The sequence below is a fragment of the Durio zibethinus genome, chromosome 16 (genome assembly GCF_047325235.1).
Source record: "Durio zibethinus cultivar Kanyao isolate XHJ-2024 chromosome 16, ASM4732523v1, whole genome shotgun sequence".
Taxonomy (NCBI): domain Eukaryota; kingdom Viridiplantae; phylum Streptophyta; class Magnoliopsida; order Malvales; family Malvaceae; genus Durio; species Durio zibethinus.
In genome coordinates, this window is record NC_143177.1 from 22,573,924 (window position 1) to 22,714,168 (window position 140,245).

A 140,245-nucleotide genomic window follows, 5' to 3' on the forward strand; every position below is an offset into this window, starting at 1 on the left:
TAGATTGAACCAAAAAAAAGATTTGACATAAGTCAAAATTCGAAAATAAGATGACCTAGATGAAACCAAAGCCTAGGTTGAAGAAGGATTTGACATAAGTCGAAATCTAAAAATAAAATGACTTGGACTGAACCAAAGTCTGAAAAGAATAACTTGGACTAAGTTAAAGAAGGATTTGGCATAGGCTGAAATGTAAAATAGAATGACCTGGATGAAATCAAAGTCTGAAATAACCTTGATTGAGCCATAAACATTAGTACAGGTTATAGCAAAAATTTAAAACGACTGCCACTTCATTCTTGAAAATTTCCATCAAATGTGATGCCAAAACATCTTCTTATAAAAGCAAATCTCATGACATGCATACACAAAATGCTATGAAATGCCAAATTTTTTGAAATGCATGAAATGTTATAAGATGTAGGGCTTATCTGACTATAGTAAAAAGATTCTCAAGCTCTTTGTTGTTTTCATTTACTCGTTAGTTATGGATCCTTTAACTTTTGAACATATTCGATTAAGAAATCAAACTATCATTGTTTTTTAGTTTCGACCAAACCGAGATCACTATTTCCCTAAGTTTCCATTGCCTTCATTTCACTTACCCATGCCACTATTAGCTTTTCAGAGTAATGAAGAGAATTTTCATATCATTATTTGTTCATTCATCATTTCAATATATCCACAGATGTAAAGCAAATGCATATTTTTTTTGACTTGGATAAATGGCAGATAAAAAGAAAACAAAAATAATAAAAAAAGGTTAGTGTTGACATTAAAAAAAATAAATTTTATTGATTGAATAGGACTAAGTTACAAAGATGGGCTAAAGTGGGCTATTGAATAATCATGATTAAAGTAACCTAGAGCTCTTCTAAAAAACAATCCAACTGAAGTCTTTAATCCTTTCAAGTTCATCAAATCACATTTGCCCCTTACACTATAAAAGTAATGTCTTGAACGTCTATGCTACCTTTTCGGGCTTTCAACTTAGATATCATTTTTTTGACTCAAACTACTCTTTGTGCATTGTTAATTTGAACCCTCTTCTTTTTTTGAAAACTCAAACTGTCCTTTATAGGTTTTCAATTTGAGCTCTTTTTTTTTTTTAACTCAAACCGTCCTTACGGGTTTTCAATTTAAGCTTTTTTTTTTTTTTGAACTCAAATTGCCCTTTACGGGGTTTCAATTTGAGCTTTTTTTTTCTTTTTTTTTAAACTCAAATCGTCATTTCAAATTTTCAATTTCAGCTCTTTTTTTTCTTTACAACATCTAAATTTATTGGATTGGGCAAGTCTTTTCCATTCATTTTTGTCAAGATTAAAGCTTCTCTTGAAAACACCTTCTTAACAACGTATGAAGCTTCTCAATTTGGAGTCCATTTTCCTCTATTGTCATGTTAACTTGAAAAAAATCCTTTTTAGAATCAATTCTTCTTTATGAAAACATTGGGGCTGAATTTTCTTGTCATGTGCCTACATCATTCTCTTTTGGTATAACTGCCTATGACATATCACTGTCAATCTTTTTTCCTTAATAAAATTCAATTGCTAGTAACACTCTCAGATCTATTCAACTTTTTCCAAATCAACTTCCTTTAGAATTCTCAAAAAAAGAATTTTTACTTCCACTGACAGCACTACTGATGTCCGATAACCATGCAATACAAAAGGTAACTTCTCATGTCAACTTTTATAGATCTCGATCATTTTTTTAAGAATATTTTTAATATTCTTATTTGTTGCTTCTACTGTCACATTCATTGTTAGATAGGGTACCGAGTTATGATACTTGATCTGAAAGTGGGCACATATCTCTTTCATCATCTTACTATTAACATTTTTTGCATTATCTGAGATAATTCTTTTCGAAAGCCCATATCTACATATTACTTCTTTCTTAATGAACTTACATATCATTGATCATGTCACATTGGCATATGATGCAGCCTCAACCTATTTAGTGAAATAGTCAATCATTATAAAAATGAACCTATGTCCATTTGAAGCTTTCAGCACGATGGGTCTGATAACATCCATGCCCCATATTGAAAATGGCCAAGGGGGGGTGCTATAACATATAAAGCATTTAGAGGGGCATGTTTTTTATCTACGTTGATTTAGAATTTATGACATTTTCTAGCATAATCTATGCAGTCATTTTTCATGGTCGACCAGTAATACCCAATTTTCATAATTTGTCTTGTCATCATATGGCAATTTACATGAGCTCTACAATTCCCATCATGAACTTCCATATTCTTCCGTGCCTCTATCGCATTCACACATCTTAAGAAAACTAGATCTTGATTCCTTATAGATAAAATATTCCTGTCAAGAAAAAAACCTATGGCTAATCTCCTAATAATCTTTTTGTCATTTTTAATAGCATACTCTAGGTATTGTTGACTCTTTAGATACTATAAAATGTCATTATACCAAGGCTTTCCATCAACATCTTCTTAGATATTTGAACTATATGCTAGGAATTCCTCACATCAAGCTTAATGGGTTGAATTTCAATATCCATCTGCACCTTGATTATAGCTACCAATATAGCTAGGCCATTAGCAATTTGGTTATCTTCTCTAGGTAGATGTTCAAATTGGATCTTTTCAAATTGTTTAACCAAGTCAGTGACATACTTGTGATATTTAATCAGCTTTGCATCCATTGTTTCCCACTATTCTTTTAATTGGTAAACAACTAAAGCTGAGTCTCCATAAGCTTCTAATATTTTGATTTTTCTTTCAATTGTAGCTTGTAAGCCCATGACACAGGCTTTGTATTTAGCCACATTATTAGTACAATTGAAGTTTAATCTTATTGTACTGGGGATATAATTTCTTTTTGAAGATATCAAGATTGCCCCAATTTCATATTTTAAGGCATTTACAGCTTCATCAAAGTACATCTTCTAAGATGCTTAGTAAACTCTTTCTCATCAACTTGAGAAACAACCATTAGGTTTTCATCTGAGAAATCAAGCCTTATCGGCTCATAATTATCGGTAGCCCATTCCACCAAAAATTAAGCTATGACAATTTCTTTGATCACTTTTTGAGTTACATAAATGATATCGTATTTGGAAAGCATTACTTGCCATCAAGTGATTCTTTCGGATAATGAGAATTTTTAAAAAACATATTTGAAGGGATCCAATTTTGCTATCAATCATATGGTATAATATAGCATTTATTGCCTAAGCTGACGAGTGGTCCAAGCCAAGGCGTAACATATTTTTTTGAATGAAGTGTACTTTGACTCATAGTCAGTGAATTTCTTGCTTAAATAGTAAATAGTACACTCTTTCTTGCTTGTTTCATCATGTTGCCCCAGTACACATCTTATCAAACTTTCATTCATTTTTAAATACAGAATCAATGGTTTTTTTAGAATAAGTGGTACTAGTACAAGCGAATTTGACAAATATTCTTTGACCTTGTCGACAGCTTTTTGACATTCATCATCCTATTTTTCAAAGTTATCTTTACGAAGAAGTTTAAAAATAGAATCACATTTAAGAGGGGCTGAAAAATGAATCGAGATATATAATTCAATCTCTTTAAGAATTTTTGTACATTTTTTGGTGTGCACGAAGGTGACAGATCTTAGACAGCCCAAATTTTATCAGGATCCACCTCTATTCCTCTCTCACTAAATACAAAACCCAATAGCTTCCCTGTCATAGCCTTGAATGTGCATTTAGATTAATTTAATTTAAGCTAAAATTTTTTTAACCTTTCAAATAATTTTTAAAGGTTGGCAACATGATCTTCTCCTTCCCTAGACTTTGCAATCATATCATTCACATACACTTCTATTTCTTTATACATCATATCATGGAAGAGAGTTACCATAGCTCTTTGGTAAGTGACCCCAGCATTTTTTAACCCGAAAGGCATCACTTTGTAGCAAAATGTTCCTTACATAGTTACAAAGTAGTTTTCTCTATGTTGTCCCTAGCCATCATGATTTGATTATACCTCAAAAATTCATCTATAAAAAAAAATATGGAATGTTTGGCCGTGTTGTCTACTAAGTATCAATGTGTTGTCTACTAAAGTTATCATTTGGGCTTGCCTTGTTTAAATCTTGATAATCAACACACATTCAAACTTTTCCATCTTTCTTTGGTACTGGGATTATGTTTGCTACCAATTCTGGATATTTAGCCATTTCTAAGAAACCTGCAATCGAATTATTTTTTCACTTATTCTTTGATCTTTAATAATATTTCAAGCTTCATCCATCTTAATTTCTATTGCACTGGCTTACACTCTGGCTTTAAAGGCAGCCTATGCTTTATTATTTTAGTACTAAGTCCAGGCATGTCTTAATAGGACCATGCAAAGACGTTCACATATTCATAAAGCAACTCTTTTAACCTTTGCCTATCATCCAAGGGTAATGACATGCCCATTAACTTGTTTTATATTATTATCATCTCTCAGATTTATTAATTTTGTATTTTTTCAATGAGGTTCAATTAGTTTCTTCTCTTGTTCTACCAATTTCGTTAGGTTAAGAGGTAAAGTGTCATCATCTAAGTCCTCTTCATGTTCAAGTTCACCAGTATAGATTGAATTTTTGAAGTCTAACCTTAGGTTATTATCATGATTATCTTTATATTTATTATTTAGGTACCTAAGAGTAAGTAAAAAAAGAGAAATATCGATAAGATGTATGGAATAAAAACTAAAAAATGGACAGAAAAAATGAAAATACATCACATCGATCTTTTTATTGACATGAATGAGTGGCCCATACCAAAAATAAATAAATTCGAGTATTAATTTGGCCATCTTCTTCTCTTTCTTACTTTTTATCAATTTCTTGTTATCCACCTTGTTAGCTTATACCCTAAGCCAAATCTCTCATGGTTGTTGATCATAGCTGGTAGCTTTTGAATTCCCTGTTATTTCTTTTTTAGTCCTATTTTGGAATGCCAACATTTCCCAATCGTCTGCTTAACAACCATCTTGGTAGTAGCTAATAATTATGATGCATACAATTTAAATCCTTCATCAATATAAGTTACATTAACAAGTTCAAAAGATCTATAAGAACATTTTATAGTTTTATCCATGGCTTTCATAGATGGGGTATTTGTTGACTGGGTCACAAGTAGATCTTCTTCTTCTAACACACACACCAGCTTCCCTTTGATAATAAATTTTATTTTTTAGTACAGCGAGGACAGGCCACCATATGGATCCATGGTTTTCTTAATAAATAACTATACAATAGTGAAATATCCATCACTTAAAACTTGACGTTAAAATTACATGACTCGATCTGTAGTTGTATTTCAATATCATCTACCACCTCTCACTTAGCTCCATTAAAAGCTCTAACAACCATGTGGCTAGTTTTCATGTAAGACATGTCAATGGGCAACCTAGCCAGGATAAACATAGGCATCACATTAATTACAGAGCCATTGTCAATAAAAACTTTCGACATTTTATGGCTCTTGCATCTGATCGTAATATAAAGGGCCTTAGTGCTTCTTCTCCCTTTTGAAAGAATCTCATAATCATTGAAAGTAATATAGTTTGAGGCTATCAAATTTTTTATAAGGTTATCTACGTATTCCACATATACATTAGGGATACGTATGCCTGATTCAAAATCTTTAATAAAGCCTTATGGTAAGGCTCTGAATTTAGCAATAGTGATAAAAGCAAGATCCTAGCTGAAATTTTATTTAGTTGTTCCATCACACTGTACTCACTATGTTTGATTAACTTAAAAAAATCACGAGCTTTTTTTAAAAAAAAATGAGTTTCTAGTACTTTTGACTTGGCACTACCATAGAATCTTTCCTATTCCCATTTTTTCTCTGACTTTTACTTTTTTTTTCTAACCTTCTCTAACATTTTTGAAGAATAACACCTTTCACTTCTAGTTATGCCACTCACACTGGTTATGTTTGTAGTATCATAATTATTTGACATATCTTTTTCATTTGATCCTGGAGTTACAACATCACAGTTGTATTTTTATGGTACTATTTTATTACTCTAATATGGGAAGGGACTAAGAATTTTGAAGGTTATAACCGGTTCAGAGGTAGGTGGACTTTCCATTAGCTTTGACTTCCTATAGTATATTGTTACTGGTTTTAGGGTGAGCCTTGGAACCTGCTCAGTAGTGGATATTTTTACATTTTTCAAGCCCTCTCATCTTCGTAGAACTTAACTTAGAACAAGTCCATCAATTGTTGCAAAATTTGGAAAAATTGATCATAATTTTTGATCAAATACCCTATAGCTCCCTTATGGTATTTACACCTTTAGGTTGGATTATACTCTTCATGGTAGGTATGTGGGTCTATTGGGTACAATATCTCTACCTCAAACAAAGCATCAAGCACTTTAGCTAAAGAGGTTTTGATCTCATCTATTCTCTTTTTGATTTGGTTAGCTTGATCCTTATGTATGACATTAATTGTTGCTTCAGTATGGGTAGTAAAAGATTACCATTGACATTAGGTGCCTCTTCTTTTTCAAAGCTTATCATGTTTTTTTTTATCAAGTTTTGCACCTTGTGTTTCAAAGAGATGCAGTTCTCCGTGAATGGCTTGTAACCTCATAATGATAATTACAATGAGCATTTGGATCATATAATTTGGGGAAAAACGATTTTTATGGGATCTACAGGGATACAGGCTACTAAATTTTTTTTTACAAGCTATGAGAGTAGCTCTACATAAAACATGAGGATCGGGTCAAAGGTGATATTTTCTTTATTGCTTCGATGCCTTCTTGAATTAGTTGGCTCGGTATTTGGTTTAAGGGTAAATTTTACTTGAGGTATGGTAGATGAATTGTATATGTGAACAGGTGGTTGTGGTTGGTAAACTTGCTGGTATGATGGTTGATATGGGTAGTGGGTGGAGGCTACTTAAACTGGATACATGGGTTAGTTATAAAAAAGAACATAACTTCTAAACTGTTGGCCCTCATAACTCACAACATGAGTTTTTCCTTTTTTCTTCTTGGGTGGGCCACTTTTCTTTCCACTAGTTATCTCTTTTCCATCTAATTTGTCATTTTTAATGGCATTTTCAATCATTTCATCTGATATAACCATATCGGATAAGTTTTTCATAGCATTTCCTATTAATCTTTCATAATAAGAAGACTTAAGAAAATTGATAAAAAGTACTATTACCTCTTTCTCTGTGAGGAGTGGTTGGACTTGAGAAGCAACATTTATTTATCTTTAAGTGTATTGATTGAAACTTTTTATGGTTTTCTTCTCCATACTTTATAGGGAAAGACGATCAGGTGCTAAGTCCATTATGTGTCTACATTAGCTTACAAATACTTTTGCTAAATCATTCCAGGATCGAATACAGGCTCAATCTAACTGCATATACCATCTCATTATAGAGCCTGTAAGGCTATTTTGAAATACATGCATCAACAGTTTCTCATAATGAGCATGGACAGCCATTTTGTGACAATACATGGTAACGTGGGTTATCGAGTATTTAGTCCCATCATATTTTTCAAATTCAGAGAATTTAAACTTTGGTGGGATGATCACATCTGGGACTAAACATAGTTGGGTTGTGTCCATAGAGCTGAAATAATGCATACCCTCAATGGCCCGAACTCTCTCCTCTAAAATATTCATTTTTTGTTGAGAGCTTAACTTTTCTATTACCTTAGAGGTTTTTGTTTTCAACCTTTCCTTCTCCTTAAGGTCAACAAAATTGGAGACCTTAATTAGGTCTGCTATATTTACCCCAAAGGTGGGGTTAATGTAATTGTGATATGGCACTTCAGGATAGGTGTAAGCATATGCCCTAAAAAATGGCATGTATGAGGCCTGTGTCTCTTGAGAAGATTGACCTTGGTTTGGACTAAATCTAGGAAGGTATAAAAGATCTACAATATCTTATCTTTCATTAAGATTAGGGGTCTCTTCTACTGTCTTACCCTTATCCAATTTTTTTAACATTTCTATCATCTTGGTCAACTTTCCTTTTATCTCTTCTCGAGCCTTCTTGATCTTGTCCATATAGGTATTTTGTTCCTATTCCATTTGCCTTGTTCGTGATCATGTATTACATAGGTGACGTGCAGGTTGGCTTGAATTTATCAACGATCGAGCTATCCTTAAACCTTTAATACCATATCTCAGAATTAACAAGTTTATATAACTATATCATGAAAACCTAAGGTTGTTATTTTATTAAATGCAATGAATGTAAATGCATGCATGCAAAAATATTTACCTTAAGATAATGTTCAACTAAAAAATTTCATTTATTCCAAGAACTCTATTTATATAGAATTTATTATCCTAGAGTTATAACCATAGAATCACTTAATCTGCCCATACTGGTCTCTTACTTCCCTAATGAAATTTAGCAAGAACTATTCATGTTTTCTTACTGAAGCCACCACTTGCTTCAGTGCTTCTACCTCTTCTATCATTTCTCTTGCCTTACACATTTTTTTACAAATTTAGACTGTTAAGTGCTTAATATATCTCTATCTTATCAAGTTTTCCCTTTTACAACACCATACTTGGTACAATAATTCTCTATGCTCTCTAACCAATACAGTGATATACTCTTCTTATTCATTCAATCTTTTTCGTAACCTGCTTATGTAATTATTCAACATATTATTTTTTGTTTGCACTTGGGTACTTTTTTCCTTCAATTCAGCATATTCTTGCTTCAATCGTTTATTTTCATCAGTTAACCCAACAATTGGTATCTCTTAGCTTTTACCTTTACACACAACCTCTTATGTTCTTGGTGTAGCTCCGTTAGGTCTTTAACAGTTGTATCGCATTCTCTAGCAATTTTACAAACTTTGACATCATGTTTTTCAGGTCTATCTTTCTATTGATCCTTCTCTTTTTGAAGCTTTTAGATTTCTTGCTTTAGCTTATCTTTTTCGATCTTGAACTATTTTTTCATAAGCTTCAATTCTGATGGTATTTCTTCAAGCTTTTCTTTTGTTGGTTGTTGAAAACCTTCAGGAGTGAATAACACTTCCTTTCTTCATCTTGCTCTCTAGACCAAGTGCCCATGAATGACCTTATCAATGAAATGTCCAAGACTCACCATGTGGGAGTTTTTCCATGCTTTAATCACATCGTTCATCTTCTTAAATGCTTTTGGCTCACTATAAGAAAAATCTTACTGATGAAATTTATGTGTCATAGGAATGAACTGTTTCACCCCAAATTATCTTCTCACTAATAGTGATGTATAACTTCTTGCTCCCTATAAACCCAAAAGTGGAACCACGGTGTTGTCTCCACACTAATATAGCATGAGTTTCCTATTCATCCATGAGACCAACCATTTTACCTCAGTACTAGTTAGCTTTTGTAAGAATGCTACCCATTCTTTTTTATATTTTTATTTTGGCCACTCGTTTTTATAGAATTGTTTAATTAGAGGTCGATTACGAAAATATAGTTTTGAGAATACACTTTTTTTATACTCAAAATGGCTTTTCGTCCATAAATACAATAATTGTATATAGCCTGTAAAACGTTTTCCATTCTGGCGACAGTAACTCAATGATCTGATAGTTTTTGCTAATATCATCGTTAAAAGGTTGCAGCCATTGATCATACTTTCAAAGAAGTCAAACATTACTACTTCAATATAACCTAAAACCTTTGAAAAATCACCATTTCGTATATGGCTAAGGCAAACACGTCTAACCATTGCTTTGTGTTGGCATGTTGTACTAGAAAATTATGAAAGAACTTCCAAAATAAGTAAACTTATTTTTGTTTCTTCTTTGTATGAGAATCCACAATCTCCTTATTTATCCCCATAAAATGGGCCAGATTCTTATGAAATCTTGATTTGTGTTTTTTGACATATATCTTATCAGGAGCCTTGAGGTGTAGACCCAACAAAGTCGAATATTCTTCAATGGTTTGTGGTATATCAACTTCATTAAAGATGAAACACTTGTATAAAGGATCCCAGAATTGCACTGTAGCTCTAATTAGTTGATTCTCAACTTCATTGTAAAAAAGTGTGCTATATGTCCATGTCTTTGACAAAACTCCTTTTGTCTTGATGGACTCATCTTTTTCTATATATTGACCAAATCCTCGATATTATTTTGTTTGAGAATGATGGATGTTTCTTGTGACAAGGTAGAAACATAGCCAATTGGTAGACAATCCCCCTCTTTTTGTTAGATTTTTTTTACTGAACTTTTACCTCATTTGGTGACTCGTAAGGAGCTCATACAGATGAAGAACAGACTAGTCATTTTGTGAAGTTCATGAAAAACTCTTTGTTAAAGACTATCTTTTCAAGCATATATTCTTTATGCAACTTCATGATATGAGTATGAATCATGCAAAAATGAAAAAGAGAGACGGTTAGTACATTGGATAAAGAGAGATAAATAAATAAATAACTAAATAAAACATCATACACAATATAAGGAATGAATCATATGCTTTTGGTTAATTCTAAAGGGAAAGATATGGCTCTATCTATAGGTTAGGCACTTTTAAGGTTCATTATATCTGGTTCGAAGTTGAAGTCTAAAAGTTTTCAAATTGCTGCTTATATCAATGTCTGTCACATACTAGTAAGGTACTTTAATTCTTGCCTATTATAAGTTACAAGCAGAAAAAGTTTAATTTGAGTAAGAGTATTTCGCTAGCCGTTGTGAAGGATTAAACCGCATAAAAATATAAGTACTTTACTCCCTTCTAAAGGAACGGAGCTCGAGTACATAACTTATGTTATGCACATACATATGAATGACATTGTTAGCAAAATAAATAAATTAAATGAATGAATATAGAAAATCTTTACAAAAATTCAATTTTATTAGGCTTTTAGATAACACAAATTTATTTGTTGGCATGACTCTTTGCATGTCCCTAATGAAGTCATCAAACTACCATAACATCCAGATCTATGGACCTATTGCTAGACATTAACTTAAGGAGTCGCCACCAATCTTTTTTATTTATGTGTGATTGACCACCTAACTGAATTTGTCCATTTTAAAGAAAAATCTTAAGTTTGACTTAAGTATCCTTAAAAGGTAGATTCAATGTTTATGAAACCAAAACTAGGTCCGGGAGTAAAATTACGTGGGAGAAAGGTTATAGCACCCTTACAACGCCCATCGAAAAATGGTACCAACTCGATTTCATGCTATCCATTAAGTCTTAAAAATCTTACCAAATAATTATTTATTAAAAATTATTCTTAATTGACTCCAATACTTTTGATAAAAAATTAAGAAAATTTTTTCCCCTCAAGAGTATAAAGAAAACTATTGTTTCTCTTACAGAGGTTCCATCGTTAAATTATTTAACATTAAAAAACTTCTAAGAAAGGAAAAGAAAAAAAATAATGCTTCAACCTTTGATAAGGATCTCTTTCATTATTTTGTTTTATTAGAAAAAAACTCATGCTTTTATATAAGAAAAATTAATACTTTCAACTTTTCCTTAAAAAGGCTTTTTTGAAAATTTTATTTTCAAGAAAAATAAATATTTTCAATTTTTCCTTAAAAATCCCTTTTTTGAAATCTTTATTTTTAAGAAAAATTGATACTTTTAACTTTTCTTTAAAAATGTTTTTTGAAAATTTTATTTTTAAGAAAAATTGATACTTTTAACTTTTTCTCAAAAATACTTTTTTTTTGAAATTTTTATTTTAAGAAAATCATTGAAAAATTAAAGAATACTTTCTTAAATAAATAATTTCAATTTAATCAATAAATAAATAAGCAATAATAATAATAATAATAATAATAAATAAATAAATAAACCTTGATGCAGCTCGGCTCAGCTGGAATGGGTGCAACTCCAAAAATAGGAACGGCTGAAGTGGCTTAGTTTGTGGTTTGGCTCAACGGCTCAACAGGGGCTGAGTGATACGGGTAAACGGGTCGAGACGCTGTGGGTCGGGTCGAACCGAAAGAAAGCATGTGGATCCTGTTGGGTTCTTAGCTCAAAACGAAGTCGTTTTAGGGCGATACAAAAGGCAAAGAATTCCTTTTGTCCTTATATGTTCCTTCCCATTTCTTTTTCTTCTCTTTAGTTTTCTCTGCGTCTCCTTCTAAATGCAAAAAATGCCAGTGAAATTCTCTTTGGTTTTTGGGTTTTATTGTCAAAAAACTTGAATTTTCACCGAAAAATTCAACGAATTCTAGAATTTTCAAAAAATTTATAGAAAAATATAAAAAAATTCCCAAAAAAAAAACTAATCCTTCAATCATCGAAAAAATCCCATAAACTTCTACTGCAAACAATTGCCTCTTCAAAATTTTTTTATTCTAATTACCTCTTCTTTTCCTCCCTTTTCCGTGATTGCTAAAGGGTAAATATAGGGCTAGGTACTAGGTTGAACGAGGGTTTTGAAAATCAAAATCCTTATCTTCCAATATGTTTATCCCTGCTCAAAAAAAACCAATTCCTTTTTTGATCCTGTTTTAAAAATTTAAACTCTTAATCCTAGAGTTTTACCATGACTAAAATTTCACTTTTATTTATTTTTTTTAAAATTATATTAACCTTATTTAAAACCTATCGGAAAAACAAATCCAAAAAATGGGTGTCTACAATCATGTTATATATAGCATATTTTAGCTTTTTTTCATAAGTACCTCCCAAATCAACATACTTTAATCACCTTGCTGATTTTTGAAGAGAACAAGTTCTGAAGTACGGAGTGAATTCATCATTGATAATCATTTGAAAATTGGTGTTTATTGCCTCTTTGGTTTGATCAGAACCAATACTTTTGAAGCCATCATTTATTCTGATTATGAATAATTTTTTTTTATTATTATACTGTATGTGAATAATCTTTTTTATTACTATATTGTATGTGAACAATCTTTTTCATTACTATGTTATAGATTATATGCTTTAATTTAGTTTCTATCTTATGTTTAGAACTTAAATAATTTTTTTTTATAATTAAACTATAAATTATATTATTAGCAGTTTGTTAATTTTAATCAAGCAACATAGCACGAGCATCCAATCTAGTAACCTCCCATATCAACATACTTTAATCACCTTGCTGATTTTTGAAGAGAACAAGTCTTGAAGTACCCATTACAATGCCTAAAATAAATTATTTACAGAAGGATGGAGTGAATTCATCATTGATAATCATTTGAAAGTTGGTGTTTATTGCCTCTTTGGTATGATCAAAACCAATACTTTTGAAGCCATCTTCTATCATGATTATGAATAATCTTTTTTATTATTATACTGTATGTGAACAATCTTTTTTGTTACTATACTGTATGTGAACAATATTTTTTGTTACTATACTATATGTGAACAATCTTTTTCATTACTATGTTATAGATTATATGCTTTAATTTAGCTTCTATCTTATGTTTAGAACTTAAATAATATCTTTTTTATAATTAAACTATAAATTATATTATTAGTAGTTTGTTAATTTTAATCAAGCGACATAGCACGGGCATCCAATCTAGTATAATAATATCAGAGTTGCAATTTGGATGGTTACTGATTATTAGTTGGCCTTTCTATTGATGATAAAGAACCTTTTTTAGTTGCATTAATTTGGGAGAGTTTATTTGGAGAAAGGAGATTCCTAATTGGTTCTTTAAGTATTTATGCACGCCGGAGAGCCTATGTGGTGTGGTGTCCAAAAATTATATTACACTTTTTCCGTCTTTTTGTCTTTTTTTTTTTTTGTTTCTCTTTGTTTTAGTCTTTTAAAATTATATATTCTTTTCATTGTTCACATATCTTTTTTTTTTTTTTACTTTTTCAATCACTGAATACTTCTTTTTTTTTTCTATGTTTCCTATTAAAATTTCAAAATTATTTTTTACTTTTTATACAAAAAATCATAAAACATCAATTTTATAAAAAAAATTAAAATTTTAATGTAATTAAAATTAACAAAAACCAAAGTTTTGTTTTTCTTAATATTTGTAAAATTAAAAAACAAACATACAAAAAGAAATTAAAAAAGAATTGAACGAGTATTATTTTTGAAATACAGAAAGATGTGAACATATAATTTTTAAATAATAACAATGTCATTACAAAAAGTTAAGAGCAAATAACAAAAGGAAAAGAACAATTATCCTCCTATACTTAATGGTAAATTTTTTAAATTTTACAAGCATGTTATAGATAACAATCATGTAATGTCGCTTGTAAAATTTAAAGATTGATAAAGAATGGAAAAAAGACAATTATCATGAAAAGTTTTATTTTTTTTTCAAGGGATAACGATGATGACAAATTTTGAAAATTGATAGAAGTCCCTTTGGAGAAAATTGTTAACAATTATGATTACAAGGGAAGGTGGTCATCATCACTTTTTGGAATTCATTTAACTTTTATGAACTTCGGCTTTAAAAGTCCTAAGAATCTCCATACCCAACTGGTTGGCTGCTTTTCTGATTGTGATATGAGAAGTTGAAGCCAGCCTTTTTCAAAGTGGTGAAAGAGAATTTGAGCAAATATTTTATAATTTAATTAGGCTTTTGCTTCTTTTTTCACTATACAAGTTTTGCATTAGGACGTTTTTTTTCTTTTTCCAGGGTCGGGATTTGTTTTTCTCTCTTTCTGGAAAATTTTTGAAATTTTCAGTTGTTATATGATTAATAGCAAAGAGTATATATGGCTTGATTATTGGATCGGGAGAAATGTCCTTCCAAGGACCACATGTGAGAAAAAAGGATAGTGTTTAAGTTTCAGTTACCTTCCTTCCATCCAGGCATCCAGGATCAGTTCTCCAAAAATAGTCGCCCCACAATGTGTACATTCAACAGCTTGCGTGTGGGCGCAACATACTTTCCCGTTTACACAGATAAACCCAAAACACTTTTCCGACTGAGCAACATTCCACCATGAATCCTGATGGATGATTTGAGTTTCACATAATCAATTACTGTAACAATTTCTTTCCCGGAAAAGAAAAAGAATTCTGCCTGAAATGATAATAAAACCAATCCATTGTTAAACTGGTAGTCTTACATATATAGCATAAGAAACTAGGATTCCTATACTAAAAGCCCGAAAAAGAATTCCTATACTTAAAACCTGAAAAAGAACACTGCCGAATGTTCTTGACAGAATTATCGGTAATGGAGGAAGCTCAAGTTAGTGGAAATTGACATCCAAAGGATTTTTGCACATTGGACATCTCCCCCCTAGAAGACTAACTGTTTCGGGCAATCCATAAAATCTCAAAGTCGGAGCTTCAATCACTCCGCAAACATGTGCTCATTGGTGCTAACCAATTGCTGCATGGACTGACAGCAAGAACTGCTTCTACTCATTAGAGGCACCCCATGTGCTCATTGGTGCTAACCAAAGTATCAAAACTCAACAGGCACAATATACTCCACAACATGTGCACTAATACATGCAATCGCAGTTATCTGGTTATGTGCATGAGAAATATGAAATCACATCGAAAACTATTAAACAGAAGTTATGTTAAAGCTATCAACACCATACATCGTAAAAACTAATCACAAACCAAACGAATTGGTCAAAAGGAGCAATTAAAGTGCCTACAGGTGACCATATAAGAAAATTACAGGTTTCTTCCTGGTGGAAACATAAAAGATAAAATGTTTTTATTGGATATTTTCTACTCTGAAAACCTAGCCACTAACTACCACAGGACAAACTAATCTCTCCCTCAATTGGTTGTTGCACTCAGTTGTGCTAATCCATGGCCTTTCAAGTACCTGCAATGGAAGTGCAAAAATTAATCCGCGTAAGGTTCTCAATCACTTTGGATAAACTGTTAAAAACGGTTCACCTCAAGTTGTATCAAAATTATTTGTTATCTAATGAATTATTCAGCCAACAGATCATTATTCAAATTTATTTTTCCTACATGCAAAGCTTGCCAGTTAATGCCGGAATTCTTCACCAAGAAAGAGAAAGCATACATCTTAGAAACCCAAATGTGGGAAGAATGCAAGCAAAGTAACAAAATTATAAGAGTCCAGAAGCCTACATTGTAGAAAGGGCCAACAAAAATTCCCAATACTTACCACGAGTTAGCAAAATGATATGAGTGATCACAAATTATAAAAGCCAAAATGTGAGAAACACTTTATCTCCCTAACATGCCACTGTTCTAAGTTTTAACTAGAGAACAATTTAGTTTTGAGGCATAGTGTGATCAATGAGCGTAAGCATTCAATGCACTTCGATATCTAATATTAGTGGTTAACACCAAGTTGGTCATTCCAGTAAATACCAATGAAATTATGTAACACAAACATGACATTCAGTTGAGAAACCTTCCAACCCTTTCCAATAGGGTCCAAAGTCTTAAATCGCCAGCATTAATATTCTACAAAACACTAAGGGTCAAATATTTGAACAACTAAAGTTAAACAGGTAAAGACAGTTAGAAACACTTTAGGTAATGGCCTTTTATGCTGATTTAACAAGGAAATATTAGGTCTTTTGACCCAATTCTTTTGTCGAATTGCCAATGACAGTGGCAAAACTCAATGACCAAAAATATTAAAGAGTTAGATTAATGATATCATTTGTTTAGAACAAAAATAGAAAAAAAGGTTAAAACATGTTTAAGTGCAGAAACATCTAAATCCAATGCATCTTACTTTATAATTCAAGGTTTTAGTTTATCTATTTATTGTAAAAAAAGTGCTGATTAAGTACATTTGTTTATACTTTCATAATAAAAGGTAAAATAATAATAATAATAATAAAAAAAGAAACCTACAATGTGGTATCATTCTCTCTCCTTTAGCTGATTGACAGTCCACGTGCATCACCCATCTTTTCCATTCCTCCCTATCAATCCCAATCCCAATTCCTTCTCATTAACCGAATTTAAAACTAATGATTGACCAAATTTATATCTTTAGGTAAATTTAGCACAAAATTATAAAGCAATTAAAGAAAACCAAATGTCTACTTTTCAAATTTGAAGTTATTCAAACCCAATAGATGTGAATAACAACAATTCAGAAAAACTCTGTTTTGATTTTCTTCCCATGTATCCTAGAAATAGCAAGACTCACAAAGAGGCTACTAGCGATCCTGACAAGTACGGCAGAAGGTACCATGAGAAAGCTCGCAACAAGCCCGCACATTAGCAGTCAGGTGTGAAGTGAGACGTGCCGTGGGAACCACGCTATGCAGAGGCAAGAATGACTGGAAACATCCCAATTCTCCCAAATTCCTGAAATAGCATAAGATAACCAAAATGTCTAGACATTCAAGCTCCGTTTTGCCACTTGAAAAATGTCAGCAAACTATAACTTTTCTTTTACATATAAAACGGTATCTTGTATGAGTCTCACTGAACCATATGATCTTAGAATCTAAGAACTCTTTTTAATCTTAGGAAATTTTCAGAACAGAAAACTATTACTTTCCCTTGTCTGAAAGATTAATCGAAAATAACAAGACTCAAAATCTACCTTTTCCAATTAATTAAAGAGATAATAAAAGAAAGTAAATAATTTCAAAACTACAACAGGGATTGGATCTCGATTGATTTTGCAGCCAATAAATTCATTTCTAAAACATTAAAACAATTCAATGCTGACTGAAAAAGTTACCAGTTTTCCGTTTCCTTTCTTCTGTTTTATCTAAAAAGGAGCCAAAAGAAGTGTTTAAAGAAAGAACCTGGAAGGAGCAAACGAGAGGCGGCGGGATTGGAGGCGAGGAGCAGAGGAAGTCGGGGGACGGAGGCGGGGCAGCGGCACAGGGGTACGGAGCGAAGGAGCTCTGGCGGCGGACATGACAGAGCGAGAGAAGGATCCTGCACTGCGCCAAGCCATTTTCCCAGAGAAGCGTTTTGCGTGAGATTGTGATCGTGGATGAGTGTGAGAGTGAAGCCGAACGAGTGGTCGAGTAAAGGCTTTGGTTAGGGTTTAAGGGGGATGTGTTAGGGTTTTCCCAGTTTTGGTAGTGGCGGGCTGATCAATTCCCAGTTTTAACGTTGGTCCTAACTTTCTTGGGCTTTGTTCTCTAAATATGGCCCAGAAAACGGCAGAAAAGACGTTTTCTTGTGTTTGAATCTTTGGGCTTTGTTTGTTATAAGTTCACTAAGAAACAGGTAAACTCCACCTATGGTCCCTAATCTTATATTCCTTTCCATTTAATCCTTAATTTTGAATTGTTCATTTGGATCTTTAATTGTGAAAACATTTATATTTTGACTCTTTTGTCAAATTGTTAAGGAATTCTCTTGACATTCCACGTTGACAAATTTTCTCAATTATTAACAAAATAATGAAACAAAAGAATCAAAATGAAATCAGTTTAAAATGTTAAGAGTTCAAATGAAATAATTCAGAGGTCAAGGACTAAAGTGATATTAGAATAAAAAGTTGGACCATGAATAGAATTTACCCGCTAAAAATCCTTAAAATACGATTGAAAGAAAGAACCAAAATCCACGTTGCCACTTTTTACCTCTACAAGTATTGTTTAGAAAGCAAAAGCAATTACTTCAGAATGTGAATCACCACAGACGAAATTGGAACCAAATAATTTGCAAGTTAGTTAATTTGCGACGTCAGCATTTTAACTACGTTATTAGTTTCAAGTATACAAAATATTTGACAAAAACTAAATTTAAATATTTAATGATAAATTTTTTTATAAATATCAAATTGTTAAAATAGTACAGTTTTAAGTGTCAAATTACATATTAATCCAACTAAAATTTAGAATGGGAAGACAGTTGAAAACTAGCCTAGAATGTAAGATAAACAGTCAAAGAGACAGGACAACAAATGAAGCAGAAAGGAGGAATCAAAGTTCCTCAAATTTATTACACACCATTAGGATCCGCATTCGATGTTTTTGATTAAAGGAAGGAGTAAGCATTCACGCATTCTAACTGTCCATTGTATGTGTAAATTCTTTCACAGGATAGATTTACAGGTACATTGTTTCTTTATAGGGTAATCTTTAAAGAATTCCGGTTTTTCAACCAATGACCGACTTCGCCTAGATTTCCTTCTTTCCAGCAAATGTTGACTGTCACTCCCCCGTGTGCCATCAATCCTGTCAGACATCCATTCTTCCATTGCGGAAGAGCAGGGAGCAAGTGTAGGTCTTCCAAGGTATTTTGAACAAGCAGTTCTGCGAATGCTGATGTAAAATTTACACCAAAATTTGCATATAACTAAAATTTCAACATAGATGTGTCTATGTATAACACAAATGACTGGCATATAACTAAAATTTCAACAATCCTATAGAAGAAGTGTATACATGTCTGAAAAGTTTACGACGAATAAATGTAGAAAGCAATGACAGAAAGAATGGAACAGGTTTCTCAAAGGAACCCAAGTTCATCTGCAAAATTTATTAGGAGAAACAAAATATATAAATGCTCTACATGGAGATAGAATTGTTCTCACTGTTCAAGAAAAAGCCACTTCCGACAAAGAGTATGTCTTCACACATTTTAGCTGTCTATTGAAGGTGTAAGCTTTTCCACTTGATAGCTTTACCGTCATTGTAGTTCCTCTATAATGTAATCTTTTGACAGAATTTTGTTCCTTTGACCAAAGCCCGACTTCCTCTAGGTCTCCTTCTTGCCAGCAAATGTTGACTGTCACCCCACCCCGTGCTTTCAATCCTTTCACACAACCATTTGGCCATTTATCCCGGGGAAGAGCAGGGAGTAAGTATAGATCCTTCATGGTGCTCTGAACGAGCATTTCAGCAACTGCCGCTGAAAAACTGACACAAAGCTGCAAATTAGATACTGGCCCTGTACTAAGCTTCTGTATTTCCATAACAGAGTTCAATAGCATTTTAATTTACTTTTTCAATGAATTTATAACTCAATTCAATTCTAACTTCTAAAATGTAAACCAAGTTAGTAATCAACTCTCAACAGCTTCAAATAGCCAAATATCAGGAGTCCTAAAGGTGCATCTAATCCTATTCACTTATTCCCTCCTTATGCCAGTTAATTCTACTTCAGCAACAACTTGCCAAAAGGCCACAGGACATTCCGTTGCAAATTTTCTGAGTTGGAAGTGGAATAAATTCTAGGCATGTTTAACTGACAATTGCCAAAAAATCTCAGAAATATATCAAAGAATGCTGCTTACCCAAAATTGGCATCAATTTGAAAAGGAGGATGTGCAGTGAACAAGTTGCTGTAGAGTCCTCCTTCAAAGTCACTTTCATGAGTCGGATCCACCAAATCAATTAAATGCTTGACCATATCATAAGCATGCTCACTGTTGTGAAGACGTGCCCACAAAGCAATTTTCCATGTAGTTGACCATCCTGGACCATCCTCCCCTATTTCATATTATGAAAAATGTAAGCATACTGTTTAAGAAATATCATAATAATAAGAAGGTTGAAAACTATATAAATCTTCATTCAGCCACTGGCTCTACTTCTGCAACAGTCATCAGGGCTCTTATGTACCAATGCAACAGTTGCATAAACTAGTTGCTTAGAATCCATCAACCGTTATATAAGTTCTGACAACAACATGCTTTAGACCACAGTAACTTAGGACACTTCTGGCAACACAGATTTTTCTGTACACAACCTACCAATCTAAGTATTGCCTAAAATGTCTTTTCATTTTAAAATTTTAGTAAATTCTATAACCATACTGCTGAAACAACTGATTTATGTTACTTATTTTCTTTGTATGTAAAGATATGTATATTCACCTTGAAGTCATTGTAACACACATACCTCTTTTATAGAGGGTATAATCAGCAGCTTTACAGAGGTCTGGAGTCTTTTCAAGAGTAATTGCATGCCCAGGAAACAGGCCAAAAAGGTGTGATAGATGTCGGTGATGCACATCAGGGTCCTGAAAATCTTGCGCCTGCTCCAGACACGAGAATATTTTCATCTAACTTGTTGAACACAAATATAAATCCTTTTAACAAAGATTGGGATCCAGCTGTGCACATACCCATTCCATAATGGAACCATCTCTGGCAATTTTCATAGGTAATAACTTTGGCTGAGCTTCACGGACTTTTCCAATCAGAGCATCATTCTTTCTTCCCAAAGCCTGTCTTCAAGAAACAAATTAGTATATAAATATATGGAGAATATTACATAGAAAACTTGGCCTATTTCAGTTAGCATAAAATAAAACTTCACCTCAGCGGCAGAAACAATTTCAGAGAACACTTCTCTTATGATTGCAATGTCCATGGTTGATGAGTAGCTTACGCTAGCAGGCTTACCATCAGGAGCAACAAACATATGCTCAGGAGAAGTTGATGGGTTGGTTTCCAGATATCCTCCAGGGCCCTCAATCAACCAGTCCAACAGAAATGATGTACAGCCTTCTAATAAAGGATATGCCTTATTTTTTAGAAAATCCTAATTATGCAGAAAATATCAGAAATCCTTTTAACATACAAAAAAAAAAAATGAAGCCATTCAGCTAGCATTCCTATAAATTAACTTCATGAACTGTGGGTGTTAAAAACATAAACTCAGACCATAAAATCTTGAATCAACCACCCTTTATATTATATAAAAATCATATAACATGTGACAAATGAAAAAGTAAAATTAGTCTCAAATATATAACTAAAAGGGGTAGCAACTCTTTTTATCTCATAATTCAAATATGAAATGAAAATTTCACTTCATCAACAATTCTGCTCTACTTCAACCCTTTCCTTAATTATGACATATATACGGACACTTCCTAGAGGAATGGCTGAAAGAATTTGCTTTGTAAGGTCAGGGATCTTTTGCATGAACAACAATTCAGATACAAAAGTACCACTTTTGGAAAACATTCACCAACATGGTACAAGAATTATTCATGCCGATGGGTGAGCCATTGTATGGTTTCATCTTTTCTTTTTTTTTTCCTTTTAGTTAGATCATTCTGTGTTCTACAACAAAACAGTAAATTACAGTTAAGCATGCAAGAAAACCATCAATCTTACTGAAAAAAAAAAAAAAAAGCAACAAAAACAACAATATTTTCTAGAGGAAGCCTTGTGCTTATTAGAAAACAGCCTTCCCCAGACCATTAGCGCAGCATAATATCTAAGATTTCCATCTGTTTATTATCAGCACTATTCCTATGAAACATTCTTGTATGACATCTTTAGAGAAGAGTCTGCAGTGAAGTTGATAAAAAATCTCACAAGGGTAAAAGAAACAATTAGATCCGAGTTGAGTAAAAACATAGGATCTTACTTTGTCCATTGTATAGGTGTAATGCTCCCACAGATGGGTGCAGAGCCATGCTCCCCCCATTGGCCATAAAGCCCATACAGCCTCACCTCGATCGGGTGATGTTTTTGCCCATATGTCAGACACTTGATGTGCAACCCAACCACTTGCTTCATAATTCACCTGCAACATTCAATGACTAAATAAGGAAGTTTAAAATTGGACAATGTAGAAAGACATCAGTGGTGAAAACAAAAAAAAAATCCTTCATGGATAACAAACAGATAACAGAGAGGCAAGGTTGATGGTCAATATGGTAGCTTTAGGGCATTTTTGAAGATGCCAAGATGAGCAGACAAGAGGTTATCACTTGTCACCAACACAATTTAAAGAGAATCTCACATTTTAAAAAAATTCTGCAAAACTAAATTTTAGATCTACTCAGTAGATTTTTAGAAGGGAAAAATAACAAAAGTAACTTACTTTTGCGGTTTTATGCCCATTGATTGACAGACTGGAAATGTAATCAAACAAAGGTTCCTGGCACTCTTTAAGGTTGCAAGAAAGGGATGGCCAATAGTTCATTTGAAGATTAATATTGAGATGAGGAGCACCACTGAAGCATTAAACAGAAGAGGGAAGAAAATCATCAAACCTTGATATATGCATATCGCATTGAAAAATTAAATTTCATTAGTTGGTAATAACTTTTGCTGAGCTATTATGTTGGCAGAAGCAATAGCTGCATATTTGTTCCATTCACATACAAATTATATACAAGGGACAGAGATATTGCTGATCTGGCAAATATAAACAGGTAGGAAGAAATTGCAACAAGCAGAAAACACCAAATTCAATGAAAGTATAAGGAAAAGAACCAAGAAGGTGTGTCTGAGGCAATTGAAAACATACTCCCATGCTGGCTCAATATCCTTGTTCCAAATACCCTGCAGGTTTGACACCTGAGTTCCAGGCCGTGATGAAGAAATAAGCAAATACCGACCATATTGAAACAAGAGCTCCACAAAGGAAGGATCTTCATCTGTTCGAAAAGATTTCACCCGCTCTGCAGTTGAAACTGCATCATCTTTGCTTGTACTGAAATTTGAATCTGTTGTAGAAGATTTAACTTTCTTCATCTCAGGAGAGCTATCTTTTAAATTGATCTTAGAACTTTTAGAAAGCTGCAGAGAGACACGGTGAAAAAGATTCTGATAATCTTCCAAGTGGTGGGCATAAAGATTAGAATATGACAAGGTTTTTATAGACTTCAATGCATTGAAAGACTCTGAAGTGGGATCCTTCTTAGAATCTGAAGGCATAGTGAATGGACCATCAAATGAAGAGGAAGCTACCAGAAGCAGAACAGCCCAATCTGAACCTTCAACCTTCAACTTCTTGTCATCTAAACTATGTACAACACCTCTTTGACTAATTTGTAAATCAAGAACCGCAGCAAACTGAATTCCCTTCGGATTCTCATTTGCACCAACTTTTGGTGGGATTCTTTTACCAGGACAACTTCCTTGCATTATAATCTGATTTTGCTTGTTTGCTTGTGAATTATGGTGTAATTTGCTGTCTAGAGAAACTGTAAATGATAGAGACCCCGGTTGGCTTCCAGAAATCTTTGTTACTATAACCTGATCAGGATTTGAAACAAAATGTTCCCTTGTAAATTCAACACCACCAACCAAATATTTCACTCTCGCTGTTGCAGATTCCAAATCAAGCTCTCTGCGATATGTGCCTTCTGTATACTTAATATGCGAATCATCAAACTCTAGCTTGATATCCCCTAGAAGTTGGTAAACCTTCACCATTACAAAAAGATCATTAGAATATAGAGCTGGAACCAGAACTTGATGTGTTACATGAAGTAAGAATTCACGGAAGTTGAAGTCAAAGCTCAAAAGTTTCCTTAAAAAGAAGCTCTGAGCCAAGAAGAATACAGGAAGTACATTTCATGTACGAAATTGAGCACAAATCATGAGATAGCACAATTAAAGGAGAGCATTCACTGCTTTTCCAACCAGTAGTAGTAAAATTTAAGTGCAGTTAACACATGCATAAATTATGTAACAAATATTTTGTAGCACCGTGTTCTGGTCATAAAACAAATACAACAACTCCAACTAACAGTTTACTAGCATCTAGCTAATTGAGTAACTAAACATCAAATGCCACCTGGTAGGTTTCCAAATGAGAAAAAACATTTAAAACCCAAACACACTTGCATACATGATACGAAAGAATAGCTGTGCTAGAGGTGAAACAGATAACATACATCAGAGGGATTATCTGACAACTTGACCGCTGCTTTTGTAGCCTCAGCATAATCACCATCGTCAACAAGTTTCCTAACCTCCGATAGGGCGGCCGGAGCATTAGGATTGGTGTAATTCCCTGGAATCCCAGTCCACAAAGTGTCCTCTACAAAGCAATTCAAACAACATTGGCTAATGAAAGTTGCTTTTATACACATTACAGAATAGAAACTGCACATTACCGCATATAAAATCTTCAATTGCCCTTATTGTCGCCAAATACAAAGATAAAAAGGTATAGACAGTCAAAACTTTTTTTATCATTTCTTTTACTCACAAAAGAAAAGTGCCACATTTATGATAAGCTTTAAGAAAATGTCTAATGGGAAAAAGAAAATCTTCCTTTTTTTTTTTCTAAACAAAGTAATGGGGTGCTTTTGGAATTTAATTACCATTGAGCTGAAGAGTTTCGGATGCAATGCCGCCCCACACCATGGCACCAAGGCGACCATTTCCAATGGGAATTGCGTCGGTCCAGTGCTTGGCAGGCCCACTGAATGTAACTTTCAACGGCTTGGAAGTATCGGCAAGGTTCATGGAGGTTGGGTTCCAAAAGTCCTTCTCTGCGGGTTTCCGCACCAGAACCCATTCTCCATCTTCCATCACCACCCAGAAACAGAAACCCACCAAAAACTGAATAGTAACTTAACAAGCAAAGACAAAGAAACAAAAGCAAAAAGCTTAAAAGGGCAGAAAATAAAAATGAAAACTTTTGCGAAGTTAAAGTGAGCAGACGGGTGGGGACCGGAGACTGTGGGGTAACTGGGGTTGAGATTCACAACACCACACGGCATGTAAATGTAGTAGCGGAGCCGAAGAGGAGGGACCCATCTTTTATTTGCATGTCGTACGCGGCGTTATGCTGTTAACGGGAAAGTCTGACACAGTTTATCACGAGAGAAACTAAAAAAATTTTCTTTTTTACCATTTTTCTTATTTTTTAATTCTTCCAACAAACATGTTGGCGGTGATAAGGTTACCTGATCAGATGTTCAACAAGTTTAAACAAAAGAAGAAACTTTTGATTAGTTCGAGAGTTTGCATAATCAAGATTCTTAACCAGAAATTACTTGTAAGAGAATTTTAATAATGTTTTCTTACTTCAATATTTCAATTGGAAAATGAAGATAGTTCCCTCTTTTTATATAAACTCCCATCCAATCATTGATTTCTTTTCTGCATTTACAAACAATATAACTTGAATTTTACTAAATTTTTCTTTGTTGGGAAACAAAAAAATATGAAACACTTCCTGGAGAAGGAAGATAAGGTCAGGGGAAGGGGATGCCTAGGCTCAGGTTTCATATGGTGCGATCCTGTGAGGTCTTCTTTTCCATCTGCAGTGAACATCTTTTTTTTTTCCGCTTCTAACCGGTTGCAAAAACAATCTATCAACTAACTCATGTGAAGGCCGACAACTAGACCATCAAACAAAAATGGTTCATGTAAGAGGACCTGACAAGGACCGGTCCACAATTAACCTCACTGTGGGCCTCTCCCAGGCATATCATATGCCCAAAGTAAAAGCAGGAGGAGGCAAAACATTGGGATTTTGATTCTCCATGTCTGGCCTATATGCCCAAAGTGGCAATAACCAACTACAACTATTAATTAAAATAGTTTTATTTTTCTCGTCAATTTTTATTTTTTTAATTTTAAATTCACCATATATTTGGAACTCTTGTTATATTCAAAAAAAATTTTTAATGATAAAGAAATTTTGAACTTCTTTTAATTTTTTTTAAATCAATTCATATAATTTTATTTATATTAAATTAATAAATTTATAAAAAAATACTTTTTCACGTCTTCAATAAATTTGAATAGAATGAATAAAAGAAAATTTATTTTTATTATCACTTAAAAAACCGATGATATACTCGAATATTCACACGTCAGTCAGTCACCCTCTCTTGTGCCTTCAGAAAATGAAATTCCAGAAAAACAAGGGAAATTCTTGTGAACTACCAAGGGCCAAGGATGCTTTACTAATTTCAAGATCTGCTCCTCGGGCCCTGGCCCAATTAATCAAGCAATCCAAAAAAAAATAACTTCCATTAATGAACAATAGCGTCACATGAGCTGGTTCCTCTTCAAAAGTCAGGCCTAGATATTAAGTCTGACCCCACCCAATATTATTTGTCAATAGTACATATTGCAGCCGTAGGCGGCTAAACATCCCATATTGTTTTCCTTTTGAAGGCTTTGAGCAAAACGAAAATGGGGCTTTCACTTTGAAGGCAGAAACCAAGTATCTCCAGCGAAGTATGTTATAATCATTGGATCATCTACCTGAACAGTGAAGATTCTTGGTAATCCGGACATTGGATCTGTAATGAGTTTAAAGGTCATGTCTAAAATCTGTTGAGCTTGAAATAATAAATATAATAATACAAAAATAATATATCATAATAAATTAATAATAATAGATAATAATTAATAATTAATAACGTAAAAAAAATAAAATACATTAAAATTTACGTAAAAAATTTTTCAATGTAAAGAAAAAAATCACAAATCATTAAAAAAAATTTTACTATCAAACAATAAATATACAAAATTTTTTTCTAGTTAAACTAGAACTAATCAACAATTAAAGAAACAGTTAGAAAAATCTCACTAAATAGGTGACTCAACAAATACACATTAGATTTGTTCCTAGAGAGCTTCAAACTTAATCTTCACCGTTCAGAATATAGAACTCCGAATCATAAATCTGCTGACAAAGTTTCAACTCAATCGGATCACGAATCGACTTCCGTTCAACCAACTCTCCCTTATCCTTTTTCTTTTTATTTTTTCTAGCTTTTTTTCTTTCCTTTCTTGGTTTTGCTACACCACCTTAAAACAACCCCACCTCCTTTTATTAAGCAACTAGGGCTCTATGTAAAAAAAAAAAATCAAGGCTCATGGCCTTTGATTGGTTCAAAACCAATTACATAGGGTTAGATCTCATTTTCCTAACAATTTCTCCCTCCAATCCCATTAAGAAGAGATTCATCACTATAGCAGTTTTATTTGAAACTTACATTGGCCAAGGAACTCATTCTGACTAAGTTACTGCAAAACTCAAACTTTTCATTGAGAAGTATCTTAGTTAATATATCCGTTATATTCTTATTAGTATGAACTTTTTTTAACAGCATCTGTTATTCCTCAATCACTGAACGTAACCAATGATATCTAACATCAATGTGTTTTGTCTTAGCATGATATATGACATTCTTACTCAAATCTAAAGCACTTTGGCTATCACAAAATGCTACATACTATTTCTTATTCAACCTCAATTCAAAAAGAAAACGTTTTATCCAAAACATTTCTTTATCTGCTTTGGTTACTGCAATATACTCAGCATTTGTAGTTGACAAAGCAACACACTTCTACAACTTAAATTGTCAAGATACAGCTCCTCTTACAAAAGTGAAAAAATATCCTGAAGTAGATTTTTTATCATTAAGATCACCTGTCATGTCAGCATCAGTAAACCTTGTAAAATTAGTTATAAGATTTCATAACTCAAGCACATTTTTGAGGTGCCTCTTAAATATCTGAAAATTTATTTTATTACTTTTCAGTGAACCTTTCTTAGATTAGAAAGAAATCTGTTCATTACACAAACTGCATGAGTAATGTCAAGCCATGTACTATAGAAGAATAAAGAATACTAGACACAGCTAATTACTCTTTCTTAAACACCGAACAAGATTTCTTACTCAAAGAAAAATGTTTGGTAAGTGGACTGCTAACTAATTTAGCATGTTGCATGTTGAATCTATTAAGCACTCATTCAATATACTTTTTCTGTGACAACCATAGCTTTTTAGCTCTCCAATCCCAAATAATATTCATACTAAGATCTACTTTGCTAGACGTAAATCTTTTTATGTCAAAAGATTTAGACAATTATTCTTTCAACTTGTAAATCATACCAGTATCTTGTCTCATAATTAATATATCATCAATATATAATAAGAGAATAATAAAGTTACCATCAAAATTTTTTTTAATATACACACAAAGATCTTCTGTCGTTCTTTTATAGCTGTAACTCACCATAAAAGAATTAAATTTCTTGTACCACTATCACGGAGCTTATTTCAAGCCATACAAGTTTTTATTCAGTTTGTAAACTAAGTGCTCTTTTTCTTTCACTTCAAAACCTTCAGGCTGATTCATATAAATGTCCTCCTGTAAGTCACTTTGTAATAATGCAGTTTTAATATCAAGTTGCTCAAGCTCAAAATTTAAACTAATTGCTAATCTTAGTATCACTCGAATAGAACTCATCTTCACAACTAGAGCAAAAATCTCATAAAAAATCGATGCCTAATTTCTAAGAAAAATTTTTTACCATCAATCGAGCTTTGTGCTTCACTAGTTTGTCACCATCCTTTTTTCAACTTGAACACCAATTTATTTTTCAACGACCTCTTTTCTTTTGAAAGTTTAACAAGATCATAAGTATCATTTTTTCACAATGACTTCATCTCTTCTTTTATTGCTTTTAACCAGTACTCTCTATTCGAAGTAACCTGCACATCTTGAAAGTTTTTTGGCTTCTCTTCACTGGTAACTAAAATAAAATCTAAACTTGGATACCTGACAGATGGCCTACATTCTCTAATAGATCTCTTAGGCTGAGACTCTACGTCACCTGATGTCGAAAGTAGCTCTCAGTATTCAACACTCTCAAATAGAGAGGATTATTTTTTTTGCTCAAAACTAATTACATCTGACTCATCACTAATTGTGGTTGATTCATTTATATCTCAAAGTTCTATTTCTTGTTCATTTCTACCATTTATGGCTCTTTTTTGTGAAACTCCTATCGATGTTGAAACATTACATTCAACAGTAACCTGTGTAGTCTTCTTATTTTTTTCAAGGTCTGTTATGGTTTTTTTTCATGAAAGACCACATCTCTACTTCTAACTGTCTTTCTCTTCATTGGATCCCATACCCTATAGCTAAATTTCTTATCACTATATCTCATAAACACACATTGTGTGACTTTACTGTCAAGCTTTGACCTCTACTCTTTCGACACATGCATAAATACTTTACACCTGAAAACTTTCAAGTGAAAGTATGAAGCATCTTTCCCTATCCACACTCTTTTTAGAATGTCAAAGCTCAAAAGAACTGATAGTGACCTGTTAAGTAAATAACAAGCTGTGTTAATTGTTTCATTCCATAATGACTTTGATAATTTTATTATCCTCAACATACATCTAACTTTTTTCACAATAATGCGATTCATCTTTTCAGCTACACTATTATGCTACGGTGTTTTAGGTTCTGTCATCTCATGCCTGATCTCATGCTTTAAATAATACTTTTCAAAGTCTTTGAATGTACATTTCCTACCATTATTAGTTCAAATATACTTCAAGGGTAACCTTGTTATCCTTTTCACCATAGCATGAAATTTTTTAAAATACTGCTATACCTGACTTTTATTTTTTAACATATACACTCAAGTCTTACGTAAAGCATTATCAATAAAAGTAACAAAATACTTGCTACCACCTAATAACTCAACCTCAATGGGATCACATACGTCAGAATAAATTAATTTCAATCTATTTTCTCTTATTTGAGAACTCTTATGAAAAGAAACTCTACGATGCTTACCAAACAAACAATAATCACATGCATCAAAAGACATACCTTTAGTCAAAAAAAAGAGAGACTGTCTTGTAAAACCTGTAACCTCTTTTTGCTTATATGTGCCAGCCTCTTATGCCATAAGTTTGTTGAAGCATCATCTTCAACTGCATTTACCTTGTTGTCATTCAATTGCATCCATGTCTTATACATTGTGCATTATAATTTTCTTCTTGTAATTATCATAGATCTTTTGAGAAACTTTCACTGCCTATTCTTTTATCGACTTTCATATCTATCCTTATCAAAGGCATTAATAGCAAGCAAGTATATTCTCATATCCAGAATGTGTCTAACATCCCTCAAAGTCAACATACAGCTTGTACTAGTTTATACAACGATATCACCAATCCCAATAATCTGTGACATACTCTTATTTTTCATTTTGGTGTAACCAAAGTCTCCTGCATTGTAAGTTATAAACAACTCTCTCTTAAGAACATAATGATATGTCGTTTCTGTGTCAACTATCCACTCAATGTCGGGATCACCAATATGATTACAATCACCATGTGTATAAATCAAAGTAATTAAATTACTATCTGAATTCACTGTTGTAACATTGCCATCATCTGAACTCTTACCTTTCTTATCTTTTCACTCTTACTTTAAGATTTTACAGTGTCATTTTATATGAGCTATTTTGTCATAATAAAAATATTTCACTTTATCTCTAGACTTGGATCTATGTTTAGACTTACTACGACTTTTTTGAGTTCTGACCTCTGTCGATATTTTTACCCCTATTTCTTGTGACCAAAGATTGATTCCCAAGGTCTACATCTTTTTGTCTTGCTTTTTTATTAAGCATATTGTCTTTTATCATTTCCAATGTCACATTATAATTAGGAGCTGAATTAAGAATAGTCACAACTAAAGTATTTCAGCTATTTGGCAATGAACCCAAAAAAATAACACATTCATTTCACCATCCATCTTAAGCTCCATAGTAGTCATCAGATTAAATATATTTTAAAAATTACTCAAGTGCTCTGTAATAGATCGTCAATCCCTATACTGTAAAGTTACAAGCTTTTTAACAAGTATAACTTTATTCATACATGTTTTTCTCTCATACAATACTGTCAATTTTTTCAAACAATGTGAGCATTTACCTCCTGTGTTACATGATGGAACACGCTGATATCAACCTATTTTTTTATTGTAGCCAGTGTCTTTCTGTTTAACTTCCTCCAACTTTCATTTTTCATATTTGCTAGTTTAACAAAATCACCAAATACCGACTCATACAAATCTTTATAGTATAAATGATCTTCTATCGTAAGCTTCCAAATTGAATAATTTGATGCTGTCAATTTTATCATGAAACATGTATCACCCTTCATGATCTCAAACAAAATTTACTTATGTCTTGAGATATTTTTGTATCGATGTTTCAAAATAACTCTTGCTCTAATATCACTTGTTGGGCCTGAAGCAATAAATACAACAACACAGAAGTAATATATCGCAATAAACCCACAATAATAGATAACAATCAACAATCAACAACACATAAAAAATAAAAGAACACCAAAATTTACATGAAAAACCCTCTAGTGTAAAGGAAAAAATGACGGATCACTAGAAAAATCTTCACTCTCAAATAATAGATATACAAAGGTCTTCTCTAGTTAAAACTAAAGCTAATCAACAACTAGAGAGACAATTAGAGAAATCTCACCAAATAGGTGACTCAACAAATATACCCTGAATTTGTTTCTAGAGAGCTTTAAACTCAATCTTCACTATTCAGAATGTAAAACTCTGAATCATAAACCTGCTCACAAAGTTTTAGTTTAATCGGACCACGGATCAACTTCCGTTCAACCAATTCTCCCTTCTCCTTTGTCTCTCTATTTTTTCTAGCTTTTCTTTGTTCTCTTCTTGGTTTTGCGACACCACCTTAAAACAACTCCATCTCTTTTTATTAAGCAATTAGGGCTCTGTGTAAAAAAAAAACCAAAACCCATGACCTTTGATAGGTCCAAAATCAATTACATGAGGCTGGAGTTCATTTTCCTAAGAAAATCCTGTTACCGTTGGCTTTCTTATCCTTGTTTTCTTGTCCATCTCCAAAAAAAAAAAAAAAGGAGCAGCGTCCAAGGGTTCCGGTTTCTTTTACCAAAGTTGTTCTGACCACCAAGAACACCTTAGTTACATACCCATCGATGAAAATAAGGAATGGATCTCAGGTTTAGAATTTTCTCTAGTGGTTTTCGAACGTCGTCCAATGCTTTCCAATTCATGCAATGGTCTTCTTCATTGGTTGGATGAACATTTTGTATCCAACCCATTAACCAACAGCGTATTTTATATTCCATGGCCTCCATCAAGGCTCACAAACATGCAATTCATGTTCTTTGCATGTGGTTTAGCGAAGGAGTCGACAGGGTTTAAGCTGGTTATGCTTACGGAAATCCCAAGTTCTGATTGACATCTTATATTTTTTTCTTACGGGATATGGATAAAAAAGAAGGTTGGCACTCGGTGGCAAGTTTTCAAGTGCTTTATTTTGGCTTCGCAAATTATAGTTACAAGGCGATTAAGCAAACTAAGGCCTAGGAAGCCTCTAGCTAGCATAATAGTGCTATACATATACATATATATATATATATATATATATTTCATTATACACGAGTTTTTACAAGCTCAAATTCACTATTCTATTTTGCAGGAATCAATGGCAAATCAACTTCGTCACACCATTCCACGCACCTTGTCTCGACGTAAGAACTTCTAACATTATTAGGCCAATAACTTAACCAAACTTGCCCTCCAATTCTCCACTTCAAAACACTTCCTTCCATTTCTCTGCTTAATCTCCACCCCACTCTTTCTCCATAATCATCTCCAGCAAAAACCAACCCACCAGTTTTGGTAAATGGCCTGTTAACTCCATAATACCTATTGTGAAAACTATTTTTGCCGCTGCCACTGTAATTAACATTATCGAACGAGTTCCATGTGGCAATCTCATGACCTGTCACATTGTCGCATAAAACTGCATCAAACACCGCAGCATTCCCTTCGGCGTCTTGATCCCACCTCCAATTCTTCATCTTGTTCTTCATGGACACCTTTGCTCTGGCTTTAACATGCGGAGTCTTTAATTTTCCTAAACTCCCTTTGACGATTCTTTGCTTTTCTACTTCGCTTTCTCCATTGTTTGTGGAGCGACCCAAGCTCAACGCGGACACATACGTTGTCCCAACTTCCGGTCCAGCCCAAACTCGGATCCTCGATGGAAAGTGTCTTTCATCGAAAAAATCCATGTCAGCCTTTTTTTTACTTAATCCTAGTTTAGCCACGTGGAAGCGTAAATTATCAACACGTGCATTTACCTGAATATACCCATCGTAGAATCCCACGGAGTATTCCAATTGAATGACTGCCTCAAGCTGCTGGTGTGCTAGGGCGTATCTTAACAATGACTCCTTGGCTCCAATGGCAGGAAATTTACTCCTTTGATCACTGGAATGCGTCAGCTTCATTGCGTTAATAGGTGCATATCCCTTCAAGGTCCACAGTCCATGAGCCTCAGTTGCATATGAAATTCCCAAGTGCTGCACTAAAGGAGTTAGTGTTTGTAATCCAACGCTAACTTCCTTTAAAATGATCCATTTTACCAGCATGTACCCCAAGGTTCGCATGAAACAGAGCTCAGTGTCTACACCAACAGACACCAGAAAAGTCCGCAGCACAGGAGCTTGTTTGCATGTTAAGATTTCGATATTTGGACCTAGCAAATATTGAAAATAGAAAGACCCAACTTCACTGGGAGCGTCACAAGCACACAACCAAAACAAGCGCGTCAGAAAGACCAAGTTAAAAAAACTTGAAAATGAGTCGGGTGAGTGAGACTCCATGATCCAAGAAACGGGTTTGGGTTTGAGTTTCTGGAGCTGGGACCTTGGGCAGGTGCTGTCAGGGACCGCAGGTGAACGGTTGATGATTTCTTGGACAAGCTGGAGTACTAGAGGGAGGAACGGTTGCTCTGAAGATAGAGGACATGCGTCAGAAACCCAGATAGGCTTTTGAGTATCGGAAGGTTGAAACCCTTCGAAACATATGTTGAAAGTCAGCAAGGCCTCTGAATTGGACTCGAATGTACGCTCTGCTCTGAGTTGGATTGAACGACTCGAGTCGCCTTGCATCTTTCCAGCACTCGCAAGTCTAAAGATTAGTGGTGAGTCAGATTCGGCCCACTCTTCAGAGCTAGGAAGCTCACATATCCAAGACCAAATGTCCATCACGTTTGCTTGGTGGGTTTCAGGGGCTATGCAGTTTAGAGCGCTTGGAGATGAAAAGAGTGGACTGTTGTCTGGAGAGAAAGATTCTTGCTGTTGTTAGGAATTTAGTAAAGAATGAGTGATGGTAGATTCGCCAACTTGCAAGTAACATAAACCATGAACGAATGAAAGAACTACATGGAATTCAACTGGTGGTGCTAAGTGGTTTAGTTGTTAGTTTGATTTTGATTTTCTTATTTACTACTACAGTTTATTTTTCTTCCACTTTCTTTCAAATCTTTCATTTTCTAGTTTCACAACCTGATAACGAAAACGAAGGCATTTTCCATGGGCAAGAGCGGAGGGCGGGACGTGGTAGTTTGACGTTTTTCTGGACGTAGCGGCCTACACGTGTCATGTCACATGCGAAACAGAACAACTTGCATGTCTGAATTTCAATCACAAAAATGAAAAATAAAATACCATAAGAAGGATAAATAAAATAAAACAAAACAAAATCCTCTGTTCTTATCCTATCAATGCCTCGTGAATATATTCGGAACATAAGTTTTGTAGTTTACCATTGGTTCATTGGTTGGAAGCATACATTTTCCGATATTTTTCTTACAAAGGGAAAGATTTTGTTAGATGAACTTCATGAAATTTTTTTATTAAAATTAAAATTAAAAATTTTTATTATATAAATCAAATATAAAAGTTTTAAAAAATTTTTAAAAAATTTTGATATATTTTTGAAATAAATATTTTTAATAAAAAATTTTGAAAATTTTTTTATTATTAAATAAATGTTGATCAAATTTAATATAAATATAAATTAAAAATAAAAATTTTAAAAAAATTTTAATATGCTTTTTAAATAGATATTTTTAATAAAAATTTTGAAAAATTTTTTTATCATTAAATAAACACTGATCAATTGATATTTTCAATAATATATTTTACATATTATTAATTTTCTTATTCAACTCTAACAATTTATAAATTTAAATTTTTATGAAATTATTTTTAATAAAAAAATTTCACAAATTACTTCTCTTAAAGAACTTCCTATTAACTTCTTCCCTTATAAACTACTACTGCCAGTACCTTTTGGACCGGTGGGCTGGTCATATCGAATATCAATTGTCCTTACAACGTCGAAATTGCATTGCGGTAACCTGATTCTTCTTTTTTTTTTTTTTTTCTAATTATCTCATTACATGAAAAAGTAGAGATGAAAAAATAGATTAAAATAAAAGTTCAAAAGAAAGAGAAAATCATGTGTGGCAGTCACTTTATGGGCTGGCTGGCTCGCCTAAACCCATATATGTGGCCTGTTGTTAAGGATTTTCTAGGACGGTCTAACCCAACCAGAATCATTTTGAAAATAAAGGAAGTTTAGTTTCAGATGCGGCCTAATGGGCCGATTAGTAGTCCAAGCAAGGAAAAACACGCCTAAGCAGAGCCATCCAAGTGCAGAAAGTTTTTGAAAGAGAAGATGGAGAAAGCGTTGAGAGTATGCTCGGGTGCTTAGGTTGGCGAGGCACTTACCAAGAGACTCGAGGCCTTACACGCCCACCAGAACTTCGTTAATTATAGGGACTTCGATGCCTCGGACTTCAAAGCCCTCGACGATCTCTTCTGCTGCGCCTTTAACCACTCTCTTTGGGTCCTCAACAAGGGACGTCTGAACACTAAATTCACCTATATTAACATTTGTACATTTCATGTATCATTAAAAAAAATGGAATTTATTGGGTATTCTCGTGATTGCAGTACTCGTTGGACGAATCAGCTGCCCAGAAGCTGAAGGAGATTTGTTTGGATGGATGAACGAGTAATGTCTACTAGATGTTTGTTGTTATGCTCAAAATGGGTATCTGGTGCGCTTTTTTTTCACCATTTTTAAATGCAAACGCGAGTTTCCATTGTGTAATCTGGGCAATGTTTCTTTGGTATCAATATCATTGTCTATCTCGAGATATTGTTGAATGTATCCTGCAACTTTGGTTAAAATATCTGTTTTCTTATCCTAAGTGTTCTCGTAGATTCCGGTTTTGATGCTGAATATTTGGAGACTAAGTACTTATTAATGCTGGATAAGGTTTGCTTTTCAATTCTTTCTTCTTTTCTTGTATTAGCTCACATTTTGTGGACATACATAGCCGAATCATTTTCCTTAGTACTTTCACAGTTGCATTTGCTTTGGAAATTGTTCAGAGAATTTTGGAGTATGTATGAGGGTGTGCGGTTGTCGGCTGAGTTGTCTTTCATCTTTTGATAAGTACAGTTTGTGTCAAGTGGTAGTTCATGGTAAATACTCATGTTTCATGTCCTGGAAATGAGGCTACTTCTTACATCCTTTATGGTGACTTTTTTTCATAACTTGAAAGTCTGGAGCACTTCCTACAAAACCAATGCTGTCATTCTAGATTAACACTCTAAAATCGTGGTGAATAGGACTTTTGTAAAGTGATAATGTCAGCTGTTTTAGCTGGTTCAGTAGTGCCTTGAGCAGGGATATTACTTTGAAAACTGCTTGAGGAAAAATGTTCTTTGTTGTAAAAGACCCAATATAATTCAAGCTTTTATATTTGGATTGGCTACATCAGACATTCAAACTCAAATATTAAAATGTTCTTTTCAGCAGAGCTTCTACCCAAACTAGTTCAGAACATGGCACAATCTTTATCACTTCATGAGTATGACCAAACCAATGATCGTAACTGATTCTTACATCATAGGAACTACCTGCATGTTTGGGACAATGTTGAACACGCTGGCATGTTGATGTTTAGGTAGTTTTCCTTTCCTTTTTGCAAATGACCTTCATATAGATGAAGTAGCTTGAACTAAACTTCAACAACAAAAGTATGATTACTGGTGAAGCTTTACTGGTATGTGATAAATCCTTTACATTGTTTTCTTGTGTGCTTGATTCTCATTATGAATATAATCTCCGATATAGTTGATGAAGCCTGACAAAAACTAGTATTTTTATTCCATGATACAAGAAATATAGGAAGTCATCAATGATAGCTTTTGCTGCTCGGCATTTTGTATGAAAATCTTCAGATTTACATATCTTTCTCATTTTTAGTGTAGTTTGATCTGGTGTTTGACACTTCCACTCAGATGTTGCTTTATTATGAGGCAGTACCGGTGCATGATATATACTTTCTCAGAATGATTTTTCTTTTTTTAGTTATTTTTAAGTTCCATAAGATGAGATGAACAAGTTGGTATAATTTAACTGTTTCACTCGTCTTCCACCTTGTGAGTCTTTAGGATCTAGCCACCACTTTTTATTTTGTGAACTTTTGATCATGTTTAAGCCTATAGTTTCAAAATTTGATCCAGCATCAGCAGATATGACAAAGGAGCACCTAAGATAAGCTCAGGTTTGGCCAAGTTTTGAGTCAAAATTCATGCATGTTTCGCCTTCAAATTTTAACTGATGAACTGGTAGAGTTAGCTTTTGTAAGCTCAAGGTGGGCAGTTTTGAACAAAAATGAACCCTGCTATTGTGACATGGAACAAAGCGAAGGGAGAGACATTAGACATGCACAGGAACGAAGCCAACGACCAACGAGGTGTGGCAAAACGCAGCATGCAATGAAGTAAATGTCGGGACGATCTTGACTGCCACATCTTCTCACCCAACTCGTGTGGTTGGCTATTTTACCACGTGCCTCCTTTTCCCATTCAGATCTCGCGGCTTCACCATTCTACTTCTACTCTGGTAGTTCCATTTATAACTATACTTCTTTTTAAAGTCTAATGGATAGGTGATTAAGCAATGATAATTAATTGTGGCCTTAATTTAGAGGATGTGTATCATGTGTTAGAATTGAACCCATTTTTTATTTAGTTGATATTTGAGGCGATAACAATGAGATAAATTACAATGGGCAAATTGATTAAACTTAAAGTTGAAAAATGGAAAATGGTAGTAGAGTGATGGTTTAGATGGGCTGTGGGCAGGCCTCGTGACCGGTTCAAATCCAACCGGTTAGGGAATGAGAGGCATTTGGGGTTAGAAAGATTTAAATGGAAGGCTGTGCAGCTGATTGCGAACTCAAATATTGTTGGTGGTTTAAGATATAGGGTATTTCACATTGGATAAAAAGGTTTAATTATTGATAAATAAAATTAATTTTGGTATTAATTTTATTCATATTTTAAATAATTATGTTTGAACAGAAACAATTATCTTATGATAAATGATTATAACTATTTGAATATAAATAAATTATTTTTATAAACGTCATGACTATACAAAAAGTCATAATCATCTGAATAAAAATTTATATCTGTTCATTCATTATAAATAAATCTTACAGTATAACTATTTTCATTATTTTTAATTATAGAATTTGAGGTTTTGTTGTATTTTAAAAGTATCACTGCTTTTAAGAAAATGTTCTTCACGTCTCAAAATCAAAATTTTTTTATATTATTTCTCTTCTCTTATTTATTTTTTTTAATAATTTAAAAGCAATTATGAGAAATTTATATTTCGCATAAAGAAGATACAAGGAAAAAAAATTAGCATGATTTGGAGATCATATTAGAGAAAGTTCAAGGTGTCAAAGGATTAATGCTTTTATGGACTAAAATGTTAATTTTCATAAAGATCTTCATTAGAGGTATACATTTTATTTTTTGCATAATTACTGATAAAAAAATTGATTGAATGAGATAACACGTTAATAATTTATTTCATTAGCGTATAAAGTCAAAATACAATATGCAAAATATTGATACATTGCATAAGTTTATGCATATATTGAAATTGACTCCACAATTAGGTTTAATGAATTGTATTATATATATTTGAAAATTTGATGCTTGTAAAGACTAGGATGTGAAATAGCCTAAAAACATAAAAAAGAAAGACATAAATTGATTTATGATCAAAAAAATTATCACTTGTTATCAAATAACGAATTGAATTAAATTATAATGGAATGACCGTTTGTTTAATTATCATGTCTTGGTTATATATAGAACAGATAAACTATTTTATAGTTTCTATGAAAATAATAAAAAATGGGTAAAGGAATTTATCATGAGAAATTATATGCAAGTAGAGAATATATGCAAAATAATAAGATTTGGTCACAATATTAGTTTTATTATTAAATCATGGTACCAAAATTAAGATAATAAGTTGAGTCAAACTATTTGTATGATTCTATCTTTGTTGGTCGTTTATAAATAAAATGTTGATATATATATTTAAAATTTATTATTGGTTCAAAATTTGAGTAGTGTTTAATTTTCATGAAAATTAATTAAATTAAATTAATATATGTGAATAATTATTATTAAGATATGGTGTTTCATAGAGTAATTGGTGGATAATAAATCAAATAATGATTATTATCAGAAACATAAGCAATGTGATATGTATTTTGCTTGTTAGATGTATTACATTAGAAGTGATTTTACAAAATAAAATTTTATTGTGAACATTCACAAAGTGAAAATCATAAAAAGCCGTCAAAGAGTTAATCGATGATTACCAAAAAAAAAAAGCATTGTTACTTTTCGCATATGGGATATTGACTAAACGAAAAGGCATGCCATTAAAAAATATTGAATCATTTGTCAATTATTAGCATTTCGAAGGATGCTCATAAATGTTTAATTAGGCATGTTTATAAATTAGAAAAGAACATGCAAATTCAATGTTCCAAAGACCTCAATACATACATATATTTAATTTCATTTTGTGATGGCATGGAAAACATTGGTACAATTTTTTATATTATGAAAATGAATTGAATGTGATGAAATTTTCTTTCTTATACATATAAGAAAGATATGGACTATGGAGATAGAATGATATCATCAAATTTACACATTATTGGTTAAAGATAGTGAAGGTATTTTTGCTTTTTATACCCCTAAAAATGGCTTTTTTGTAGGTTGTTAAAATGAAAAAGTGAACAAATTTTTGAAGTTTTCAATAGTTTCATGACAATGGCAAGGATATGACTGGTTATATACCATATTAACATATATGCTTAGATATATTGGTTTGTGAAAATCGTAGCCTTAAAGTTAGCCAATTAATGACTTAACCGATGCAAATTCATTATGAATTTTTGCATGAAATATGAGTAAAACTCATATTATAATTATTGTTTATACTATTTTATGAAAATAATTCTTTGAATTCATGTTTCATGACTTACATTGATATGGTGATCTAGATATGAATATATTGGTCACAAAATGATTGTGAAAGTATTTGAAATTGGAGTTAAACATACTATAGACTTTTATTGTTTACAGGCATATTGGTCTTATGAGTCAAGTTTAAATTTATTATATATCTGAAAATGTTATGACTAATTAAAAGTGATAAATAACAGAGATATGTAGGCTACACAATGATGGAGAAATAAAATTCTCATAAAATTTTAAAATCAAGTTTAGAGGTTTCAATAATCATGAACTTGGAATTGACCATTGGACAATTATTATATGCATTGAAAACTCATGATAACATTTGAGATAGTTAGTTGTCATTTAAAGCCGTCATTATAAATGAGATAATTTTAATAGTCAATTCTACATGATTTTTAGGTATAAGGTGGATTATTATGCTTCACTTAGAATAGTCATAAGCCAAAATTGATGCCATAATCTTGATCACGTACGTTGTGGTAATTTTTGTTATGCATATGGTTTACTTCATGGATTGTACAAATGATTTATCATTTATGGTGTAGACACTATTTTATTATTTTATTATTTATTTTTTTTAATTTTATTTTTCATTTATTATTTTTTTCTTTTTTTTTCTGACAGCTGCTCTAACAGTCGCCTGCAACTGCACTGTCGGTAACCCTAACAACCATCGGTAGTCGTTCTAACAGTCGTGTGGCCGCCCTAATCTTAGGATACCAAAATCCTAGATTTTGTGAGATTTGATTTTCTTTTTCCTCTATAAATAAAGCAATATTTTGACAAAAAAGAAAGAGATGACCCTACAAAAAAAATATTTTCTTTTTGCTAAAAAAAAACCATAGTCCTTTCCGTAGGGAGGAACCATCAGCGCTAAATCCCTGCAACAAAAAATCAAAAAGTTAGTTTTGGTTTATAAAAAAAAAAAAAAGAGGAAAGATAAGGGAAAACCAAAATTTTAAGCCATTATCTACGTCGATTGAGGTTGTTTTCGGTGAAAAAAAGATCGAATCCAGAAAGAGTGCGTCGAGAAGAATATTTTGAGATTTTTTGACGTCAATGACGATGATCGGCGAACAACAACCGGTGACCGACACCATTGCTAACGATTGGTCGACTGGTCTAGAGAGAGAAGCTCTTTGAAGGAGGAAAAGTAGAAGGAGAAAAAAATGAAAAGAAAAAAAAAACTTTTATAAAAGTCCGAAAGCCAAAATGACGTCATTTCATTAAAGGACCAAATGATGTCATTTTAATTCAGTAGGATCTGCGCGTCAACCCTTAACTCGACCCGGGGTTTACGCATCCGACTCGGAGACCAACTTTCTTTTTCACTCGTGACCAGTCCACCTTAACCAAATTGATCGAACCAACTGATGTTGAACCGTCGAACCAACCAAACTTGATCGAGCTGTCGAACCGACCTAGACCCACATTGACCAGATCGTTGATCAGGTTTGATTTAGGAAAAATTTTATTTTTGAATTTTTTAAAAAAATTTTATTTTTTTTATTTTAAATTTTATTATTAATATTTAAGCATGTTAAAATATATTTAAATTCGTTAGAATAAATTTTTGTTATTTTATAATAATAATTAATAAAAATAAGTAATGAAATATATAGAAAAAAATTTGTGATAATTTTGTTATTTTTTTAAATAAACTTTATAATAGTAATAAAATAATAAATAATGTAAGGAAAAAAAATTTTTTATCCGATGACGAGATTCAAAGATACTCTAAGTAGTGATACATACAAATCTCTAAGTAAAAAGATTTTTTTTAAATACTACCAGTGTATTGAAGTATTTATAAAAAATTTTTGATACAATAAAAATTTTTTTTTTATAAAAACTAGTAAACAAAAATTAACTAATAAATTAAAAATAAGGTGATAAAAAATGAGATAAAAGAAATTTTATTCGATTATGAGATTCTAAGAGTATTTCGAGTAGACATGGTTTATAAGAAATCCTTACGAGAGAAGATTTTTTAAATATTACCAATGTATTAAAATATTTATAAAAAATCTTCAATATAATAAAAATTTCTCTTTTCTTCAAAAATTTAAATAAATAATAATAAAAATTAATAATAAAATGTGTGCATTAACATATTAGCATTTTTGCATTGCATGCATAACATGATTTTTACAAAAACTAATTTTGAATCTCCGAGGATGAGATTCTAATGTTTTTTGAGAAGTGATGCTTAATAAATCTATAAGTGAGAAAAGGTTCTTCTAATGTTACCAACGTACTGGAACATTTTAAGAATTATTTCAATAAAAAAGTTTTAATTTATTTTTCTCGAATAAAATTTGAACACTAAATAAGAAAAAATCAAATAATAAAAAAATTTTAACAAACAAAGAAAATTAAGAAAATTATTTTTCAAACACTGAAAACAAGACTGTTTTTATTAAAATCAATGGATAACACATAGTTAATTGGTACCGTTTCAAACGGACACTGTGGGGGTGCTAATCTTTTTTCACGCGTAATCGATTTCCGAACCTAGATTGTTCTGCAAATCATAAAATTATCTTTTTAATAAATTTTAATTAATTTTAAAATTTTATTAAAAAGATAAATTTTAATAGGTGGCCAATTGTACCTAGCTAAAAAATATTTGTGGTGACTCCATTATTTTTTATTTCGTTTCTAAATTTATCGGGCGGACACAAAATCGTTATGACAGCTTGACGACTCCACTGTGGATGCTATTTGTTTTCGAAAGTCAAGCCAAAATTAACTATGTGTTATCCTTAAATTTTGATTTAAACAATCCTAATCGGTTTCTTAGATTTTTATTTTTTACTTTCAATAAAAAAAAAGGTAAAAAACAAAACAAATTGAAAACAAAAAGAAAAAATTCACACACGTTTCTTTTACTATGCCTCTTATGCTTTATTTTTTCGTATATATTACTCTTGATATATTAGGAAACATGTACACACAATGACATGATGCATTTCAATGCATGAGCCTTATACCCGAGCTCTGTCCTTTATAAGAGGAAGTAAAGTACCTATGCCTTCGTGAGATGATAACATCCGTAATGGTAAGCGAAATACTCCCATTCAAATTAAACCATTTTCGTTCATAGTCTATAATGGATGAAAATTAGGGTGCCTTACTAGTCCAAGTGGACAACAGTAAAGAATAATTTGAGAACCTTTAAATGCACATTAACCCAAACCAAGCATGTAATAAGCCTAAAAAGATAACCTTAGGTAGAGCCTCGCCTACCCAAAATGTATAAGAATAAAAGTTATGTATAATACAAACAAAAACAAAACATAAAAAAATCTCAAAACATAAAAAAATATTTTTTAATCTAAAACCACATCCTCACACTAACTCAATTTTGTTTTATTTTTACATAAATCATTTATTTGCCCTAGGACATCTTTCTCCTGAAAGGTTTTTCATGGATCCATAGATTTGTTCATCCTCTTTTAGGATGATAAATCTCGTGTAACAAAAGTTGTATGAATCAATGAAAATTTCTAGTGCAAAAATTTGTCCAAGAGTAAATATTTCTCACTTGCATTCATGCATCATGTGCATCATTTTTGTTTTCTTTTAAAAATAAAAAATAAAATTTTCAACAAATGGCATTTTGATTTTAAAAAAAAATTTTGGTAATAAAGGTTCAAGAGTAGCTTGCCCATCAAAAATTTTGATTCATACTACTTGTCATTCATAAACACCAGAGCTCAAACAAAAATCATGGAACAAGAATAGGTTAATCGATTTGAAAGTATAGAGAAGGCTCAAGAAGAATTAAAAGGGGATATTGATAAGATAATGGACATGCTCAAGAAACTCAATAAAAGAAAAGTAGTAAAAGAAAATCTCAGCTTTCAAGAGCAATCGCCAGACATGGTGGATCTTGTTTACCCTCCAAGGTTTGAGTTACGATCGACTCAACCTTTTCAATGAGTTAAATTTCAAATTTTTACCTCGAGAGGATATGCTTATCCGTATCTAAAAATGACATCTACATCTGTTCCAGGATAATTTTAAAATTTTACTAATCTTGTCATGGTAGAAAAACCATCTAAGACAATCTTGGTTCCAAACTTGAATGATTCCAAAGAGAGAAAAAAGCTAGAGGTAAAGATATCTGAGAAAGTAAAAGATACTAGTGCTCAACAAAAGATAAAATTATTATAAGAAAGACTTAGGACCATAGAGGGAATGGATTTTTATGGCTCTACGGATGCAACTGAGCTTTGTTTGGTTTCAGATGTGATCATTTCACCTAAATTCAAGGTCTCTGAGTTTGAAAAATATGATGGCACAAAATTCTCAATGACTCATATCACCATGTATTGTCACAAGATGACAGCACATGCTTGTGACGAAAAGTTATTGATGCATGTATTTCAGAACAGCCTTACGAGATCTACAGTCAGATGGTAGGTTCAACTAGATAAGACTCGTATTTATTTTTGACAAGAGCTTTCAAGGGCATTCCTTACACAATATCGACATGTCATAGATCTAGCTTCAGATCGTCTATCTCTACAGAACATGAAAAATAAGACAACCGAAAGCTTTAAAGAATATGCACAGAGATGGAGAGATATGACTGCACAAGTTCAACCTCCCCACTCTGATAAAGAGATAATTGTCTTATTTATGAACACCTTGAAAGTACTGTATTACGAGAAACTGATAGGCAATACCACTAAAAACTTTACAAATATGGTGATATCTAGTGAAATTATTGAAAATATCATAAAATATAGCAAGCTCGATGCAGGAGAGACAAGCGAAGCAAAAAAAGGCAAAGCCTCTAAAAAGAAAGAGAATAAAGCCCAAGTAACGAACTATATGGGGTAATGAACTATGTGGGACAATAGTTCAGAAGTTTCACTCCATATTCTACACCAGTGTACCGAACCCATTACCCTCCCATAAATAATGTTACATTCATCCTTTATTCTTGTCAATCGTATTAGCCACAACAACAACTAGTTTATCCACCCTATTTTCAACCATCTTTTCAGACACCTAGCTATTCATTCAACCATTCTGCTGCATCTACTAGATCAAAACAAAGATCTAATCCAAGTAATGATTTAAGAGCCCCAAAAAATATAAAAAAAAAATCACTTTTGACTCTGTTCTCATATTTTACATAGAATTATTACCCCAACTTATCTAAAATCAACTTTTGAAACCTATGTATCTATAACCCCTTTAACTCTCTTACCCGAAATGGTATGATACTAATGTGAAATATGATTACCATAATGAAAATCAGGGTCACTCAATAGAGAATTGTCCTACACTGAAATACAAGGTTAAAGATCTCATTAAAGTTGAGAAAATAAAATTTGAAAGTAATAGTGATCATTGTGATATATTGGAAAAGAGATGAACCAAGGGTGTTAAAGCATTAATGCGATGGACAAATGAAGAATTGGAGAATGATTCTATGGCTTTTCTTGGGAAATGATGGATATTTCATTTGGTGTTGCAAAGAGGTGGATTGATTCAAAAATAAAAAGTGTGCCCTTTTTGTTTCTTTTTTCACTTTTGTATTAGATATGCATATGAACTTCATGACTTGTATGATAGTTGAATCTAAATGCTAAGAGCCTTATTTTTTTTATCTCAAATTTTTTTTTTAAATTCTTTCCTCTTCATAATAAAAAGTATAAAAAAATTTGGTGATCGTTATTATGAACCTATCCAAATAAAATACTCTCATATCCTTTTTATGTCCCAAAATCACTTGAAAAAGAAACATTAATGCTTCAAAGGATACAAGTTTGAACTTTGTGATACATATTGTCAAGGCAACAAACACTAAAATGATCAATCTAAAAAAAAAAAAAAAACTTCTGAGTTCATTGAAAATCAGGTAAATGTGATGCTCTTTTATCTAAATGTTAGTGATTTGATAGGTGTCAAGACTATGCTTCAAACAAAAAGTCTTTTAAATAGCCATGAATACACAAACACACCATTTTTTATCTATGGGGCATACTGATAAAAGAGCATGATTTTTAGTTGCCCCCAAGATTACCTAGTTTAAGGCACTAGGTAATTTCATGATGATGTGTGCAATTGAGACTCAAATAAATCCCTTTAACATGATTTTCATTGTCACATAAACCTTGTTAACTTATCAAGATAGGACAAAGATTGGTTGTGATGTGAGTTATGAAAACAAGAAGAAAAAAAAATAAAAAAGAAAAAAATATTGATGGTTACATTGTGCACTTTAGATATTCAAACGATCCAAAAAAAAAAGAAAAAATATAGGTGATAAAAATAAAATTTTGATTTTTCAAGGAATCATTCTTCAGTACAAGTGACTAGATTTGAGATAACAAATGGCCATCTTTTCTTATCCTTTCACGAATAAGAAATTATCTATTTGCTATCCATTTGAACTTAGTGAATTCTTTCTAAATAAACTTTGATCAAAGATCATCTTCTACATTAAGAGAAAAATACAAAGAAAGATCCATCTGATGAAGTCAAGTTCCTGCAACAAAGAAAGCATGCCTTAAGTTGTAGGAGCAAATTGAGTTTAGAAGTTTTGAACATATTCAAGCAAATGTTGAAATATGCAAAGAAAGAGCAAAAGTAGAAGAAAAAAAAGAAGATAAAAAAAATGATTGGATGTTACGGTTGAAGAAATAAAAGGGATGAATGCCTAAAAGAAAGTCCTGCACATGATCTAAAATGGTCTTTGGATTGATCACCTTTAAACACATATTTTGAACCTATTTATCCATTCTTTCAGAATCTCAAACCCTGGCCTATGTTACATACCTTGAAAGTCCATTTCGATCAAATATGGATGCTTGAACTGAAGAGTTTATTTCTTGTAGAATCTTTCGTGACCAACTTCGCTTTTGTCTATTTTCTTTTTCATAAAAATACTTGAGTGCACAATGAAATCATAAAATAAAAAAAAAAGAAAAGAAAAAAAAAATAAAGCTCTAGGGTGAAAACTCAAAAATGGGTAATCTAGAGTGAGAATGGGATTGCAACATAAAAACCCATCGTAACTAATGATTGAGATGTGTATAAGGGTTATCATCAGAAAATCTTGGCCTTGCCCAATATGATCTTAAATTTATGATAGCTGATCTTCACATCTATTAAAATACCACATTTTGATACTAAAAAAAGTGTCAAATCTGATTTAACCATAAAAAACCTCCCAAAAGAATTTGTTGTGAAGCTTGGATAAAATTTTAATTTTTCATCCAGACGATTAATTTGATAATTAATCATCCAAGCTTTTTGAAAAGATAGAATTGCCATGTGCATAATAATGATCTCCATATTTTAAAGACTTAAGAGTCACATTGTTTCATAGAAGTTGGCTAAGGTAATTTTTTTTTTTGAGAATTTTTTCATTAAAATAAATTAATTTTAAGGAGGAAAAATAAAATTTTGAAAAAAATTTTGAGAAAAATAAAGGGCAATATGGGAATACAAAAGTATGTTTAATCAGTTGAGTTTTACCACAGTTCGATGGCTCATTCTCTTCAATTCCCTTTCATCAAGTTTGAATTGATCATATGCATGTTTGATTTGAAGATGAAAAAAGGAAAGAAAAGTCGAGAAATCCAAATTGTGAAGAAAGAAAGCAAAATTGATGAAAAATGAACAGCAAAGGAAAGATTTGGAATTGAGATGAAAGATTCGGGATTGAAAGAAAAAGAATTTTGAAGAAAAAAAGATTTTGGGCAGTAGCATATTTTGAATTTTTTAAGCATTTGAATCTTTTGACTCTACATTTGCATCATTAGCTTGTCATTCATTGATAAAGCATGTGTATTTTTTGAAAAGATATTTGCATTTCATGTTCATCATTTTAAGAAAAGACATTTGCATTCACATCATCATTTTAAGAGAAAACATTTGCATCATAATGGTGTTTACCAAATTTGGAAGCATTAAAGAAGAAAAAATACAAAAACATATTCAAAAGATCAAGACGAGATGGCACAAGATGAAAGCTTTAAGCCCAATTTAGTTGGCAAAAAAGTTGTTAACCCAGTGAAATAGGCTTCAATCAAGAAAAATATTGTGATAAATTATTTTCAAAGTTCTTGGTGGTGATATCCGAGTATTAAAGTATGAATTTCATTTTTTTTATGGTGATATCCAAGACATTTTGGGGATATCCGAGTTTAAAGTTTGAATTTACACTTGTATTTTTTTAGTGGTGATATTCGAGACATTTTCAAAATCACTCGGTGGTGATATCCGAGTATTAAAAAAGTCATTTGCATCTTTTCGGTGGTGATATCCGAGTATCAAGGTTTGAGTTACATTTTTTCGATAGTGATATCTAAGTGTCAAGGTTTAGATTACATCTTTTTAATGGTGATATCCGAGTGTAAAGATTTGAATTACATCTTCTCGGTGGTGATATTTGAGTATTAAAGTTTGAATTGTATATTCTCGGTAGTGATATTCAAGTTTTCTTTGATGACAATATTCGAAGTCATTCGTATCTTCTCAGTTGCGATATTTGAGTTTTCTTCTGTGGTGATATTCAAAGTTATTTTTCGATGATTTAATTTAAAATTATTGAGCCTTTACTTAGAGGAGCTTTTTTCAAAATGAATATTTAAAGTTATTGGCCTCTACTTAAAGAAGCCTTTTCCAATATGAATCTTTAAAGTTGTTGAACTTCTAATTAGAGGAGCCTTTAAATTTTTTTTTTAAAAAAAGAGATTTTATGCTCAATATTTTTTTTTTTTGAATAAAATGGTTGTCTGTTTATCTTTGCTTTATTATTAATTCTTAGAAATAAGCAAAGAGGGACAGCTGTAGACACCATTTTATTATTTTGTTATTTTTTTTTTCATTTATTATTTTTTTCTTTTTTTTTTTCTTTCTTTTTCTAGCAACGGCTCTGACAACTGCCTGCAGTTGCACTGGCTACAATCCTGATAGCCATCAGCAACCATTCTGATAGCCGGTAGCCTTTCTAATCCTAGGCTACCAAAATCTCATATTTGTGAGATTTTGATCTTTTTTTTGCTCCATAAATAGGCAATGTTTCAGTAAAGAAGAAATAGGGGACCCTCAAAAAATATTTTCTTTCTACTAAAAAGAACAAAATAAAAAAAAACACATAGTTTTTCCTATAGGGAAGAACCATCAGCGCTAATTCCTTGTAACAAAAAACTAAAAAGTCAGTTTTGCTTTATAAAAAGAAAGAGTAGAGAGAAGGAAAACTAAAATTTTAAGCCTTGATCTACGTCGATCGAAGTTATTTTCGATGAAAAAGAGATCAGATCTAGAAAAAATGCGTCGAGAAGAATATTTTGGTATATTTTGAGATTTTTCGACGTCGACAACTGCGGTCGGTGAACAACGATCGAACGTCGACACGGCTACTAATAATCAACCGACTGGTCTACAAAGAGAAGCTCTTGAAGGAGGAAAGGTAGAGAGAGAGAGAAAAAGAAGAAGAAAAAATGGAAAGAGAAAAAATTTTGGCTTTTATAGAAGTCTGAAAGTCAAAACGACGTCATTTCATTAAAGAACCAAACGACGTCGTTTTGACCCAGTAAGATCCGCGCGTCAACCCGCAATCCGACCCAGGATCCACGCACCCAACCCGAAGACCCGCTTTCATTTTCATCCGTGCTCGATCCACTTGAACCGAATCAGACCGAACTAGACCAGTGTTGAACTGTCGAACCAACCAGATCGGACTGAACCGTATAACCGACCTAGAGCTACATTGACCAGACCGTTGATCGATTTAGTTTAGGTAAAAAAAAATTTTTTGAATTTTTTAAAAAAATTTTATTATTGTTATTTTAAATTTTATTATTAATATTTAAGCATGTTAAAAAATATTTAAATTCACTAGAATAAATTTTTGTTATTTTATAATAATAATTAATAAAAATAAGTAATGAAATATATAAAAAAAAATTGTGATAATTTTGTTATTTTTTAAAAATAAACTTTATAATAATAATAAAATAATAAATAATGTAAGAAAAAAAGGAAATTTTTATCCGATGATAAGATTCAAAGGTATTTCGAGTAGCGATACTTATGAAATCTCTAGGTAAAAAAATTTTTTTTAAATATTACCAGTATATTGGAATATTTATAAAAAAATTTTGATACAATAAAAATTTTCTTTTTATAAAAACTAGTAAACAAAAATTAACTAATAAATTAAAAATAAGGTGATAAAAAAATGAGAAAAAAAAATTTATCCGATGACGGGATTCTAAGAGTATTTCGAGTAAAGATGCTTTATAAGAAATTCTTATGTGAGAAGATTTTCTAAATATTACCAGTGTATTAAAATATTTATAAAAAATCTTCAATATAATAAAAATTTCTCTTTTCTTCAAAAAATTAAATAAATAATAACAAAAATCAATAATAAAATATGTGCATTAACATATTAGCATTTTTCATTGCATGCACAACATGATTTTTACCAAAAATAAATTTGAATCTCCGAAGATGAGATTCTAAGGTATTTCGAGAAACGATGCCTAAGAAATTTTTAGATGAGAAAATATTCTTCTAATGTTACCAACGTACTGAAACATTACTGTTTAAAATGAGCGCTGTGGAGGTGCTAATCTTTCCTACGCATAACTGACTCTCGAACTCAGATTATTTCGTAAACTATAAAATTATCTTTTTAATAAATTTTAATTAATTTTAAATTTTTATTAAAATGATAAATTTTAATAGATGATCAATTGCACCTAACCAAAAAAGATTGGTGACGACTATGTTATTTTTTATTTCGTTTTTAAATTCGTCAGCCGAACACAAAATCGTTACGACATATGGTTTTATATAATAAAAATTTTAAAGTATATCTATTTGAAAGCTATAAGTGATTTAAAGATCTTGTGAATTTGAAAACTTTTATAATAGCAAAAAAAATGTTATTTGATCTATCTGAGTAATGAAAATAATTTTGTTCATGATAATAAAAAATTATTAATAATATCCATGATGAAATAGATTCATATAAATATTTTTGAATTAACATAAAAAAATCTTCAAAAAATATTATAGAAGCACGATTATATTTAAAATTTGTTTATTGATATAAATTTTTATATTAAATTAAAATATAAAAATTTTAAAATTTTTATTGAAATATTAAAATATTAAATAATTATCTTTCATAGATTTAGAGGTATATCGAGCACCCCATCCGATGCTAGCCAAGCAGTAAGGCCCCGAGCACCAACCCATCATGATTCGTACGGGGCTTTAACCCTTGGTTCTCCTTAAGAGTTAAGATATTCCATTTTAGCATAGTGAGAATTCAACTTTATGTCCGCACACATGATGCGAAGCTCTCGTAATTGGAACCCTGAGTTATTACTCGAATGTTGGACCGCCGCGCCTAGAGCCACATCAGAACTGATACAATCGCCCACAAAGGTCATACTTTGAGACCACGGCCTAGAACAAGTGCAATAGCTCAGAGACTATTTAGGGTATTATTCCTTTATAGAATTGATTGAACGTAAATAATAGTGAAAAAAAAAAGGAAGAAGAAAGGAGAAAGACATTAAAGTCAAAGCAAAGGATATTTTTCTTTTTCTTGCACTTTGGAAGCAGCATACTTGTAAATCTTCAAGCCTTTAATCAAATTATCAATGCAATTTTGAAAAGGATGTTGGTGTTATAAATGTAGCTTTCTTTTTTTTTTTTTCTTGTTTTTGAAAAGGATCAAACAAAATTTTTAAACAAAAATTCCATAATTATTTAAAATTTTAATATTTTATTATAATTAATCAAATTTTAAATTTTTTATTTCGAATCAGTTAAAACTTTAAATATCTATTTTCACTTAATTAATTTTTTAAATATTTATTTTTACACAATTAACCCTCAATTAGATAAAAACAATTAAATATTTTTCTCTAATAAGGGTTTAATTGGTAAAAATAAATATTTAAATATTTAATTTATTAAAAAAATGATTAACTTAAATTATTATTAAAATTTAATTTAACAACTTTTTTGACTCTACTTTTTTTTTTTTCTAAAAAAAAGGAGTTTTGATCCTAACTCTCATTGAAGTAGTCAATTGGATTTAGGTATATGATGCGAAGCAAGAGTTTAAAAACCTCATTGAAGACTATAGCAATAGCACCATGCTTGTGAATGCCATTAGAATTTATCATTGATAAATTTCATAGTATTTCATATATAGAGACCATAGTCCTCAAGTTTTTTTTTTTTTTTTTTAATGTGAATAACAAATTGGTGCATGGTGTTAGCATTATTGATTATTTTAATTATGGAGATTGACAATGTGTTATAAGCAATGGAGAAAATATTAGCTCGCTACAAGAAATATGTGATACTGTGATACAAAAAGTATTTCCAATAATTTTTATGCACTTTTTTGTTCCACCTTCTGTTCCAACTAAATCAATAAAGTTTAATTTATGTGATTAAATTTTAGTAAGTCCAAAATTAGCTACTTAACAAATTTCATTCAATTTATTTGACAAAAACATGATATGACTGCCATGTCAGCGCCACATCAGCCGTTACGTAAGATGTCACATGACTACTTATAAAACTTAATTTTCTTCTATTGATCTCCCGGTTTCTCCAACCTTACTCCTCTGCGTTGCTCCACCGTTTATCAACACCCAAAGGCCAAAACTCATATTACGCCACCTATGCACAAGCCTAAAGTCTTCACTTTCATAGCCAAAAAAAAAAAAAAAAAAAACTCCTCCGAGCGTTACCTGCAATTGAAACCTGATACTAACAAAAAATCCCAGCAGCATCATTGGCATCTCCTATTCTTATCCTAGCATTCTCAGAACCCTTTACTGCTCCGAACCACATCATATTCTAAATACTACCAGATCACAGAAAAAATCACCACCCAAAATCCCATCCATTTTCAGTCAATAAGCACTAATGCATAATAATATAAAATCAGCACTATCCTCTAAAGAGGAAGCAATACAAGAACAATAAAAATTAAAATCGCCAGGGTACTTTTTCCCAGTACGATTTTGGAATCTTGAAAAATTTACTGATGCGTGAACAATTGAAAACCTCAGCGTTTGATCTTTCGCTGCGAGCCCAAGTCGTTGTCGTCGTCGTTGTCGTAGTTATTGTTATTTATATGAATATAAAAAATATAAAATTAAATATATATAATTTTTATTAAAATTTTAATTTATATAAATTTATTTATTTTTTATTATATTACTGTATGATATTTTAAATTATCACAAAAACTAAAAATTAGTTTTTACATGAATTTAACCATATTAATTCCGAGGATGGAAGTTGAGGCGAGTCGTTTGACAGGGTTGGGGCCAAGCTCCATTAACGATACACACTCTTGGGAGTCCGGAAAGATACCCTTAAAGGACGCTGCAAGTGAAGAAACCTGGTCAGAAGTTCTGACAGAAGATTGAGGTTAGCATAATGGAAATGGGAATTTCAAAGTGTTTTGTTAAAGTACGTTATTGGAGAAGAGCTAGCATCACGTGGCCCTCGAACAGCAATAGGTCATGTGCTTCATCTGCAAAGTTATTTCCTACTCTGACTATTTAACATGAATTATCGATTATTACTCACTCTGTCCTTTTTATTATATCTCAAAATTATATATATTTAAATATCTAAAATTCTTTGGTTAATTATCAATTTAAAAAATTTTATATTTTATTTTAATTAAATAATTATCGTAACGATTTTGAAGTTACTCGACGAATTTGAAAATAAAAATAAAAGAGCGAAAAATGAAATCATCATCAATTTTTTTTACTAGATGTGATTGACCACCTATCAAAATATATCATTTTAATAAAATCTCAAAATTAATTAAAATTTATTAAAATGACAACTTTAGGGTTTGCGTAATAGTTTGAGTTCGAGAGTTGATTGCGTGTGGGGAAGGATTAACACTCTTACAGTGTCCGTTTAAAACAGTACCAATTAATTACGTGTTATCCTTTAATTTTGATGCAAAACAGTCCCATTTTCGGTGTTTTAAAAAAATAATTTTTGTAATTATTCATTTATTGAAATTTGGTTTTTAATTAATTTAAAAAAAATATTCGAGAAAAATAAATTTAAACCTTTTTATTGAAATAATTCTTAAAATGTTTCAATACGTTAATAATATTAGAAGAATTTTTTCTCACCTAGAGATTTCTTAGGTATCGCTTCTCATAATATCTTAGAATCTCATCCTTGGAGGCTCAAATTTATTTTTTGTAAAAATTATGTCATGCATGCAATGCAAAATATTATCATGTTGATGCACACATTTTATTTTCTTTTAACAAAATTTTATTAATTAATTATTATTCTTATTTAAAAGAAATGAATAACAGAGAAATTTTTATTGTATTGAAAATTTTCTATAAATATTCAAATATACTGGTAATATTTAAGAAAAAATATTCACTTAGGAATTTTTTAAAGCATCTCTACTCGGAATACTTTTGAAATCCCATCATCAGATAAAATTTTCTTTTTTCTCATTTTTTATTACCTATTTTTAATTTATTAGTTAATTTTAATATTATTATTTTATAAGAAAAAAAGAAAATTTTTATTGTATTGAAATTTTTTTTATAAATTCTTCAATACACTGGTAGTATTTTAAAAAATTTTCTTACCTAAAGATTTCGTAAGTATTACTACTCGAAGTACCTTTGAATTTCATCGTTGGATAAAATTTTCTTTTTTTTCTTTTTTTTTATTATTTTATAAGATTTATTCTAAAATTATATAATTATCAAAATATTTTATTATATATATTTTATTAATTATTATTATAAAACAACAAAAATTTATTATGTTAAATTTAAACATTTTAACATGCATAAATATTAAGAATAATAATTAAAATAACAAAAATAATATTAAAAAAATATTTTTTTAACTTGAGTTGGACAGGTCAACGCGCGGTTCGATCCGACTATTCTGTCACGTTCAACGATTCGATTTGGTGGTTCAGTCGCGTTCAGCGATTCGGTTGCAGTCCGGATTAGGTTCAGCGATTCGATTTCGGTTCAATTAGATTGGTTAGAGGCTGATGGAAAAGTTGGTCGCGAGTCGGGTGTGCAGAACTCGGGTCAGGTTGAGGGTTGACGCACGGATCTTGGGTGCTTAAAACGATGTCATTTTTTACTTTTATTGAAACGACGTCGTTTTGGTTTTGACAGTTTATATAAAAGGTGCTAAAATCTTTTTTAGGTCATTCTCTCTCTTTTCCAAAAAAAAAAAAAAAACACTCTCTTCTCCCTTTTTTTTTAACAGGCCGATCGACGAACAGCCACCGTGATCCTGCTGGCGGCGATCTCCGATTGGTGTTGTCAGCGTCAAAAAATTTTAAAAAAACACCCACAAACTTCTCTCGACCCCCTGAACATAGATCCAACCTTCTTTTCACCAAAAAGAATCTTCAATTCCCTAAATATGCTCTTGAAGTTTCGGTGAAACCATTTTTTTAGGTATTCTGACTTTTTTTTTTTGAAACTGACTTTATTTTTTTTTCTTTTTGCAAGGGCTCTCGACGCTGGGTTCCTCCCTGTGGGTAGGACTAAGCTTTTTTTTTTTCATTTTTTTGGCATAATGTGTTTTTTCTTCGTAGGGTTCTCTTCTTTATTCCTTTTTTTGGGTTCGATTAGGAGCTCTATTTATAGAGCTCCGGTCATGCGTGGCACAAGGCTCGGCATGGGGTGCAAGTACGAGCCTCATGCTCTTTTTATTATTTTTATCTGATCTGGTAGTGGTAGGGCTAGGAGCCAATGGGATCGATGATCAGAGTATGGGTGGTAGGATAAGGTATGGTGGGTAGGGCGTGGTAGCAGTGGTGCCAGGGAAGGCACCACTGCCATCCCTAATTTTTTTGTTTTGTTTTTTTATATATTTTTTGTATTTTTGTTTAATTTTTATTATTGTATTTAATAATAATATTATTTTATTTATTATTATTTTTGTCATCGAATAAATTTGATGTCTACAGCTGCCCCTCTTTGCACATTATTGATAATCAATAATAGGACAAAGACAAAGACAACAATTTTATCCGAAATCCAAATGAATTTTTCTTTTTTTTTCCTTTTTTTTTTTAAACATAGACTACTCAAAAAGTTTTTCTTGTCAAATAAAAAATGCTTCTCTCACTTGAAGCTCGACAACTTTTGAAAATTTAAAATATAAAAAAGACTCATCTCAACAGAGGCTCAACAATTTTAAAAATTTTATCTTGAAAAGGGCTCATCTCAGCAGAGGCTTAATGACTTAAAAAATTTCATTTGAAAAAGCTCTTCTCAATAGAGGCTCAACAACTTTAAAATCCATCTTGAAAAAGCTCCTCTTAGCAGAGGCTCAATAACTTTAAGATTTAAAATCTGAAATAGGCTCATTTCAGCAGAGGCTCAACAACTTTAAAATTTCATCTTGGAAAAGTTTCTTTCAGCAGAGGCTCAACAATTTTAAAATTTAAAATATGAAATAGGCACTTCTCAGCAGAGGCTCAACAACTTTAAAATTTTATCTTAAAAAAAGCTCCTCTCAACAGAGGCTCAACAACTTTAAAAATTTCATCTTGAAAAAGCTCTAAATCGAGTTCTCATCTTTGAACAAGTAAATTTCTCTCTTTTGAAATCTTTTATTTGATTAGGAAATGGAAAGTCCTTGTTCTCATTATTCATGGATGCATATACTGAGTGCTCTAAATGCAATGCATGTAATGTAATCAAAATTATTCATTGTGGTAAAAAGATTCTCAAAATCTTTCAGCTTTTGCTTCTTTTATCAGAACTCTTAATAATTACCATATGATCAATCTATTCTTAACATCTGACCATTGAATTTTTCCCTACCAATACTTTTCTTTAAAAGTCTATAACATCAATGTCTTGTCATGCTTTTCTCCTTTTTTTTCATTTGCTTTTGTCAACTTTTAAAAAGTAATGCTAAGATCTTTCATGTTTGTTTTTCTTTTCATTATTTTAAGTCCAAGACCAATAAAATGCAACCACACATTTCTCCTATTCGTATGGCAGACAAAAAATGAGAATAAAGGAATCGATAGGTGTTATTTCTAAAGGAAAGATAGCATATTTTATTAGACTGATAACAAGTGCATGGCAAAGTATTTGAGTTGAAACAAATGTGCCCAAATAATGATCATAAGATAATCATGAATAAAATATTCTCAGATTCTTTTTCTAAAACTAAATTAGATGACTTCCTTGATCCTTCAGAGTTCATCAAACTACACTTGCCCCTGTATTATGGAATGATGCTTCTTCTTCACATACAAGCCACCTTTTTCAGGTTTTCAGCTTAGATGAGTCATTATTTTTCATTTTTTACTTTTTTTTCTTTTTTTTCTTTTAAGCAAAATATTTTTTCACAACATCTGAGTTTATCGGAGTAGGTAAATCACTTCAGTCCATCTCTGCCAAAATCAATGCTCCATCATAAAAAGATCTTTTCCACCACATACGGATCTTTTCAATTTGGTGTCCATTTTTTTTTATTATCATGTTGATTTGGAAGGATCTTTTTCAGCACTAAATCTCTTTCCCTAAAGCAATGGGGATGGATTTTCTTGTCATGTGCTCTCATCATCCTCTTTTGATATAATTGATCATGATAAAGTGCTATAAGTCTTTTCTCTTCAATGAGGTTCAACTGCTCGTAGTGATTTTGAACCTATTCTGCTTCCTCTAATTCTACCTCTATCAAAACTCTCAACGAGAAAATTTTCACTTTAATCGGTAGCACAACTTTCATTCTATATACCAAAGAGAACGAGATGACCCCAGTAAATGTTCGAACTGATGTTCTATAAGCATACAAAGCAAAATGTAACTTCTCCTAGCAATCTTTGTAAGTATTAGTCATTTTCTTCAAGATTCTTTTGATATTCTTGTTTGCAACCTCCACTGCCTTATTCATCTTTGAACGATATGGTATCGAATTATGGTGATGAATCTTGAATTAAGTGTAAACTTCATTCATCATTTTACTATTTAAATTTTTGGTTTTATCAGAAATAATTATCTCTGAAAGCTTATATCTACATATTATCTCTTTTTTATGAATTTGTATACCATAGATCGGGTCACACTAGCATATGATATAGCTTTTACCCATTTTGTGAAGTAATTAATCATCATAAAGATAAATCTATATCTATTTGAAGCTTTTAGAGTGATGAGACTGATGAAATCCATACCCTACATAGAGAATAGCCATGGAGGAGCTAAAACATGCAATGCTATTGAAGGAGTATGGATCTTGTCAGCATAGATTTGAAACTTATGGTATTTTTTGGAATAATCAATACAGTCACTCTCCATTGTCAACCAATAGTATCTAGCCCTCATAATTTGTCTAGCCATCATATGACCATTTGCATGTGCTCCACAAACTCCATCATGCACTTCTTCAATTATCTTCTTCGCTTCAACTGTATTCACACACCTTAAGAGTATTTGATCTCGACCCTTTTTATAGATGACGTCTTCATCAAGAAAAAAACTCATAGCCAACCTTTTAATAGTTTTCTTATCATTTTTTGTTGCATGTTCTGGGTATCACTGACTTTTAATGTATTGCATGATGTCATGATACCATGACTTCCCATCAATTTTTTTTTCAACACTTGAACAATATGCTAGTTCATCCTTCACATCCAGTTTGATGGGTTAGATTTCAGTATTTACATCTATTTTAATCATTGTAGCTAGAGTAACCAGTGCATCAGCAATTTAATTTTTCTCTCTAAGTAAATGCTCAAATTAAACTTCTTTGAATTGTTTAACCAACTGAAAGATGTACTTATGGTACCGTATCAACTTAGAATTTTTGGTTTCCCATTCTCCTCACAACTGATAGATGACTAGAGTCGAATCTCCAAACACATCTAATACTTTGATTTTCTTTTCAATTGCTGCTTGCAGACCCATAACACAGGCCTCATACTCAGTCACATTATTTATGTAATTAAAATTTAACCTGACTGTAATGGTATAATAGTGCCCATCAGGAGATATTAAAATTACCCTAATACCATGACCCAAAGCATTAGTAACTCCATCAAAATACATCATCCAAGACTCTTCAACAAGTTTATTTTTTTTAATTACCATCACATCTTCATCAAAAAACTCTAGGTTCATTAGTTCATAATTTTCGACAGCACGATCAGTAAGGAACTTGGTTACGGTACTTTTTTTATAGCTTTTTGAGTCACATAAATGATATCATATTCTAAAAACATAACTTGTCATCGTACTATTTTTTTTATCAATGAAGGCTTTTCGAAGATATACTTAATAGGATCCAGCTTTGCTATGAACCAAGTAGTGTAATAAAGCATGTATTGTCTAAGCCTTCAAGTTATCCAGGCTAATGCACAACATATCTTCTCTAATGGTGAATACTTGGACTCATAATCAGTGAATTTTTTACTCAAGTAGTATATTACTCTTTCTTTCCTGTCAGTTTCATCTATTTGCCCCAGCACACATTTCATGGAATTTTTATGTACCGTTAAATATAAGATTAAAGGCTTTTCTGGAACAGGTGGTACCAATATAGGCAAATTTGATAAGTATTCTTTGATTTTGTCAAAAGCTTCTTGGCATTCATCATTCCATTCTCCTGGATCATATTTTTTAAAAAGCTTGAAAATAAGATCACACTTGTAAGTGAGTTGAGAGATGAAACGAGCAATATAGTTCAGTCTCCCTAGGAAACCTTGTATTTTTTTGGGGTACGAATAGGAGATAAGTTTTAGATGGCTTGTACCTTATCCGGGTCCACTTTGATTCCTCTTTCACTAACCACAAAGCCCAATAGTTTTCTTGATTTGACACTAAATGTACATTTAGCAGGATTCAACTTCAGCTGAAATCTTTTCAACCTGTCAAATAGCTTTTTGAGATTGACTACATGATCTTCTCTTTCATAAGATTTCGTAATCATATCATCTACATATATATCTATTTCTTTATATATCATGTCATGAAAGAGAGTCATTATGGCTTTTTGATAAGTAGCACTAGCATTTTTTAACCTAAAATGCATGACTTTGTAATAGAATGTCCCTCACATGATCATAAATATAGTTTTTTTCATATCATCTCGAACCATCTTGATCTGATTATAGCCTGAGAAGCCATCCATAAAGGAAAATATGAAATGCCTAGCAGTATTATCCACTAGAGTATTGATGTGAGGTAGAAAAAAGTTATCATTAGGGCTTACCCTATTCAGATCTCGATAATCAACACATTTTTATTTTTTATCTTTTTTAAAAACTGGCACTATGTTGGCTACCCATTCAAGATATTTTGTCACCTCTAAAAATCCAGCATCAAATTGCTTATTCACTTTCTCTTTAATTTTTAGCAGTATCTCTAGTTTCATGCGCCTTAGCTTTTACTGCATTGGCTTGCATCTTGATTTTAAAAGTAACTTGTACTCTACAATATCAATGTTGAGTCTTGGCATATCCTGGTAAGTCCACGTGAACACATCTACATATTCTCAGAGCAGCTTTTTTAGGTTCTATCTTTTAGCTGGTAAAAGAGATATACCAACTTTAACCTCTTTTTTATTTTCACCATCTCTCAAATTCACTAATTCGATAATTTTTTAGTAGGGTTCAATTGGCTTATCTTCATGTTCTATTAATTTTAATAAATCAAGATGCAATGTGTAGTTATCTAAATCTTTCTCATTATCAAGTTCATCAACATGAATTAAGTTTTTGAAATCAAATTCGAGATTATTGCTATGATTATTTTCGTGTTCATTGTTTGAGATCCTACAAAGATTAAGATGAAGAGAATATTAGCACACAAAAATAGAATGGTAAGAAAATGATGAAAAGAGAAGAATGGAAAGCAAAATGAAGATAAAAACAATAGAAGAAATATAGATGCATCTTCTAAGTTTTTTTTTAAAATGACAAACATAAACACACCACAAAAGATCTTTTAATACTCGTAAAAAGCAATTAGGGATTTAAAGTTTCATAGCACATTACTTTTTTAAAGTTTTAAAAACAACAGGTAGCTCTATAACTTTTCAATTATCCAGCTCAAAATTTAGAGGATAAGGGTACACAAATAGCTCTTCACTTCAACTTTTTTTTTCTTTATCATCCACCATTTGAATGACCAGCTCTGAAAATTCTTTCATGAATCCTGCACTTAGAGCTTTCGGTAAATCTGGATAAATATTTTTTTCGAGTGAAAAGAATCATAGAGGTATGGAATGATTATAGTATCTGACTCTGACTCATATCCCCTAAGATTAGCTATCTTCTTATCTCATTTCTCATTTACCATTCTTATTATGTCCCCTCTTGTTGGCTTATATCCCAAGCCAAATTTATCTTTTCATATATGACCGATAGCTTCGTGATTTCTTGCAGGTTCTTTCCAAGTCAAGCTTAAGGTCAGCATCTCATCTTAGTAAGCTATTTGACTACCATTTTGGTTGTCGTAGATAAGTATGATGAATATAATTTAGATTTTTTAGCTATATATATTGCATTGGCAATCTTAAAAGATCTATAAGAGCATTCCAAAGCTTCATATATTGATTTCACATAAGAAGTATTTATCGATTGAGTTATTAATAAATTTTTTTCTCCTGCCACACATGTTAACTTCCCTTCAATAATGAATTTGGCTTTCTGATGTAATGAGGATGGAATAGCACCTGTCATATGAATCCACGACCTACCCAATAAATAACTATATGAAAGAGAGAAGTCCATAACTTAAAATTTTACGTTGAAAGTGCATAGGCCAATCTATAATGACATTTTTATGTCCTCTAGCACCTCTCTTCGAGTTCTATCAAAGGCTTTCACTATTATATGATTAGGTTTCATATAAGATCCATCAACAAAGAGTTTTACCAGAATAGTCATATGCATAACATTGATAGATAAGCCATTATCAATCAAAACTTTAGTCATTATATGACCTTTATATTTCATAGTAATGTAAAGAGCTTTAGTACTTCTTCAACCTTCAAGAAGAATCTCTTTATCACTAAAAGAGATATAATTTGAAATTGTCAGATTGCTAACAAGCTATTCCATATATTCAACAAAAGTATTGTGAGATACATATGCTTGATTTAGTACCTTCAACAAAGTATTACGGTGTGACTCTGAACTGAGCAATAATGATAATAGCAAAATTCTAACTGATATTTTGTTAAGCTGTTCTACCACATTATACTCGTTATATTTTATTAACTTTAGAAATTTACATGCTTCATTTTTAGAGACTGACTTCTGACATTCTTTTTTTTAAGTTGCATCAAGACCACTCTGACTTTCTTTTTCTTTTTCTACCTTGGCTTTCTCTTTTTTAGCTTTTTCTAGAGCCTCTGGAGTATAACACCTCTCACTTTGAGTCATACCTCCTATGCCCGTTATGTTCGCAGTATCTGGGTTGACTACAACATCATAATCATACTTTTATGGTACTGTTTTATCATTCTGATACGAAAAAGAGCTAAAAACTTTAATTATCACTATTGATCGGGATGTGAGTTTTTTTTGCCTCAGTGTTGACTTCTTATCATAATAAATTATTACTGGTCTATGCATAAATTTATTCTTTGAATCAATAGTAGACACTTTAACTTTTATCAACTCTTTTTTTTCTTCGTAAAACTTTATTCGACCCATATCCATCAACTTTTACACCTCTTGATGAAATTGATGACAATTCTTGATAGAATGCCCTAAAGCACCTTTGTGAAAGTCACATCTTTCAATTGAGTTAATTGTTTCGGAGTGATTTTAAAGCTCTACTAGTTTTAACATGTCAGCTTTGACCAAGGCTTCCAATACTTTAGCCATCGAAGTTTTAACTTCTTCTACCCTTTTTTTCATATAGCTTGCTTGCCCATCAATCAAAACATTTATTGATGGTTTAGTATGATTCGGTAGAAGGTTTCCATTAACATTTGAAGTTCTTCATTGGCTGGTATCAAAGTGTAACACCCCTTCATTGATTAACATTTACACTTTATGCTTCAAAGTAGTACAATTCTCAATAGAATGATCTAAATTCTTATAGTGATAATCACAATATGCATTGAGATCATATCATTTAGGAAATAAAGGTTTTAAAGGCTCAATAATAACAGGGGCTAATAAATATTTCTCGATAAGTTGATGGTACAGATCTATATATGTCATGGGTATGGGATCGAACGCGATTTTTTCTTGGATAGTTCCCGGGGCTTTTAAAATATTATTAGGATTAAGTCTCCATTCTGGTCTGGTAGGTGTAGCAGGATGATTGTAGGTAGGTGTCTGAAAAGATGACTGAAAACTAGATGGATAAACTGGTTGTGGTAATGGCTGATATGATTGGTATGAATAAGTAGTGGATGTAATATTATTTATGGAAGGGTATTGGGTTTGGTAGACTGGTGTAGGATAAGGTATGAAACCTTTGAATTGTTACCTCACATAGTTCATTGCTTGAGCTTCATTCTCTTTCTTTTTAGAAGCTTCACCTTTTCTTGCTCCACTTGTCTCTCTTGCATCGAGCTTATCATTCTTTATGGCTTTTCTAATGATTTCACCTGATATCATCATATCTATAAAGTTTTTGGTTGTATTGGCTATCAATCTCTCATAATATAGTACTTTCAAGATGTTCACAAATAAAACAGTTGTTTCTTTCTCAGTGAGGGGAGGTTAAACTTGAATAGCCATGTTTCTCTATCTTTGCACATATTCTTTGAAGCTTTCAGTTACTTTCTTTTCCATACCTTGCAAAGATAGATGATTTGAGCTAAATCTCTGACATGCTGATATTGTGTAAAAAATGATCTTGTGAGCTCTTGTCATGAATGAATACGAGTTTTATCTAGTTAAACATATCATCTGGTTACAGATCTCATAAGGTTATCTTGAAATATGTGAATCAATAATTTCTCATCATGAGCATGTGCTATCATTTTACGATAATACATGGTGATGTAAGTCATTAGACATTTCGTGTCATCATATTTTTCAAATTCAGAGACCTTAAATTTTAATGAAATGACTACATCTGGGATAAAACAAAGGTCAATTGCATCTGTGGGGTCATAAAAATCTATTCCCTCTATACCCTAAGCTTTTCTTTCAATAACTTCATCTTCTTATGTGCACTGGTATCTTTCACTTTCTCAAGTGTCTTTATCCCTAGCTTTTCTCTTTCCTTGGGATCATCTAAATCAAGAACTAAGATCAGCTCAAGTGGTTTTTCCATCATGACAAGATTAACAAAATTTTGAAATTTCTTGGAATAGGTGTGGATGTCATTCCTGGATAAAGATTGAGATATCCACCGGGAGTAAAAATTGGCACTCTAGTTTCTTGAAAAAGTTGGGTCGATCGTGGCTCAAACCCTGGAGGATAAATAGGATCTACCATATCTGACGATTGCTCTTGAAAGCTAAGATTTTCTTTCACTGTTTTTTCCTTGTCAAGTTTTCTAAGCATATCCATTATTGTACTAAGATCCCCTCTTAGTTCTTCTTAAACTTATTCTATTCTCTTAAATCGATTGACCTATTTTTGCTCCATGATTTTTGTCTAAGTCCTGGTATTATATGAATGACGAGTAGGTTAGGTCAAAATTTTTTATGGACGAGCTATTCTTAAACCTTTATCATCATAGTTTTTTTTTTATTATTTTGAAAAAGAAGAAGGAAAAAAATTAGAATGCTGTGTTAAAAATTTTATTTTTCACTTATTTTATGAAAAATGATGTACATGATGCATGAATGCAAGTGGAAGATATTTGCTTTTAGATAAATTTCAACATTAAAAATTTTTATTGATTTCATACAACTTTTATTACATGAAATTTACCATCCTAGAGTTATATCCATAGAAGCGTTTGACTTGTTCATAATGGTCCTTTGCCTCATCTAAAAAGTTCACTAGGCGTTATCTATATTCTCTTATGGGATTGACTTTTTTTCTTAACGCTTCTACCTTTTCAACCATCTTCCATATTTTTTTCACTGCCTTGCAAACTTGATTAGTCAAGTGCTCTATGTACTATTGCCTTCCTAAGCTTTCTACCTTTCATCTCATGTGAACATCCCTTTTTGAATCATATGTGAAGATCTAATCTTTTTTCCTTCTATGCCACTCATCTATTATTACTGAAATATGGCTCTTGTGGTCTTGTAGTTGTATCTCTAACCCTTGGATCACTTGGTGAAGTGATTCTTTTTCATTCAGTACTTCAAAGTACTTTATTCTCTCTTTTGCTAACATGACTTTCAACCTTTCCTTTTCGTTTTGGCATTCCACCAATCTTGCTGAGGTTGTAGAGTATAATCCTTTCCAATTCTGACATTCTTGAGAAATTCTAATGGTCTCCTCTTGTTTTTCTTGAGCTTTATCCTTCCATTGGTTCATTTCCTCTCGAAGCTCATCCATTTCACGTTACCAACTAAGGTAAAACTTGGTGACTTTTTTAGTTTTGAATTGGACTCGTAACCTCTTGTTTTCTTGGTGCAGATCTTTCAAATCACTATTGGCTAGATCTTATTTTTTTATGACTTTTTCTAAGCTATTCTTTTGTATCTCTATTTCATATTTCAATTGTCTTACTTTTTCACGAAGTCTCAAATTTTCTTTTCTTATTTCTTCTTTTTCAGCTTCTAATTCTTTCTTGACAAGCTCAACTTCTAATAATTACACCTTTTTCACAAGATTAACCAATTGATATGAGCTGTCATCAGGAGGGAGTACTATGTCTCTAGGTTGCCTTGCTTTTCAAATCTAGTAATCAAAAGTGACTTCATTAATGAGAGGCCCTAACCTCATTCTTCATGTTCTCTTCCATACTTTGATCAACTGCTTCGAGGTTCTTGATGGATTCGATTCCCCATAAATGAATTCTACTTGGACTAAGCCACGAGTAGCATGAATAAACTGCTTTGCACCAAATTACCTAAGCACTATTAATGGAGCATAACTTATAACGCCCCATAGCCCTAATAACGGTATCCATAACTCGTTTCTTCCATGATACAACAAGGGCACCCGAGGCATCCAAGGTGCCATCCATTCAATTTCATCCCTGGTAAGCCTTCGTAAGAAAATGACCCACTCTTTCTTAGTCTTCAATGTTGGCCATTGACTTTTGTAAAACTCTTCAATTGGTGCTTTATTTTGTAGATATGGCTTCAAAAATGAACTCTTCCCAAACTTGAAATGACTTCTAACCTATACATATAATAGAAATGCACATCCTATGAATTGTCATTTTCCATTTCGTCAACAAAAATTTAATGACCTGATGGTTTCAGCTAGGACTACTAGATCGAGATTAATTGCTTGGATTTTAATTTGCTCAAAAAAATCTACCATAGTTATCTCAATGTAACCTAAAGTTTTCATAAAGATTACCATGCCATACAATGCTAAAGCAAAGACAGCCATAACTTAATCATCATTTAAATGCCCCTGAATGAAGTTTCAAAGAAAATCCCAATGGAGGCTGAGATGTTCACCTTTAGGCTTCACAAAAGAATCAATGGTTTCTACTTTAACCCTCATAAGCTTGGCTAACTTTTTACGATAACCTAATTTTGGCTTTCGGGTAAATACTTTATCTAGACATTGTAGTTTTATTCCAAGTAAAATCGAATACTTTTTAATAGTTGGCACCAAATCTTTTTGATTAAAAATGAAGCATCTATATGATGGATCTCAAAACTGTATAGCTACCTTGACCAGCTATTTATCGATCACTACTAAAATGAGAGATGCAATCTGTTCATACTTTTTACAAAAGCTTTCTTTTTTTTCTTCACTTAACTGACCTCAGACAGTATCTAACTCTTTTAAATCATTCTGTGTGATATCTAAATGCATTTTCTCGGATAATTCAAACACATAACCGGTAGGCAAACAATCTTCATTCTTTTGTTGAGCTTCTTTCGACCAAACATATACTTCATTATGTGGCTCACATGACACACTGACTGAGAATGAGTAAATTTGTAGTTCTACGAGATCCATGAAAACTTCTTGAAAAAAATATATCCTAGAGCAAATATCTCAATGCAAAACTGTATAATATGATTAATGTAAAAAGAAAAAAAATGAAACAAAATTGAGTTAGTGTAAGGATACGGTTTGAAAAAAATGTTTTTTTTTTAGATTTGAGATTTTCTGTTTTGTTTTGTTTTGTATTACGCACAACTTTTATTCTTAGATATTTCTTACAAAAAGGTGGACGAGGCTCTACCTAAGGTTGATTTCTTAGGCTTATTACATGCTGAGTTTAGATTGACACGGTCTAAAGGTTTTCAAATTGCTCATCGCTATAGTCAATGTTAGACTAGCAAGGCACCCCGATCTTCATCCATTATAGGCTACGAACGAAAATAGTTCAATTTGAGTGAAAGTATTTCGCTTGCCATTGCGGAGGTTATCACCTCACGAAGGCATAGGTACTCTACTTCCTCCTAAAAAAGACAGGGCCCGGGTATAGAGCTCATACATGAGATGCATCGTGCCATTGTGTGCAAATATATCCTAATTTATTAAGAGTAATATATACAAAAAAATAAAACATAAGAGGCATAGTAAAAGAAATGTGTGTGGATTTTTTTGCTTTTTATTTTCGATTTGTTTTGTTTTTTTCTTTTTACCTTTTTTTATTGAAAATGAAAAATAAAAATCTAAGAAATTGATTAAGACTATTTAAATCAAAATTTGAGGATAACAAGTAGTTAATTTTGGCCTGACTCTAAAAAATAAAAGGCAGTCCCCAACGGAGTCGTCAAGCTGTTGTAACAATTTTGGAACCGCCCGACGAATTTGAAAACAAAAATAAAAAAATAAAAAACGAAATCGCCTCCAATCTTTTTTGGCTAAGTGTGATTGACCACCTATCAAAACATATCCTTTTAATGAAATCTTAAAATTAATTAAAATTTATTAAAAGAATAATTTTTGGGTCTGCATCACAGTCTGGGTTTGGGAGTCAGTTACGTGTAGGGAAGGATTAGCACCCTCACAGCGCCCGTTTAAAACGATACCAATTAACTACATGTTATCCTTTAATTTTGATGAAAAACAATCTCATTTTCGGTGTTTTAATAAAATAATTTTCTTAATTATTCATTTATTGAAATTTGGTTTTTAATTAATTTAAAAAAAATTATTTGAGAAAAAAAAATTTGAACCTTTTTATTGAAATAATTCTTAAAATCTTATAATATGTTGATAACATTAAAAGAACTTTTTCTCACCTAGAGATTTTTTATGTATCGCTTCTTGGAATACCTTAGAATCTCATCTTTGGAGGTTCAAATTTATTTTTCGTAAAAATTATGTTATGTATGCAATTCAGAATATTATCATGTTGATGCACACATTTTATTTTCTTTTTAACAAAATTTAATTAATTAATTATTATTCTTATTTAAAAGAAATGAATAACAGAGAAATTTTTATTGTATTAAAGATTTTCTATAAATATTCAAATACATTGATAATATTTAAGAAAAAATCTTTTCACCTAAAAATTTCTTAAAGCATCTCTACTCGAAATACTTTTGGAATCCCATCATCGGACAAAATTTTCTTTTTTCTTATTTTTTATTACCTATTTTTAATTTATTAGTTAATTTTATTATTATTATTTTATAAGAAAAAAAAATTACTGTATTAAAATTTTTTTTTATAAATACTCCAATATACTGATAGTATTTTAAAAAATCTTCTCACCTAGAGATTTCGTAGGTATCATTACTCATAGTATCTTTGAATCTCATCGTTGGACAAAAAAAAATTTTTTTCTTATTTTTTCTTATTTTATAAGATTTATTCTAAAATTAATATAATTATCAAAAACTTTTATTATATATATTTTATTAATAATTATTATAAAATAACAAAATTTTATTCTGTTAAATTTAAACATTTTAACATGTATAAATATTAAGAATAATAATTAAAAAAACAAAAATAATATTAAAAAAAATTCTAAAAAAAATTTTGTTTTTTACCTGAGTCGGACCGGTTAACGGTCCGGTCAATGTGCGGTTAGATCGTGTTCAGCGGTTCGGTTGCAGTTCGAATTAGGTTCATCGATTCGATTTCGATTCAGTAGACCAATCAGAAGCTGATGGAGAAGCGGGTCATGGGTCCGGTCACTGGTTGACGTACGGATCCTAGATGCTTAAAATGACATCGTTTTGGGCCTTTATTGAAACGACATCATTTTGGTTTTGGTAGTTTATATAAAAGTTGCTAAAAATTTTTTCCTGTCATTCTCCCCCTTTCCTAACAAAAAAAAAAAACACACTTTCCTCTCTAGGCCGATCGACGGACAGCCATCGTGATCTTGCTGGAGACGATCTCCGACCATTGTCGTCGGGGTAAAAAAATTTCAAAAAAACACCCACAAACTCCTCTTGACCCCCTGAACACAGATCCGACCTTCTTTTCACAAAAAAAATCCTCAATTCCCTAGATCTGCTCTTAAAGTTTCGGTGAAACCATTTTTTTTTATATTCTAACTTTTTTTTTTTGAAACTGACTTTGTTTTTTTTCTTTGTGCAGGGGCTCTCGACGTTGGGTTCCTCCCTGCGGGGAGGACTGAGCTTTTTTTATTTGCATTTTTTTTAACAGAATGTGTTTTTTTTCGCAGGGTTCCCTTCTTCGTTCCTTTCTTTGGGTTCGACTAAGAGCTTAATTTATAGAGCTCCGACCGTGCGTGGCACAGGACTCGAGGGTGCAAGCACGAGCCCCATACCCTTTTTATTGTTTTTATCTGATCTGACAGTAATATGGCTAGGAGCCAACGGGATAGGTGATCAGAGTATGGGTGGTAGGATAAGGTATGGTGGGTAAGGCGTGGTGGTGGTGTTGCCTTCCCTTCCCCTTTTTTTTTTTTGTTTGATTTTTTTTATATATTTATATATTTTTATTTAATTTTTATTATTTATTTTATTATTTTTATGTGATTGGATAAATTTGATGTCCACAATAATAATTAATTTGTTATATTAAAAAAATATTTTAAATATTTTTATTAAAAATAAAAATTTTACATTGATATTTGTCACGCCGATAAGAAAGATTTAAATTAGCATGTTAAGTTATCAACAAAAAGTCACACATTGCAAAAATTTAACAAAATTATCAATTACCTTTAAATTTTTAAATGTGTTCATCAATGGTGTGTAAATTTTATGGGACATTGATGGTATATAATATTGATAATGTATAATAGGTGTGTATTGATAATATATTAAATATAAATTTTTATTTTATTTAATAATTAAATTTATATTTGATATATTATCAATGTAAATATTATATATCATTAATGAATCATATAATGATATTTTATAAAAAATTAATTTAATAATTTTAAAATTTTAAAAATATATTTAAAATTAGTTTTTTATTAAATATTATTGATAATGTATAACACATCTATACTCCGTTGTGAGTAAATCAAACTCTAATACTTAAAAGTGACTTCCAGTGACCGGCTCAGACAACTTTGGAGAAATGGAATCCTTAACATAATTCTTACCAGCTGCATCAGTGTTGGTGTGATCAATTGTCGTGCTTCTCCTTTTCATCACCTCATCAATTAAGGCTTGTATGTTCCTATCAGAGGAACCGCCATCCGCCACCGCTGCCTCCGCTGCTACCTTCCACTTCAAGGCGTTCTTCTTTATCTCCGCTGCCTTTGGCCCCACCGTTGCTTCCAGCAAACATTTCTCCACCTCCTCCCTTGGGATTATCCTGTTTTCTGCCTCTCCACGGCACATTCTCACACCAGTCTTGAACACCTCAACCAAGTAAACAGCATCAGTCACCTGATCACCCCACCGAGGGAACGCAATAATGGGCATACCAGATGAGAGTGCCTCCATCGTTGAGTTCCAACCGCAATGTGAAACGAAGCAGGAAACTGAAGTGTGCGTTAGCACTTTTTCTTGTGGACTCCATTGGATAATCATGCCCTTATCACCTACTTTCTCTAAGAAGCCTTCAGGCAAAGTATGGATTGGAAGGCCAGATTCTTTAGGCGGCGGTTTCATGACCCACAAGAATGAGATACCAGTGTTTAACAGCGCGTTAGCTATTTCATCCACTTGTTCCTGTTTCAAGTAAACAATAGAACCAAATGAGATGTATATTACTGACGAGGCTGGTTTCGAGTTGAGCCACTCGATGCAGTCATCGGCTTTGATGATGTCACAGCGAACTGTGCTGTTTGTTGCTTTAGGGTTCTTGAACAATGGACCAACAGTCTTTATAGGGCAAAACTTGGACATGTATTCAACGATTTCAGGCTCTAGTTCCAGGAAACTGTCCATCAATATGCAAAAGGGCTTTTCAAGGTTCTTAAACTGACCAAGAATGGCGCTCTTCAAGATAGAGTATGGAGTTGAAGGATGCAAGAAGCTAGGAACTTCATCGTACTTAAGAAGTGGCATGGAGGGCAACTGAACGTCAATTTCAGGATCACTTTCAATAGGAAACGGCACTAACCCATGATGGTAATGGTAATATGCGGCAAAACAGGCACAAGATTGCACCCAAAGCATTGCAGAAGGGATGCCAAGACTTTCAGCAACATCAGATGCCCAGGGAATAAAGGGGTTGCTGATGAAGCAAGAAACAGGGCGGTTTTGCTCTGCGTATTTGCTGATAATGCGAGGAATCTCTTCTTTTGCTACAAGCTCCAGTTGAGGCAAATACTGTTCGAGGTGTGCGCGTCTTGGATCATCGTCGTCCCATCCATCCTGAAAGAATTCAAACCGGATAAAGCCATCACCGACTGGGGTTGGCTCGTCCGTGATGTTGTTGGCTTTTATCATCTGTTTCCCAAAACTTTCGGTTGTAGATAATGTGACAAGCAAACCCTTAGAGGCAAGTAGCTTGCCAAGTCTAAGAAGAGGATTCACATGGCCTTGGCCTGGAAAAGAAACAAGAAACACATGAACAAGAGGCTCAGATCTCATTGTGTCTCTTCTCTCTAGTGGGTTTTGCTGATCTAGAGGAAAGGAGAAGGTGGAGGAGCAAGATTCAAATTAATAAAACAGTGTGATGTAAGTTGAATACAGAGGAGAAATATGGCATTATGTATCATGATATATACTACCACAGAAATATTTGATTGTTGGTTTACCTCAAGCACTTGCATAATCAAAGTTGATAATTTGGTTTAGAGTCGTCATGAGATCAAATAATACTGAGATAGGGGAATTGAACTTGAATACAAAAAATCATTTACAGACAAGAATGTTGGGTCATTGTTGATGTAAAATCCATCAGACTGGCGTGCAATTACAGTCTTTTAGTTTAAATTAAATTGGGTACGAGAAAGAGGCCGAGAGAATTGAGTTCGAGAAATGCTTGGGGCCACTGGCGTTAACAATTAACAATTAATGACTTACTAGAATCTGTTTTGGTTTTTCTTACAAATTACATGGAATGCCAATTGAATTTCACCAGCTAGCCGTTACAAGTATATACTAGTTTTAAACCCGTGCTGTGCACGGGGCAAGCTCTTTCATTATATTTTTTGTTATATATATTATTATTTATAAAAAATTAACATATTTTATTTTAAAACATTATATTTTTATAGAAAGAATCTATATTTTCATGATATTTTTGTTGTTAGAAATCTAATTTAAAAAATATAAGTAGTAAATATATACGTAATGCTATTCTAAAAACTTAAGTCTATGATATATAGATTAGGATTATTAATTTGGCTCATGAATTAATTGGTTATTACTCATCAAACAAATTAAGATTATTAACCATCAAGCAAATTATGAGAAAATATTTGTTTCGCCTTACAACATATTTTCTCAAACTTGTATTCCAAATCATTCATTTGTGTAAAATTTTCTTTAACCATTTAACTAAAAACCTTTTTCTTGAAAATACATTAGTAATTCTTATGTTGTAAAGATAATTTAATCAATAGCAATTTGCCTTCCCATAAAAAGTCACAAACTTGAATTCAAACTAACCATTATAAAATTATCAACGAAATGGATCCTGACATAAGTGAAAGCGATCAACAAATTATATTAAAAAAAATTATATATATTTGACTAGTTCATGCAACACAGATTAATATCATTTTATTATAAGTAAAATGCATGCAATTTTATTATACATAAAAAAAAAAGTTATAAATATAGCAACTTTTGCAGTCTATACACCTAAATTTTTTAAATAACTCTAAATAAATTTTAAATTTCAAAAACCAAGATAATAATTAATAGCTGAACAAAAAATAAAGATGGTAATTAGAAAGAAAAAGCTTCATTTTAGAACAATTAAAAGAGATTGGGTAATGTCCAATTCAACAAGCAATTGCAAAAAAATAAAACCATACAATCTAAATATCATATTTATGAAATATAATATTATAACGCATAACATATATAAATTATAATGCAAAATGCATATCCTAAACTTAAAGGAATATTTTTTCAAAATGTTTTTTAAACAAATAATTATACGACTATGATGAAACATGCATATAAAACATCTTAACACAAAATAATAATAAAAATAATATAAAAAAAAATATAAAGTGATAAAAACTTTAATAGTAACTAACTTTATTAACTTTTGTATAACTAATTCATCTATATATAACATCATAAAGAAAAAAAAAAAAAAAAAAACTAAGCTACTTTTACTCTATGGCCAAAAGAGTATCATGAATTTGATTTTTTTTTTTTTTTTGTAACAATGCAATCTACTTCTTAAACATCCCAAAAAACTCTCACTTATATATGATGGGTCTTCGAACTAATTATGGAATACTTTAAAACTTTTAAATGATTAATTGATTAAAATAAAATTAAGAATAAAATTAAAAGTAATAATATTTTAAATTAAGAGTAACTTATGCTTGACAATTAAAATAGTGAAACATAATGTGTATTTAATGTATTTGGAATAAATGAAAAGAGAAAGGTTTTGAAATTATTGTAATAATAACAAATGAAAATAATTTAAGATAAAACTATTAAGCATATTATTTATATGTATAATATGAATTTAATTGAGAGTAATTTAAATTAAATAATAATAAATATAAATATAAATAATTTAATTTTTAAAAAATAATGCAAATAAAATAAAATAAAAAACACAACGATTTTCAAAATTATTTATATATCAATAATATAGGTCATCCGAGTTTTTTTTTATCAAAACTTTAACTTAAATATATAAAATTGGCTAATGACGAACGCAGTGACTTGAGAATTCCCAGTTCTCAACCTCAAAGAAAGGGACTGAGAATGAAACAGATCATTAAAAGCCAAATTCAACAGCCATTCCTCTACATATATATATATATATATATAGTTCCCAACCTCGAAGAAAGGGACAGAGAATGAGACAGATCGTGAAATGCCAAATGCAAGAACCATTCCTGTATATATATATATATATATATATATGACGAACGCAATGAGTTGACAATTCCCAGTTTCCAACGTCGAAGAAAGGGACTGAGAATGAAACAGATCATTAAAAGCCGTATGCAAGAACCGTTCCTGTACGAGTGTGTGTATATATATATATATACACACATTGAATTTTATCAATCTCCGCAAATTATTATAAATTTTTTGCTTGTTTTAAAAAAAATTAAATATAAAAGTAATTCATTTATTATATATATATTTAATTTAACTTTAGAGTAATAAAATTATTAATTTGATATTCAAATTATCATTTTATTATTTATTTTAATATATTAAATTAACGTTATTAATTAATTTATTAATATAATATAAATATTTAATAAAATATTAATACATATAAAAAAATTCAATTGATAACGTAATAATAATAGAAAAAATTAAAAAATTTGAAATGTTTTTAAAAATTATAAAAAATAAGAAATATTTTTAAAAATTACAAAATTTAAAAAATTTATCAAAACTTAAAATTTTTAAAAAACCTCAAATTTTTAATAAAAAATTAAAAAAATTCAAAAATCAAAACAATAAATTTTTTTTTTAAATTAAAGTAAATCATGACAACTTTAAAAAATTTATAATATAAAATATAAATTTTTTTTAAAAATCTGAAAATTTATTAAAAATCTTAAAATACAACCATTCGTTCGTACGACAAGATAGATAATACGACACCAACATTTCTTGATTCGTAGTAAACGAGCACATGCTTCAGGCCTGTGACAACCAAAAAATGAAATTGAAATTTCCAACTTCATTTATGATTTATTAACAAACAGTATCTCTTGTCTTTTCAGTCTTTGTCTTTTCAACCAATGAATTTAAAGACACCAAATTCAACTGTCACTCCCACCGTCTGATCAATGTGGTTGGGCCCTGTTGCAGAAATTCGTCACGAAAACTACGGTTTTCAACCTTACGTTCTTCTTAGATATTTCAATTATATCATTATTTTACTCATAAAATTTTCACTCGCCTTTTATAAATAAATCAATTCAGATATTATCATTCAATTTCATTTAATTTTTATTTTTTTTTCGATTTCTTTAATCTCGACTTTTGATTTGAACGGAAGAATATAAATATAAAAAATACTTTTTATCTTTAACCTTAATATTTTTTTTTTTTTGACTTTCGCTTCGGAACCAGCACCAACATGTGTCATTATGAGGAAAGCATGAGCATGGCTGCAGATTACAGGACTCATTCCTAACCAGGAGTTCAGGAGCTGAAAAATAATGATCTCACCAAATGCAACAATATTAATGTTGTCAAAAAAATACATAAAACAAAACCCTCTGGAGAATGCTTAAACTTAGATTTTTTTTTTTTTTTCTATGGCTACGGCGATGTGGCTGAAAATTAAAGAAAGATTCAAGATGCTGACACTAGATTTTGCTCGAAGTCATGCCAAGGCAAATAATGCGCAAACAGTTAAAACTTTTAGGACCCATTAATTGCAAATGAGGTTATTAAGCCATCAATTTCGTTTGTCTTTTTTGTTTTATTTGAATTTTTCTGAGAATCGAAAGGGAAATCAAAATAGAACAGTCCTGACTCCTTTGCTAATCAAACGATTTTTTGTGTGATAGTCGTGATTTTGGGTATTTGTTCCTATCTGCGTTTATAGTGGCCTTCTGGCGTTTGCTTGCTTATCTTGATTTGGTGTATTCTCTTTCCGTCCTCATTTGTAAACTGGACTTTGCTACCAATGAGAGATGCTTTCTTATACGTTTTTTTTTTGCACCACACACTGCTTGCTATTTAGGTTAACTGACAAGTCAAGTAACAGAGAAGAACAAGGCTAATCATAGTTATTCTTACCAGTTTTGTTTATCTTTAGGCCTCGTCTAAAATTATGTTTTGGGTTTTTAAATGCAACTTTTAAACGTGAAAATAATGTTAAATATGTTATTATTTGTGTTAAAAGTATTTTTGGATTATTAAAATTGAGCTAATCGCAAAACTTAATTGAAGAATGCAATTATGGTTTAAAATTTATGGTTTGAAAATAAAATTATTAAATATTCATTCAATTATTTATTTTTTATAAAAAATAAATTATTTGTTTTTTTCAACCTTACGTTCTTTTTAGATATTTTAATTTTTTACGGTAATACTAAGCATTCAAAATTCTTAATCCATAATTTTTTTCAACCATTTTTAACAACATTTTTCAATTGCTTTTTTTTCAAATCTAATTTTTCTAAATTGTAAGAATAATTTTAGACTAGACCTTAATATGTGTTCAAAACCCAATTTGCTTCAATCCATTAATAGACATGAATCTAATTTGAGTTCTTAGTTCAATTGTCAAAGATTGATCACCTAAACATACTTAAAAATGATAAAAAAATTTATATTGAATGATGAGCTTAATCGTACGGGAAAAATTAGATTAACCCAAACCTAACCTTAAAGAATGACAAGCAGTCAAGCACGCGGCGATGCAGGTAGCATTTTTGGATGTTGACATGTTGTTCAGCCAGGTTAAGAGAATTTCGACAATAGATTTTATTAAATTGCATGACAATATTACAGCCCAAAGCTTTTAATTGGATATTAGGATTTAGGGCGGGAAAGGTAAGCCAAGATAAAGAAGCTGTTGAAGTTACGAGACTATAGCAAGTCCATTTCAATCACCCATTGGCTTGCGATGTTTCCCCAAACTGATATCTTGGCCCAAGTCAGCTTAACGGGCTTAAATTATAACCAGGGTCCATTGTGGTAGCTGCTGCTGGGGACCTGGGATATGGATTCCTGGGTCTTTGCCCTCGGACCCTCCCAGGAGGATGTGTATTTTGTAAGCTCGGCAGTTAACCTAGGCAGCTGGCACCAAATATTTTGTAGCACCATGATTTACTCAACCGCATGCTGGAAGTTACGGCAAAACAGGAGGCATATTTGGTGATGGGGAAAAGAGTCAAAAGGTAAACTTGTTCAATTATATATATTATTAAGACATAGCCACATGGGCATGTAATAATCACCATTGAAGACCAGTTTGTGCCAACAACTTTCGTATTTGCCCAAAGAAACATGCAAAATAACTATCATCAAATGTCTAATACCAACACTTTCATCAAATATTTGCACGTAGTTATGACTAAACAATCTAAGAAGTTCAGAATGAGAAAAGAAATGAATCAATGTTGAAGTCACTTGTTATTGCGCCATTGATTTACCTATGTCCCTCTCCAGGGCTAGGACCAGATTTCTCATCTTCCGTAATTTGAAGATTATTGTATCTATGTCCATCACCCGGACTTGGCCCTGAAACCTTCACAGCATGAAGAACCAACCCTTTAATCATTGCCTTGTGAATCTTTTTACCAGCATTGCTGTACCGCAACTTTGAATCCCTCAATGCCCTTGCCTCTGTTGCAGATAACATAGAACTCAACAAGAGAGAAAGAAGAAGAAAAACGAAAATGAAGAATCTTTTGCCCATGTTTAACCTGATCACAGTTACAAAGCTCTGAAATAGTATTTTATTTAGTTCCAAGTAAGAATGGTTGCATACGAAAGAGTAGGACTATGAGATTCTATTTATAGTGTTTGAGATGAAGTTGTCATTTACTATTGGTGGTGGGCTTGTTCGACTAAAGAGAGCAGTGCAGTACTGTAACAATACCCTTTTCAAAATCATGTGTCGATTTGAATTTGTTGAGGTGCTGCCACCTTAGGTTCAATGCCAGTGAACCAAACAGTGACATAAATGAACAAGAGTCAAAATGAAGACTTTGTTTGGCTCAAAATCAAATTCTTACGCACAAATTGCGTGCTCCGGCCTCCCATAATATACGGGTAGCAACTTTTGCAAGTCGCATCTATCAGTCTCTACGGAAAAGAATTACCAAGTCTCTGTGCATAGGAGAAACTATATTTACTAAATATTTTTGTGAGATTCATTGAACTAGTAAAATTTCTAAATTCTCGGATTTAACTCAATTTATTTATATAATTAGTTTTAAACTAGTGACATCTAACATTTCTAATAATTCTCCTGTCTTTAGACTTTCTGATGCGTTCATTTTGCAGACACTGATTATAGTCAAAGACTAACAAATGGTGCACAAGCACAAATTTTCAAGGAAGAAAATTGAAGGCGAAAAGGAAAGATCCATAAAAAAATACTACGAAGATTTGTTTTGATTCTCAGAATGTTTATCAAGATCCAAGATCCTTCAAAAAATGAAATTAATTAATCTCGATTCAAAAGGAAAATGCATCATACTTGAAAAGGAACCACAATCATGTGCTGTTGGTTAAAGACCACAATCTGAGTTGAAAAAGAAACGTCCCAAACAATTGTGCCAATAGAATTTTTAGGCAGGTTCTGACAGTGGACCATTAATCGCTAGTGAAAAAGCTAAGGCCCCACAAAAAATGTTTGCTTTTCTGGCCGTTCATCCCTCCTGAATCTTTTGGATTTTTAATAGTCAAATATCGAATTCTTCTTTTAACAGCCTGAAACTGCCATGCAGATTATGACACTAGTAACATTGGGTGGATCTGGATCACCCATCAACACTAAAAGATGATCACAAAAATTGAACTTACTTAGGTTCCTCGGTCGTTGGGCCACAACATTAATGAAGCTTCAAATTTCCATGCATATTCCAATTTGGGACCACAACTTGGTCTATGAAATTGAAACAATTTTCGGAGTTTGAATCAGAATACAGGTTGTGCTTCGACCCACAGATATACAACAAATCTCTCCTTCGTGAACATGGCTGTCGGTATATTGTGATCAAAATTGTGCAAATGTGAACTCAAACTGCTAAAGTGTCCATTATTCTCACATTGTTTTGAGAGTGATGGTACGGCAAGCTATTGACCGTCGACCAAGCCTGGCAAAAATCCTATCTTCATGTAAGTAAGCTCTTTCTAATGTGAAACCAAGCGCTGGAATTTGAATTATCAAAAATAAGGGGAAGTAAAACTTTTGATTATTCAAAGATTGTGTTTGAATAACATTCGTATTATTCCAGATAGAGCCATAGCAAGCTTATTATTTCTAACACTAGTTTCGGCAGGGTGGCAAGACAGAGAACGTATGTTTAGTCCAAGTCGCCAAGAGGCCAGTTACCAACATAAATACACATTTTCCAAACAAAATTCTTAAAAAACATATCATCAAAACATTTAATTCAATGATTAATGCTGCATGATTTTCTCTTTAAAAATGATAGTTCGAATCCCCTTCTTTAAATAAAAATATAAACCTTGAGAAATATATTCAGTTGAACTAGGACAATTTTATGAATGTAAATCATTTACAGTATGTTTGGATTGAGGAAAATGGAAGGAAAGGAAAGAAAAATAAAAAAAAGTAATGAAAACAAAAAAATATTTCTTACTTTTAATTTAAAAGAAAGGAAAGAGGTGAAAATTCAATAATTCTTGGTTTCCTATAGTTTTCATTTTTTTAATACCCAAATTTAGAGAAAAAGCTGAGGAATGAAAAGCTGAAAAAATTTTATTTTTATAAAAAGACTATTATATCAAACTTTTTATTAGTATCAAAAGCCTAATAAAAAAAAATATAACCACATCACAATCTTTCTGTAATTTTTTCAAAATCATTTCTTTTTTCAAGTAAATTTCACATATTTCTTTCAATATAAAATTTTTTTTATAAATTTTTGGTGATTTGATCTTGATGAATGATTAAATATGAATAGACATGTTTTTTAAGTTTATGAGATGTCAAAGTGATAATATGCTGAAATTTTGATAATGGTCAATAAATCCATCAATGCATGTTTGTAAAACATCATTTTGTTTCACTTGATTAAAAATCACTAATATAGTAACAATTGTAAGGCTAGATAAGATAGCAAACATATTTTGATCCAGAAATGCATTATAAAATCACGAGCAATGAAAGGTTATAATTAAAAAAAATTATTATAATAAATAATTTCCTTTCTTTTTTACTCTTTATTTAAATAATGATTGTTATAATTCATTTTTTTAATTAATTTTAATTATCCAAACAAGGGGTACATATATCCTTTCATTTCTTTTTAAAAACTTTTTTTTTCTTTCCTTTCCTTTCATTTCTTTTATTAATATTTATCCAAACATAGCATTAAACCAATTCAACTAAAAATAATTAGTTAATTACCCATCATTCAGTTATAGATATATGTTCTCATCATAAATCAACAAATTTTATCAATTATTAGGCTAATTTGGAACGGTGCGCTTTGACCTGACTTGAATCTTGTTGACGTTTAAATTCTGGCAGGGCTATCGCCGGCTAATGAAATGTTCAATCCACCACCTTACATTGCCATTACGAAATCCAGGGGCTTGTTGATGATATTGATTGAAATCACTGTTGGCTTGAGAACTTAAAACTATAGCCAACACTTTCTGAAAACGACTCAAAAACTTTATATATACTGTTAAGATAATGAATGAAATTTTTTTGCCATGAAATGACGTGGAAGTTAAACAAAAGTAGGATAATATCATTTTCAACAGAAATCCGAAGGACGGTACATCTGCAATGCAATGTAGCATATTAAACTTATCAGGAATTGCGGACTTTCTTATGTCATCCAGGCCGAGATATGATTACTGTTGTTGCACATGATCAGGATAAATTCATAGCTCATAGTTGAGATTGAAAAAAAAAAGTGATTTTAACGTGAGATTGAAGGCTATGCTACGATAGATGTCACAGTCGGGACTAACAGGAACACCAAGGCTTCCCTTGGTAACGTGCATGGTGGGAGTCTTTGTCATTGCCTTTATGATGTTATTTTATGATTGAATTTAATCGCAATTGTGACACGATGGAATACTTTACACTGTGCTACCCTCTTGAATTGGTTAAAGATTTTTTTTTTCTTGCTATGTGTTATTTTCGATGAATGATTCATTATCCAGATGACAGAATTAGAGAAACTTGAAACAAAATCGCCTTCGAATTTTTGGTTTATTACTATAAGTCAAACAAATTTGGAATCCATCATTTTGCATGACAATGATTCCAGGGAAAGTCAGATCGGGAAAACTTTAGGATTTCCTTTTCCAAAGAGCTTGATGATCAAATTCTTAACAGGTAGTATCATAGCAAACCCCTTTTCATCAACTTCACCCAACAATGTATATTAATATAGTTGAATATGTTGCGTAAAAGATCTTGGAATTTAGGTCAATGGAAAACAAGAAGGAAAAAGAAAGAAAATTAAAAGGGTTGGGGTGGAGGGATGTATCAAGAGAAGAGAAAGTATGAGAAATTAATTCGGTTTGGATGCAACTGGTAAACAGTATTTTGATAGCATGTTATTATAATATTAGTATTATATTTATAGAAATTTTTTTATAGAAAAAGTTCACTAAAGTAAAATTCTTATTGTAAGAGTCTTTAATCATGATGCCATTACTTGATACTGGATTCTAAAATTATTTAGAAATTACAATTTTATTTTTGAAAAAAATGATTAAAAGATTATATATTTAATTATTTATAATGCTAATTTTAGTGAAATGGAATTGGTTTATTTATAAGCTTTTATATAAAGCCCATGGGAGGTCGATTAGGTGGATAGGGAATGAAGAATTCCACGAGTTTGGAATCAGATCTTGGAATTCATCTTTTAAAATAATTTATATGAATTATTTGGATTAAATTTTATTTTTATTTATTTATACTTTTATCTAATTACAATAGTGATTAATATAAATTCACTTTAGCTATCTAAATAAAATATTAAAAGTTCACTTTAATACTAGTGTTTTTGTTTATATTTGATGTATCAATGTAGCCACATCACAGCAGTGAAGTCAATTGATTCCGTTCAATTTTCTAAAACTTTAATTTAGCACAAGACTCTTAATAAATTTTTGTGTAATTTACTTATATTGATACCACTAAAATTAATGAAATTAAAAAAAGATAACATAATTTCTTAAAATATCTTATATTTAGGTCAAATTATGTAATTGATCCTTATAATAATATGAAATTTGAACTTTCGTCTCTATATAATAATTTGCAAAAATTAGATCTAATGCTAGTTTAATTTAATAATATTGATCGAATTAATAATATTGATCTAGACCTTATCTCCATTAAATAATTGATGTGATTGTTGACCACGCTAACGTGGCCATTGATCATGCTAACATGACATTGACTTATTAACGTAACAATTGAAATTGATAAAATTAATTATTAAATTATGTAAATAGTCCCTATATTTATATTAAATTTGAAATTTAGTCATTGTATTCGGATGACATTTAAAATTTAATCCCTCTAATATAAAAAATATTTTAATTTTTTTTAGTTTTTGCAAAATATTAAACTTTAAAAATATTTTAGTTCTTCTAATATATTAGTTTTTATTATATATAATTAATTATTAATTAATAATATCATATTAATAATATTATTATCATTTATATTTATAAATTATAATATTAATAATTTAAGTTAATATATCAAAATTAATATTATTTTAATTAGTATAAATATATCATAATGAGAACTTTCAATTTGTTTGATCTTCACAAAAAAAAAAAACTTATTTAAATAATTAAATTTGAATCCAACTTAATAATATTTTAATAAGACTAATAACATGAAATTAATATAGTGAAAATTTATTAAAAATAAGATAACTTAAATTTATATAATTTATAAGTAAACACATCAAATATTTGCTGAAAAAAAATTAAAATAATTAAAATTTTTTTCTTAATTATGAAATTGTTGCATTTTGTAAGTATTTGGATTACTTTAAGTTACAAAATCTCTAACATCTCATAATTTTTAGTGACAAAGGAAAGCACGAATTTATAGTAGAAATGTAATACTAGAATTTAGAATTTTATTTTGGCAAAAATGATTTTCAAAAGCCTAAATTTCGGATGTCAAAATTTTGCAAATCATCACAACAACCCTTAGAATCAGACTCATGCGCACTGTGCAAATAATTTGATTTTTCATATTCAGATCTATCCTTATCTTCAACACTTACTACTCTTACTCCAACACCTAACCCATTATCCACCTCAATACTAGTTTCATCACCTTGACCCATATCAATTTCAATTCCTAAATCAACATTAATCTCAAATATATGATCATCATCATGATCCATATCATAATCACTCTCATTAAAATCAAAATCAGAACTATCACTATCATTTTCATGTTCATTGAATAAAACTTCATCTTTCTCTAAATTAGAACTAACATCTTCACAACTTGCTTTTATTTCAACTTCGCTTTCACTTGCAACGTCTGAAGCAACTTTCACTTGTGATTCATCCTTAATAAATCTACCATTAGATCTATCATTTACATTATATTCATCAATGAGTGACTCATCTTCTAATAAATATGGATGTAATTATTTCTAGGCATGCAAGCAACCATATCCACTACATCAAAATCTGTTATAAGAGGCATAACATTATCATTACTAAATGCCCCTTCAAGTATTTTTCAATAATATATTGTTAAGCCTACATAACCTAACTCTTCAATCAAATCATTTATTTCAGGCATGGGCATAGCTTCTGCATGGTATAAATCAAAGTAATCAAGCCTCTATCCAATATACTTTATAATAGGAGTATACTTAAATTTACCACCATAATGAACAACAATTGAAAAGTAGTTTGATTTAGTCTCTGAAAAGAATTATCAAATTTCAAACATTAATTAAAACTAATCTAATTTAGGCATAAAGTACATAATTAATCTATATCTAATAGCTTTAAACTAATATGTAATATATTAATAACCTTAGTTTGGTCAACATATATAGTTTAATTTTGAACATCATAATAAATTGAGACTTAAAAATAAAGAGTAGACATTAGCCTGATCCCTTTTTATTCTAACATTAAAATTTTAACATATTCATTAATCTAGTGACAACTTCAAGACTTGAAAATATGGTGGCATATGGTCATTTATATGTATCAAGTTCTAACTAAAAGTCACATAGTACCTTGGTTATCAATATCAATGTATTCCCTTATTTGATTCTCTAGAATTGATTATTTTTTACATCTAAATTATGATATTAATATATAAAAGATTACAACATATGCAGAAAATGTAGATAACACTTTATCAAAAAAAAAAAAAAAAACTATTTGAACTCAATTTATATGAGCCCAAATTAAGTCAAGAATATCATCACAAGTGTTGACTCAATTAAATAATTTTCACTAGATGACAATTAAGTACACATGCCTCAAAATGCAATCAAACCCAAACATGGCTTCACATGCCTTAAAAAACATTCAAAACCAAACATAGCTCCATGTGCCTCAATAATGCCTCCACAATACAGGACAAGCAAACAAAATTGACTTAGCACACTAAGCAGAATATAAGCATTGAAAAATGACTCATCACATTCAATACTACACAAAGCATAATAAAAACGTATTTGAAACAACTATATTAAATACTTTAAACTAAATTAATCCATTTAAACTGCCTTATTTAGTAGTAGACAGAAATGAAAAAAACAACAAAAATATGTTGAACACTTACCATCCATAAGCATAACATCCCCTTTCAATCAAAGCTTTTTTTTGTCCATTACTTGCCAAACCCTAAACAAACACCAACAACAGAATCTAATATGATCTTACGCAATTTAAAAAAACACAAAATCGTAATATCTAACTCTTGATTTTCCTCAAATCACAGCTTTCGCAACCTTAAACCCAAATCATAGTGATTTCTTAATGTAACCTTAAACCCCAAATCACATAAACCCAAAACCCTTAAATTCGTTATGGACTAATATGACTTTATAACCCAAGAAATTTATCTTATGTGAAATTTTAGCAATGCCATATAGGTTATTTTAACTTACGTGAATGCTATCTGAGTTATTTTATTTGTCATATTATCAAACTTTAAATTTTTAAAATGTCGAATCAAATTATTGTTACTGTTTAATGTCTCAGTGATTATAAAAAACATTAATTCAAATAGTAGTGATTAAAACAAAAAAAAATAGTTTAGTGATAATTTTAAATAGACCTCAATAGTTTAATGACTATTAAGGTATTTTATCCTAAATTTTATATGAAACCTAAGGGAGGTCGATTCAATGGATGGGGATGAAGAAGAATTCCAAGAGTTTGAAATCCAATCTCAATTTGGTTGGAATTCACTTTTTTTTTTTTTAAATGAATCATGAATTAAATCTTAAATTTATTTATTTATACTCTTATCTAATTATAATAATGTCTAATATAAATTCACTTTAGCTATCCAAATAAAAATATTAAAAATTCACTTTAGTACTGGTGTTTATGTTTATTTTTGATGGATCAAACAGTGGCGTAGCCACATATACCGCAGTGGAGTCAATTGATTCCACTCGATTTTTTAAAACTTTAATTTAACATAAGTCTATAATAAATTTTTGTGTAATTTATTTATATTGATCTCATTAAAATTAATAAAAATTTTAAAAAATATAATTTAAAAAAAATCTTATATTTATATTTATATTATATTTTATATATGATTATAAATTTTTATTTGATACAATTTGACTATTAATAAGAATATTTGATTAATCTTTAAATTTTATTTATTTAAAAATATTATTTACTCATTAATAAAATCTTAAATGAAGTCTTCAAAACTTCCAAGTCTCTAGATTTAAGTTTCATCAAGTGCAGATTTTTGTCCAAAATTACATATCTATTGGTTGGTTGTTAATTTAATTTGCTTATAGGTTATATTAAAAATTATTTAATTATAATTGTAATTTCTTTAAATTCATATAATTTCATAAAAAAATATTATTTACTTTTGCATCTAACTACATCATTTATCTTTTTTATTAAATATAAATAATAACAAAGTAAGAATGAAACCCAACTCATAAAATTCAACAATTATAAAATCATAGACTTGAAATAATATCTTACTGACATTATATTAACTTATTGATAAAATAACGATATAATATATTCTATAATTTTATAAACATAAAACTTGCGAATTTAAGATAAAATTATTTTATATATATATATATATATAATATTGTATTTATATAATGAAAGTTGAACTATGATTCCATTGAAAAAATTTTCGGACTAACCTTGGTATTAAATAATATCAATACTGCTTTCAAAAAATAATCCATATAAATTCTAACGAATGATTATTTTTCTTAATGATTGGTGATAAATAATTTTGATTTATTATCATCGGTTTATATGAATTTTTTTTTTTATAGTTAATCGTAACTTAATTTGATTTCTAATTTTTCTCTTTTCAATGCATTACTTCCTCTCTTTGGGTTCCTCTAAACTGGCCCACCTTATTGAACGGTTGGGATCAATTGGGCTGAAGCCCAGTTCAGTTTTCCTTTTCACAATTGGGCCCAAGCCCAGAGGTTTTTTACCATTGAGTTAAACTTAAAACCCCCATTAGTCCTTCCCATAAACCCAAAACCCCACTCCTCTCAACCCGAAAGTCGTGGCCATGTTGGTCGGCCCCAATCTGCTCCGCCGCCTTTTACGTTTACAACCTTCCGCCATAGACGGCGGAAGTGGACTTATCATATCGGTCATCCACCAGTTCCGATCACACTACAGTACAACCGCCGAGTTGTCAGCCGATCACCCAAACGATGAGGGAAATAGTGAGAAGAAAGATAGCAAATGGTTCACGCTACCCCCATTTGCTAAAACCGTCAATGCTTCGGTATTGCGAGCCAAACTAGCCGGAAAATCTCATTTGAAAGAGGCTGATGAATCGACGGCGATCAAGTGGGTTCTGAAATGCTGCCCGGAGCTGCCCAGAAGTCTAGTACAAAAGCTATTTCGTTTAAGACAGGTTTATGTCCATTTGTAAATATTTTTCTTTAAATCCCATAAAAAATTGGTTTTAAGCGTTAAATTAGATAACTTTTCAATTCATTTACACAGGTTCGACGAGAATCCAAAATCGTGGAGGTTTCTCATGATGATTCTCAAGTACAAAGGATTCAACTTAAAAGGGTAATTTTATTTGTAGTTGCTTTATTTTCATGTATTGAGAAATTTTTTCTTTATGATGTTTGAAATTACTGGAAAGGTTGGAGCGAAGGATTCATTGAACATTGGAGATAGAATCTTTCTTCCCATTACTGTCCGAGAGTTTCCAGAGGAGAAACAAGAACATGGCTGCACCGATGAAGAATTGAACTTTATCCGAAACCTGGAGCTTTATAAGGTCTTAACTTAGACTGCCTAAGTTGGTGTAGTAAATATTAAGTTATCTCCTATTCTCATTTCTAACTTATCATCCAGCATCCTATTTGATGTTAGGATCCAGCCATTATTGTTCTCAATAAGCCTCCGGGGATGCCAGTTCAAGTAAGCCATCAGATTTTAATTTGTTTTTCCTCTTTGTATTTCTTATTGTTGATTTCTTTCTATACTTGAATTTTAAAACAGGGTGGTATTGGCATCAAATGGAGTTTAGATGAATTAGCAGCAACCTGGTTATGTTATGATTACTCAGAACCACCTCGCCTGGTGAGTGAATATAAGTGAACTTTGTTACCTGCAAATTTCTAAAATACAATTTGTTTATTTGTTGGTCAAAGTCAAGTTGCATTGTAGATGCACTGTGACCTCAAATTCACCAGTTCATCATATTCCATTCTGTTAGGAAATAGTTGGATGGTAAAGAGCCTTTTTCCATTATACTTGGTATGTTATAAGGGTATATATATATACACATATATATATATATATATATTTGGGTTAATTTTAGAAACCTTTTTTTCTTTGCATGAACATTTTTGCATTAATTAGGTGCACAGACTTGACAGAGATTGCAGTGGCATATTGGTGATGGGGAGAACGCAAACAAGTGCCAGAATTCTTCATTCTGTATTCCGCGAGGAAACAATTGGTGTATCAGAACATGTAACATTCTTTTGTCTGTACTTGCTCTCTGTTGGAAGTCTTACATAATCAGTAGAACCGCAATGTTATTGGTTCAGTTATGCTTAACTTTAGTCTGTCATGTTTTAAGGATTTTGACAATGAGAAAAGAATCTTGCAAAAGAAGTATTGGGCACTTGTCATTGGGTCTCCAAGGCGCCCCAAGGGAACAATTTCTGCTCCACTTCGAAAGGTTAGAATATTCTTGATTCTAGTTACTGTTTTTTTTTTTCCTTGGCCAAGAGATTCTAGGTTGTCCTCTTTTTCCAAATATTAAAACCATTCTTATTATAGATGCTTTGACACTTAAACCATATGCATGTGCTAGTAGACAATGCCTTAGTTGTAGTTAACATGTATTATATTTGCTGAACAATTCTTGGTTTCTGCTGATCTAGGTGGTGGTGGATGATGGGAAATCTGATCGAATCACCGTCTTTGACAATACCAAGATTATGTCATCTCAACATGCAATAACAGAGTATAGTGTCATAAAAACATCATCTCATGGTAACATCCTAGTAGCATTATTTCATGTAATTATATAGAATTTTATATATGAAATAGGAATGAAGAGTTGTCCTGGTTATACCACTTATCATGTGTAAACCTTTTATGACCTCATCCATGGAAATCAAGTGTTGCAACACATGTTTATGCACACACACAGATACAAACCTACATATTTTGACATGCACGTTATGCCACTATAAGAATCATTTTTAATGATGAGTTTTACTTTAGTTTTACTGTTACTATATCTTAAAACATGTTAATCTTTTACCTTTTGGGTTGACAGATATTGTCTGTCCATGTCAAAATGGACATGCCTTCATACTGTGTACACAATCATGCAGTGTTATTCCCAATAAATTCCACTGGTGCAAATTAATAATATTGCAGTAGCAATTTGCCACTGTTCATCTCTGTCGCCCATTGAAATCAATGGAAAATTTGTTCGGAAGTGCTACTTTTTTAAAAAAGTTTTGGTGTATAAAATGTAAATTGGAAATTTGGGGACACATTCTTTTACCTGCTTTTGTCTCTACTCTATTCTTCTATGAGAGAAACTCATTTAGAGTCATTTAGCTTCATGCTGTCTTGTCTCATGTCAAAAACAGGCAAACTGCAAAACAAGCTCATCTGGTACTGAAAGAAAGGTTTTTGATTTTTAGTTATGAGAAATGCATCTAAAGAATTACTTGGAGGACTTGTCCCCATTGATTTCATCTGTTTAAATTTCCATTAGGTTTATCTTTGTGCATTGGAGTATTCAACAACTTCTTGACTATGTTTCAGTTCTGTCCCAAACTCCTAGTTTTACTGTTATTTTTCTTTTTTCCTTTTTCAAATGCAACTCTGGCTTTGCATACCCTTCTTATGCTAGTGATCTTAATGCAGGCTACACATGGTTAGAGCTGTCTCCTCTCACTGGAAGAAAACACCAAGTTTGTATCAGAGCCAAAATCTGCCATTATTTTTGCTGCTTTTTTCTTTTTCCTAAATCACTGTCAATTTTGTAAATCCTTTTTCTACCATATATGCCTTACCACAGCTTCGGGTACATTGTGCTGAGATATTGGGAACACCAATTGTTGGAGACTACAAATATGGGTGGCAAGCTCATAGAAGGTGGCAAAATTTGCCCGAGTCTGATCTTGGAAAGAACTCAAATGAGAAGTTTTCAAAGGAAAACAGTCTCCCTTTTGGCCTCAACATGAACAGTGGAAGCATTTTGGAAAAGCGCCTACGCCTGCACCTTCACTGTAGGGAAATGATCTTGCCAAATGTCTCTCAGGCATTGCAATATCTGCAATCGTCTGCAGATCATGATCTTTCAAAGCTCAAAAGCCTGGAAATAGTTGCTCCATTGCCTTCATACATGCAAAAAAGTTGGGATATCTTGAATTCTTGAGCTATAACTGGGATCTTGCAGGCTTCCAAGTTTGCTATCAATTATTAGTTACTAGAAAATTTTCTACGCGATGCTGCGGAAGATTTTTTTTTTTTTAAATATATATTTACATCTTTTTTTGTATTTTAAAATACATGTCAATTTGAATTATTGATGCAAGTAAAATATAAAAGAATTTATTAATGTCATCAAATGTGGCATGCATATATAAATACTAATAATTTTTCAAATCTAATTCTTAGAGTATATGCATAAAATATATATATATATATATATTTACTTATAACAAATTTCAGCATTTGTAAATTTTTTTATTTTTAAATTGTCTTTTTTCTTTTAAATGCAAATTTTTATGCATCTTCAAAGAAGAGACTAAAGCCTGACCCTGATGAGTCGGGACAATTTTTTTCAATCATTTAAGAATTAAGGTGCTTGTAGACATCGATACTAGGGGCCATTTTCTATATTATAGTCGTTATGATTTGTCTCCTTTCTCTTTAAATGAACTAATGGAGCAGTTGTTATTTGCTTCTTCTTTCTTTCATAAAGATGAATTCAACTGTAATTAATGAGGATTAAGGGATTTATCTCAGTCCAGGGAACGTGGAACAGAAATATGATGATGGGACAGAAATCAATGATGATGAAGTTTTCTTAACAGAATTGTCAAATAGCGGTGGGTGACCTGATCAGAAAGATTAGAAGCAAAATAAAGATAGTTAAGATTATATAATTTGAATTGATATAATATTAAATTTGAATTTGATTTTAAATTTAAAATTTAAAATTTAATTTGAATTTAATCAAAATTTATTTTTTAAGTTCGAACTCGATTCGAAATAAAAATTAAATTATTTTAAGTTTATTAGATTAAATTTTATTAATATATAAAAATAAATTTAAATTTTATATTCGATAAAAATTTTATTATTTATATTCAAATTTAAGTTTAAAATATTTTATTAATTAAAATATATTAAAATATAAAAATTTGATTAGATTCGTGAATTACTTGAATCGAATATAATAATATTTAAATTCGATTGATGAATAAATCAAATTATTTATACTTGAATTTAATTCAATAAAAATAATTTTTATTCTAATAAAATTCTAATTTTATTCTAATAAAATTTTTATAATTTATAAATATTAATTTACGAATATTAATGTATAATTTGTACGTAAAAGACATAAACTCTTGAAAATTTTCCTCGAAATAACAGCTGGACTAGTCCGGGGGTTGTCGAAGCTAACGAGTATTCCATATTTGGTGCAAAGATGTGGCTATACATTAGGAAATGACCCACAAGGAAAAGCTTCTCTTCCAATCATTGCTGATCATGTTTCCAGAAATTAAAATAAAAAATGGTAAAAAACATTTGATAATTAACATAAATTAGCACCAAATAAAATTTGCTTAAATGGAAATAAAGAAATCAAGGTGGGGATAAATCATGTATTAATGTATTTTTAATAGTAACTTTGGTATTGCAATTTACAATACCTTGGTTAAAGGTTAGTCATATTTCTAAAGAGGTAAGTACGTGGCCACCAACCCCTTTGCACTGTGGTCCTATGAAAAAAAAAAAAAAAATTAAGGCAAGTGCGCAACCCGCTCCCTAGTTGTTAAGTCAAAAGAATTCCATATTTGCATGACGCCGGCCAAAATTTCAACTTCTTTCCTGTTTATATATAGCTGGAGTTGGATAGTTGGGTTCCCCGTTATCCCAACTTTCCTCTGTAAACACACACAAAAAATGAAAATTTGACCAAAGTGAAAATGGGTAGCCTTAAAACTGAGAACAACTACAGGATGGGCAGCCAGAGAACCTTCAGGGATCTTGTCTCCTTGCACTTAGACTCTTAGGTTTTCTCTTGTTACTTTTGCTGTTCTTTTTTTTTTTTTTTTTTAACTCTCATTTCTGGTACTTTTACATGATGATTGATGAAACATCATTATTTTTATCTGATAATAATAATTTTCTCAGGAAGACAGGTCCAGATGGTGTTCTTATCAAGGTTATGTGCTGTGGAATCTGCCACACTGATCTTCATCAAACCAAAATGGATCTTGGCATATGGAACTTATTTTTTCTTGGTAAACCTGTGCCTTTTTTTTTTCTTGACAGGTGTTATTAACACCCTCTTCAGTTTGTTGCCCCTATGATCATGCTTGGTGAGTCAAATTCTTTGAGCAAATTTTGTATCCATATTTTTTGTTTTTTTGAGGCCAATAACTAATGCTTCTCATGTTGGCTGCTCTGTTTTTTGCTCTAGCTATAGCTTTTCTGTTTTCTCTGTCCAATATTGTATAGGGAGGGAATCGATTACAGGTACCTTCATTGGGAACATGAAGGAAACAGAGAAGTTGCTTCAATTCTGTAAAGAGAAAGATTTAACCTCAATGATTGAAGTGGTGAAGATGGATTACGTCAACACAGCCATGCAGAGGCCCAAGAAGAATGATGTTCGATACAGGTTCGTCCTGGATGTTGGAAGCAAGCTTGATCAATAGAAAAAGAAAAAAAAAAAAGAGAACTCCTTCAACTAAACATCATATATTTCCTCAACAAATTAAATACATTTTAAAAAACCACTCTGTTTTCTCTGTTTGTTGTTAAAGTGAAAAATGACTCCGTTTTTTGGTTGTTCTGTTTTCTCTGCTTATGCCAGGATAAAGGAAAAATGAATATGAGGTGTTGTTTTCATTTTTTTTATATTAAGATTCATTACCACTAGTTTGGGCGCCAAGAAAATTCAAAATTTCCTTAAGGGTGCTGATTTAGTTGATTACATCATCGATACTTCGCCGTTATTTCATCCTCTTGACCCGTATCTCTCTTATCGTGGAAACTTGATTGAAAACTTGATCACGGTGAGTGCTGTTGACATGCCTCTTAATTCCTCTCCCCTAATATATTCTTCGGCAAGTCAAAAAAGAGCTCGTCAATAATTGGCACAATGTATCAAACAGTGAAATTATCATCTAAACACAGCCCTCAGGTATTCTAATATTTGGAAAAAAACATGTAAAACATAAAAATGCACATCCCATCAGCTATGATTTTTTAGATTTAACACAACGTATATTAATAAAAAACAAAGGGTCAAAGTCATTAAATTTCAAATAGCTTCATTTGATCAATCATCTTGATCACTGACAAATCATTTTCTAACCTCAATTCATTTGGTTCTAATTTCTGCTCCTGCTGGTAAGAAGAAAAAAAAAAAAAAAACCCATGAATAAGGCTACAAAGGCTTTCTTCAGGTTGAGGTTAGCCTTTTTCTCATTTTCTCCTTTATGCTGCATTTCTCCCGTTGCAAACCATAAAGCCTTCTAATATTGATGCAGTCTCCAAAGTACTCACTGATCTTAAAATTGGTGGCTATTCTGAGGGGTTCGAAAATCATATCCTTTGGCTAAAGTAAATGTTCATAAGATACCTCGAAGGATTGAAGCCACTTAAAATCACTGCATGGCAAAAATAAGTCAGTTTCGGTTATGATGCCAATGCAAAAGCAGAATACAGATATCAAGTTGAAACTTACAGATAGGAGAGAGAATGATAACGACACCAATTGGGTAGAGGAAAAATGTTGTTGTCTCCAAAAAGGGAAGTACTGCAGCACAATAGATATGTCAATTCTTTAAGGTAATAATTAGCCGTTTCTTCAAGAGGTTTCATACCAAAAAAAAAATTTATATATATATATAGGCCATTCACCAAACACAGAAAAGAAAAAGAGCAACGAAATGAGCTTTACCGTCATAACCTAAGAAGTTGAGGTAGTGATAGTAAGAAGCAGCCACCATGACAAGCAGATTTGACAGCAATACAGGTATAAAGCCATGGGCTACCAGAAGCGGTGACAGAAAATAATGTATTACTGCCAAATACCACAATATTATTAGTCACATCTTGATCCATTTAGTTATTGAAATTATAAATGAAAGAACCAAACAGACATAAAATTACCATAAAGCATTGCAAACATTGGGAAGAAAGAATTGCAGTGCACATCAAATGCGTACAACCTTCAAGCAAAGGAAAACCGCAGTCAGCACCAGACAATTATTTTAGATACTAATATCCACGAGCTACTATGCTGCTTGAGGAAGATAAAAGTCAAAAGTATTGATGAACCAAATCCATCAATTAACAATTAAACCAACACAAACAGCTCACTCATAGAGATATTAAATTTCTGGATAGTTAGGAAGAAGTCTCCAGACTTGCCATTCAACCCGTTGTTCAACCACATGTGTATTGGGAGCCTCTTCCCGAAGGTAAGCATTTGTCAGGAACCTACATGGAGTCAGGGAGTGAAATTCACCATCAAACAAGTGTACTTCTATGTAACACACAATCCCTATTGCACATAACCGCAGCCTGTATTAAAAAATGCTGTAGAAACTAATCAGCCCAGTACTCCAGGCATACTAGTTCTCTCAACCACTTCATGATGTTCAACTAATAAAGCATAAATTTTGGTTTGCACAATAATGCTAGTGTCAGGGTTGCTTGTATCTGCTTAGCTAGAACAAGTTCTACAGATTTTTTTATTTTTGTATCTTTACATTTGTGCCAGAAGCTTGCAGCATTCTCATATACATACTTACTGTTGTCTTGCAGTTAGTTTTAAACTTTTTCTTATGGAATGAAGATATGCAACAAGCTAATATAAAGGCTATAGTCTCCACATAAAGGTAAATCAATTTACTTTTGGCTACCAATTCCTTGGATATCTCAAGGATTCAAGCCCTGTGAGTAATTTCAAATAAAAGTAATGACAAGCTTGATCTCCCTCCTTTGGTAACATTAATGTCTTCTAGACAGTGAACCACTACCAGGCCTATTCCACAACCATAACTAAATTCCACAAACCTTAAACCACATCTCAATAACTGTGAAACAACTACAGCAGTCTGGTCTAGCCTCGCATCACGTATTATAGCAGTTTTTCCACCCTTTTGAATAAGATGTCAGGTCAAGTAGAGCATGAGAGTCCAATGGTATGATGGTTATGGATCATATTTCAACCAACCCACCTTTGCTCATTTTTAAAACAATTTACATGTTTGAATGAACATTAAATATCAATCTCTGATGCATCTGCCAGAGTATGCAGATAACTCTTGAGTCAAGTTTGTAGTTTTAGAACATAGATGACATTACACTACAGGGTAATTATAGCCATTTGCGGGCAATCAAGCAATTCTTGATTCTAGTAATCAAATAATCAACTAATATGAACCACTAAATTAGATTGTGCTCATCATAGAAGCTAATGCAACACATTTCTGTCGTGCTGCAGTGATAAAGCTGTGTAAAGATAAACATGGCACTGCACAGATATATGTCTACTTCCAAAAGCAGCTGGGCTTTCAAAAAGAACAGCAGGCACAGGCACTAGCTTAATTTATGCAGGTTCACATTTTATATTAACCGCAGATATGTGCTACAATTAAAGTCAATTTTGAGATAACTCAAAGTTAAGTTATTGTTTTTTTAAAAGACACTAGCTCCAGTTAAAACTAACAAAAGAGATACTGGCTCTTACCAACAACATGTAGCCAGAAATATCCCAGCAAGTAAAAAATGGAAAAGCAATACTGAAATAACTACAAAAACAGCATGTGCAGCACTGTGATCATACCTGCATTAAAGAGAAGATAGCAAAACATTACATGACTAGGTCCATAAAATATTTCACAGTACAGTGGAAAAGGTAAAAAGTAAAAGAATTCCAATATATTGGGCACAATGTTTGGGCCAGGATATTACTTGGAAGAGCTTAGCAGTCTCATGATGCTTATGACTACAAATTATCTGAGACTTTCACAAGTGCAACCTAAGAAAATCTTAGAACAAAGATACCATATCAATTATTAGCACCAAAAGCAAGCCAATTTGGAATAAATAAGATTTGAATCTAAGACTAATTCCTATCCAACTGAGGCCTCATCAATCTAAAGGCAAGGATCACTTTTAAGTACCACTAATTAGTAATTCATTTTTGTTATATGCAGCCATGTTTGAAATTGTAAAAGAAACTTACGCAGCACAATAAGCTACTGTTGCAACTGCCAAAAGAAGGCTACAGATTACAACAAAAGCAGGGTCATCACGTGCCCACTGGTTCTTTGTTTCTGAGCCAAAAAGACAAATAAACAACTTTTCAAGTTCATGAGATAGTGGAAAGAATTTAATAAATTCACATCTTTAATGAGTTCATGGACGTGAAATTTAAAACCCAAAAGGAAAACAAGAAAACTATATTTACCCACTAGTTCTAATGTTAAACGAATTACCTAGCATCGTACTCTTACTGACTTAAACGTGCTTTTCATGTATTGCTACTTTTTTAGGGTAGGGGTAGGGGAGGAAAAGGCAAAGGGAAGTGCCTAAAAGCTCACTGCAGTTCCAAATTGAATTCACATTCAGTTAACCACTTGATAGATTACAAGTCAGTTGAAACATGCACTGATTTCAATTTATTATAGCATATACAGCCATATAGGCTTACCAAAGATGATGGCACCTATCACAAGGTAGAAAATTCAATGTGTACAATGTTTTACACTATTGGGAGCTAATTATCAGCAATAACCACTTGACAGAGTACAAGTCAATCGACGAGCAACTACTTTTGCACTAAGTACACCTCTAGGAACAAAAACAGCATGTGTGATTAACAATATTGCTCCTCCAACTTGACATAAACAGATAAAAATAAACAAAACATTCATTAAACAGAAATGGACTTACGTTTGTGATACTTTGTGTGCTGATAGCTGAATCCACCATAGAAATTCATATGCACAATAGAACAAAAAAAATTAGACAAGCACATTTCCAAACTCAAAAGATTTTTTTTCTGCAGATAATCACTTTCACTCCTTCCCCTAATAAAGCCCAAAAAGAACACTTAATAGGTATGAACACAACCAAGCAATAGCAAGGTTCCTGTAGTGGATACAAAAGAGAGCAATATGACACAATCCTATGATCTCTACCCAAACAAAAAGCATACTCAATATTAAAACATAACAATTTCTAGAGAAAAAATTAATAAATGGTAAATGCTCAAAGCCTTCTTAGATAAAGTGGATTACTAGTTGAAATTTCATTTCAAGAATCTCTGAAATTGTATGTAAGCAATGAGAATTAAAAATCAGTCAGCACAAAATGGTGTGTTAAGTACTTTTCTTCTATTCCTGGAATTATATGGACCTAGCAATCAGTAACCAGTTGATAATGAAAATATTGGACTATAAAAAACAAGTGGATTGATGATAATGGGTGGATACTTACACAACCTTGGGTGCAGTACATAGGTGAAGCATTTGCCAGAATGTATATTCAATATCCATTTGTTGCCACTAGAAGAACAAACAAAGGAAAATGGAACATGATGAGATAAAGCAACCATATACAGCAAAGATGCTCATGGAGAATGCAATGGAAATGACCCCATGCATCCTAAGCCAAGTTAACTGCATATTTTGTTTCATTGGATGTTCAGCATTGACGGCTGCTACATTTTAACATACTACATAGAACATAGAAATTTGAAAATTTTCACATTATGTGACTTTCCATTTCATGAAAGAATGAAGCAATGGAAAATCAACTGCTTACAAGCAGCTATACCAGAGACAAGCAATCAAATCTAGGTGAAATAAATAACAACATATAAAAAGAAAAAGGAAAAGCAAGAGTTCACATTAGACATCAGTTCGCTTAGGAGGTCTAAACTGATCAAAAGTTCGCAAAATTATCCCGTGAGTGCTCAAATTTAACTTGGCAAAGACATATATCAAAGTCAAAAGTCAAATTATTCATTTCATTAGAAAATTGCCGCTGAATTACTAGAGATTCGAAGAGAAACAATCCAGCTAGTGTTACTTCGATGTATTTCCAGGAGGAAACACGTGAATTGCTAACGGATCCAAAGTCTTATTATTAAGAAATTACTTAATTCTGTCCTCATTGCTTCTCCCTTATTGAAATTAGAACTGAATTATTGAATTCACATTGATCACTTCTCTCTTATCACTTCCAAAACTTAAGTCCACTCATTAATGACAGACATTACCGACCAATAAATCCTTAAATTGAAATAATAAAAATAAGGGAAATTTGTGAATTTCATCAAGCACTAGAGCAGAGACATCATGAAATGACAGCAAAAATGGATTAAAAAAAAAAGCAACATCGACAAGTTCTATTCCTAATTAGATCATGATTCGAACTATATATATATATATATATATAAATTAGATGAAAATGAAGATCAGATCCAGCGAGAGTGAGAGATTGGACCTTGACAATTCGACGGAGGTACTGAGGGAACATGGGGTTAGGTCGAGACGCGGAAGACGACGAGCGCGTTTTGCTAACCGTTGGTAACATCTTTTTTCCTCTTGCAGCTGTTCGATTTGCTTCTTCGATCGAGAATTTGTTGGGATGTCTTTTTTTTTTTTTTTACAGTTCCGAGTCTCTCTCACTTGAGAAGAGAAGACGGAAACGTTAAAACGACAACTACGACGACGACGACTCTATTTCTCTGTGTCTCTCGCTCTCGCTCTGACGAGGCATCGACCCGCCACCTGCCCTGCCTAATTGCCCATAAGTTAACTTGGACAGATGAACTGCTTTTGTGAGATGGGCTTCAGATTCGGCTCAGAGAAACCAAACCCATGTTCGTTCGGGTTAGATGATTTCTATGGGTTTGGGTTAGACTTATGGGCCTAGGGCTTCAAAGACATGTTTGTCGTTCATAGCTTATTTTATTATTACTATTCACTTAGTTTGATAGATAAATCTTAGCTTTTTTATTATTTTAAATTTTTTTTATTATTTTTTTTATAAATAAAAATAAAAGCATCCACCAAACAAAACCTTACTAATCGTTACTCCTCCATTAACTTTAACATAGTTTCTAAGATCCATAAAAACCCAAAAGAGTAAGAAACTGAACAAGGAGGTCCATTTAGAGCCCAGCCCATTGTTATTAAGCAGAGACGGAAACATCGAATCGAGAATAAACAGAAATATCAAATCTGCCAAGAAACCCCAAAATTCGACGATTGTTAGGGTTTTTGCCACAAGATGTCGACGGGCACGCCAAAGGATGGCGACTCTAAATTTGCGCTAGCGGAGCAAAGACCAGGACTTCCGCCACGGCCTCCATCGGCGGCGATTGTAGAGTACGAGAAGCCGGCATTCAAGGAGGAGGAAGAGGACCTAGAGGTGAAGCTCCGCCGCATTATAGAGAATGTCCCCGTCCGCGTTAGCAATACCTCCGGAAGTTCTGCTGGTTCTGGGTCCGGTGATTTCCACCAGGTATTTTATTACTATAAGTATCCATTAAAAAAATGTATGGTTTTGTTTTCATGCCTTGCCTACTACCTCTTAACTGGGGCTTGCTTTGTTAGTGGATTGGCTGATGAAATAGCTATTGCTTGTGTGAAAGTTTAAAGATTGTTGATCGGTTTGTTTTGGGTATCTTTAGATTTTATGGGAAATATAGTTGTAGGATGGTTAATTGGGCATCATTTCACTCTAGGCACTAAATCTACAGCTAGGAGTGCAACACTTAGCCTTCTTCAATGTTCTGAAAGTGCAATACCAGACTTTCCTCTCGACAGGAGTATGATTAGCTAAGTTTTGAGAAGTTTCGTTGTCATTTTGTTGAAATTGTTATTTATGTTTAAGATTTAATTTTTGCTTGAAGGTTTCTTCTAACTTACCTGAGACATAGCCTTTTTTAGTTTTAGCATATGATTGAAGGACAGTTTTGTGCTTCCCTTTGGGTGTTTGCAATCTCTATGCTTGTTAGGGCAATTGGGATGCAATGGAATCTTTTTTCTTTTCTTTTAGATTGGTGCAGCATATGATGTCTTAATGTATAAGCATCTTCGTGAGCTAGTTTTGAGTGCACATTGTAAAATTTCGAGTGCATATAATTGTTTGGAAAATATTGGTATGTAAAATTAGGTGACTTACCAGCCTTCCTTCCAAATCTTCTTTCTTTTATTCTCAAAGTAAGTTTTCTGTCTGTTGCTACAGTATCGGCAGATGAGACGGAAAGAGCAAGACAGGCTTGCGAGAATGGATGCTGACTACCAGAAAAGGAAGGAAATAGCTGAGTTTAACTTGAGGAGGGAAGAAAGATTGAAAGCTGCTGAGGAACGAACAGCAAAGAAGCGCTTGAAACGCCAAAAGAAAAAGCTAAGGAAAAAGGAGAAGAAGATGAAATCAAGTGCTGAGGGAGAAGAGAACAAGAAGGAAGAGTCTTCAGATGATGAAGGGGATTCTGAAAATGATGAAGAAGCATCACAATGAACAAATTTTCACTTGATATTTATGCTCAGACCTTGGTCCCATGAACTTGGCTCCAACTAGAAGGAATCAGATACACCAACATCGAGATATTGTGGTTCAGTTGTTCTTATTTATACTGATTTGGTTTTCCTTGTGTATATACTTGTGAGCAGTGAAAGCTTGAGGAGTGGGGGATCCAAATGAACAAGGTCTGAAATGTTTGATTTCTTTTGCTTATTCTGACTGACAAGATTGAATGCCTTCACCACCTTTAGATGCAGTTCTGCCGTTAAGAACATATTAAATGAGCTCATTTGATGCCTGTTATATGCTTTCAAATTTTTGTTGGCTTAAGAAAATTGTATATTTACTGGCCCTACTTGTTTGCTGTTCTAGATCATGAAACCAGTGACAAATCTATTAAAAATCAGGAAGATATCTGTTTCAAAATAAGTGTTTACTTGGGTACTAAGTTAATGATGACATTAGTTTGGTCAATCTTTGCCTAATGTTTAATTAATCCTGGTTGACTGGACCCATGCTGCGGTATAGAATACTTGTTACTTTTACGAGGGATGGAAGTTATTATGGGACGAAAGTGGGTGGTTGATGATTTGATCTACCCGTCATGTGCAATTGTTACTGTTACCAGTGGCCACCAGGGCACCGGAAGCAAATATGCAAGATAGCTCTGCTGGTCCAGTTCATCAGCTGCTGCCTACTGGTTTGTTTTTTCTTGTTGGTCTATCGTTCACATCACCTATCGCTATTTCTGGTGCGATAAGTTGAGAGAAGCTAAGGTTTCAGTCGACATCAAAACTATGCTCTATATAATACATCTACATTGTAACCAAAGCTAAGGAGTCTGCGTAAGCCCTACGGCTATGATTTATGCCAATTTGAATCTGGTTTATCAAATTCTAAAGAGAAAAAAGAAAAGCGTAATCCAATTGATTTTAATAGTTCAATTTCTACTTCTTAATTGTACAGTGTAATGTTGATGTGATCTCACCATTTCATACGTGCTTAGCTCTACATGATTTCATGGTGTCCTAGTAAATTATGGATATCCAAAAAAGAATCTAGTAAATTATCGAAATCATGATACTGAATTTCATGATACGAATGGTGGCGATAGCTGAACAGATAATAGGCCGAATGAGCCCATCTCAAGTTAAGTGCGCAAAGCCCATGACCTGACCTGTTCACTCTCTCTCCTTTTCTCCCTCCCTATTCTCTGTCCCTCTCCTCTCCTCTAAAATCAATTGCAGAAGAAACGAAAACAGCAATCGTCCCATGGGAGATTCCAACCCAACTCCTCGCATATCAGTTCATCAAGCTCTTGGTGGTGGCCTAGGTCTCCTCTCTTTCTATACCTTTAAATATATTCGCAGCATATTCATACATATACCCAGCAGCCTCTTCATTTCATTTCCAGATAGATCTGTTTCACTTTCATTAACGCTTACACGATCATTTCTATAAATGAATTTTTTCCGAATTCTAATATTTCAGAAAATATGCGTTAATTATATTTTTCAACAACACCCCTTTTCATTTTTAAATTTGGTTTGCGTGATTCTGATTTATTCTCGATTGTTCTTGTTCTTTTATCTTTTGTGTTGGGGTTTATTTAAATTTTTTTTTTGTCTTGTTGGCAGTTGCTGATGTGCTATTGTGGAGAAAATGGTGTGGCGGCGTTGTGATGCTAGCCTCGGCAACTACGTTTTGGTACTTATTCGAAAGAGCTGGTTATAATTTCTTGTCTTTTGTGGCCAATGTTTTATTGCTCCTTGTTGTTATTCTCTTCTTCTGGGCTAAATCTGCTTCCCTTCTCAACAGGTATTTCCCATTTCTAACACCCTCTTTAATCTTTTCTTTACTTGCTGTTTATTTCATTATTCTTATTATCTTCACCGTTTCTATGTATTCCATTGCATGCTATGTTGGGCAATACTCGCACCCAGAAAAAGAAAAATTTTTAATTCTTTTTTATGAGAACAGCATATGAGGATATGTTAGAGGAAAAAAGAAATTAAAAATTTATCAGAGATTCTTTTTGAGAAGGGAAAATGGAAGTTATGGTATCGTTTTGGTTTGGGTTTGATGTGGAAAGTGATTGTGCTTTCTGATGCAGACCTTTGCCGCCACTTCCTAATTTGGAAATTTCTGAGAAGACTGTTGGGAAGGTTGCAGATGAGTTACAAGTATGGATCAATTTTGTATTATCGATTGTACATGACATTGCCGTTGGCAGAAATTTGAAACTTTTTCTTAAGGTTAGGCTTTGACTTTTTATTAGTACAATTTCCGTTGGCTTGGTATAAAACTTTAAAATGTCTGCATTTCAAAATTTGTAACATATCTGCTTGCTCAGGTTGCTGTTTGCTTGTGGTTAGTATCATTCATTGGTAGTCTCTTCAACTTCCTCACTCTGGTCTATATTGGTGAGTTTTATGAGACCCTAGTCGTTTCTATAACAGTGATGATTCCTTTAACTTTATTCATATATGCTTATTTCATTAGATATGTTCTGCAGGGGTTATTCTTAGTCTATCAGTTCCTGTAGCATATGATAAGTACCAGCACCACATTGATGAGAAGCTTTCTGTAACACACAGAATCATTCAAACACACTACAGGAAAATTGATGAAACAGTATTAAGGAAGTTTCCTTTGCCCTCAAACAAGGAAAAGAAGATGCAGTAGGTAATTTACTTCCTTCTCTCTCCCATTTTGCTTATCATTTTAGTCTAAATAACTGAGATGCAAGCATTTTTGACAATGTTTGGGTTGCATTAATTTGGATTATGAAACTGTTTAATTATTCTGTGTTAAACTGAATGCTTATAGTCTCATACCACATATTAATTATGGCTCCAATAAATGCATATCTAATGACCTGTTACCTACCCAGGAAAAGTTATGTAACTGCCAAATCAGGGAATTAGCGTATTAAAGATTTAATGATCCTCTGAAGTTTCATCCCTCAAGCATGGCATGCTCTCTAGATTCACATCTTTGGGGAAGATGTTGCTCTTTTACAATTTAAGATTATAGTTGTTTCTAGTCATTTTGGTTTATTTGGGGCTGTTTATGATTTTCCTGGATTTCTCCCTCCTGCTATAATTGATCTCTAATTTATGCATAGTGCCTGATCTTAAAATCGGAAGTTCTTTGCATGAGAATGTGATTTTAATTTGAAGGCCTATTCTAAAATGCATTTATTTTACTAATTCTGAACTGGTTTCTTCTTCAGTTGGTTTTTGTTGTAATTAATCAATAAATGCATTTTATGCTTATTCGGCGTGTCTGCTAAATGTATAAAACTTTCTCCAACATGTAGATAAAATCTGCTGGTTTAAGTTGTCTCGTAATGCTTACTCATTGAAGCCTGCAAATATGTTCTTGGTTTGAGCACATGGACATACTTTTAGGAGGGCATCTAACTTAACATTTTGGATTTTACTGGATAAAGTATGAACAATGATCAAACAAAAGAGTTTGTAGTCTATTATCCATGCAAAGTGAACCCTCATACTTTGCTTTATATTGAACTAATGCTTGGAAAAATAGGTCATTATAATATCACAAGACATTCGCCTTTCACTATTTAAGAGTTTTTAGATGTTGAATATCATTATTTTTATCTTCAAAATTATCCGTGTTTTCTATGGGAATTGGGATGTGATCCCTAAATGAAAAAAAAAACTGTAATGTTTACTTGAGCATACTTGCCCAAAAGTCAGTTTATCCACTTGGAAAACCTGCCAAGTGAGCTTATTATCAAACTGTGATTTGTCTTGATAGAAAAATCATGTACTTTCATTGTTTCTAAATTGAATAATTTTAGCAACAAGTCTTCTAGGCACATGATGTCCAGAATAATTAATGTTAAAATGAAACTCGCAGGTAAAGGCAGGCAAGGTTTGAGACCTTTTGATGTGATAAGCATAGACACTGATTTTACTAGTAGCTTTGCTTGCTGCACTTCTAAGACAAAATGCTAAATTATTAAGCCATTATTGTCTTGTTTGGATTGGCTTGTTGCCTCACCTTGCCCTTCTTTGTTTATCACTCTCTCTCTCTTTCTCTCTCTAAGGCATATGTACTCTTATTTTATTCAGGGTGTTCAGGTGGTTAAGTCTGTGACCAGGTGCATAGGATTGGGTTTTCCAAGATATGAAGCTTTTGATTTCTTTTTTGCTCGGATGCCATCAGTTTTCCTATGCTATTCGAGTTACCTATCTTTAGGAGTAGGACTAACCTTTATAACTTATGTTTTTCGGAGAAGATTCAACTTTTTCTTGTTTTTCCCCGTTGCCGGAACCTGTATTCTTTGTTTAGTCTTCGCCTGCAGTTTATACCTTTGTGGTTATATTTTACCTGTTCATTTGGGTTGGACAAAAATATCTTCCACTGGTGGAGGAAACTTGCATATGGCAATGGAATCCAAGCTTATACAATATTTTCCTATATTAGCCTTTGATCATCTCTATCTAGTGAAGGAGAGGTTGAGTTGTTGCATGGTGCAGGTTTTATATTCTGGGAGAATTATGTAGTGTGTGTGTGCGCACCCATAGGCGTTATTTAAGGACATGATCACTTCATCACGATGTCTCCGGCACTCCGGTGCAGGCCTGGACGTTATTTTAACAAATAAAGGCTTTCGGACCTTTCCATTTCAACCACTTCATTTGAGGGTGAATTTCCAGGGCCATGATGGTACCGTAAAAGATTGATCTGTTTTCCAAAGGTTTGCTTTTCCACCCCCTTGGAGTTCCCCTTCCTAACAATGAATAAGCCTTCGTTATTTCAAATCCTCTTTCCCAATGAAAATAACTTGTAATTAAATCATTGTCCCATGCTGTATTGAGACATGTATTTATTAATAAAATTGCAAAAGATGGCTTGTGAAGCGGCTGTCAGATCTTAGAAGTGAAATACCTGTCAAACAGCTTGTAAAATCGAATTTAACAACTCTACATTTCAACTATTATGGCTACAAAATCATGTTCCAGCAGAAGCATCAAATTCTTGATATTTACCAAGGAAGGCAGAAGTTATGCAACCCTGGGAACTGGAATACTGCCTGAATGAGGTAATGTCACTGAACGCAACAGTTCCAGTGTTAGCTGATGCCTGCACGAGAAAGAGATTCATAAGGACATGAAATAACGAAGGCTATTTCTCATTGCAAGTTTGTCCTAGATCAATAAGTCTATATTGGCTGTTAACACTTTTCAGTTCAGTTGACTATGAATCAAGAATCCTGTACAATAATTCCAACTTGATAAGCACAAGTGTTCCTCAGTTTTAGTAACTAAGTCTCAATTTCACAAACAGGAGTCTAGTTCGGTTAAACTTAAAGATATTTCATTAGGAAGCTCAAATTAGATTAAGCACCTGCACCAAGAAACATCCAATGCGAGAACTGAACTATAGCCAGGAGAAATTCATTGGTAATAGGGATTTGTGGAGGAAGTTAAAGCCTTAGCTAATAGTAAGCCCACTGTTGCTTGCATGCCAAGAATAGCAGCCCACATTCCTAGAAGATTCGTAACTATTCCATTTTTCATGCTTTTCACAACATCAGCACGAGGAAGAGCCTGAAAACCCAAGGGGAAAATTATGATTTCCTGAAAATTGAATAAGGAAACAGGCATTAATCAAAGCTCAAATAAGCCCTGAATTTGGACAATGCCTAACCATAATCTAATCTTCCAAACTCAAAAGCAATCCTACACATAATAAGCAACTAAATCAAGATGAAGCTCAAATAGATCACTACAAGTCTAGGGATCACATACTTTAAACTATCAACACAATTTCAACTCACAATACCTTTGAAGGATCATTAGCAGTTTTCTTGAGTTTCTCAGAAAGCCGAATATACCCACAAAGGACCAAAAAACTAATATGAATGCAGCCACAATTCCTCCGGCAGTAGCATAAAAAGTAGCAGGTGATGTGATTTTCCCAGTAATAACAACAGAAAATGAAAGTATCACCGCTGACACTACAGAGCATACCAACTGTCCCCAAAACCCTAAATTGCCCAATCGCTTAAAGTACCTCGACCGCTCGACGTGCTCTCTAACCTCTTCAAAACCTGCACCAGTTCGTTTAAAAATCCTTATCCTAACTCATTTTAAAAAAAAAAAAAAAAACCTTCATTTACAGTCTACTAGAAGCAAAACCCCTCTAAACAGTAAACAATCCAAAATTAACCCACAGCATTTCTACTAGTTCTACTGTTGTAGCTGTTATCTTTGTTTTATGTTTCTGATTACATGAACAATGCTGAATCCTGGTTACATTTCTTCTGTTTTTTCAAGATTTTTTTAACTACCCAGAATATAATATATCACAAAAATTTTACCAAGCTAAACCAAAGAGCAGAAACCCAATTGGGTAAAGGTGAAACTTAAACACCCACTAAGTCAGACCCAATTAAATACTAGAGTTTTTGACCCAGTTAAAATGGGCAAAATCTGATATTAAGAAAAGGAAAGTGAGGGGTTACATGAGCTAGCTTTGCCTTGTCAGTATCTTCTAGGGGAGGTAAAACTAGGCGAAACTGGGGAAGAAGAGACTCTGCTCATAAAAAGCGAAGATCTTTTATCATCGAAAGGATCGTAGGAAGCGAAGAAGGACAAGAGAGGCTTTGGTTTCAGAGTTTTTAGTGAAGTAAGAAAATTTGGAGGAGAGAAAGAGAGAGAGCGGTGGTCGGAGACCGTACGGCTGGAGGGGACCCACTGCCACCGCACAAATGCCGGAGCGAGCTGCCGGCGACAATAGCATTTGCATGACGATTAGATGGAGTCGTTTATCGATTTGTAAAGTTCATGGTAAAATTTTGTACAAAAAACAAAAAAGAGGTTCACGATAATTAAATAAAATTAAAAAATTATGTTTTGAAAATTCAATTAACGAAATTATATAGTATACAAAATATTAACGGATGAAATCTAGGTGATTGTTGCATGATGGAAATTTACCATGATTTTTAATTAAAAATTTCATTTTTAATTTTATATTTTATTTGATGATATAAATGATTTTTTTGGGCGTTTGATATATATGAAAATGATTTGTAAATAATTTACCTTTAGTAAATTAGAAAGTGTGAAAAATGTTAAGGGCGTGTTTGGAAGTAGACTTTTGAAAATTTGAAGAATTTTAAAATGTTAGTATTTTAAAATGCATCTGTTCAAAATAATAAAGTTTATAATTACATTGTTTAGATAATTATTTTTTAAAAAATAATTTTAAATATTGAAATTTAATGAGATAAAAAATATTATAATAGATAAATAATGCAATTAGAGATAGAAAAAGTAAAATATTTTTAAAAAATAGGTAATATAAGTGTAATTAGATTTGTAAAAATGTGTAGATATTACTAATAATATAAAAAATTAAAAAAATTATAATAAGTTTTTTTAGTTAAAATTAAAGAAAATACAAATTATGTAAAAAAAATAGTAAATGTTTACTTCTTACAATAATAACAAAAAATTATACAAATTTCACCCCATTATGTGAAATTTGAAAAAAAAATTTTGAGCCTCCAACAATTCTTTATTCAAATTTTAAGAATTTTTACAATTTCAATTTTTATTTGTCAAACAAATTAATTTTATTTTAAAAATTTAAAAATATTTTTACAAATGAAATTTCTTCTTAAAATTTTTCATTCAAACACATCTTAGAAGTGCAGTACTACTTTTATAAAATAAAAATCATGAAAAGTATAGAAATTTGTTGTAATTGGTTTAAAACCAAATATGCATTAGTTTCTAAAGAAAAGTATCCCTCCAATCCCAGTGAAGTACAAAATTGTTGAAATGTATTAATATATTATTGAATTGAATTTTATAGTCTAAATTATTTGTGAAAGGAGTTGAGAATTGAGACCCTGTTTTGTCCAACTGTTACTTGGCTGAAGTGTTAATAAGCCAAAACGCAATCAACATTCACAAGCTCAACAGCCGCATTAAGGTTTTGTGTGGGGTTGAAGGGTGGCTATTTTTACAGTACAAAGTGATTATCAAGTGTTCATGCAAACAAAACAATCAATCATTGTTAAGAATAAACCATCAAGGCAAGATGCTATCTAGCATATGAAAGTGAAAGGGAAGGGCTAGCAAAAAAGTTGAAAAGGAAATAGAAGATAAGTTAAGGTTTAAGGTAGATCGGTCGGGGAATTCCCTGGCCAATCTTTTTTATAAAAGAAAAATGATGAAAAGGAGCCAGGCAGGCTTGGATTACGACTTTCACAGTACTAAACAACAAATTCCTGTCCCTGCTGCTGTTTGTTACTTCTTTTTTTTTTTTTTTATAAAAAACATCTTAATTTGAAGATAAAGAGAAGATCTTGTGAGTGTTAAAACCATGAAAATTGATTTCCTGATGCAGATGGAACACAAACCTTCGTCTACCAAGGTCACTTGAATTTTCTAAAAAGTGCATTGAAGTTCAAAGTTTTATCCAATCAGACACCAGTTTTAATTTCACTCTCTTACTGTTTTTGGAGCCAAAAGAAGTTTTGTTGTGTTACGTAAAAGTTGCGTGTTTCCAGACAGACGGAGAAAAGTTCACTCGGAAACATAACCCAAATAAAAATTGCAGGGCAAATAAACTTTGGGTATGATTTTCCCTCCTTATTGACTGCCGGTTTAATTTGACAACTTTAAAATACAATACAATAATATAATATAAATAAAAATAATATCATTTAAAATTTTAATAAAAATTTAAAATAAATTTAATAAAATAAAAAAAATATTTTATATTTTTATATAAATATAAATTTTAATATATAATTTTATATAAAATATAATATAAATATATAAATTATTAATATTTTATATAAAATAAATATACGAATTATCAAATTTACTGTCAGGCCATCGACTGCTCTACTTCAACTGTCCCAATGCATATAAGTTTTTTGATATTTTCCACCTTCTTATCGCACTTCTTTTATGGCTAATCCTTGTTTCAAGTTGTGGGCTGGGCTGATGAATTTTTGGTTAGGCTGCCGATTCTTGGGGACCAAAGGCAAAATGTTGTAATTTCTAACCAAATATGGGTAGGAAACTGGCAAATTTTACAAAAAGTTAGCAGTGAATACTTCTGAATATGCTTTTTATGCTATCTGTCTCTCTCCCAATTAAATAATTTAAAGAACAAACAAAAATGTTAATTGTAAAAATGCGAACACCAGCTCGTGACTCTGATAAAACATATATAGAGATTCGAATTTAATGTATTTCTTTAACTTTTTTTTCTTGAAATAATATGAAGTGTACAACTCATTTAGGAAGGTGATGAGTCCTTTCACCAGAGTTTACATTTTTACAATTGAGTTCAATCATAGACGGTAATTTCAACGAGATGAAAAGACTCGCACTGGCTCCCAAATGGAGCCTGAGCAATCATACAACTTTCAACTGTGCAGCTACAATGGGATGAATCATAACCCACTTTTTTTAAACAAGGGATTATTGTTCTTTATATTAAGGTAAGGTTAGTTGCAGCCATTATGAAAGGAATAAGGTGGAGAATGTGGAGTAGATTTGGCCGAGGATGTTACAGAATTTTCTAGTGTGAACAAGGTTAATTGTAGAATGATTATGAAGTAGACTGCTAGAGTTGTGGATGACAGCAGACCTGAACCAGAATGCTGGTACCATACCTCTTGATTTGATAAAATTTTCTTGAATCAATGCCAAAGAATCGCCCGTGACAGCAGTCGGTTTAGTCTTTTGTTTTCTTAACTAATGACATCTTTCACGTGGAGACAAGCGACTGTCCAAATTTTATCTTTTCCTTTTTCTTTTCTCTCTTTTTGCACTTTTGTTCCCATATACTGGAAAAAATTTACATAATTAACATGGCAAAAACCAATGCCCCTACAGCTTTTAGCCACGGTAAAGTATTGGAAAGTGGAAACCAGCACAAAAGTGAGAGATGGATCAATGACAATAATCAATAGAAGGGTACGCTAAGGGATCCTCTGCAACCTGATGAACCTCAACTCAATTGGCTGTCTTGTAGTTACAGATAGGAGATTCCTCTCTTTGCCTTTTCTTCCCCACCTAATTGTCGCAGCGAAATCTCAGTTTACTTAAAAATTGAGTTAGTGCAACGTCAGCCACTTTTATTATCTCTATACCATGATAAAGCTAAGTTCAACACATCATTATATCAACTCCACTTCCAGTAAGCAAGAACAGACTCTTTGTTTCTCTGCAAACCTCTGCATTGCTCTCTGCAATAAAGACCAACTTTTCCTTCAATTTTGTGGCAATTATTATCTAATCTGCTGTTTAGTTGTGTTCCTTTCATTAAATCAGTGGCATACTTTTGCTCCATACCCATTTCTTATCTTTTTATTACCAGCTCCTTCCTTGATTCTAAATCCTCAGCATAGATTTGGTAAACAAAACAAGTATAACTGCAGTTGGTTACCATTTCTCTCTCTGCTACCCTGATCCTGAGTCCCTGACTCAATATGAATATGCAGCATGAGATGCAAAATCAGCCCAAGAACTAGAAACCATGTGTTTCAACAAGAGCATTTTCTATTGCTTCACCTTTCTTCTTCTTCTTCTTCTTCAACTTCTTCCTCTTCTAGTTCCTTCAATAGCTCTCAACACTGATGGGGTCCTTTTGCTTTCTTTCAAATATTCTATCCTCAGTGACCCATTCTCAGTCTTGCAAAGCTGGAACTATGATGATGAAACGCCATGTGCGTGGAATGGAATAACCTGCACTGAAATTGGCATTCCAGGAACACCAGACATGTTAAGGGTTACCAGGTTGGTCCTCCCAAATAGCCATCTTCTTGGTTCAATTTCAGCGGACCTTGGCCTAATCCAGCACCTTCGCCACTTAGATCTCACAAACAACCTTTTTAATGGAACTTTGCCAAGCTCTATCTTTAACTCCACTGAGCTTCAGGTGCTGTCTTTGTCCGGCAATGTCATCTCTGGTCATTTGCCCGACTCTATTGGTAGCATGGTTAGTCTTCAGCATTTGAATCTCTCTGATAATGCCTTGTCTGGGAAGGTACCCGAAAATTTGACTGCTTTGCAAAACTTGACTGTTGTCTCTTTAAGGAGTAACTATTTTACGGGTAATGTACCTAGCAGATTCAATTCAGTTGAGGTACTGGATCTGTCCTCAAATCTGCTTAACGGATCTCTCCCTTTAGATTTTGGTGGTGGTATTTTGCGTTATTTGAACTTATCTTACAACAAGATTTCAGGGTCAATATCACCAGAGTTTACAAAGCAACTTCCTCAAAATGCCACCATTGATCTCTCATTCAATAATTTAACTGGGGCTATTCCAGAGTCGCTATCTTTGCTTAGACAAAAAACGGAGTCCTTTTCAGGTAATGTTGATCTATGTGGGAAACCGTTGAAAAACCTTTGCTCAATTCCTTCAACACTTTCAACTCCACCAAATGTGTCCCAATCCATATCACCAGCAATTGCAGTGATACCAAAGTCAATAGACTCAACCCCAGGAGAACCAAATAGTAACATTCAAAACCAAGCACGAGGCAGTCTAAAGCCAGGCACAATAGCAGCAATAGCTGTTGCCGACTTAACTGGTATATCCATTCTTGGCATGATCATTCTTTATGTCTACCAACTCAGGAAGCGAAAACATCTCAATCAAAGCACCACAACAAGCAACCTCGAGAAGAAACCAGACGTCCCTGTCTCAAAGGCGCAAGTGGAATCTGGAGCAATAATGCCATCATCTTGTTCATGTATAAAGTTAAAACTCATAGAGACGTCGGACACTACCAGTTCTGATAGTGACCAAGACGAGAAAAGCCAAGTCATCAATGTGAACCCAACTGAGGCGTACCAGAAAGGAGGCAAGCTCGTGACAGTGGATAGGCAAACTGAGCTGGAGTTGGAGACTTTGTTGAAGGCATCAGCTTATATTTTGGGGACAAGTGGATCGAGCATTGTCTACAAGGCTGCGCTAGAGAACGGGACTGCATTTGCGGTAAGAAGGATTGGAGAGAGTTCAGTCGAGAGGTTAAAGGATTTTGAAAGCCAAATTAGGATTATAGCCAAGTTAAGGCACCCAAATTTGGTTAAGATTTGTGGGTTTTACTGGGGAGATGATGAAAAGCTTGTTATCTACGACTACGTCTCCAATGGCAGCCTCGCTTGCTCCAGTTACAGTAAGTTCCAATCATGTGCACGGTAGCAGTAAACCATTTCTTTTCACTAAAATGCGCTGCATTACTGTTGCATGTTAGTAATATTATATTATGCCTTCATCTTTCAAAGGATATGTTCACGTGCATGATAGGCAAGTTAATATACCTTTTGCTAAAATACGCCTGTGCAATATGATCCGTTGGATTTAGTTTCTGGGGCATATGTACGTTTTGTCCAACGGCGTATGACCCCTGATAATGAAGTCTAGGATGTCTCATTGGCAGTGGATTGGATGGTAGCCCGTAAAAGATGGTGATAAAATCTTTAATAAAGTAATAACTAGGCAATAAATAATAAAGAAAATGCATAAAACGCCAAGGGCATATGTCGCTTTCTTTAGAAAAACAGATGCCTTAGCCATATTGGACTGACTCGAACTGTTTTTTGAACACCACACATCTTTTAGAGATTTGGGGAGACATTTCCAGCATGGGATTTGTGTGATAATCCTTGGGTGTGGTCTAAGTTTGCTTGAAACTTGTAGCAGTTCGTTCTCTCTCTGTTTTTCTTTTTTCTTTTTCCTGTCGAACTTGACAAGTTGGTTTGTAATTTAAGAATGTGATTCTTTTTTGGGTGTTTTCTGAGTGAAGGAAACAAAACTTAAGACAGAATTTAACCCCTCATTGAATTGACCCATGCTCGAGGGCGAGGCTCCATCTGAATTCTAAACGGATAGACTTGGCTCCTCCCTTCTAAGAAATGATGGCACTAACGTTCGGTTCTTTTTTCCTCATAACATTTGAGAGATTCAGCGGCAGTGCTATTTCTGTGCGTGTCTTGGAGGCTTGCTTTCCAACTAGGACGTTGAATTTTAACCATGAAAATATATAGTTGTAATCAATCACTTTACTTGCATATGAAGTTTTGAATCCAAAAACCAGACCCAATTTGGGTTACATTCAAAGGATTAAAGGAATCTTCTCTTTTTTTTTTTTATTGGAGAAAGGGAAATTTCAACCCCGTTCTTGTTTTGTCTCTTATCATAATGGCATATTTTGTTTTTGTGATAACAGGAAGATCAGGCGCATCATCACCTTGCCATTTACCTCTTGAAGCCCGTCTCAAAATAGCAAGAGGAGTGGCTCGGGGACTGGCCTACATTCATGACAAGAAACAAGTGCATGGCAACATCAAACCAAGCAACATCCTGTTAAACTCCAATATGGAGCCCTTAATAAGTGACCTGGGACTAGACCGCCTTATCTCGGGCAACTCCAGCTACAAACATAACAATTCGTCAGCAAGACTTTTAAGCAGCCAACGGTCCACAGTTTCTCGTAATGGCCCACCTGATCCCCCAACCAGTCCAAGCCCCCATGCGCCTGCCACAGCTGCCAGCTCTTCCACAGGAACATCAACGCCATATCAAGCACCAGAGTCATTAAAGAACCTCAAACCAAACCCCAAATGGGATGTCTACTCATTTGGCATAATTTTGCTTGAGCTTCTCAGTGGGAAAGTGTTGTCAACCCGGGAGTTGGCGCATTGGGCGGTGCCATCAGGTTCAGTTTGGGAAGAAAAGAACCGGGCCGTTCGGTTGGCTGACATGGCGTTAAGGGGTGACATAGAAGGCAGGGAAGAAGCCATGCTGACATGTTTTAGATTAGGGTTTAGTTGTGCATCATTTGTGCCACAAAAGAGACCGTCCATGAAAGATGCTGTTCAAATCCTAGAAAAAATCCCTTCAGCCTCTTCATGCTAGTGAAATCATGCATTTGGGTCCTTCCTTGTTCTTGTTGGCCGCCAAAGTGATTTTTTCCCTCTTTATTAAATCCTTTGTTGACTTGAATGCTTTGCGTACAGAGCCAGCCGGACAGATTGTCGACGGCCGACAAAAAATGTTCCCTGTTTGACCCATTAATCAAATGCATGTCGAGTAGTCACTGTTTATTACTATATATATAAGATGTCTTAAATTTTAGGATGAGTATTGAATTTAAAGTCAATTTGATAATAGATAAAGTGATTTTTATTATATTTATGTATTCAAGTTATTTTAAATTTAACAAATATAAAATTTATTTTATCTCCACTTTAATATCTCTCACGTGTAAAGATGTGGCGTAAACTTCACATATAAGAGAATAACGACTTATCATGAAAGAGCTAACAAAAAAGAATAATTTTTACTCTGATATCATGTTAAATTTTAAAATAAATATTAAAATTAAAATTAATTAATAAAAAATATTTATGTATCAAAATTACTTTAAAGTTAACAGATTTATAATTTATTTTGTCTCCACTTTAATAAGATACTTTATTAATTTTATAATCTAAAATTAAATGGATATGGTTTTCTTTTCGTATGGATCATAATTGATGGATTGTTTGGTTTCTCGTATATAATTTGGATTGCCCTAAAACATCATTTTGGAAATGGACTGAATTGGATCCTGATTCCTGAACCATCTCAAACTCATAACCCAAAAGGCCAAAACCAAACGTCATTTTTAACTTAACAAAACCACATTTAAAACTTAAATTTTTTTTTTCCGATAAAAATGTAATCAATCAAGTTTAAATTAATATAATATTAATTTTGAATTTGAGTTTGATTCTAAATTTGAAGTTCGAAACTCGACTCGAATTCGATCGAATTTTTTTAATTCAAATTCGACTCGAGATAAAAATTAAATTATTTGAACTTATTCGATTTGATTCGATTAACATGTAAAAATAAAATTGATTCTGATATTCAATAAAAACTCGATTATTTATTCTTAATCTTAAACTCAAGTTCGAGAATTTTATCAATTAAAATAATTAAAATATATTAAAATATAAAAATTTAATTACGTTCACAAATTATTTAAGTCGTGTATATAAATATTCAAATTCGATTCGATTGATAAATCAAATTACTCAAATTTAAATTAAATAATAATTGAAATGAATTTAAATTTTATTTAAATTGAATATAAATAACTTATTAATATTAATGTATGCCCTAAGTCTCGTAAACAGGCTCCACTGAGAAACTTCGCCGACATCACGCAAACAGCAAACTGCAGTGCATCATCATTTTGCTTCAAATTCCTACCAAACCAAGTCTTATGTTATTCTACAAACGACTAACAAAACAAATCCAAATTCCAGGAAATCATGAGACAGACATCCTTATTGCACCACCACAGGACGGCGTCGTCCCACCAGATTGTCAACCGCACCCTTCATCATCCGCCTCAGCGCCAAGCTCAACTTGGAGCCTGCTTGGGAGCCAGTTCACTACGACATCGACAGCCGCAAGGTCTGCAGATGGGGCCCGGAACGTCGTTCACCAATGCGGTGAGGGAGCAGCTAGGGAACGACTGCGTATTACAAAGGGGAGAGCGATACGTCGTCCCAACACGACGTATGAGAGTATGGTGAGGAGAAGTAAAGAGAGTTTGAAGAGTAAAGGGAAAATCAAGGCTCTGCTTCGATACGTCGTCCCATCACGAAGCTCAAGCGTACAAGGGAAATATCGAGAGGTTGATTCTTAGAGTGCGTGAGGATCTTGGCTAGAGAAGGCAAAAAAACCTGAAAATGCTGGATTTTGATCTGATCAAATCTCTTATGATCGATTTTTTTTTTTTAAATTGAATATTGAGTCGGATCGAGTGGTATAAAAAAAATATGGAGTCGAGTTTTAGACAAATCCGATCTTACCTAATTCGATTTATATATATTATTTTTTTAATTTTATATTTATTTTTATATATTTATATATATATTTAATTTTATATTTATATTAAAATTAATATTTTATATTTAAAAAATAATATTTCATTAATTTCGAGTCAAATCGAATATGATTTTATATAATATCAGATCAGATCAATTTAGATATAAAAATAAAAAAAATTTTATCAAATTAAATTTAAGTTTTGTATATTTAAAATAAAGTTGAATTCGAAATGAACAAAAATCTACTTTGACTTGATCCGTTGCCATTATTAATCTTGACTTGCCGTTTTGTATTACTAATTTCTAACATTGATGCCTCCTTGCTCAAATAATACTACTTGATTTAGACAACTCCAATAAGGATTATTGGGTTAGTCTAAATCAACATTAAATAAGGAATATCGGTAAGGTCAAGTGGTATAAAAAAAATTTGAAATTGGGTTTTAGACAAATCCGATCATATCCAATCCGATCATATCCAATCCGATATATATATATATATATTATTTTTAATTATTTATTTAATTTTATATTTATATTAAAAATAATATTTTATATTTAAAAAAATAATATTTTATTAATTTTAGGTCAAATCGGGTTGGATATGATTTTATATAATATCAAATCGAATCGATTCGGATATAAAAATAATAAAAAAATTTATCAAGTCAAATCAAATTTAAATTTTATATATTTAAAATTAAATCAAGTTCGAGACGAATAAAAATCTATTCTAACATGATCTGTTGCCATCACTAATTTTGGTTTGCCTTCGCTTCCAATCATTTAGGTTTTGCATTACTAATTTCTAACATTGATGCCTCCTTGCTCAAATAATACTAATTGATTTAGACTAGTCCAATAAGGATTATCAAGTTTAAATTTCTCATTGATTTGGCAGATTGTTCTTGATCTAAAAATTTTTTCCAATTCTATAAAACTCCTAAGCTTTGTAGCTATGACGTTGAATTGTAATACATCCTCCATGTTAATTAGGCAAGCAAAATCAGTAAAATTCAAATCAGTGTCTTTGTTTTTGCATGCATAGCCATAATTTGTCGGGACATCTTAATTTTGAATCTTTTTATTATATTTTACTTTATTTTCTTAATTAGGATCATGAATTACCCTGCGAAGATCATCAATTGAAAAATAATAAGAGATAAAATCTCAATATTAATACGTCATTTGACGCCTCTCAAACTACCGAAAGGATGATTCTTTGTCGAAACAACACCGGACGACAACGGCGCTTCTTTTTTAACAATCTCTATGTTTATTTCTTGCAATCAACCGAACTTTTTCAAATACTTGGACCTTAAAATTTACTTTTTTTACAAACAAATATATATAATTTAAGAGGAAAAAACAATTAAATCAAAAGAGAAATAGTTAAGTTTGGATTTGGATTTGGGAGACGAAAATCTTTTATGTTTGTTAATATGATGGTTCAACGAGAAGCTTTCTGTATGATTTTCAGAGAGAAAGAGTTGGCTAAGCGTAAAAAAGAATTGGACGAAATTAAAATGGAATTTAATATAAAAATAAAGAAAATTCAGTTGACGTAATAGATTTGTACATGCAGTAATACAATGATGATGTGGCTTAAATGCCCCGTTGAAGGGAAAAAGTTTAAAACAACCCCTACTCAAGAATAAATATTTTAATTGATATGGGCACGGGAAAAAACAAAAGATAAACTATCATAAAGAAAAACAATATTTAATGAAAATTTCAACTTTTCCCTCTCAACGTTAAACTTCATCTTCAATTTACAAAAAAAAAAAAAATTGGTGAATTTTTTTTTTTGTATAAAGGTCATATATTAGAAATAAATAAAAAATTATAAATATACGAAATTTAAATATCAAATTTAAATATATCGTGAATAAATAAATGATAACTTTTGTATTCAAAATTTTGGTAAATTTTTTCATGTCAATTTGATAATCTAAAGTTATCATCAATTAAAAATGATAACGATTAAAATCAAATTAAATTAAATTAAAAATTTTTAAATAATACATAATATTTTAAATTTTTAAAATTTACTCTGAATTAATTTTTTTTAAATCAATTGATTTAAATTAAAATTTACCTTGTTTGAATTATCGAATTTTAAATTTTATTTTTATATATTATTTTAATAAAAATTTTAACATATTTAAATAAATTTATATATAAATTAATTATTTATAATTATAAAAATTTTTAAAATATAAAAAATTAATAAAAATATATAATTCAATTTGATCATAAATTTTTATATTTAAATTCAAAATTTAATTCAAATTTAATATATATATTTAATATCTAATTTTGAATCAAATCAAATAAAAAAATTAATTCAAAGTTAATCAAGTACTATACATTCAAATATATATATATTTTTTCCAACCTTACCCTCAATCCTCAAGCCGTAGAAAAATAAAAAAAAATTTTAGATTAAGTTAATTAATTAGTACTTCTTTGCTTGCATATTCGAAACCATTGTCCTATTGTTTTCGGAAAAAGAAAAAATCTACCCCCCACTCTCTTCCTCTTCACGTAGTTACACGGTCCCCATTTTCCCGCTCCACATAGACGCTCGCGCTGCTGTTCTTACGCCCTCGATTGTATCTCACCAAACGTAACAAAATATAAATTCCCACTCTCCCTCTTTCATTCCTCGCTGCAACTTCTTCGCCATTCCCCCCCGGCCGGAGAAAACCTCTTCAATTTCACCTCCCCATCTTATCTGTACACCATGGCTTCTCTTAAAATCATTCCTCTCAAAAACCCATCCCTTTCCCTTTCCTCTAAATCCCGCCTTCCTTACGCATTTTCTGCCACCTTCCCTAACGACCTCCGCTTTTCACGCTCCTCCCATTTGCATGGCCGTTTCTTAATCGTAACCGCTTCCGCCGCATCTTTCTCCAACAAGCCCACCGTGCTTGTCGCTGAGAAACTCGGTGAAGCCGGTGTAACTCTGCTCAAGCAGTTCGCCGACGTGGACTGCTCTTACAACCTCTCTCCCGAAGAGCTCTGCACCAAGATCTCGCTTTGCGACGCCTTGATTGTGCGCAGCGGAACCGAAGTCAACCGCGAGCTCTTTGAATCTTCTGGCGGGAGATTGAAAGTCGTTGGTAGAGCTGGTGTTGGGATCGATAATGTGGATCTGGCCGCCGCCACCGAGCACGGTTGTTTGGTCGTCAATGCGCCTACTGCTAATACCGTTGCAGCAGCTGAGCACGGGATCGCCCTCTTGGCGGCCATGGCTAGGAACGTGGCTCAGGCTGATGCTTCCATCAAGGCTGGTGAGAACTGATTTGATTTTTTGGTGCTTTTTATATCCTTTGTGGATTGCTTAAATCTGAATTTTATGTTTAGATTTTTTTTGCTATGCTTAAATGTAAGAAAGGTTTATGGGGAAGAATTATGGGCGTATTTTTTAATTATGTTAAGGTGGAAATTCTATATGTATTCTTGATGATGTAGGGAAGTGGCAGCGGAACAAATATGTGGGTGTATCCCTTGTTGGGAAAACACTTGCTGTCTTGGGATTTGGAAAGGTTGGATCAGAAGTAGCTCGGCGAGCCAAGGGACTTGGCATGCATGTTATTGCTTATGATCCTTATGCCCCGGCTGATCGTGCTCGTGCTATAGGTGTAGAGCTAATTAGTTTTGAGGAAGCAATAGCGACTGCAGATTTTATTTCTTTGCACATGCCTCTCATTCCTGCTACTTCCAAGATGTTTAATGATGAGACTTTTGCTAAGATGAAGAAAGGCGTTCGCATTGTTAATGTTGCCCGTGGGGGAGTGATTGATGAAGAGGCTCTTGTGAGGGCATTGGATGCTGGAATTGTAGCTCAGGCTGCTCTTGATGTTTTCACTGATGAGCCACCACAACAGGACAGCAAGTTGGTACGGCATGAGAGGGTTACTGTGACTCCACATCTTGGTGCTAGTACAATGGAGGCTCAGGTGAGTTAATCGTTAAATGCATATATCCTTGTTTCTTCTTTTTTTTTTTTTTGAATGATATTATTGAATATTGGCATGGTTTTCAGGAAGGAGTGGCCATTGAAATAGCTGAAGCTGTTGTTGGAGCCTTGAAAGGAGAACTTGCTGCAACTGCAGTCAATGCACCAATGGTTCCTGCTGAGGTACAAAGAGTTATATTAGTTTTGCCATCTATTTTTCTTCATTACTTTCCTGCTGATATAGACTTCACTTTCGCAGTCATTCATGATATCTTATGTCACTTATCTGTTCACTTCTCCTGCAGGTTCTAACAGAGTTGAAACCATATGTCGAACTTGCTGAGAAACTTGGGAGGTTGGCTGTCCAATTGGTAGCAGGTGGAAGTGGTGTTAAAACTGTGAAAGTATCATACGCTTCCTCTAGAGCCCCTGATGACTTTGACACAAGGTTGCTCCGTGATGATCACCAAGGGCATAATTGAACCCATTTCCAGTGTTTATGTGAATCTGGTTAATGCCGATTACACTGCTAAACGGAGAGGACTGCGGATTACGGAGGAATGCATCCATTTAGATGGTTCACCCGAGAGTCCACTGGAGTCCATCCAAGTTCAGATTGCCAATGTGGAATCAAAATTTGCCAGTGCCATTTCAGAATCTGGTGAGATTAAGGTTGAAGGTCAGGTGAAGGATGGAATTCCCCATTTGACAAAGGTAGGGTCATTTGAAGTTGATGTGAGCTTGGAGGGTAGTATTATACTTTGTAGACAGGTTGATCAACCTGGTATGATTGGTAAGGTAGGAAGTATTTTGGGTGAGGAGAATGTGAACGTGAGCTTCATGAGTGTTGGGAGGATTGCTCCAAGGAAGCAAGCAGTGATGGCCATAGGAGTAGATGAGCAACCCAGAAAAGAATCTTTAAAGAGGATTGGCGACGTCCCTGCCATTGAAGAGTTTGTTTTCCTTAAGTTGTAGGGTGGCCATATCTTTTTCTCCATTGGGTTGGGTGGGCATTTTTACTACATTGTAGTGCTCAATTTTGAAAATTGTCATCGAGTGTGTTCTACCGTAGCTTTAGGACGAGGGGAAAGAAGGAATAATTGAGCTTTGCAACAACTAGTCTGTTTATTATTGAGTTAATTTTTTTTTATTCAGATTTGTATCGGATTTCGTTCATGTGGATTGCTTTGCATGGTAATTGTCAAGCTTTATTTAAAACACCAATGTACAACTCCAGGCACAAGTGTTAGCTGCGTTAAGGATGCCGACTCAAGTCAATTGGAAAGCGCCCAAAACCTTAAACAAAATGGTTGGTTTTTATCGCAATCAATGAGGCATTGGCCCTTATTATTCTCATGCTCGTCTTAACCTAGTGATTACCAAAAAAATTTTTTAAAGGGAAATGGTAAACAATTCGACAAAAGTTAGTAGTCCGAATGTGTTCGAACTAATATTCTTTGCTTCTCATGTCATTATTTTTATCATTTCACCTTCCAACTTGTTTTTCGAACTAAACAACATTATGCAATATACGTTTACTTTTCATGTGCATGACACTTTTGAGTCTATGACTTAATTCATGTTCTTTACATCTCTTATAAGAATGATCATAACGTTTGCGGACATGAGATTTCTCTGAACTATCCGAACCTTTTCCTCCATTAATATTTCTTGAATTCTAAATACTGATACTTTTACGGGAGATGTCTTCACTAAATCGATCAAAATGGCAATGTATGGTTAAATTCAAGCTGTAGCATTGGAACTTGAGCTAAGGTTGAGGGTTTAGAGATGTGAAGGTTATTAACCGCTAAATAGGTAGCAATTCCAGCAGCATAACCTGCGAAAGTAAAACCGCACACCTGCACCAAAAGAAATCTTCTACTAAATAAAATTGGTGTTTAATTTTTCTTTCTGAAAAGATATGCAACTAAAATGCAGGAATTACCTTCCGCAAGTGCCAAAAGAAGTCCACCTTTTCCATTCCCATGTATGCAACTCCCGCTGCAGACCCAATAATTAGCATGGATCCACCAGTACCAGCACAATATGCAACTAGTTGCCAAAACTCAGAATCCTGGGGAAATGAACTGAGATCATACATTCCCATTGTTGCTGCAACCAGTGGAACACTATCAATAATTGCTGACATAACTCCTATTGCACTTGCAGTCAGTTCCACATTAGGAATATGAGCATCGAGATAATTCGCCAACTCCCGAAGAAGACCTGCTGCTTCTAGGCTGGAGAAGTACAACTCAGATATATCAAATAGAGAGATAAAATCCACAACTTAATTATATAAATGAAGTAATGATATATATATATATGAAATGAAGCTTCAACTTTTAAGTTGTTGAATGGATGCGTAATGTAAATTACCGTCAAAAAGATACAAAAGACATAAATTAGCACTGTCTGAACCACTGCTTTTACATAGAATGTAAAAGGCAAACCAATTATGTTACCTCAAAATGGGGCAAAAAAATAAAAAAAAAACTAGAGATGATGCTAGTTAAGCAATTTTACATATAATTGGATGTGGCATCTAATCAGATAAAAAGAGGCCAAAAACAATATTGTATCAAGCATGGGTGGGGGTTTGAACAGAGAAGACTTCCAGCCAGATAAAACTTAATAATAAACTTGAACTATGGTTAAAAAAATTAATAAAGACAAGAAACAGGAACAAATTAGACATTGATACTTTCATCTTGTATTTACCTGCTCACAGACAATAGGATTCCAAGGAAGAAAAGAGCTCCTTGAGTATCAATCCTTGATAAAGCTTGTGGAACTTTTAATTTTTGCCTTTCCGATTCACCATAATGAATAGCATCAGTCAGAATCCAAAGAACTCCAAGTCCAAGCAACATGCCCATAAAAGGAGGCAAACCAGTTAAGGCCTTGAATACTGGAACAAAAATCAAAGCACCAATACCAACAGAGGAAACAAGTTGCCCTCTGGGAGCCATTTGTTCAGATGCCAAATCATTGGGAGAATCTTGTTCCTCCCCATTAACTTCGCTGAATGAGAAAAGAGAACTCACATCATTTCATCTGTGATTCATGAAATTAAAAGTAACTCTTTAAAACTGAGCTTTCGCAGCTTGTCTTTGCTCATGCAAGAGACATTACCTAGTCAAAGACATAAGAGCCAGCGGAACAGCTAGAGAAACAATTGAAGGTATGAACAATCCCTGTTAGTAATGAAATTAAACTTAATTAACTCCACCTAAAGTCAGTAAAAAGAAAAAAATTCTTCTAGGGTGAATTCATATAAATAGAGTATGTGGCTTGCACATTTTATTCCAACTTCACATTGCTATTGCTTCCAATAGTTCAGTGTTTGGTTCAAATTTAACAGAATTATTATCTTTGTCTACTAATCCAAGTCTAAATCAGGAAACATATTAGCGATTTAGCATGCACACTTAAATCCACAATGAATAGATATTCGGATCGAATTTAAAAGCATAAAAGAAAGTAAATTTAATGTAGATGCTCTTTGTTACAACTATGAAAGCACCTTCATAGTCTGCAATGTGGATATTTGACCATGTATCCATAGCATGGTAGTGGTAACATCACCAATAGGAGTCCAAGCACCACCAGCATTTGCCGCTATCACAACAACAGCTCCTAGAAGCCTATTGCAATTCATATTCATATAAACAGTTTTAAGAAATTTGAATGAACAGGATACAAGTCATTCTCAGTAAACGAGCATGGTATGTTTAACTCCAAATAATATGATAATCACCTGTGCAGTTCCAGATAAACAAACGATTGTAATGTGCTAGTATACCATGTGAACCGAGGAACTCTTAGAAAAATAAGATACTAATATCATGCAATGCTCAGAAATCCAAACAGAAGAGTTGACTCTATTGCATAACATACTTGCGGTATTCCGATGGAGGTACTAGTTTCCTCAACAAAGAAACCATGACTATGGTAGATGTCAGATTGTCAAGGATGGAACTAAGGAAAAATGTCACGAAACTAACCTGCATTTTTCAAATTATGGGTGAAACACAATTATTTGATTAAACATATCAAGAAGTTACAACTGATAAAGCAATCAAAAACTTTGATAAAAATAGAAATAAAGTTGATCTCTAATATTCAAAACAGGAGAAAGCATCATTTGAAAGACAGACAACTAACACAAATTTTCATCTGAGACTTTACACTCAAATTTTCTTGTTAGGCTCATTCTAGGTAAAAGACTAAATATGATAGGGTCATATGCATTTGGCTGGATGATAACTTCGGCCCACACACATAAGTAAGCAGATTTAAGATTCTTTTGAATATATCTTATTAATTGGAATCATCTACATCATTGGTTTGTACCTACCAGACAAATTTCCGTCAGTGGGTAAATATTGGGCCACAGGGGTATGCTTCACTGTGCCATTAAACTTTCAATAATATTCATGTATGAACTATGAATGATAAGATTGTCAATATGACCATACCCAGCAGAAATCAACTCACCGTACAAAGTAAAGTCCGTGGCTTTCGAGTGGTTATATTGTCAGTAACCAGCTTAAATCCTTGATGGGCATCAACTATCTCTACAATGGTCATTGCACCAAGCAAGAAAAACACTATTTCACTGACTTCAGCAGATGCATGTGTCAGCTCTGAAACAGCTATATCAGTTGAAGGAGCCTAGAAATGAAAATCAAATGTGAATGGCCCAAGCCTTATTACACAAGGAATGACAGATAAAGGTGAAAATAAGTAAGAGTGATAAAAAAATTTTTCAATACGGATATCAGATGCATCAGCATAAGTAGACTACCATAGATTTCCAAAGGTGAAGGGGAGATATTCGTAGTCATCATTTGCAGAATCTCTATAGCAAGTGACAAGACACGCAAACACATACTTTGGCTCTCCCAATTGACCATTGGGATAGATACCTAGTTTTGCTATCTTAATTCATTACTAGGTTAGTTCCTTGGAATTGGTTTAAATTGGAGATGCTCATCCAAACCAGTGCTTCAGGAAATAATAAATTCTGTATTTCATTTACTCTTGAATCTTCATACTGTCAGGGTCATAAGGCCACCACCAAAGAACATGAGAGAAACAGGTTGAAACCTGAGACAGTGCTTGAATGGAGTATCCAATAAACAATAGAATTGTGTGTTTTTATCGTAATTTATGAGAATGCTAATAGAAAGTAGTTCCTCATGCAAACTACAAGAAGAAGGACCGTAGAAAAACACAGTCCAATATTAGGCATCTGAAAATGATTCTTACCCCAATGCTTCGTACTACCCATAAACTTACAGCCATCAACAATCCTACTCCACTTTTATTGATGGCTAGAGACTCCGCAAAGATAATGCCTGCATATCCTATTGCAAAAAGCAATGCCATAGCAATATCCTGCATTACGAAATTAGATAAAATCAAGAAAGGCTTCTGTGTACAATCCAATAATATGAGAGACATTGGTCAAAGACAGGAAAACAATGAAAATCTACATTGAAAGGATTACACAAGAAATTAAAGATTAACCAGGTTGTCAGTAACCCATGAGAGGTTAATTGCCATAGTCCCTGTTAAAGCTGCTGTGAAAACAGCAATAGTTTTCAACAAATCAGTCTTTGGCTTGTAAGTAGCTTCAAAATCTAGCGAGCTAGTTCCATCAACTGAGCATAAAGGATCACACGATCCAGAAGGTGAGGTCAGCTCCTGTTGATATGCAAAGGTCAATTCATCGTGTGACAGAACCCACAAAAAAAAGATGAAGAAGGAACAGACAATGCTGTTTTGCAGTGATGATTTGTTTTTTTAGCAATTAGGAGAATGCTTTCTAAACTTCCTTTTTGAGCAATCTTCCCTCATAAAGGGGATCATTATCTAGCCTCAATCCCGCCAATGGAATTATAGATTTTAATGAAAAGAGAGAGAGTGAAGAGAAAATTGGAATATTGTGAATTGTATTCAGAACGTCGCTATCAACCGCAGTCTTCCACTAAAATAGTCATACCGACCATGACATCAACAACCGTAATTAATCCCATTCATAAATAATCATTACACAATCATTATTTAATTACAATTTAAAATAACAATTCTTTCGCCTCTGTTATGCCCTTCGTGGCAGTCAAGGAGGCAACGGTATCTCTAATCTCTACATACATACATACATATATATATATATATATATATATAAAGGTGCAATTATTACATATAACAACAAATTGAATTAAAAAAGAGTTTGAACTCACAGGCATAAAAAGGTAAAATTATTACAATTACATATCTTTGTGTCGAACTCACAAGCATACTAAATTTATCAAATATTATTTTAAAATTTTGGCTTTTTTAAAAAAAATTGTATTTCAATGGCACGTTTCAATAAAATTTTCATTGAATCAAGTAAGTCCTAAGATTATTTTTGATACATAAAATTATTTTTTGATACATAAAATTATTAATAAAATAAGATGATAATTATATTATATATTTTATTTGATTTTATTTAAAGAGAAGCATAAAAATTATAAGAAGGATCAATATTTTCTTGATATAAGATTATTCAATTTTTTTTATTTGAAGATTATTATTTTTAATTAAAAAAATTAAACTTATATATTCAATTATACTCTTAAAGATTATATCAATAATTTAAATTATATAAATTTTAAAAAATAATTCTAATAAATAAATAAAATATTTTATCTTAATTTTTGTATATATCAAAAATAAAATAAAATAATTTAATTTAATTTATAATATTATTTTGTCTTTATCTTATGTATCATTATCTAAATATATTAATCATTATTAATAGGATTGAGAGGGTATACGGTTCACAATTCACAACCCATCAACACGTGCCTCTAGATTTTTATTTTAAAATAATTCTATTTTAATCGCAGTTCCCGCAAAAATTTTAGTTGGACCAAATAAACCCTATCATTATTAATAGGAATGAAGGTCTAGATTTTGATTTTGTCGAGGATTATATGATTCTCAATGTTTATTTAGGTCAGTTGCATATTAATTTAAATGTTAAGCACATTGATTTAAAATTTTAAAATTATAGATTTTAATTAATTAAAATATTTAATATTTTTTAAAATTAATTATACAAATTCATAAATAAATTTTAGCATTTCTTTTATACGATGCATATTTAAAATCTTGATTTCGAAATGCTTTTAGGTACCGTAACAAGAATGAGTTGTATTTGTTCCTATTAGGTGATTAATTAAAAAGAAAAACGAATAAGTTGTTGGTTATATAGTATTGGTTTTTTTTTGTTTTTTGGCCTGAAAATGAATGAAAGTCGGTGATTAATTAAAAAATTATGCAGGCAGCTTCCGATTATTTAAGCCATAAGATTTCGGTTACAGCAACCTAAGTACCTAACAAATAACATTAAAGAAATGAAAGAAACAAGCTGTTTTGTTTTAAACAACTACGTTTAGTGGTCTTTTTTTTTTTCTTCTTGGAACCATATGTCACGGGTCAAAAGTTTAGATCTAATTATCACGCGATTTTAGGCAAAAAACTATCATCCGTATGCGATCCGTGACATATGCATCTCCATTCCCCAGTTTTTATATTCCATATCTCCAATTTTTTTCTTAGTTAATTAAGACTTAAAGAGCAATTAATCAAACAAAACATCCAAGTTTTATTAAAAACTAGATGCATGTTCGTACTTTGTTGCGGGTTTATAAAGAATATAAAGATCAAATGATATCAACAATATTACGCTTCATTTGATTAAAAAAAATGATTTATATATATAATAAAATCATAAGTTGAAATGCTAAGAAATTTGAAAGTATCAAAAAAATACAAAACTATGAGATAAAAAAATCATAACCTTTAAATTAGTTTATTCTATGCATGTCTTTTTTTCTCTTCATGTTACTGTTTAAAGAAAAAAGAGCTTGAGAATGAAGTTATGAATGTAATTGGTTTTGATTTAACGATGAAAAGAAATAATGACAGAAAATTAATATGGAAAAGAGAAAAAGAAAAATAGCATAGATTTTTCTCCAACCATTTAAAAAAGCTTTATTTTTCTTTAAATACCTGAATCGAACAAGTCGGCCTATGCAATTTCATGGAACCATCAAGACAACATCGACATCATGTTGTGGAAGGTATTCTTTGTAGAAGGCAACAGAGATACGCTGTATTTTTTAAAATAGTTGAAAAAAACAAAGATTAACAATAATTAATACATGACTCATTAAAAAATTTAAATTATTTAAATGCAGCAAAAGCTATATGAAAGCAGGTTATATATGTTGTATTACCAAGATACAGGATGTTTGAACATTTGTTTTTGTCATGGTAACTTCAAATGTTGTATAGTCAAAATCATGGATCTTACTATCAGTTTCACCTTCTTCATCAATGTCAATTTTATCATGCTAGTCTGACTCAGAGGTAGTATCATCAAGATAAATAACTTTAGTGAGCTTTTTTTTTGCACTAATTAACTGGTCACGCTTTTCTTTTTTGATCTGAAGAACTTTGTTGAGTTGCTTGATTTTTTTCAACTATAAAGATAAAAAAAATAGAATTTGAAGAAAACATTATAAGATAATCACATTGTTTATACATGAAAGATATTTGAAATCAAGATACTACCTAATCTTGCTCAAAGGATGTCTCAAGTGATAAAATCACTCGTTCCAGCATATAGAAAGGTATGAAAAAATGTACAATCATTCCATTTTAAGGTAAGTGCATCACTGGATCGTAGGCAGTGTGCATCAACAAAAGTTTTTCAACCATTTTTAAAGCATAGTTGACCATTAATCTTAACTAAACACAATTTGAATATGATAGGGTTTTAGCATTGGAGTTTTAACATAGTTGACCATCATAAGAAGTATGGTCACTGGAGTTTTAACATATTATAAATGTGTTTATATAATTGATCGGAAGTCTCTGCAACCATAATGTTAATTTGAAACAATCTGTTAACATAAAATTTGAATAGAGATATGCATGCATTACTAATTAAAATTAACTTGTGTTTTTACATTGATTATGACAGAAAAACAAATCAATACATTGTGGTTTGTTACACTTATACATTGTGGTTTGTTACACTTATACATTGTGGTTTGTTACACTTTGTTTTGGATGTATATATTGATATAAATATGTAAACCATAAATATAAAACATGGAAAGAAAGTTGTTAATTTATTTAACAAGCACCAACAAACTTAGAATATAGAGAATTAAACTGCATGACATTAAGATTACAAAGGACAGAATAGAAAATAATAAATAATTAATTAAAATTTTATATTGATAACAAAGAATATAATATATATATATATGCGCATATAATGAAGTAAGAATTTGATAGACTTTTTGTTTAATGACATTCTATGTAAATGAGATAAAAAAAATTTATTTATATCTTATAATAGGTGTTGAATTAGCAAATATATATATATATATTTCACGAAAGTAATCAACATAGAAAAAAAATTTTGTTATTCCCAAAACCCAAAAAACTTTTTTGCAATGAGGAAACATTCGTTTAAAATATAATTATAATTAATACAATAATTCAACCAAAGGAGACAATATGTAAAGCAAAATCATAACAAATAATGGCAATAATAGTACAGATCAGAGCATTCAATGAAAATCTCCAATGATATAGAGTATAAATTGAAAAGTAAGATAAAATGTGTGCTTTCATTGATTTTTGTGATCTAAAATGATAAGAAAAAGTAGAAAAAAAAAAAAAAAAGGAAATTGTTCTATAACAATTTACTTACCATGAAATTTTCAAAGACATCTTCTTGATCCAAAACCTTGAAATTTTGTAGAACATGGTAAATATAAGCAAGTTTTTCCAATGGTTCATCTTTCGAGTTGATCATTTTCAGCAGACTTAGTACACCATAGCTTTCGGTTTTTCAAAGAACCTTAAAGATTGGCTTCTAGGGTTTATACTATTTGAGAGAAAAAGTTTAAGTCAAGTTTTAAGAGTATGAATCGAATTCTAAGGGGTTAAAATGTGAAAAAGGAACTCTTTTAAAGGAAGGAAATGAAAAGTAAAACATTGTTTTTTCAGCTTTTATTTATTGGGTTTTATTTCATAAGAAACCCTATGTAGGCCTATTTTCATTGCATTTTTAATGGGCTTTTAACATATTATCAGTATTTGGTGATGTTTGTTACATGTTAATTAAAACATCATAATTTTTTTTACTATATTAATATTGATAATATATTAATTATCAAAATAAAAAAATTTTAACCAATTTCGAATAGAGTTTTTTTAATTAAAATTTTAAATTAATGCTTGAAAAGTTAGAAAATTATAGGCAAGGCATGTAAAATATAATTATAAATATATTTTTTTAACTAATAAAAGTTTATAACAATGATATATTGAGTTTAATAAATGCGATATTAAGATAATTAAACTATGGAATCAAAAGCTGAAACATTAAGATTAAGCAAAGTGATATATTTAAAGGATTATAGTATGATTATTATCATTGATACATATATATGCATAAGTTAAAAAAAAACAAAATAAATTGTCATTCTATGATATACATTCTTTTCAACCCCTTGAATAATCTTTAATTTTCATGAATTATAGTGTGTAAAAGAGCTACCCAATCCAAACAAAAGATGATTCGATGCTTCCTTAGTTCATAAATCAATAATGATATATGTAAAGTTAAATATATTGACCATTTACAAAATAACAAAAAATGATAGAAACAAGTATTATGATGATATACCAAACATAATTGTGATACGATATGCTTAGTATTCTTTATAATGTATAAACCTAGCATAGATAACCAAAAAGTGCAAAGATTTGGATGCAAAGGAGAGTTGACATGATATTTCAATAGGCCATATTTTTTTTTTTTTGGCTTTTTACCCTTGTTGAAAGAAATAATAAACAATATGTTCATAAAGATATCAAGATATCTAAAGCAAGAATAAAAGTTAAATAACAAAAAAAAAAAAAAATCACAGCTCCTCTTATAGCGAAAAACTTACCTTGTCTTCAATTTTTTCAATAGAGGGTCATCAACAGTGGTTTCTTTTTCAACACTTGGTTTCATAGCTAGTGCAACATCTTTTTTTTGTTACCTACAAAACAGAATAAAAGTATAAAAAACATGGCTTTAAAAATACTTAACATAACCATTTGTTTTCAATTTATATTTAGACCTAAAACTCAATTTTTTGCAGCTATTGATTTCAAGGTAATTTTTATTGAGGCAACACTTTTCTTTACAGCAGTTAAAGTTGGTTCTCTTATGCTAAAAAGTGCAAAAAGATAATTTATGAGAATGCATTAATTCTAAATAAAAAATAAAACCATGATGTTATAAAAATTGTAAAGAAATATTTAAATTTTTTCAAAAAGTTTTGTTAAGCTTACTTATATCTGGATATCCAAAAAAGTGAAGATAAGAAAACTCGATTCCTTGTGGTCTTGAAAGTGTTACAAGAAGGAATAAATCAGTCAGAACATTGAAGTCTAGTTGTGTAGTTATGAGTTCTTCTCCTATGTTTCTCTCACATTGAACATTATGTGCTTCTGAAGTAATCATACCAAATGAAAAACTGCCACCAGTTGTATTTAACGTTTGTTCTTTATGAATGAAAAAGTTTTATTAAATGCAAACATTGGAACACCAGGCTTAATTGCTTGTTTTGTCAAATTGATCTTGAAAATCCTCTATTGGTCAATAAGATTTTTTATTATTGTAGGAATAACCATCTTGTCAAGTGTTTCTTCTATGGCAATCTACTCAATTATTTTTTTAATGAGTTTCTCTGCTATTGAATCGAAGCAAACTAACTTTGTAGCACCAATTTCATCTTTAATTGTCATTGACAGTTTGTAACTAAATGAGTGTTGAATAACATAAAAATAAGTTCGTAATATAAAATAAGGAAAAAAATATATTCAAATGTTTGAAATTAAATAAAAGAATATGTGCTTATGAAAGCTTTTAAACTTGTTGTCCACGTTTTGCATTTGGACAAAAAAATTTACCATTAATTCATCTCAAATTTTTTGGATATTTATTGCAAGAATTGTAGAACCATCCATTAAAAACATCAATTTCTATGATCTTGGCTTGGCATGTGGAGAATATGTCCTATAAATTATGAAAAAAGAAGAAAATATAAAGGTAAAGAATTAGACAAAGGTTTGAAAGTTAAAAAAAAAAAAAAGATTTACCAAATGAATTGATCTATAAATCTTGTTTAACCTTTGAGTTGACCAATTCAATCTTCAGGAGTTGATATATTATTTGCCTATGTTCATTACTATCATCTAAGGTAATTAACTATCATCTTTTAATAGTTGTACTATCAATGGTGCATATTCATATCTAAGTAAATATAACAAAAAAGAATATAAGATAATAACACTTATAAACAAAATAGTAGAAGATATAACAACATTGTAAACCTTGATTTCAAAATTTTGGTATCAATAATTGGTAAATCAATGTATGTCTTTACAGTAGAGGAGTTGTTGAAAGTTGGATTTCTTGTTTTAATTGTCAAAAAAATTAATAAAAAAAGATTAGATCTAATTTCTTTAAAAATATATATATAAAATATAGTTAATACATTAAGAAATAAGAAAGCTTACTATGAAATTGTCTAACAGTCATTCCAGTAAGAATGACAACAATGTTTGATTATGATTGTAACAATTCTTTTTTTAAAATGTTAGCATTTAAAGCCTACAATGTTACATTTAGAGTCACACCATTGGGGAAAAAATTATATTCACATCATTTTAAATACGTATTAAATAGAAGATGAAGTTATCACACACATTAACTTTTGATTTTGCAGCAAGATACTTTATCAACTTTATCTTATTTATCTTTGTCATAAGTTTTGATAACATGTTTAACACCTATAAGGATCTCTATAACATCTACAATTAAATAAAGGTATAAGCAACATCAATAAATTATTAATATACAAAAAACAAAGTTAAACACAATAATAGTTAATTTTGATTATTAATTAAAAAAGAATAGTAACTACCTATTAAAAACAAATTAGTATCAGCACATTTTCAAAATGATTCAAAAGTTTGGAATTCAAAGTAATACAAAGGACAACATTTAAAATGATTAAAGATTTCAATAATTTTTATTGTATGCATTAAGTAGATAACAAAAGGAGTTGAAACAAAGTTAAAAGATAATTTTCTTGGCCTAACAAAAACTCAGATATTTTATACAAAGAACTTTCTTTCAGCTTTGGTTTGAAATAATGGGCATCACTTTTTTTTATCGAAACTTGCATGGCATCTCCCTACACATACGAAATATAAACATCATAGTAATTGTACCATGTCATTTTCAACAAATTATAAAAATTTATTAATATTTAAACTACATTTTTACCTTATCATCAACAACCAACAGATCAAAACTCATAAATTTTTTTTAATATCGAGAAGCACCAAATCCGACATTTTAACAATATATATTTTGATTTTTTGAGAATGTTAATATTGTTTAAGCTTATCTAAAACTTAATAATCACCCATTGCCTACACATATAAACAAATTATTAAAAAAAATTTAATGCAAGCAAGTATGCAACATAAAAAAGGAATAAAATCACAAACAAAACTTAGTAATCACACATCTCAACAAATTGAATCAATGAGCAAAATCTATTAGTAAAAATACATACATATAGTTAATACAAAGCTATAACTTCAAAGAAAAAAATATTAATGATATTCAATATAAAAAGTAAAGAAAAAAGTAATTTATTCATAGTAACCATAAAGAGATATTCAATTATGAAGAAATAATGAAAAAGCATATAATAAACAATCTAGTGTCAACTAATCAAAAATTTCTTAATACATAATGTTTTTAGTGTAAGAATTTGCTTTTCTATCTAAATTTTTTATCAATGTTTTCAAACCTCCTTTATGAGTGACTTTAGATTTTGCAATATATAATTGTTCATGGGTAAAAACAAGTCTAGGCAAATAGATTCCAACAAATTCAAGAGTTTCACCTTGACTTTTATTGATGGTCATACCATATGATAATCAAATAAGAAATTGTTTTCTTTTAAAAATAAATGATCATTTACGATATTTAACTATAAAACAAATCTTAGGAATGAACACTTTATTTCCTATATGACTATCACAAATAATTTCAGCTTCGATAACATTTGTAGCTAATTGTGTGATAATAAGTCTTATACCATTGCATAAAACTTGATGTTTGATTAAAATTTATAGGTAGCATTATAACACACCCTGATTTTAATTAAAGTTCATGATTAGGTACTCTAGTAAAAGTTAATGAATTCAAGAATTCTAAAGGATATAAAGTATCAACATCACTAATATCACTATTAGCATATAGAATTAAATCATAACTGTAATATATTTTAGTATCACCAAGAATAAAAGAAAAAACATTCACATTGAGGAAATGAACAGTTTCATTTAATGGAGTTACTATAGCTCTCTCTAAGGTATGAAAAATTAGCAAAGCTATGTTTTAAATCAATGTAAACAAATTTAATCAAAAATAGCGTAAGAGACTTATCACATTTTAATAATAATTCTGCTGGTATTTTGATCTATGTGCACTTACTATTGACATTATTAAAAATAGATTTAATCTTTTCATCACCTACATTAAGCATCTATTGAGCAATTCTTCCATTTTCATTCTTGATTTATCATTAAGTGATTCTTATCTCAATCTCATATTGATCTTTAAAGTAAAAACTTTGTAATTTGTCCACAAAAATAATTTGTTAACTGATGCATTAATGATCTTAGCTTTTGTTCGAGATGGTATAACAGTAACATCTGTCTAAAATTTCCATCTAGCAATACAGTTTGCCACCAAATGGTAGTTCTAATGGTATATCATTAGACACACATGATATCATGAAGTGTTCATTTAAAGGCCTCAGAACAATGTCTATGGATCATTAGTGCTTCATCTCATACAATAAGAGTTGTTGTTTGAATTAATCTTACAAGTTCAGTTTCACAATTAATTTAACAAGTTGAGATTTTATCAACATCTAATGCTATTTTGAATCTAGAGTGAGAAATTTGATCACTAGAGAGGAGTAATGATGCAATACCAAAAAAAGCAACAACTAAAAATATTTTTTTCATTTGATCTTACTACGACTATTATTGTTTTCTAAAGAAATGATTTTCTTGAACCACCATGGCCGTAAACAAAAAATAACTGCCCTTCATTTCAGTAAACTAACTTTAACACAGCATCATAAATTGCTTTTTGATCAATATTCAATTTTGTAATTGAATTCTCATGTTCAATTTGTAGATCATTTAGATTATAAACCATCTCTTCTCTTAACAATCTATCATTCATAAGTCAGTTGTTGATGATGTTGGTGTAGGCAATTTATATTGAGTTAAAAAGGATCCATTTTTCTCAAACAATTTTTTTAATGACACTAATAGATGACTTTTTAAAACATCTTTTAAAATTTAAAACCTATCTGTTCTAAACAAATGATTCAATCTATATTCAATATCTTTAACCAAAAGTCTACAATTATTTTCTAATAATGTATTTGCATCAGTAACTTTACAAAACATGACCAACGTCACAAATAATTGCTTAAGTTCAAATCTTGCTACCTAAAAGGATCTTGTTGTAAAGCTTCTTCGCATTCTTTATTATCTCCTAATAAACCACAAATTCAATATGTACTTTGAAATGATTCATAAACAAGTCTATCACTAGTTCATAATTTTTCAAAACTTCTTGCACCTTTAACAATATTTAAAAGATTCTCAAAAAATAAAGTTTACCAGTTGTTGGATGAACAAATTTGATTTGTCCTATTGCCTTGCTTCATTACCTTTGTTTCCAAAATTTGTTTCTATGTTTCATACCCGTTTAGTTATGAAATCAGTGTAAGTTAATAACCGAGCATTTGGATATATTTTGTTTGCTTTCATCCATTTTATGAACATTGTTTTATCTAACAAAGGTTGTCGAATAATATTGGTCAGATCAGCATTTTTATAAAAAGTAATGTTATGCTGATTTGGAAAATGGTTAGGCAATCTAACAACAACAAGTTCTTAATTATGCACATCAAATCCAAAAAGCTATTACCATGCTTCAAGAGCTAAGAAATACGTATAATTTAGAAATGTTTTAATATCATCAACTTCAATTGACTCTTGTCAAACATCAATAACTTGATTATCAAGCACTTGTTCAATGATAGCTTTAACTCTATCCGGTTCTTTGTTTATGTATTTAAACAAATACATTATTGATTTGGTTTTACTACAAATCTCAACGTTGACATGTGTTGGTGTTGAATAATTAAATTTACATTATAAGGTATAATAAAGCTTGAATCCAAATTACTTTATAGTTTTTTGCAACCATATCATCATTTTGGGGAATCCTTCTTTTATACAAAACAATTTTAGCTTCTTGTATGACAACTTCTTCTTGATATAACTTAGGATAAAATTTAAAATACTTTTTATCCTTCATACATAGAGCATCAGCATCAATAAAACCATAAAAACCATGCATCATGAAATTTGTAACAGACTCATATGCCAAAGGATCTAAATGCTTGTCTAGAATTTTAACAGATATGATTCTATCAACATTAACAGCAAATTGGCATTTGTCTCTTGAAATCAACCATAATAAAATATGAGTATACAACAGCTTTCTTTTTTGAAATTTAATTGTATAAACCACTATATAAAAAAATAATAAAAATAAAATTGGACTGACTCATTGAAGAATAGTCAATAAACAAAAAAATAAACATCATTCATAAAAAATCAAACAAATACTTGCCAAAATTTCACCAAAATGCTTGTTTTTTATGATGTCATCTAGTAAATATTTAAGCTTCAATTTAAATAATCTTGCCAGAATATCAGGTCTATCTTTAATTCGTTGGCTTGGAATCATAAAAGTGCTTTTACAACTTTAGGCCATCTAAAATTACACATGAAAGTAATAAAAAGATCTGGATTACCATATTGTTTGCATATAGCCATGGCATCCTGATAAATATAAAATAAAAACTTATGATCAAACACAAAACTGGATGAAAGAATAATTCATTTCCCAATAGTTCTTGCATTAACATCACTTTTGCTAATTACATTTTTAACCCTTTGATAAACCTCAAGTCTCAACTATGCTTGGTTATCTCAAATCCACTGCAATCGCATCCATTCAACACATAAGTAAGCATCAACTATAAATTGTTGAAAATTTTTTTCACCTCTTAATAAAGTAAACATTTAGTTTCAATATGCTATTGAATCAAATAAGCATAATATTCCATCATAGTCATAGTTTTCCTTTCCTTGTCATACTTTTACACACCATTTGATTGTGGTGTTTAATATTTAATCCCTAATAAGAATCCATCTTCACCAAAAGGGAATAAAATAGGGTATTACATTGTCATAAATGATGTAACTTACTAATCTGTTTCAAACCATTGTTGTTATGCTTAATAATAATATCATGCTCATCAATAATAGATTCATCATCACTAACCAATAATTCAGCAATCTTTGCATTTAAAGGATTATCATATTTTTTATTTTTTTCAATTTTATTTTCTATCAGTTGCAATCTAACTGGCAGAAAATTTGCTTCAATAAATTGATCTCTTACCATTCTAAAAGCTTTCACAATACAATTGGTTTCATTCAACATATTCATTAAATCGTTAATAATAACAAGGCTGATAGAATTGAAAGCAGAAGTAGAATAAAAAACAACCATCCTGTTACCAATTTCATTCTTTATGTCATAAATGTATAACTGTGCAAATTTCAAAGGCTGACCTTGTGAAGGTAATAAAGAACCCATTCGATAATGCATCTGACCATCAATTTTGAAAATATAAAGGTCAAGCCTTGTATTGATAGATGCATCAATCTTACCATCAACTGATGTAAATTGAAACATCGAGTTATATACCTTAATGTTATCCTTGAACTTAATAGTTTCTCCACCTTTCTTATAATCAACAAAGAGTAAAAAAATAGAAGTATGCAAGCAACAAGTGACAGTTTAACAGTCCCTTTTTTGTAACAAAAATTGAAAACAAGATTGTTGGTTTGACTAAGATTAAAAACCATTTCATCAAACCACATTTAGGCACCACAATGAGGACAAATGTGATTTAACCTACCAACATTTAATGATTCAAAATATTTTCTTAAAATATAATACAATACAAATGATCAAAATATACCAACAAAATAACTAAAAAAATAATAATTAAAATCCTAACAATAAAGAAAAAATGTAAAAAAAAATACAAAGAAAAAGAATAGAATTCATGATTAGCAGTATAACAATCATTGTGAAAATAAGGATTGCTTAAATTATGACAAGGCAAACCAACATTTGATTGCAAAAAATCTGATATCATAAACCATAATCTTGACAACATTCACATTTGAATGATACAGAGTAAAAACATTCTTACTTAATCTCATATGCTTTTATGCAACTAAATTGTCCAACAGTTGATTAAGAGTCCAATTGATTAAAGTAACACCATTACAAAGTTTATTCGATTAAGTTAGATTACTAGCCAATAGAATCACATTAGATGAAGATGGATTTTTAGAATAATAAATCTTACGTAATTTAAAAGTGTTTAATCTTCTAAATCTGTTCATCTTAAAGATTTCATGTAAATTAATAAACCAAAAAATAAAAATAAAATAAAAACGTAAAAAACCAAATTAACACATATAATATGAAATGACAACCAAAAAGCAATCAAATTAATAGTTCCAAGCACAAAATAGAGATTCAAAACATCAAGAAAAAGTTGTAAAACAAGCTACAATAAATCTAGATATAAAAATGCTAATTTTAACAAACCAATGAAACTTAAAACAACAAACAAAAAAATGAAAGCAAAACAAACTTGACACTGGCAACAAA

The 140,245-nt window shown here is 31.8% G+C and overlaps 11 protein-coding genes and 3 pseudogenes across 26 annotated transcripts; 7 read left to right on the forward strand and 7 right to left on the reverse strand.

The window, feature by feature from the left end:
• Positions 1 to 15,452: 15,452 nt before the first annotated feature.
• LOC111295952 (uncharacterized) lies at positions 15,453 to 17,944 on the reverse strand. Of its 3 annotated transcripts, none has more exons than XR_002690893.2 (4): positions 17,655 to 17,944; positions 17,045 to 17,205; positions 16,744 to 16,814; positions 15,453 to 15,727 (listed from the first exon to the last, which is right to left on the reverse strand). XR_002690893.2 is itself a non-coding variant. In XM_022889844.2 (4 exons), exons 1-3 carry the CDS (start codon positions 17,807 to 17,809, stop codon positions 16,792 to 16,794), a joined length of 297 nt encoding a protein of 98 aa, XP_022745579.1. In that variant the 5' UTR covers positions 17,810 to 17,943; the 3' UTR covers positions 15,453 to 15,727; positions 16,744 to 16,791. The 3 variants fall into 3 exon arrangements, 2 of the variants coding, with proteins under 2 accessions (XP_022745579.1, XP_022745570.1); XM_022889844.2 differs by having other exon boundaries at positions 17,087 to 17,205; positions 17,655 to 17,943; XM_022889835.2 differs by lacking the exon at positions 16,744 to 16,814.
• Positions 17,945 to 18,771: 827 nt separating this feature from the next.
• On the reverse strand, positions 18,772 to 25,187 carry LOC111295964 (alpha-L-fucosidase 2-like). 4 transcript variants are annotated; one of them, XM_089745461.1, is made up of 11 exons: positions 24,889 to 25,187; positions 24,457 to 24,602; positions 23,082 to 23,983; positions 22,653 to 22,785; positions 22,194 to 22,352; positions 21,132 to 21,356; positions 20,938 to 21,039; positions 20,712 to 20,847; positions 20,105 to 20,300; positions 19,403 to 19,727; positions 18,772 to 19,121 (listed from the first exon to the last, which is right to left on the reverse strand). In XM_089745461.1, exons 1-10 carry the CDS (start codon positions 25,097 to 25,099, stop codon positions 19,406 to 19,408), a joined length of 2,532 nt encoding a protein of 843 aa, XP_089601587.1. In that variant the 5' UTR covers positions 25,100 to 25,187; the 3' UTR covers positions 18,772 to 19,121; positions 19,403 to 19,405. The 4 variants fall into 4 exon arrangements, with proteins under 4 accessions (XP_089601587.1, XP_089601586.1, XP_022745604.2 ...); XM_089745460.1 differs by having other exon boundaries at positions 18,772 to 19,130; XM_022889869.2 differs by lacking the exon at positions 18,772 to 19,121 and having other exon boundaries at positions 19,189 to 19,727.
• A 7,448-nt stretch (positions 25,188 to 32,635) lies between these two features.
• LOC111298693 (uncharacterized) lies at positions 32,636 to 34,654 on the reverse strand. Its single transcript, XM_022893419.2, has one exon. The coding sequence runs from the start codon at positions 34,417 to 34,419 to the stop codon at positions 32,833 to 32,835; it is 1,587 nt and encodes a 528-aa protein (XP_022749154.1). The 5' UTR covers positions 34,420 to 34,654; the 3' UTR covers positions 32,636 to 32,832.
• Positions 34,655 to 53,737: 19,083 nt separating this feature from the next.
• LOC111295967 (gallate 1-beta-glucosyltransferase 84A24-like) lies at positions 53,738 to 72,854 on the reverse strand. 4 transcript variants are annotated; one of them, XM_089745463.1, is made up of 2 exons: positions 71,205 to 72,854; positions 53,738 to 53,994 (listed from the first exon to the last, which is right to left on the reverse strand). In XM_089745463.1, the coding sequence occupies exons 1-2, from the start codon at positions 72,643 to 72,645 to the stop codon at positions 53,870 to 53,872; spliced, it is 1,566 nt and encodes a 521-aa protein (XP_089601589.1). In that variant the 5' UTR covers positions 72,646 to 72,854; the 3' UTR covers positions 53,738 to 53,869. The 4 variants fall into 4 exon arrangements, with proteins under 4 accessions (XP_089601589.1, XP_089601590.1, XP_089601592.1 ...); XM_089745464.1 differs by having other exon boundaries at positions 53,777 to 54,023; positions 71,205 to 72,853; XM_089745466.1 differs by lacking the exon at positions 53,738 to 53,994 and adding an exon at positions 61,597 to 61,808 and having other exon boundaries at positions 71,205 to 72,853.
• A 14,758-nt stretch (positions 72,855 to 87,612) lies between these two features.
• Positions 87,613 to 91,244, forward strand: LOC111298695 (RNA pseudouridine synthase 4, mitochondrial). Of its 2 annotated transcripts, none has more exons than XM_022893422.2 (10): positions 87,613 to 87,997; positions 88,090 to 88,161; positions 88,238 to 88,375; positions 88,471 to 88,518; positions 88,600 to 88,680; positions 88,963 to 89,076; positions 89,186 to 89,287; positions 89,493 to 89,604; positions 90,496 to 90,542; positions 90,650 to 91,244. In XM_022893422.2, exons 1-10 carry the CDS (start codon positions 87,644 to 87,646, stop codon positions 91,007 to 91,009), a joined length of 1,428 nt encoding a protein of 475 aa, XP_022749157.2. In that variant the 5' UTR covers positions 87,613 to 87,643; the 3' UTR covers positions 91,010 to 91,244. The 2 variants fall into 2 exon arrangements, with proteins under 2 accessions (XP_022749157.2, XP_022749158.2); XM_022893423.2 differs by having other exon boundaries at positions 88,250 to 88,375.
• Positions 91,245 to 93,151: 1,907 nt separating this feature from the next.
• LOC149514444 (putative cinnamyl alcohol dehydrogenase 1) lies at positions 93,152 to 93,731 on the forward strand (the record flags this gene model as incomplete). The annotated part of the gene is made up of 2 exons (XM_089744976.1): positions 93,152 to 93,188; positions 93,328 to 93,731. Coding segments are annotated over 2 exons (237 nt in total), but the record flags the coding sequence as incomplete, so codon positions are not given.
• A 330-nt stretch (positions 93,732 to 94,061) lies between these two features.
• Positions 94,062 to 99,624, reverse strand: LOC111295976 (uncharacterized). Of its 2 annotated transcripts, XM_022889922.2 has the most exons (10): positions 99,340 to 99,624; positions 98,329 to 98,396; positions 97,783 to 97,808; positions 97,073 to 97,163; positions 96,575 to 96,670; positions 95,251 to 95,319; positions 94,990 to 95,048; positions 94,778 to 94,900; positions 94,562 to 94,633; positions 94,062 to 94,484 (listed from the first exon to the last, which is right to left on the reverse strand). In XM_022889922.2, exons 1-10 carry the CDS (start codon positions 99,427 to 99,429, stop codon positions 94,420 to 94,422), a joined length of 759 nt encoding a protein of 252 aa, XP_022745657.1. In that variant the 5' UTR covers positions 99,430 to 99,624; the 3' UTR covers positions 94,062 to 94,419. The 2 variants fall into 2 exon arrangements, with proteins under 2 accessions (XP_022745657.1, XP_022745638.1); XM_022889903.2 differs by lacking the exon at positions 95,251 to 95,319.
• A 393-nt stretch (positions 99,625 to 100,017) lies between these two features.
• Positions 100,018 to 101,707, forward strand: LOC111296017 (PRKR-interacting protein). Its single transcript, XM_022890012.2, has 2 exons — positions 100,018 to 100,362; positions 101,089 to 101,707. Exons 1-2 carry the CDS (start codon positions 100,129 to 100,131, stop codon positions 101,362 to 101,364), a joined length of 510 nt encoding a protein of 169 aa, XP_022745747.2. The 5' UTR covers positions 100,018 to 100,128; the 3' UTR covers positions 101,365 to 101,707.
• A 144-nt stretch (positions 101,708 to 101,851) lies between these two features.
• Positions 101,852 to 106,287, forward strand: LOC111295989 (reticulon-like protein B11). 4 transcript variants are annotated; one of them, XM_022889961.2, is made up of 6 exons: positions 101,852 to 102,700; positions 103,005 to 103,185; positions 103,481 to 103,622; positions 103,721 to 103,790; positions 103,883 to 104,052; positions 105,879 to 106,287. In XM_022889961.2, exons 1-5 carry the CDS (start codon positions 102,640 to 102,642, stop codon positions 104,050 to 104,052), a joined length of 624 nt encoding a protein of 207 aa, XP_022745696.1. In that variant the 5' UTR covers positions 101,852 to 102,639; the 3' UTR covers positions 105,879 to 106,287. The 4 variants fall into 4 exon arrangements, with proteins under 4 accessions (XP_022745696.1, XP_022745680.1, XP_022745721.1 ...); XM_022889945.2 differs by lacking the exon at positions 105,879 to 106,287 and adding an exon at positions 105,471 to 105,819; XM_022889986.2 differs by lacking the exon at positions 105,879 to 106,287 and adding an exon at positions 105,471 to 105,819 and having other exon boundaries at positions 103,721 to 103,754.
• A 66-nt stretch (positions 106,288 to 106,353) lies between these two features.
• Positions 106,354 to 108,272, reverse strand: LOC111295983 (protein TIC 21, chloroplastic-like; annotated as a pseudogene). Its single transcript, XR_016328452.1, has 5 exons — positions 107,870 to 108,272; positions 107,188 to 107,455; positions 106,764 to 106,952; positions 106,622 to 106,666; positions 106,354 to 106,485 (listed from the first exon to the last, which is right to left on the reverse strand). The product of XR_016328452.1 is annotated as a protein TIC 21, chloroplastic-like (transcript).
• Positions 108,273 to 110,703: 2,431 nt separating this feature from the next.
• LOC111298696 (receptor protein kinase-like protein At4g34220) lies at positions 110,704 to 115,638 on the forward strand. The gene is made up of 2 exons (XM_022893424.2): positions 110,704 to 113,560; positions 114,614 to 115,638. The coding sequence occupies exons 1-2, from the start codon at positions 111,913 to 111,915 to the stop codon at positions 115,300 to 115,302; spliced, it is 2,337 nt and encodes a 778-aa protein (XP_022749159.2). The 5' UTR covers positions 110,704 to 111,912; the 3' UTR covers positions 115,303 to 115,638.
• Positions 115,639 to 116,537: 899 nt separating this feature from the next.
• On the forward strand, positions 116,538 to 117,159 carry LOC111298697 (putative carbohydrate esterase At4g34215 pseudogene; annotated as a pseudogene).
• A 2,638-nt stretch (positions 117,160 to 119,797) lies between these two features.
• On the forward strand, positions 119,798 to 122,477 carry LOC111298698 (D-3-phosphoglycerate dehydrogenase 1, chloroplastic-like; annotated as a pseudogene). Its single transcript, XR_016328739.1, has 4 exons — positions 119,798 to 120,565; positions 120,747 to 121,234; positions 121,321 to 121,416; positions 121,539 to 122,477. The product of XR_016328739.1 is annotated as a D-3-phosphoglycerate dehydrogenase 1, chloroplastic-like (transcript).
• A 122-nt stretch (positions 122,478 to 122,599) lies between these two features.
• On the reverse strand, positions 122,600 to 127,207 carry LOC111298389 (sodium/proton antiporter 1-like). The gene is made up of 9 exons (XM_089745467.1): positions 126,772 to 127,207; positions 126,511 to 126,639; positions 125,737 to 125,913; positions 125,137 to 125,243; positions 124,763 to 124,883; positions 124,372 to 124,433; positions 123,958 to 124,260; positions 123,182 to 123,476; positions 122,600 to 123,095 (listed from the first exon to the last, which is right to left on the reverse strand). The coding sequence occupies exons 1-9, from the start codon at positions 126,805 to 126,807 to the stop codon at positions 122,955 to 122,957; spliced, it is 1,371 nt and encodes a 456-aa protein (XP_089601593.1). The 5' UTR covers positions 126,808 to 127,207; the 3' UTR covers positions 122,600 to 122,954.
• Positions 127,208 to 140,245: the final 13,038 nt, after the last annotated feature.

Coding starts and splice junctions, on each gene's coding strand:
- LOC111295952 (XM_022889835.2), bottom strand. CDS start 17,809: ATGGCTTGGCGCAGTGCAGGATCCTTCTCTCGCTCTGTCATGTCCGCC. Junction 17,206..17,654: donor CTCTCGTTTGCTCCTTCCAG/GTTCTTTCTTTA, acceptor ATGCTATTTCAG/GAATTTGGGAGAATTGGGAT.
- LOC111295964 (XM_089745461.1), bottom strand. CDS start 25,099: ATGGAAGATGGAGAATGGGTTCTGGTGCGGAAACCCGCAGAGAAGGAC. Junction 21,040..21,131: donor AAATTGTTTCTGCCGCTGAG/GTGAAGTTTTAT, acceptor TCTTGAAGACAG/GCTTTGGGAAGAAAGAATGA. Junction 20,301..20,711: donor TTATACCCTCTATAAAAGAG/GTATGTGTGTTA, acceptor AATATGAAATAG/GGGAGGATGGTCCAGGATGG.
- LOC111298693 (XM_022893419.2), bottom strand. CDS start 34,419: ATGGACATTTGGTCTTGGATATGTGAGCTTCCTAGCTCTGAAGAGTGG.
- LOC111295967 (XM_089745463.1), bottom strand. CDS start 72,645: ATGAGATCTGAGCCTCTTGTTCATGTGTTTCTTGTTTCTTTTCCAGGC. Junction 53,995..71,204: donor CACCAACACTGATGCAGCTG/GTAAGAATTATG, acceptor CTTCACTTGCAG/CGTCCTTTAAGGGTATCTTT.
- LOC111298695 (XM_022893422.2), top strand. CDS start 87,644: ATGTTGGTCGGCCCCAATCTGCTCCGCCGCCTTTTACGTTTACAACCT. Junction 88,681..88,962: donor ACTCAGAACCACCTCGCCTG/GTGAGTGAATAT, acceptor TGCATTAATTAG/GTGCACAGACTTGACAGAGA. Junction 90,543..90,649: donor TCACTGGAAGAAAACACCAA/GTTTGTATCAGA, acceptor GCCTTACCACAG/CTTCGGGTACATTGTGCTGA.
- LOC111295976 (XM_022889922.2), bottom strand. CDS start 99,429: ATGTTACCAACGGTTAGCAAAACGCGCTCGTCGTCTTCCGCGTCTCGA. Junction 97,809..98,328: donor TGTACTGCACCCAAGGTTGT/GTAAGTATCCAC, acceptor TGGTGGATTCAG/CTATCAGCACACAAAGTATC. Junction 94,901..94,989: donor AATGTTTGCAATGCTTTATG/GTAATTTTATGT, acceptor GGTATTTGGCAG/TAATACATTATTTTCTGTCA.
- LOC111296017 (XM_022890012.2), top strand. CDS start 100,129: ATGTCGACGGGCACGCCAAAGGATGGCGACTCTAAATTTGCGCTAGCG. Junction 100,363..101,088: donor GGTCCGGTGATTTCCACCAG/GTATTTTATTAC, acceptor CTGTTGCTACAG/TATCGGCAGATGAGACGGAA.
- LOC111295989 (XM_022889961.2), top strand. CDS start 102,640: ATGGGAGATTCCAACCCAACTCCTCGCATATCAGTTCATCAAGCTCTT. Junction 103,186..103,480: donor TCTGCTTCCCTTCTCAACAG/GTATTTCCCATT, acceptor TTTCTGATGCAG/ACCTTTGCCGCCACTTCCTA. Junction 103,791..103,882: donor CCTCACTCTGGTCTATATTG/GTGAGTTTTATG, acceptor TATGTTCTGCAG/GGGTTATTCTTAGTCTATCA.
- LOC111298696 (XM_022893424.2), top strand. CDS start 111,913: ATGTGTTTCAACAAGAGCATTTTCTATTGCTTCACCTTTCTTCTTCTT. Junction 113,561..114,613: donor CCTCGCTTGCTCCAGTTACA/GTAAGTTCCAAT, acceptor TTGTGATAACAG/GAAGATCAGGCGCATCATCA.
- LOC111298389 (XM_089745467.1), bottom strand. CDS start 126,807: ATGGCAATTAACCTCTCATGGGTTACTGACAACCTG. Junction 126,640..126,771: donor CATGGGTTACTGACAACCTG/GTTAATCTTTAA, acceptor TTCGTAATGCAG/GATATTGCTATGGCATTGCT. Junction 125,914..126,510: donor GGGTAGTACGAAGCATTGGG/GTAAGAATCATT, acceptor TTTCATTTCTAG/GCTCCTTCAACTGATATAGC.